Genomic DNA, 117,415 nt, shown 5'->3' on the forward strand with positions numbered 1-117,415 from the left:
TCCAAACCCACAGCCACCGCAAGAAGGCTGCAACTCCGGTGCTCCGCAGATTGAAACGAACAATTCGTCCACCGGACAGACTAACTCTGTGAGCCACCACCCCCGCCGGACTCAATTTTTTTCACAGGGGGTGGATGTGGTGAATGAGATTCACACGGCATTATAGTTATCAATATCACTCTGTTCCAAGTAGATACATGTATCAATATTGTAAGTGCAGTTGCACTACCTGACCACCAGGGGGAGTAGCTCTGGGAGTACTCGAGAGTTTGTACTGGGCTCCCCCCTTGGCTCCGCCCAGAACTCCTCCCCCTGAAGCTGCTGTATAAAAATCCGTGCCACAGAGTCAGCCAGCCAGTTCACCAAAAGTTCAACGGCTAACAGGCTGGCTCTGTTGTAAGTATATTAAAACCGCTAATCTAACCAAACAAGCACGTGTCCGTAGAATTGTTGGTTCCATCACCCTCAATACGCCTAGGTGGCGTACCCTGATGGCCAACAGGATACGGTCTCCCAACAGGACCTGGCGCCCGCTGGATCTCCACTCACACTCCCCCCATCCTCCCTCCCACCGGCGCACCCCACGGCCACCCCCTTCCCAGGTGGATCAATTCTCCCACTGGTCCCATCTATGGGTGATGAAGTTACCGAAGAAAGAACCAAAGTCACGTTCCCAGAGTCACGATGCCCGAGCCGGCGCCCGCATCACCACCGAAACTGCGACGATCGCAGAGGATGACCAGGGCCCCCGATTGACTAATTGCTTCATTTTGACACACGAATGTAAATAAATACTGTAAATAGTTGCAACACGTAACGAGGCAAAACACTGTACTAATGTATACCAGGTACCACCATAATCTCAACCTCTACCACTGTATAACATGAGACCACCACCACCGCTGGACTCTTTTTTTAATGGGGTGAATGTGGTAGTCGGTATTAGGGGTATTACGGTACCCAGGTTGATGCTATAAGACCATTGGTGTGGGAGGTACCTGAGACAGCAAGACCATTGGTGTGGGAGGTACCTGAGACAGCAAGATCATTGGTGAAGCCTGCCTGCTGGTTCCGCCCAGTAAGGCGGAGTATAAGAGTCTGTGTCTCCCGAGCAGCTGCATTCTGTACCTGCGCTGCTGGAGGAAACATCTAGTCCAATAAAGCCTTCATTTATCGTCCAATCTCGCTTCTGGAGTCATTGATCGAGCATCAAAGAGTCACATGGCCTGGGAAGAAATTGGGAGTGGGTAATCACCCCAGAAGGTGGTATCCTCTCTTAGGTAGGAGACATACAGAGGTCTAGGTGTAGTTGTGATTCTGCTGTACAGTTCTTATTAATAAATCCTTTCAGAATCGGTACAGACTCTATGGGCCAAATGGCTCCCTTCTGCACTGTAGGGATTCTCTTTTATTCTGCTACCCCCCACACAATGAGCTTTTATATTTTACAATTACGTTTGATGCAGCCCTCTAAAAAATGCTTTCTGGAAATCCAAGAACAGTGCAACTACAGGCTTCCCTCTATTCACAGCACATGTTACCCCTTTAAAGAATTCTAGTAAATTGGTTGAACATTATTTTCCTTTCATAAAACCATACTGACTGTTCCCAATTAACGAGCTTGTCTAAGCCCCATCTATAACCTCTTAATGATCAATTCTAACACATTCCCCACAGCAGTAGTCAAGCTAACTGGCCTGTAGTGTCCTGCCTCCCACTTTTTTGACTCGTACTCCTGGGGCCAGAAGTGCCCCCCATCTTCAGTTGTTTCAAGAAAGCATTTGGCCTTTCTTACCCAATCTCAAAACTACCCTCCACACAGGCAATGTCCATCCTGCATCTTGATGATAAGTCACCCACCCCTCCATCTCTCCCAATTACTTCCCAGAGTTGATGCTCCCTTCCCTGTACTCGGACCATCCCCAAGGATTCCTCAACTATTGCCTCCGGCAGCTAGCATTCCTCCCACATACTGCGAGAGTCGTGTTGGGGGGACAGAGCTCCAAGTCAATTCTGCTGCAGGATTGGCAGGGCCCCCATGTACCCAGAAACAACGGTTTTTCAGCCCATCTTGGCCTCCCAACTCCGTTAATAGTGGGGCCAGTCCTTTGCCTCCACCAGCTGCATACTCATACAGGATGCTTCCTTACCATGAGAAACTTTTATTCTTTCCAACACTCAAACAAAGCAAACCAAATTCAAACCAGAAGGCCCGTTTTACAAATATCAGCAAAATTAAGCTCAATGTGATGAAAGCAAGGAAATTCTTAAATGGTTAGCGAGGTCAATTTATCAGTACTTCTGGTGTTTGTACCCCTACAGGAGTGTACTTTGTTTGTAGGTCCGGTGATGATATTGTACCAATGATGCATAACATTAGAATTTTCACTGCAGCAAGGATCCATTCTCAATTCCAAGAGGGAAACCATACGAGGATTGTGTCATGTAACAATACAAGTCCCTTGCTCTTCCAGCACTGGCCCAATAGCGAATCAGAGACCAGTTCAAATTCAGCACACTGCTTCTGCCCCCATTTCACGGTGTCAGATCTACCTGCATTGCTGGCACACAGGACCAGGAATTTAGTCCTCCGCCTAATACTGTTGGTCATATTTCTCTTGAGTCGGAAGGTTATTCGTGTGCAGTTTCTAATCCTTCTTGTAAAATATTAATGTTTGAAATAATTTGATATGAACATGTATATTTTTACCAGTTAATTAAAGACGCTAATATGTTTAATCTTACTTTGAAACAGCAGTTACATTGTTCACGTGAGTCTGAGAATGGGAGAAATTGAAAATATTCTACTGGATTGTTGGCATGAGGCTGTAAAGTTCTGATGCAATTATCTACACAGTAGTTTTGCGTAATATGAATAAATGTATCCATATAGTGCATTAACTTTGATCCTACGGGTTTTTCTATGAACACAAAACCAGGTGAAATAACAGTCTGAAAACAAAAGTAAATTATTTCAATTACAAGTACCCTCTATTGTGTTTGAAAATGTTCCTTTGTTGAAACAAACATTCACCTTGTTTTGAGAATTCATGGAGGTAACTGAAGGTGCAGTTGAGGACTAATAAGAATATATGTAGCAGGACGATGAAAAATAATTCTGGCATGTAGAGCCATGAGGTTCTGCTCTCAATAATGGACCAGAGAAGGCAAGGATGAGGGTGAGGGAATTTTAGGTAGGATACATTTAAAAGTAGTTCCAACTTATCAAACTAATCTTCTGAAGTGAAGCTCGTTCCATCTATGGAGGAATGTTTTAGCGAGTGCAATATATTTGCATGAACAAAAAGTACTATTGGTTAATTCTGACAATAAAGGTGGAAATCATTTTTTTTTTATTCCCTTCACCAACATAGCAAATAATATTTGAAAAGTCAGCAACAAACCAGCTGTTCCTACATATCTCACAAGCTGGGACATTGGTTTGAAGTTTTTTTATCATTCAACAAGAAAATAATACTTTCATAATATGAAAGAAATTCTTCTTTAGCTTTGTAAGAGTAGTATTTGAAAAGCAACAGAAAGATACAAGTACTTTGAAATCTTAACTGTCCACTGACAGTCCACTGTTATCAATCATCTAAAACCATAAACCGTTTAACTGTCAGTAAGGCCCAAGATAGGATGCTTTGTGACCACAAAATGAAAGTTTTAAATATTCTAAATGAGTAATCCAGCATTCAACATAATTCACATAAAAATTGTACGTTTTAAACAAAAAATTATAAACTTCAGAAATTGAAATATTTTTGCATACTCGCAGCACATAGTCAAATAAGCATAAAGAAAATTAAAAGCTGACCAGAAATGTTCTTCAGTCATTTTTAGTTTTCTGTTGTATGAAAGGAAAACTTTTGAAAGACATTAAAGTTATTGGTAAATGTCAAAGGATTTATTTTGTTCCATTACTTCCTGCTTGAAACTTACATATTATTTTCTTTAAAATTAACAAAGCGATAATCCTTAATATGTTAGCTTCTGATAATTTAGCCTTGCTGACAAAACTTTTTGCAGCATTTTCCACTAGTTTTCAATCACTGACTACATTTGAAGACTTTGCATCCTCTTCAAAAGTTTTCACTAGTACTTCCAATAGTTTGCTCTCTTCAGATTGCAGTGTAATTGGCTGACGGAAATGGAGAAAATGAAGAGATATTACTGCATGATGTTGTAACATTCAAATTTGGTGATAATCCATGTGTATCAATAATGCTTCACTATGCTATAGATTAATTTTGACATTTAATATTCTTTCAGACGTTCCAGTGAATTCTCAATCTCCTTTGCATGTTGGCTGTGCAGAATATTTAAATTTGTCACCTCCACATATCTTGCAAACTCTAGTGCCGTCTAGCCACAGCTGAGTGCATCCCGGTACTTCCCCCCGAGGGTTCTGTGCCCACAATTACTTAACCTCAGTAAGTAAATTTTTCTGACTGGTAAAAGTGATAATGTCAGGTCTTAAGTTCACATGAGATAAATGAATTAGTTGAAAACATATGTGTGGAAGTGTATAAACCGTGTTCCCTGAACCACTTTGCTTAGATTACGTCGTATTTTCATGGGCAAGCACAGTAATGCATCAAAAGTTCATTCTGCCCTCCAGGAAACGGCACTACGTGAATTTCTTGGATTTGAATAGATAAACAGGATTGGGGCACTGCCGGAGGTAGTCTGTTGCACTGACGACCAGGCACTAGAATCCTGAAGTGTTGGCTAGTGTAGACTTGAGAGATGAACAGACAATTCCAACACTGATGAAGGTTCAACTCAATTTTATTAACTACTTCTAACTAACTAACACACGATGACTGTGGGTCTAAATGATGCTAACTTAAACTAGAGACCTAAGCCTTGTCCGAACCAGTTGATTCTCTCATCATGTGTTGTAAGTCTGTGCAGGGCTGGATGAGTTCTTGTTACACTCAGAGGCAGCACCCAGAATCAGCGGGAACCGTGGTGCCCTCTGCCTTTATAGTGTGTGTATTCTAACTGGTGATTGGCTGCAGTGTTTGTACATGTTGATTGGTCCCTGTGTGTGTCCATCAGTGTGTGTCTGCACCATGATATACTGATGTATATTATGACATCCCCCCTTTTATAAAAAAAATGTTGATATCGGCATGTGATAATAAATAGTGTGGGTGTGTGGAGAATGTACCTAGCTACGTGTGAGGTGCGAAGACATATGTACAAAGCTATATACAGGGAACAAGACTATTTACAGAGGAAGGTGCCTGGTGCAGATGACTACCATGAACTGGAACAACCAACGAATCTATTTACAAATCACTGGATAACGAATGCAACAATAAAGGATATAGGAAAATAAAACATTTCAGAGAGTCCACATGTGTACAGAGTTCATAAGTTCAGTCTCTGAAGTGGGCGACGAACTCTGGTTGACCGTAAGGGTGGCACACCACTCATCATCCTGGCTGACGCTGTGGACGTGGACAGGTTCAGTGCGACACTTGGGGGACATCCTGTTCGTAGTAACAACGTCGATTTGGAACGGGACCTATGGATCATTGCAGGCACAGTCGGAATCAAGGTCTGGAGTAGGTTCATTGATGGCAGGCTGGTAGCCCTGACGTCTCTGTGGGGCTGGGTGGACCTTCGAAAAACAGCAGGCATGGAAGATCTGCACATTGCAGCGTAGTGGCCTCATTTTCCACACTGCAGGCAGCGTCGGGACTTCGTGGGACATTGCCGCTTTAAGTGGGCGGAGCCGTAGTTGCCGCACGTTGGAGTGTCGGGACATTCGTCGCACCACCGCGCATGCGCGGGGCGATCCAGCATAGAGCGCACTTGTGCGAAGCGGTCCGTGACATCAGCACGCTCGCTGCGTGTAAGCACGGGACTCCGCGAAAAGCGCGCAAAATTTCCGCCATCATTCAGATCCAGAGCCTGAAAAGATTTAATCATTTGGGCCCGTTCTGCCTCGTAAGGGGCTTGCCGGCTGTTTCAGCAGCCTGGATGCAGGAGTAGCGCGTGGAGGCATGTTCATGAAGTACACAGGTCTCAATGGCCATGGAGAGAGTGAGCTGCTTTACTTTTAGTAGCTGCTGGCGCAGGGGCTCAGATTGAACGCCAAAAACAATCTGGTCACGGAACATGGAGTCAGGTGGACCCGTAGTTGCAGAACTGCGCAAGGATGCGGAGGTGGGTAATGAAGGACTGGAAAGGCTCCTCCTTACCCTGAATTCGCTGCTGAAACATGTATCCCTCGAAGCTCTCGTTGACCTCGACCGCGCTGTGGCCGTCGAACTTCAGAATTATGGTCTTGAACTTCGATTTGTCCTCCCCCTCATCGAAGGTGAGCGAGTTGTAAATGTGCAGAGCGTGGTCACCGGCTGTGAAGAGGAAGAGAGCAATCTTCTGTGCGTCCGAGGCAGCTTCCAGGTCCCTGGCTTCGACGTACAGCTGGAAGTGCTGTTTGAAAAGATTCCAGTTCGAACCCAGATTCCCTGCAATACGGAGAGACGGCGGCAGGCGAACGGAGTCCATTCTGTAGGATGGCGCGAGACTGGTGGAAGGCAGATCACTGAAAGGTAGGTCTCAGAAGTGCGAGCATCCCTCAACTCCTGGTACCATGAAGTGTTGGCTAGTGTAGACTTGAGAGATGAACAGACACTTCCAACACTGATGAAGGTTCAACTCAATTTTATTAACTACTTCTAACTCACTAACACACGATGATTGTGGGTCTAAATGATGCTAACTTAAACTAGAGACCCAAGCCTTGTCCGAACCAGTTGATTCTCTCAGCACGTGTTGTAAGTCTGTGCTGGGCTGGATGAGTTCCTGTTACACTCAGAGACAGCACCCAGAATGAGCGGGAACCGTGGTGCCCACTGCCTTTATTGTGTGTGTATTCTAACTGGTGATTGGCTGCGGTGTTTGTACAGGTTGATTGGTCCCTGTGTGCGTCCATCAGTATGTGTCTGCACCATGATATACTGGTGTATATTATGACAAATCCCAAGCAGCAGTCCAGGGCCCCTGCAATCTGCCTTGGAAGGAATTTTGTAAGATGGCAGCACCATTGTGCAAAGAAGTAATGCAAAATGAGGAACTAAAATGTGGGTATGAAGACCGACGGTGCAGACTGTCTCTTTCTGATATGCAGATTTTCCAAAAAGTGATCCTGCCCACAATTTGTGGGATTCATATTGTGATGTTTCTCTCGAGATTGCGTTAGATGCCAGCCTAGCAGTGCCAAGGTGCCAGTGTTCAAGGGGGAGAGCCAGAGGGCCACCCTGCCCCGTCCTTGACCACCAGGGGCCTCGGATGGCCCGGGAGACATCCTCGTATGCTGTTCCGCCTAGTCCACATTTGTGTGGACCAGGACTGAACGGCACCCGACTGGGGTCTCCCTGGGCAGCCCGGTAGATGCAGAGAGCCCGATAGATCCCTGGTCAGCATGCCTAAGTGGGTTTTAATCCTACTTACGCGTGCGAAACCTGCTCATGCCCATTGTGGGTGGAATCCTCATCGCGACGTCTTACGAGATCTGGGCAGATCTCGCGAGGCGTACTGGCTGTCGGGACACCTGTGGGAGGCCTCACCTGGCATTAACTGGCTGCACTGTGCTCTCGTTCAGGCTCAATGTGGCCGTTAGATCATGCCCAATGCCCCTAATTAACTATCCCGTAGGGAATCCTCTTAATATAAATAAAAATCCATTCATCCAAACTTTTACGATGCTTTAATGGCCCCTTTAGCTCCAACAAAGGTCTAGATGTCTTGCAACTAGGATTTTTAAATCACTACTGCAGCAGTCACACACACTAACCCAGGCTTTTAACCCGTACTGCACCAAATACATATAATACAATGTCTGAAATTCCTACATCCATCATACTGTAGATTCAGCTACTAATGTAAAACCAAAATACTGATGTTCGAAATCTGAAATAAAGTAAAACCTGCTGAAAATGTTTAGTGGGTCTAGCAGCATCTGTGGATAAAAACAGAGGTTTCAGGTCGATTAACTTTTATCAGGACAGTTTATTGAAATTTTTTCTCTGTTTCTCTTCATGGATGCTGCCTGATCTGTTGAATATTTCCAGCATTTTCCATTCTTATTTGTGGAAATTCAGCTGTATTTTTTTCCAGGTGCAGAACAAGCGGGCGGGACTTAAAGGGCGGTTTCTCTGTTGGGCAATGACAAAATCGGGAAAGGCGATTGCGTAGAGAACCAGTTCCGACGCCAAAAGGGCTGCGGGCGCCGTTTTCACAACAAATCACAATTCCCCGGTGCCTCGACAGCGGTGCCATGGCGTTTCACTCCGCATGTACAGTAAACAGCATTTGAATATAATTAGCGGGCCTGACCTGATATTCTCCAGGGCCTCTGCGATTCTCCGCCTCCATTGGGCCGAATTCCCGACGCCGAGGTTCACTTGTGCTTTGCAAAAATGGGAAACAGGCACAATGGCTGATGAGGGAGAGCGAGGGAGGACAGAAAGTGTCCAACATCGCCACAGTTTTCAAACAGTTGTGCCGCTGGCTTCTGCCAGGGCTAGAGGAGTAGTGGGGGTTGGCCAGAAGGTAGGCTGTGGGGTCAGAGTGGACGGGCACGGAACGTCATTGCCGCAGCCTAAAAGGCAGCCAAGTGACCTGCGCACTCCATCGATAGCCCGCTGTGGACTAAGTGCCTGGGGTCATATGGACGTCCCCCCCAAGCCACCAACCTAAGTGCCCTGTGGCCTCAACCGATCCATCAACAGGATGGGTGCTCCAGCACAACCAGTGCCATTTTGTTGGCTCGGATGGTGTGTTTGGGGATTGTAATATGTATATCTGGCTGCAGATTGTCAGCCTCCCGAGTATCAATCATGGACCCGGCGAATCCCGCACTGTTTTTCATTGGAATCAGTTATGTTCCACATGCCGCCGGTGCTAGCCCCTCCACAGTCGCTGAATCGGTCCAGGTTCGGCGCCAGTTTTGCTGTCGTGCAAGTCAACGAATCCTGCCCCGGCGTCAACACTTAGTCACAGGAGCGGAGAATCCAGCCCATGAACTTTGACTTTATTATTTTTGGAGTCTTCTCAGTAGACAGGGCTACATACAGAGTTCCTTGCAAAGGACAATTACTGTCAGTAGACGTGTATTGCCATAAACATTCTTTAGGTAGCAAAAAAATCCATAAATCAACTTATTTACATTTCCAGTTTTCGACACAGGGAGGAAAATATTATTTGATTTGGTATATCCGTTACTATCTCCAAACAAAACCATGGGCAATGCCATTAAATGAGTGAATTAGATTCCTGATCAAATCACATGGGCCAAAATGTTTTCATCCAATATCCAGTGTAAAAACCTAACGTTGAGAGATTGGAGGAGCCTGAAGAAACATGAAGAAAGTATTCACAATTATTCCCCCATTTCAGTTCAAAATTTGTTCACCAGCATTAGGTTACTACAGGAATAAAGTGACTTGGTACTAATTTTTTTTAAATTAAGTAGTACTCAGGATTTACATACAGTACAAACCTTGTTCAATAATTGTGCAAAGACGTTTTGGGAGCTTTTTAATTTCTCTTTCGTGTCTTCCAGCTTTGCCTCAGCCTGATGCATTTTCTGCTCCACTTCCACTTCCTGAGCTCTTGTGATCACATTTTCAGATGAAGATTGGAATCGTTCTCTTAAACTTTTCTCATAATGGAAAAAATAGTGATGCTACATAAAAATAAGCACACAATGATTAGCTAAATAACAAATAAAAAATTATAAGTTTGTTAATTTTACCAATTGACAAACATAAGAATATAAAGTATACAGTAAGACTGGGGAAGGGGAGGATTAAAGAAAATAGGAACGGAAATTTTGTGTTCTAAAAAGACAGTCTCTAACGCCTAAAATAATGTATATGTGGAGATATGTCCCTTCACAATTATGTTTCATGTCAAATATGCCAAAGTTACTATCATCATCTACTTGAATTATAAAAAGTAAAGTCATTGATAATGGAGCCATCAAACACCCTAAACATAACCACTTAATAGCGGGAAAGATGTGGGACAACAAACCCCAGAGTTCTTCCTTTTTTTTCAGTGGGACTTTAAATTTGGCTGACAGAAGTATCCCTGGTCAGACCTGGTGCATCTTGGTGGCAAGGATTGAAGTGAGACCCACCTGGGGGTCAACTGGGTCGTTGAAGAAGAACCAATTAAAATAACACACATTTCTCAATGTGGTCCATTTCCCAAGTTGGCTACTGGAAGCTCCATAAATTTGTTTTTGAAGGGTGTGCTTGGCTTCCTGCCCCCAATCCTCCAATATGGACTTTCCAATGCTCTGAGTATAATGAATGCCCTATGGGAATCCCCAATTGATGGGCTGACCTATTAATGGTAGTCTAATTTGGCCATGTCACTTGACCCCAGGAATGTCCCCATGACAGGCACTATCGAGGCTAATTCCTGCGCTATTAGTTCTGGAATTTTACAAACTGGAGTTATGTTTAATATTCTGCACATAATGGAATAGAGAAACCAACGTTTTCCCATTATTCAATAAATATTAACAATGATTATGGAAATGTGGTCTCTTTCACTGTTATATGTCGGGGGCCGGTTTAGCTCAGTTGGCTGGACAGCTAGTTTATGATGCAGAACAAGGCCAACAGCACGGGTTCAATTCCCGTACCGGCTGAGGTTATACAACGCCTTCTTAACTTTGCCCCTTGTCTGAGGTGTGGTGATCCTCAGGTTACATCACCGCCAGCCAGCTCTCCCCTCAAAAGGGAAAAGCAGTCTATGGTCATCTGGAATTAAGGTGACTTTACTTACTTAGATGTTAGAATATAAATGGATAACAGGAGACTTACCAAGGGAAAAATAACAAGTTCTTCTGCTGTCAGTAAATTAACTTTTTCCTTTGAAATATGGTAGTTTGGTGGTATAAAATGACTCAGGAGATTCCTTAACAACAATCAAAAGAATCCTTTGTTAGTTGTGTCATAAGACCAAAAGACGTAGGAGCCGAAGTAGGTCATACAGCCCTATGAGTCTGCTCCGCCATTTAATGAGATCATGGCTGATCTGATATAATCCTCAACTCCACTTTCCCGCCTTAATTTTATGCTTTATTTAAAAGACAAGAGGGGTGGGATTCATCATTGTGAGTTCACCTCGCCACCACCGCCAGCAAGCATGGAGAATTTGATACCAAACAAAATCTCCATTCACTGCAGTGGGAATGGAGAATCCGCCGGCGTAAAGTCAATATTAGGGGTCATAGACTCAGAATAAGCGTCTCGATTCAGCTAAATGGAAACAAAGTCCCAGAGTGAGCGCCTTTGGCTGCGTGTTTCCCGGCAGTCGCAGCACCGAGAAATACATGGCTTTACAACGTGACTCGAGTTGTATAAGGGGCCTCAGCAGGGAACACGCGACCAAGGCCTCAAATAGCCCCATTTTCTACACTGGGGAGCTCTGCTCACTGCAACTCCCCAGTGTAGCGAGAGATTGGGCTCCATTTAAAAATGGTGTTCTGAGCTCTGAGTCCCCCAAAGCAATTCCCAACCCCCCACCCAGCCCAAACACATTATGGGAGGGTCCCCTACCCCTCCCACCCCCCAACCCAACACTTAGGCAGGATACACCGGGTCCGTTCGCGCACACGCAAAAAATGTCAACTTGGCACGCTGGCAGTGCCACCTGAGCATCTAAGCAGTGCCAGGCTGGCACCCAGGTGGCACTGTCAGGGTGTCCAGGTGGAACCAGAAGTGCCAGGGCACCACTCTACCCAAAGGACATGCAGCTGGGTACCTCTGATCCCCTGGGTGTCTCTCACGAGTGCCATTCAACCTGGTTGCCGATTGTGGGGGCCAGTGCTGAATGGCTCTCGCTAACGTCTCCAAGGTAAAGAGGACTATCTCGCTCTAATATGCAGATTTGCCAAAAAATGATCCCACCCACAATGGGTGGGACTTACATTACAATGTCTCATGAGATCGCGTTGGATCTTGTGCGGCGTTGCAAGCCGGGTAGATCCCGGGAGTGGGGTCTCCTGGCTTCTATTGGCTACACTGCAGCATGGCAAGCTGCTTTTTGTGCACAGCTTGGCCATTGGATTGTGTCCAAAGGCTCAGTCATTTAAGATTGCAATGAAGAAAAATATCTTCACTCAGAGAGTTCTGAGGTTTTGGCATTCTCTTGCCCAGAGAGGTTCAGTCACTGAATATACTCAAGAATGAATCTGATGGATACTTGAACACAAACGGAATGAACGATTGGACAGTGGGATGGGAAGTGGATTTTATCAGCCATGATCTTATTGACTATCAGAGCAGGCTCAAAAAGGCTATATAGCCTATTCTTGCTCCTGTTTATGCTACTCATTCAAACAAAGTAATGTTGAGAAGTTTCATGCTTTCAAACACTTTGGGGAAGACCTTTTGGCCTTTCCACAGCGCGTTTCCCAGCGGTGGGAAGCGACTCGCTGTTGGAGAGTGGCAGGATCTTTTGGTGCTGCCGCTGTCAATGGGATTTCCCATTGAGTCCACCCCACGCTGCTGGGAAACCTGTGGAGGGGGTGTGCTGTCAGTGGGAATGGAAGATCTCGCCCAACATAAAAATGCCTCCAGTTGTGTAGTGCGATACTCAATATTTAATTTTAAGTTCTAAATTATTGAGTCATGAGCTTGGTGGTAGTATTGAAATGTAGGGATCTTGTTGATTCTTGGAGTGCTTTTCTATGTTAAAGATTGTCTCCCTTTCTCTATATAAAATAATTTTGTTACATCTTCAAATTTATGACATGTTCCTTGAGCAATTTAAAATACTGGAACCCGAAAAGAAAACCTACCGAAAACAGTTTACTATTCCTTTTACTGTTTCATTACTGATACCAGGCTTTTTCATATCCATATGGTTTGCAATGCTGCAAGGAGCAGACAACGAACCACCAGCACTGCTGTCCTGCATATTTTTAACCTGAAATCTGAGGAATAAAATTATCAATGCACTGTCAGCAAAATGATGAAGTTTGAATCTTCAAGTTTTTATTTGATCATCCGGGCCTTGTCTTTTTCCGTTTACTGCAAAATGCTTTAAAAGTAAACATACTAAAAATAATTCAACCAACATTTTGTGATAATAACTGTATGCAACACACTCTTACCAACCCATTGTGCAAGATCATCCCGGTTAACATCAGCTGAATGGTACTGAGGGCAAGAGACAAAACGTTGGATACAAGAAAACGCAGGAGTTCTCTGGCTGTTCTGATTCACTTTTCTCGCCAGCAGTGCACCCCCATCCATGGGTTTTCCAGTGACATGGGGTGGTTTTGATGGGAAATCCCATTGAAAGCAGCGTGAAGGAGGATTCTCACCCAGGTCATTCAGTTGATTGAAAATACTCAACACACAACTTGTACAAATAATTAATTATGGCTTTTAAAAAAGGTATAACTTGGAGTGGAGTGGAATGTGTACATATCTAAGTTTTGCTAAAATCTGTAAGATTGTAATGCAGGAGTAAAATTATGTTCTGTTTAATTTCATTTAAAAACAAGACTATTTGCTCACCTTTCACTACCAGAAGAAACAATTTCATTTTCCTTGACTTCCCATCGGCAACATGTGGATCTAACAGTATCTCCATCCTTCAAAGCTTCATTCTTTACTAATGCTGGTGTTGTGTAGTTACCTGCAAATTAATCAGATTATAGTTTATAGTGATTGGACACACCCCTGTCGGCATCAACAGGGCTGAGGTGGATATGGTTGACAGCTTCAAATTCCTAGTCGTGCACATCACCAACAATCTGTCCTGGTCCACCCATGTCGACGCGACGATCAAGAAAGCACATTAGCACCTATAATTCCTCTGGAAACAAAGGAAATTCGGCATGTCCACATTGACTCTTAACAACCTTTACAGATACACCATAGAAAGCATCCTATTTGGCTACATCACAGCCTGGTATGGTAACTGCTTGGCCCAAGATCGGAAGGACCTACAGAGTCGTGAACACAGCCCGAAACCGCCTCCCATCCATTGACTCTGTCTACACCTCCTGCTGCCGAGGGAAAGCGGGCAGCATAAGACCCCTCCCACCTGGCTTATTCACTCTTCCAACTTCTTCCATCGGGCAGGAGGTATAAAAGTCTGAGAACACGTATTAACAGATTCAAAACCAGACTCATAAACGACCCTCTTGTGAACTGATCTGATCTCTTCACACATCTGTCTGTTAGCTTTGACAAAGAGTCATCGGACTCGAAATGTTAGCTCTTTTCTCTCCCTACAGATGCTGCCAGACTTGCTGAGATTTTCCAGATTCTTTCGTTTCAGATTCCAGCATCCGCAGTAATTTGCTTTTATCTCTTCACACATCTTCTGTACTGAGTAGTACTACACTCCTGTATGCTTCACCCAATGCCTGTGTCTATGTATTTACATTGTGTGTTTTACGTTTGCCCTGTTTCTTTTCTTTTCATGTTTGGAATGATCTGTCAGCTGTATGCAGAACGATACTTTTCACTGTACCTCGGTACACGTGACAATAAACAAATCCAAATTAACTACATTATACAGGAGTTGGTTTGAAAAAGCACACACCAGTAGTGCCACAGAATTTTGCATCATTGACACCACTAATGCCTGCAATTAATCCTAGTACACCTTTTGAGAACGCTTTTGATGCGGAACACAACAGTAGTCAGTCAGAGGTTCTCAAAATATCTTTGTGCTGATCTCAGCATGCCAACTTTACAAAGTGTGGTCTTCTATTTGTTCATAGTTTCTGATCCCAATGAGCTTTGAATACCTATAAAATACCTATTAAAAATACTTTGACATCACTCAATTTCCTTTTCTTTTTCTGTACTCAGTTACCCACTTGAGATCCACTTCACTTTTGTATTTCTCTGATACACTCACCCTTTATATTTGTTCCTCTCACTCTCTTACCTTTATTCCTGTTACAATCTCTCTCCCTTCCTCTTTCACTCTCAAACTCCTGACAGCTAGTTGATGAAGTAGGAGACCAGAGACCAATCTTCACTCAATTAGATTTATTCACAGAATGAAATATTACGTATGTATACCTCCTAACTACTCCCATACCAGTGTCAATAAGACTCTCTTTACATGTCTCGAGGTAATCATCTAATATCTTCCATCTGTATGTACTTAACCTCAATTTATACAAGTAACACTCCAGGCACTTTTACTTCCACCTTCACTTATTTCTTTCTTCCTTTCTACCAACTGTTTTTCTTCATCTTTTCCATTGCTGTTCATTTTTCTGTCTATGCTCCCTTGTCTCACCGCTTCTTCTCCTGTTACCCCTTTCACATCTCTCCCTTTCTCCTATTTCTAACTTGTATTAACTAACTAACTTCACCTCTATTATTTCCTCTTGATTATTCCGTCTACCTTTTTTTCTCTCCTTTTCTTTATACTCCTTTTCTGTTTGCCTTTCCAGCACTCTTCTTCCTTATTTCCTGTGCTGTTTCCTCCATCATAACAGAAGGCAGCAATCAAATAGACTGGTCTCCCAACTACCACCAATCTCACTTAAAGAATGACCACCTGGACACCGTTTCAAAGGGTGGGTCCATAAACTGAACATCACTGCCAAATACCTCCCAAATCTCCCATATTTCCTGTCACCTTCCTGGAAAATTCCCATGTGGATGCAAATCCCTATAGGATCTTTAAGGTCTCTATAACCATATTGTCAAAAGAAACAAGGTATCCTACAATAATGAAAACAGAAAGTGCTAGAAAAACTCAGCAGGCCTGGCAGCATCTGTGGAGAGAGAAGCAATTTCAAGGCCAATATGATTCTTCTTTGAAACTCAGAGTTCCATTGAAGTAGAGTTCCTGGCTGAGTTTTTCTGGCACTTCCTGGTTTTGTTTCAGATCATCAGCATCTGCAGTAATTTGCTTTTAATTTAGGGTATCCGACAAACTGTTAAAATCCACAGGTCATCCAAGAATTCGTCTTGTAATCCATGGGATTCTCACAGAGGATTTTGATCGAAACAATTGAAACTAGTCAATCAGAAATTAAAACGAAGCATCTGTACACTTTCCAACATCGGACTCAGAATTATTCAGCAACTACAAAGGGAGGCATAGGCCAGATTGTTGACTGGATTATACCATGATTTTGATATTCCACTTGAAAACACCTTCTTTAATACTGGGTGCTTGATTGTTGTGAGTGGAAAACACGTTTTGTCCAGAAATACGTGTCCACAGAAAGCTTGATTTTTAATACCTCTCGTGTTATTTTAAGGTAAGTTCTATTTCAAAAATTGATCCAAGGACCAACCTTATGTTCAGTAAACTTTTCAAGGCATTAGTAAGATTAATATTATTCATAATAGATATGTACATAATGGTTGCCTTACTGCTTGATGTAGGCTCTCTACTGTAAACATTACTATCTGGGACCTGCAAGATAAATAATAAAACAAGGTAAAAATCCTGTTAATATTCAGTTAGTTCAATTAAAGAAAGATTTATCAATTATAATTAGTTTATAGAGCACTTTCCCCATTGTTTTGATATCTAGTAGAATTGCTGTTTTGATGCTTCTAGTGAGCCAGACGTTTTGGAAGTAGACATTAGAGAAAGTGGTATTCCATTGAGGTGGCCTTGGGATCTGTTAATACCTGATTTGTAGCCAGGATTTTCCTGGCCCCTGGGAGGTTTAGGAGCGGATAAAGAGTTTGGGGTGATTTCCCAACACAGGGAACTTTTCCCAGTTGGACTAGCCACAGGTTGGCCTCTGAACGGAGATGGACAGCCAATTTAAATAACAGAAGATTCTATTAACGGCAATTATTCCAGGCTGCCACCATTGTGGGGGAAGGAGATGGGGTAGCTGCTGATTCTGGAATGGTAGCATGGGAGTGTTGAGTCATTAGAATTGGGGGGGGGGGGGGGGGGGGGGGGAGGTGGAAATGGAATCCTTGGGCAAGCAAGGCTGGGAGATCTCGGGCTTGCCCTTTTTCTTCAGGTTAAACTCCCTCAATAGGTTTCAGTCAATGAGAAAATCAAAAATATACCTCGACGTTGCTAAATGTGCTCTGAAATGGTTTGGAACTACAGTGCAGGGCACCAGGGGAGTGGATGGAATTGATGTTCCAAAGCCTGAAGGACATTTGGAAAAGAAAGGTAAGAGGACAAGGACAGAAACTGAAGATCAAAATGTTCTAGGTAAGTATATAATAAAGAGAGAGAGAGTGAGAATAGTTAATGTAAAACGGCTTCCTTCGGCACTTCACAGGAGTTTCATAAAACAAAATGTGACATTGAGCCAGTAAAGAGGACATTAAGCAAGATGGTTAAAGGATTTGTCAAAGAGATACATTTTAAGAATTGTTTTAGAAGGAAGAAAAAGAGTAGAGATGGGGTTTGCTGAATGAATTCACAAGCCTTAGTAACTGAAAGCACAGATGGCAATGGCGGAGCTCGTAAAATTGGGGAAGAGGCCAGAATTACAGCAAGTGCAGTTATCTAAACAGCCATGGGACTGAATAAGATGAGAGAGATTGGTGGGGGGGACTCCGCTGTCGAACGGTCAGTTATATGGAACCATGCTGACTTTAAATCTGGCTGCCCCGCGGTGTTAATAAACTGTGAGCAGAATTAATGAGGTAAGAGTGGGACTTCTACCTCTCAGGGGCAGGAAGTCTCACGTTCGAGAGCTGCCAGCCAATCTGATTGGTTGGCAGCTCCATAGACCCTGCAGCAAACACTACTTGCTTCTGGCATTGCCGATAGCCCAGGAAGGAAGAACATAGATACCATACCATATTGGGCAGCACGGTTAGCATAAATGCTAACCACCATGGTCAGAAGGAATTGGAGACATGAGCGAAAAAGGGGGAGGGGTTTAGAGGCCAGGGTGGGGCAAGACACAAACAGGGTACCCTGAAGTAAAATAGGGAAGTAACAACACTGGTCAGAACTGGTCTTGTATATTTTAAAATGGAACACCAGTAAAACGCAGAAATAAGAATACTGTCCAAACTGCTTTTCTTCTTTTGGATAACCATCTTGGGGGAGGGGTGGGTGTCCCTATGGGCACAGGAGAGGCCCCCAAAAGAGGTACACCTCCCTTCCTTCCCACCTTTTCCTGCGCAGAAAACCCTGCTGGGGTGGCTGCTTTCCACCTGCCTTCCCAGCCAAGTGGATTATTCTCACTTAACGGCTTCAATAGCCTTGAGGGTGGGTGGGCTGACTGACAACTTCCCCCTGTAATATGGTGGCCTGGTCAGGGGTGGGCAGCAACATTGATGGGCTGGCCACCCGCTTTCTTTTACATGCTCCCCACCGTCAAATATTCCAGTGAGGGCCGTAAAATTAAATCCCCTGTCCTTCGGACCTGCTGCAATTTCAGAGTGACTTTGAAGATCTCAAATCTGACCCTGGGCCTGTGAACGGTGTTGAAAATGAAGAAAGCAGATGAAGATAAAAGGCTTCTAAGACGTCTCACTAATGCTTCAAAAATATACTTACTGTCTTTGTTGTCTCCTTTGCCAAATCTCTCTGCAGAATTTCAATTTTAAAGTTGTACGGGTTGGCTCGTTCCTTCTGAAGATGTTTCATTCTCGGCAGGTGAGCCTTGAGATAAAAATTGAAATTGATTCCAAATAGATGAGGATTATCAGCTTAAATTTATAGGAATTACGGAAAACCATGTTTCAATCAACCCGAATATTTCCAAATCTGAATCCACCATTCATTATTAGAATCCAGCAGAGGACAGTAGATCGGAGCCACTGATTGGCTGTTGCGGGGAAAATTTGCATCAGTGCATTGCAGTCACTGTATCCAGAAGGTGTACCTGAGCAAGACACCCTCCGTGTTCAAGTAAAGGCAAGCATCCAGCAGAGAGCAGCTGAGCGGAGCCACTGATTGGCTGCTGCGGGGAAAATTAGCATCAGTGCATTGCGGTCACTGTATCCAGAAGGTGGTTTGTGGAGGAGCTGTTGTCAAGTGACAGTTAAACCCCAAACACTTCTTCAGTGTTTCCATCCCTACCTCCTTCTCTAACCAAAAAAAACAATCACAGTAAGGATCCCAGCCGAGTAAAGATCAAGAGGGAGACTCGAGGGCAGGTAGAAGTAGAAAGAAGTTGAACCGTGACGTCACAGCCAGCAGGTAAGTGATTGGCTGGTGACGGGTAAGTAATTTTTCTTTTCCCTGAGGTGTGTTGATAAGGTAAGGTTTTTCTATTTCAATTTTTTTTTAATCGTGTGATTGGTAACAATTTTTCTCTTTTTTTTCCTTTTTCATTTATCTATTATTTGATATTATAATTGGACTTAGTTAAGTTTAAGATTAAAAATGGCAGGAGATCTCAGACCCATATTATGCTCCTCTTGCTCAATGTGGGAGCTCAGGGACGTGGCTGATGTCCCTGGCTCCTTCACGTGCAGGGCATGTGTCCAGCTGTAGCTCTTGTTAGACCACATGACGGCTCTGGAGTTGCCGATGGACTTACTTTGGAGCATCTGCGATGCTGACGAGGTCGTGAATAGCACGTTCAGCGAATTGGTCACACCACAGATTAGAATTGCTGAGGGAAAAAGGGAATGGGTGACCAAAAGGCAGAGAAAAAGCAGGAAGGCAGTGCAGGTGTCCCCTGCGGTCATCTCCCTCCAAAACAGGTATACCGTTTGAATACTGTTGGGGGGAGATGGCTCACCAGGGGAAGGCAGCAGTAGCCAGGTTCATGGCACCGTGGCTAGCTCTGCTGTACAGAAGGGTGGGAAAAAGAGTGGAAGGGCTAGAGTCATAGGGGATTCAATTGTAAGGGGAGTAGATAGGCGGTCTTGTGGTCGAAAACGAGACTCCCGAATGGTATGTTGCCACCCAGGTGCACGGGTCAGGGATGTCTCATCGGCTGCAGAACATTCTGAAGGGGGAGGGTGAACAGCCAGTTTTCGTGGTGCATTTAGACTCCAATGATATAGGTAAAAAGCAGGATGAGGTCCTACAAGCAGAATTTAGGGAGTTAGGAGGAGCCAAGCTAAAAAGTTAGACCTCAGAGGTAGTAATCTCAGCATTGCTACCAGTGCCACGTGGTAGTCAGAGTAGAAATGAAATAATAGGCAAGATTAATATGTGGCTTGAGAGATGGTGCAGGAGGGAAGGGCTCAGATTTTTGGGACATTGGGGGACATGAGACTACTACAAATTGGATGGTCTACACCTGGACCGGACTGGAACTAATGTCCTTGGGAGTGCTTTTGCTAATGCTGTTGGGGAGGGTTTAAACTAATGTGGCAGGGGGATGGGAACCAAATGAGGAGGTTAGTTGACAGTAAGGAGCTAGTAACTAAAGCCTGTAAGGATCTAGATCATGAAGTCTGCGTGACTAAGGGGAAGAGTAGGCAGGGAGCAGATGATGAACGCAAAGGGATTGGTGGTCTGAGGTGCATTTGTTTTAATACAAGAGGTGTTGTAGGTAAGGCAGATGAACTTAGGGCTTGGATTAGTACCTGGGAGTATGATGCCATTGCTATTACTGAGACTTGGTTGAGGGAAGAGCATGATTGACAACTAAATATCCCAGGATATTGATGCTTCAGGCGAGATAGAGAGGGAGGTAAAAGGGATGGAGGAGTTGCATTACTGGTCAGAGAGGATATCACAGCTGTGCTGAAGGAGGGCACTATGGAGGACTCGAGCAGTGAGGCGATATGGGCAGAGCTCAGAAATAGGAAGGGTGTGGTAACAATGTTGGGGCTGTACTACAGACCTCCCAACAGCGAGCGTGAGATGGAGGTACAAATATGTAAACAGATTATGGAAAGATGTAGGAGCAACAGGGTGGTGGTGATAGGAGATTTTAATTTTCCCAACATTGACTGGGATACACATAGTGTCAGAGGTGTAGATGGAGCAAAATTTGTAAGGGGCACCCAGGAGGGTTTTCTCGAGCAGTATGCAAATTGTCCAACTCGGGAAGGGGCCGGCTGGACCTGGTGTTGGAGAATGAGCCCGGCCAGGTGGTTGAAGTTTCAGTCGGGGATTACTTTAGGAACAGTGATCACAATTCCGTAAATTTTAGAATACTCATGGACAAAGATGAGAGAGGTCCTAAAGGAAGAGTGCTAAATTGGGGGAAGGCCAACTATACCAAAATTCGGCAGGAGCTGGGGACTGTGGATTAGGAGCAGCTGTTTGAAGGTAAATCTACATTTGATATGTGGGAGGCTTTTAAAGAGAGGTTGAATAGAGTGCAGGACAGACATGTCCCTGTGAAAATGAGGGATAGAAATCGTAAGATTAGGGAACCATGGATGACAGGTGAAAGAGTGAGACTAGCTAAGAGGAAAATGGAAGCATACATAAGGTCTAGGCGACTGAAGACAGATGAAGCTTTGGAAGAATATCAGGAATGTAGGACCAATCTGAAACGAGGAATAAAGAGGACTAAAAGGGATCATGAAATATCTTTAGCAAACAGGGTTAAGGAAAATCCCAAAGCCTTTTATACATATATAAGGAGCAAGAGGGTAACTAGAGAAAGGGTTGGCCCACTCAAGGACAAAGGAGGAAAGTTATGCGTGGAGTCAGAGAAAATAGATTAGATTCTTAACAAGTACTTTGCATCGGTATTCACTGAGGAGAGGGACAGGACGGATGTTGAGGTTAGGGTTAGATGTTTGATTACTCTAGGTCAAGTCGGCATAAGGAGGGAGGATGTGTTGGGTATTCTAAAAGGCATTAAGGTGGACAAATCCCCCAGGTCCGGATGGGATCTATCCCAGTTTACTGAGGGAAGTGAGAGAAGAAATAGCTGGGGCCTTTACAGATATCTTTGCAGCAACCTTCAACACGGGTGAGGTACCGGAGGACTGGAGAATTGCTAATGTTGTCCCCTTGTTTAAGAAGGGTAGCAGGGATAATCCAAGGTAATTATAGACCGGTGAGCCTGACGTCAGTGGTAGGGAAGCTGCTGGAGAAGATACTGAGGGATAGGATCTATTCACATTTGTAAGAAAATGGGCTTATCAGTGATAGACAACATGGTTTTGTGCAGGGACGGTCATGTCTTACTAACTTAATAGAATTCTTTGAGGAAGTGACAAAGTTGATTGATGAGGGAAGGGCTGTAGATGTCATATACATGGACTTCAGTAAGGCATTTGATCAGGTTCCCCATGGTAGGCTGATGGAGAAAGTGAAGTCTCATGGAGTCCAGGGTGTACTAGCTAGGTGGATAAAGAACTGGCTGGGCAACAGGAGACAGAGAGTAGTAGTGGAAGGGAGTTTCTCAAAATGGAGAACTGTGACAAGTGGTGTTCTACAGGAATCCGTGCTGGGACCACTGTTTATGTGATATACATAAATGAAATGAAATGAAAAGAAAATGAAATGAAATGAAATTAAATGAATGAAAATGAAATGAAAATCGCTTATTGTCACGAGTAGGCTTCAATGAAGTTACTGTGAAAAGCCCCTAGTCGCCACATTCCGGCGCCTGTCCGGGGAGGCTGGTACAATGACCTGGAGGAAGGTATAGGTGGTCTGATTAGCAAGTTTGCAGATGACACTAAGATTGTGTCGCAGATAGTGAAGGGGGCTGTCAGAGAATACAGCAGAATATAGATGGATTGGAGAGTTGGGCGGAGAAATGGCAGATGGAGTTCAATCCGGGCAAATGCGAGGTGATGCATTTTGGAAGATCCAATTCAAGAGCAAACTATACGGTAAATGTAATGCCCTGGGGAAAATTGATGTACAGAGAGATCTGGGTTTTCAGGTCCATTGTACCCTGAAGGTGGCTGCGCAGGTCGATAGAGTGGTCAAGAAAGCATAAGGCATGCTTTCCTTCATCGGAAAGGGGATTGAGTACAAGAGTTGGCAGGTCATGTTACAGTTGTATAAGACTTTGGTTTGGCCCCATGTGGAATACTGTGTACAGTTCTGGTTGCCACATTACCAAAAGGATGTGGATGCTTTGGAGAAGGTGCAGAGGAGGTTCACCAGGATGTTGCCTGGTATGGAGAGCGCTAGCTATGAAGGAAGGTTGAGTAGATTAGGATTATTTTCATTAGAAAGACGGAGGTTGAGGGGGGACCTTATTGAGGTCTACAAATGTCATAATATCCACTCATGTATATCATGAGACGCAGACAGGCAGTGATTGACACACAAGATAACCAATGAACACACACGACACAGAACAACCAATCAGCAGACAGGACACCACCACTATAAAACCCATAGGGCATTAAGGCTCTCTCTCTCTCACACAGGACACGGCTGGGGAGATAGTCGCAGTGCACAGGCCAATGAACATCATCACCATGTGGTAGAGAGCCAGTCTGGTCAAGCCAGTAGGAGGTTATCAGTTAGGTTAATAGAGTGTCAACCCACAGCAGATTATGTACAGCAATCAACAGGTTCAATAAAACAGTGTTGGACCATCTCCTGTGTCGGAAGCCTGTTTCTCGTTTTACTGCACCCAGTTGCAGTCGATGTTAGACCAACACAGATAACACATCAACAAAATCATGAGAGGTATAGACAGGGTGGATAGCAAGAAGCTTTTTCCCCAGAGTGGTGGACTCAATTACTAGGGGCCACGAGTTCAAGGTGAGAGGGGAAAAGTTTAAGGGAGATATGCGTGAAAAGTTCTTTATGCAGAGGGTGATGGGTGCCTGGAACGCATTGCCGGCGGAGGTGGTAGAGGCAGGCATGATAGTGTCATTTAAGATGTATCTAGACAGTTACATGAATGGGCAGGGAGCAGAGGTATACAGATCCTTAGAAAATAGGCAACAGTTTAAGATAGAGGATCTGGATCGGCGCAGGTTTGGGGGGCCGAAGGGCCTGTTCCTGTGCTGTAATTTGTCTTTGTTCTTTATAATCCGCACTGTTTCTATTCTCTTTATGAAAATTAATATCCAACAGTAAATGTCTTGCAAAAGCTAAAATTTCTAAATTTGAAGAAGTCCTAATTCAGTTACATACTTCGTAGACTTTTCCAAGCTGAGAACCACTGTACCTTCATTTTATCCCCAATCCTCACCTGGAAACTACTTTTTAAACAAAAGAATACATTGAATTGTGTTTAATAATTATATAATATATAAAGATATGTCTAAATTTAATATTTATTAATGCACCGTTAAAATATATGATTCCGACTTTAACATGACCTCACAGACCACCTTAAATTTATCTCAAACGGTGATAATCGACATCTTTGTTAGCATACATGTTGTGTAAATTACAAAATTATACACTGAAATCTGGTCATCTAATTAATGTCAATATAAACGATACATTACCAAGAATGTTTTCGTCATAACGTTTTCTTCAGTAGAATTCTGAGAATTGTAGGATCGTTTTTCCGAGCTAACAACGGCAGACCTACGTTTCCCATGGATTCTTCCTGTTTTCCCATTTCTTGGTAATTTGCATTGTTTGGTCCAGGACAAAGGACTTCTTTCGGCAGATTCTGATCTTCTGTTATGTTGTGTATAAGAAGACGGAATTGGCCTTTTTCGAGTGGATGAAGGTAAAGAGAATGCGTTGGATTCTGATGCAGCAATGCCCTATGTGAACAGACAGTGTAGGATTCGGATTACGTTCTCAGGTTTTTTTTTTTTGCAGCTTGCAAGTAGTGTTGCAGGAGATATACTGGTAATGGTGACACTTTTTAAGCAAAAATGATTTTTGTTTCAAAATACAGCATAGGTAATCAAATGCGATGACATGTTTGCCGAAATACATTGGCATATTAGTTAAAATATCTGAAAATTATCTCAATAACTATCACCATTGAACTAGCTACATCATCTGTAAAATGAAGGAAAAGAGAAAAAAACTTTAAAAGTGAATTTGCAGGAAATTGTTATAACTATGTCTACAAATATTGCATTAAGGATGTGCAGGCTTTCAGAGTTACCCTAGAAATGGACTTGTTGCTCAAGTCAGGTGGCAATTTTAATGTTAAGGGTTTGATTGGAGATCTTTTCTGCAAGGCAAACATAATTTACTTCAAATCATCTTGTAAAGCTGTACGATAATGATAAACCATCTAAGCATTCACTATTAGTTTGTGTGAGCTGTAAGAAACAACTATGTAACAACAATTTTAAAAATAAATATATTTGCTGCCTTTAACTTGGAAAATGTCGACTTCTGGTGGCAGCATGTAGGGGGAAGACATACACACGGTGGCTCCCACTCAGGTAGTGTATTTTTAGCACTTTTCACCAAGTTGTGATTGTATAAGGTGCCCATATAAGGGAAATGCCCAAAAGAACCAGGGCAATGGAACTTGAAGGCAAAAGTTCGTTGATGGAATTGGAGGCTTCTCGTGGCTCTTTGGGGGAGAAAATGACGGAGGTGGTTTCTAGGACTGCATGAGGTGCTGTGAGCGAGTCTCTTTGCAGAGTTAACTCCATGTCCTCCTGTGCTCACCAGTTCAAGGTGATGTACAGGGCTTATCTGACCCAGGCAAAGATGAGTTTTTTTCCTGGGGTGAACGACAAATGTGAGTGGTGTTCTTGGGGGCCAGCTAATCAGACGCACATGTTCTGTTTGTGTTCCAAGTTTTTAAGCTTTTGGATCTCCTTCCTCAATGCCGTGTTAGAGATTCTTAATGTCGAACTGGACCCTTGTCCATTGGTGGCTATTTTCTGGTGTTGGACTCGCTGGTGCTGCAGACGGCGTTGAAGGCGGATGTCCTTTCCTTCGCCTCATTAATAGACCAGAGGCGGGTTCTGATTGGGTGGAGGTCTCCCACTCCGCTCAGTGCCTCGGCCTGGCTGGGTGACCTCTGGTGTTCCTACCTCATCAGCTTCCTGAAGCAGTGAAACGGAGGACAGGTGCGAGTGGTGTTCCGGAGGGCTGGCCAACCACACACACACGTTCTAGTCTTGTCCCAAACTGCTATGGTTTTGGGTCTCCTTCTTCAGCACCATGTCAGCGATTCTGAACCTTGTCCTCTGGTGGCCATTTTTGGGGTGTTGGACTAGCCGGGGCTGCAGATGGGAGCAAAGGCAGATATCTTTGCCTTTGCCTCGTTGATTGCCAGGAGATGAATTCTGTTGGGGTGGAGTTCTCCTACTCCGCTCAGCACCTCATTATGGTTGGGTGACCTAATGAAATTCTTGTACCTGGCCAAAGTAAAGTACACCTTTAGGGAGTCAGTTGAGGGGCTATACAGGACGTTACAGCCATTAATTGCCTACTTTAAGGAATTAATCACTGTCAGTTGCTGAGTTTACTGCACCAGTTTAAGTGGCCGGAGAGGGGGTGGCCGTTTCTTTTTTGTTCCTCTATTTGCTTTGTGGATTAGGTGTGTACGTTGGTTTTTTTTCTCGGTTAGCTTGTTTAACATTTGCTGTGGGTAATGTGGGGTTGGGCATAAAATTTATTGTAAAATAGAAAATCTTTAATAAAGATATTTTTTTTAAATAATAAAAGTTGGTCATGTATTGATAAGTATATTTTTTCCTATCTTTAAAACTGCCAGTAACTTCAATGTCCATCGTCTAGAAAGGCTCGGTAGCTTTAATAGCTCAGAGGAGGCTGGCAGTAACCAAACACAGATTTATTTACACTATTTACAAAGGTATGCGTAATACAGCATATTGCTACCAGTACAATCCTAGCTGGGAGGATTAACCACAACAGGCCCTGTTTTAGGCCTGCTTTTATATTAGCTCATATCGAGCCCCAAGTGGTTGACCTCCGTCCCCCACCTGGGAAGCTCGTATTCCATGAGTCCTACGGGGAGATCAATAAAGGTTTCCTAGTGGTCCTCGTGGGTGTTATGACACCCCTCTCCCCAAAGTCCAAAAGTTTCCCTTCAGCCGCCTAAAAGTGGGGGCCATCTGCACTGCTTCGCCCACCGCTACGTCTCCATCTGTGGCGGCTCTGGGTCGCGTGGAGTGACTGATCGCTGTTCCTGGCTGACTGTCGAAGAATTACTGCCAGGACCTCAGTTACAGGCACGCCATTGTCCACCAGCATGGACTCCTTTGTGTCCACCTTGAAACCTGAATGATCCTTCTTTTGCTGGACAGGAAGTAGCGACCCTGACAGCTGGGCCCCGAGATTGAGGGGCGGTTCCCGATGTGCCAAAGGCACTTCCATCACCAGCCGAGTGCCCTGAAGGACGGGTTCGCACTTCGTCAAGTGGTCCAAGTGTTTTCTCTGGATCTTTCCTTGAATCCGGACTTTATACGGAAACAGGCCCAGTTGCAGTATCACACCTGGGAGTTCCATCACCAAAATTGCGAGCAGAGACAACATCCCCAGCGTGAAATATCTGCTCCGGCGCCCTCAGGTCCTGGTGCCTCTTCTGTGTCTCCTGTTGCCTCTCTACCTTGCTGAGAAGTGGAAAAGTCCGGCTCAGCCAAATCCTGAGCCTGTGGCTCATCAATAGCTCCACTGGGGCAATTCCGTCGTCACATGCGCCGTTGTGCGATAACTAAAAAGGAACTGTGCCAACTGCGAGTCCATGGTCTCCATGGACTGCCTCTCAAAGTCCTATTGAAGATTTGGACCATCCTTTCTGCAAGTCCATTGGAGGGCAGTTCGAATATGCCAAATGCCATTCCACTGCTTAAACACAGCAAATTCCTCGCCAGTGAACTGTATCCTATTATCCATCACTAGGGCCTCCAGGATCCCATGGGTGCGAAAAGTACCCTGGAGCTTTTCAATCGTGGCCCTAGATATCGTGAAGGACATCCTGCAAACCTCTAGCAACTTCGAGTGGGCATCCACGATCACAGGGAACAATGACCCAATGAATTGTCCTGCAAAATCTGCATGGAGACGAACCCATGGGCATCCTGCTGCCAGTACAATCCTAGCTAGGAAGATTAACCACACCACGCCCTATTTTGGGCCTGCTTTTATGTTAGCTCAAAACTATCCCTGGGTGGTTGGCCTCTGCGCTTTACCTGGGAAGCTCGCACTCCACAAATGTGCTATATGGGATAGACCCAGAACAGATCTAGCAGCTCAAAACTGGACATCCATGAAATGCTCTTGGCCATCAGCAGAAACCGCAAAATTGTATTGAGCCCACAATCTGTAACCTTGTGGCTGGGTATATCCCTCACTCTACCATCATCATGCCACGGACCAACTCAATAATGCATGTAGAAGAGCATGTCAGGAGCTGCACCAGGTACATCTAAGTGTGACACTAGACTGACTAAGCCAGTGTTTTTCAAACTTTTTTTCCTGGGACCCACTTATACCAACCGGCAGACTTTTGGGACCGATGCCGGCCGACCTTCGTGAGACATGGTGCTGACGTTAATGGCCCACGCCGGCCTACCTTCGCAACACACCATTATTGTTTACCTTTAATGCGGCCTGCTTGGTCCTCACAATCTCACTTGCTTCGTCATTCAATGTTACATTTCTGCTAAGGACTTCAGCTGACGATTTAAGTTCTTGCTGCATCCTTTGAAAAAAATCAAGAGCTTTGTCCTCGAACTTGCCATGCTTAGTCTTTGAATGCCGTTGAAGATTTGAACCTTCATTTGTCAGTACTTCCCTGCACATGGGTTTTGCATCCTGATCTGCATCAGCACAATCAGTGCCATACCTCAAGAAATCATCTTTATATTGCTTTTATTCCTGATTTCAGTTTCTTCTTAATTGTTTGTGCACCAGAGGTGGTGGAGCTCGGGATACAGTTCACACCAGCACTGCTTTGTCCTACCATGGACTCTCCTGTGAAGCTCTCTCCAGCAGATTCAGTTGTAAGATCCTGTTCTGTTTGTATCTCTGGCCCTCTCTACCTTATTACAAACTTACCCATCTTCAGTTCTTCACAAAGTCCTGTTGCTTGCTTTCTGGCAGCTACAAAATGGAGGAATCTCACCTCTATGATTTTGCACCCAAAGTATTGACGTGCAGGGCACGTGACCTTTTCTTGCTTCTGGCGGAAAGACTCATCGTTCACATTTAAAAGCCGGTCACGTCTGGCATTCTTTTTTTTAAACTTTGAAACTTTATTTCTAATACCTAATTTTTCCAAACTTATGACTTTTTACTGCTAAAAATTAAAACAACTTCAGTTGAACATATGCATCCTTACGTTTACACACAAAACGTTGTTTTAAATATATTCCCATTTCTTTAGATATTTAACCAGATTAAATTTAGAAAAAAGTACAATCTTGTTTTTACTTTACAAACTACTATTTTAGAGGAGATGAAGTAACTTGTCAAACATGCACAATGTCACACTATTTCTTACTGGTTCCACTGCATTGCACTATCCAAATATCTAAGTCTCCATCTGCTCCATTCTCACAAAAGCACTTACTTCCTGCTTTCCAGAGAATGTCGACACAAAGTGATAACTGCAGGATCAGTAATTGGCTAGCTGAAAGAAGACAGAGGGTGGTGGTTGATGGCAAATGTTCATCCTGGAGTTCAGTTACTAGTGGTGTACCGCAAGGATCTGTTTTGGGGCCACTGCTGTTTGTCATTTTTATAAATGACCTGGAAGAGGGTGTAGAAGGATGGGTTAGTAAATTTGCAGATGACACGAAGGTCGGTGGAGTTGTGGATAGTGCTGAAGGATGTTATAGGATACAGAGGGACATAGATAAGCTGCAGAGCTGGGCTGAGAGGTGGCAGATGGAGTTTAATGCGGAAAAGTGTGAGGTGGTTCACTTTGGAAGGAGTAACAGGAATGCAGAGTACTGGGCTAATGGCAAGATTCTTGGTAGTGTAGATGAACAGAGAGATCTCGGCATCCAGGTACATAAATCCCTGAAAGTTGCCACCCAGGTTAATAGGGCTGTTAAGAAGGCATATGGTGTGCTAGCCTTTATAAGCAGGGGGATTGAGTTTCGGAACCACAAGGTCATGCTGCAGCTGTACATAACTCTGGTGCGGCCACACCTGGAGTACTGCGTGCAGTTCTGGTCACCACATTATAGGAAGGATGTGGAAGCTTTGGAAAGGGTTCAGAGGAGATTTACTAGGATGTTGCCTGGTATGGAGGGAAGGTCTTACGAGGAAAGGCTCAGGGAATTGAGGTTGTTTTCGTTAGAGAGGAGAAGGCTGAGAGGTGACTTAATAGAGACATATAAGATAGTCAGAGGGTTAGATAGGGTGGACAGTGAGAGTCTTTTTCCTCGGATGGTGATGACCAACACGAGGGGACATAGCTTTAAATTGAGGGGTGAGAGATATAGGACAGATGTCAGAGGCAGTTTCTTTACTCAGAGAGTAGTAGGGGTGTGGAACGCCCTGCCTGCAATAGTAGTAGACTCGCCAACTTTAAGGGCATTTAAGTGGTCACTGGATAGACATATGGATGAAAATGGAATAGTGTAGGTCAGATAGGCTTCAGATGGTTTCACAGGTCGGCGCAACATCAAGGGCCGAAGGGCCCGTACTGCGCTGTAGTGTTCTATGTTCTATGTTCTATGTTTCCTCCAGTGTTCACATATCTCAGCCCTATTGACAGGCCTAGATTAATCAGTATTCCGAAAAACCTGGCCTGGCTCCCTTTAACTGTATCCAACTGAGTCACAGACCACTTCCCGACCAGTACTGACCGTTGGGAGTGCAAACGGATGTTGTGCTGGTCGCTGAACGGATTGACCAAGTAGTCGCAGGGTGCATACTGCCAATCGGTGGCGGGGGACAAGCCAAGCAGCGGGCAAAGGATGAGCAATAGAGTGGAGTTCCAAGCTCGGGCCACCACTGTTAGCATCATGTCCAAGAGGACGCCCGTCAGCCCAATCCCCCCCCCCCCCCGCCACCTTTCTGCATGCGGTGACCAGCACACAGCCCAGCCTCGCGCCACCCGCCCCCTCAAACACCGCAACCAATCGGGGACTGCCCACGGCCGGCATCCTTAAAAGCCGGTTGTGGCAGTTGGGAACTTCTTCCCGCAATTTGGAATGCTATAACCGATCGCTCCACGACCCTCCCGACATCCACCCGCGGGCCGCAACCCTGAGTTTGAAAAACCCTGGGTTAAGCTACAATGCAGAACGAAATGCATGCTAATCAGTGGAAGCAGCATGTAACAGAGAGGTAAGTGATCCCACAAAAACGTATCAGATCGAAACTCTGTGGTCTTGCCACGTTCAGACATGAATAGTGGTGGACATTAAACAACTAACCAACACAGGAGGTTCTAAAAACATTCGTAACCTCAATTATGGGGGAGTCCAGCACATCAGTGCAAAAAGCAAAGCTGAATCATTTTCAACCACCTTCAACCAGAAGGACTGAATAGATGATCCACCTTGGTATCAATCAAAGTGATGGAAAGCATCATCGACAGGGTTATCAAGGGCAGCACGGTGGTGCAGTGGTTAGCTGATGAGACATCAATTCACTCAAAGACACGAGTAGAAGCAAACCAAGGTTTTAATCAGCTTAGAACAGAGCCTGCCTGCGAATAGTACAATACTGTGGACCGCCTACAGGTCAACTGCTCTTTATACTTCCTTTCAAGGGGAGGAGCCATGGGCGGAGCCTGTACATGCCCCAACATATCCCCCTGTGGGTGAAGCCCACAAGGTCAACAACATAACATAGCTGTAACACAATGGCAGAACATGATACTAATACACTGGTGAATTACTAGTACTATGCATTCACCACATTAGCATTGCTGCCTCATGGCGCTGAGGTCCCAGGTTCGACAATTTCCAACAAGAGAGAATCTAACCATCTCCCCATGACATTCAATAGCATTACCATCTCTGAATCCCCTACCATTAAAATTCCGGTGTTACCATTGGTCAGAAGCCTAACTGGACCAGCTGTATAAATCTTGTAATTCTTACAACAGCAGGTCAGAGCCTGGGAGTTCTGCAATGTGTAACCCATGTCCTGACTCCCCAAAGCCTATCCAGCATCTACAAGCAAAAGCCAGGAATTTGATTAAATACTCTCCAATTGCCTGGATGAGTGCAGCTCCAACAAGACTCAAGCTTGACACCATCCAGGGTAATGCAGCCCTCTTGACTGGCACGCTATCAACCACCTTAAACATTCACTCTCTCCACTACCAGTTGCAGCAGTGCGTACCATCTACAACATGCACAACAGCAAATCACCAAGGTCCCTTTGAAAACATCTTCCAAACCCTTAACCTCTACCATCTAAGCCCTTAACCGCTACCATCTAAACGGACAAGAGCAGCAGATGCATAGGAACATCACAACCTACAGGTGCCCCTCCAAGACACCCATCATCCTGATTTGGAACTATATCACTGTTTCTTCATTGTCGCTGTGTCAAATTCCTGGAATTCTAGTTAAACACCCATGAGCTGCATGAGAAATGCTCGAAGATATTTCTACTGGCAACTTCTTGGTGGTAACAAGAGTGCTGTGATTCGCCCCCCCAGCCCCCTGATTTGCTGGTGGAGGTGGAAAATCTGCCAGAGCTCTCACTCCTATTTGCTGTCTGCTTAAATTTTTAGTGTGTCTATTCGAACATGTGATGGAATATGTCAGGGCCTGGCTTCTTTTTAAACATTTTTGCAATGAAACATTATTGTCTCGAATCACATTATTTCAAAACGAATACTCTTGTAACATTTTTAAACTCATCATCGATTTTGTAGAGGAAAAAAAACAAAAGATTGTGCTGTGCTTTGCAAATGTCTTTGACATTATCTGCATTATATACAAAGATTATTACATTATTGTTTAATACCAATACTGCCAATAGTGTTTAGTGTCTAATCTCTATTATTTTTTGTTGCTTAGCCATAAAAGGAAATAGAAATTGTCATTGGCAGAAGGAAAGAAAGAAAAAGAGTTCCTGCAGAAATGATTGACACAAGAAAAATCATCAAAATATTTTATTCGAGATACTTGCCTGAAGCTGTAAGGCAGCTGCTTTTTCCCAGTGCCGTCGGACTGATTGTTCCAGTAGTTCTTGCCTTTCATCAGATCCTGACCCCCTTACTGGAGTTCCTAAAGGAATATGCGGTAGCTGTTCTGGTACATTGCAGCTGAAGAAAATCAACAATGGGCTAAGACAATTAAAGCTTACTCTGTTCTGTTCAAACAAATGGGAAAAATATATTTCAAGGAGATACTGGTTTTTATATCAATTTGAAAATATTAGCACATGGTTGCATTATTATGAAATCTTTCTACTCTGCCAGTCAATGTAGGTCAGTGAAAACCGAGCTGAGTTGATAATTGAACACAACTTAGTGCAAGTTAGGATGCGGACATCAGCGTTTTGGATGAGCTCGGGTTTATAGAAGGTGAAGGAGGGGAAGCACTGGAATTGTCACATCTGGAGGATGCGATGAGGGTTTCACAGCAGATGAGTTGAGGTAGGGCTGAGACAGGTAAAGTTACAAAGGTGAAAAGTGGACCAGATATGAGATTGGTAGCTCATTTTAGGATCAAATACGACGCCAAGTTTGCAAATGATCTGGTTCAGTGGCCAGGGAGAGGGATGGTGCTGGTGGCTGCAGAACACTATTTGTGTTGGGGACATTTTAACTGACTCAAAACCTACCCATTTTCAAAGTTAAAATCAAGGTTGGCAGCTCCAGTTTGTCTAATATTTATTTTGAGTAAATTTAAGCTTGTTCAGTACTGGATATCAAACAGTGTGTCAAAGCAGACACAGTGCAGGAGTCAAAGGGGTGGTGGTGAGGTATAATAAGCATCCACATGAAACTTGACATGTTTTAGAATGACATTGCCGACAAGCAGCAAGTAGATAAGAAACAGGAGCAGTGCAGAGGGAAACACCCAGTCTAATTGTCCCAAAAGGATTAGAATACATTTCATGATTTGTACATTTTCCAAATCTTTTGGAATTCTTTTGCACCAATCAGCAATTGAAATGTGAAATGTACGGAATCATTCTTGTAGTGTTACATAAACAATGTGTATATATTTCTAAAGGTGCAATAGGGGAAAAAATTACGACTTACATTCTTAGAACATTCTTAGCTATCAAAAAAAACTTTATTTTGTAGATAAGTCAGGGTCATAGAGAAAAAGGTGCCAATTAATTTCCTATGGTACTTTATGTTGATATTAACTTCATTACTCAAGTAACTGCAGTAAAATTAAAAATGACTTGAGCACAACTGCCTGGTTATCATTCAGCAGAATCACATGGGCCAGACCCTAAACTCACCAAACTCAGCCACAGACCAAACAAATGTAAAGTCATTCTGTACCCCCAGCATGAAAAGCTGGAAGTTAGTCAATTTTAGCACACCCTCTGGTTCCATGTCATGCAGTGATATTTGGAGAGGTCAGGGAAAATCTCTCTTTTCTAAGCACGTGCAAATATAGATCAAAAGAAGGAGAACTAAAGAAAACCTGGATCTCTCAAAGTTAATTATAATGTATTATTATTAAAATTCGATGTGAGATAGTAGTCTCACATCAACCACATTAATTCAGACAACAAACACATTTTAGTCATGATAACGAAATGCTAACATTGTTTGATTTGGGTAACATTAATAGGGATGTCATAAAACATTTCACAGTCCTGCAATGGGACTTTTAATAATGTGCCCCCAACTTACCTATTCTGTCGTGGATTGTGGTTCATGGAGCAGACCCAGAAGTCAGACAATACGCTATCATTTATGTCTAAATAAGATGGTAGATTTCTCCAACATAGACAGAGGTCTGGCACAAATAAAACAAACAAAAATATTTACTTCCGTTGAATAATAGATTTTAAAAAATATATAGCAAGTCCATATAACTATGAACAACTATTAATGATCTGAACATTATGGGACATGTAATTTGAAATCTCTCGTCTGCACTGGTATGTACAAACCCCTGGGGTTGAATTTTTAGGTCCTGGCTAGGGTGAGCACGAAGATGGGTGGGTGGGAAATTTTGCACTGGCAGCTAGTGTGCTGGTTCTCTGGAATTTTCTGGGCCACTTTCCCAGAGGCAGAAGGGTTACCCACATGCAAGTGGGAAACAGTGTAGCTGCCTGAAGGTGGCCTCCTGGTGACCAACGTGGGGGCTAACACTTCAGGAAGGCTTTAAAACGTCCCTGCTTGCTTGGTTTCAGCTTCATGCAACCCTGTGGAAAGCCTCCATCTCCAAAATAGAGGCCTGGCTTTTCAGTCTATTTTTTATTGAAGACTTTAAAAAGTTGGAGACAGGGCAGATCAAAATGAAGGCACTGTCTCTCTCAACTGTGAAAATAGCCTATTGCTTCTTCAGAGCTGGAGGACCGGCTATGGTAAAATTATAGCCAGGTGATTGCTCCCCACACTGTGTGAACCTTGGACTACCATTTAGTCCTATTGTCAAGGATCTGAGGCCCACGGGATAAATCCTGTCCCAAAATTCATCGCGTGATGGCTCTGGACTGCGTCCAGCGCCGCCACAGTCGGGGGTGGGGGGGGTCGTTCCACTAGCCGGGGGGGGCTTCGGCGGTGAGGGGATGTACAGGGGGGCACTATCTGGCAGGCCGGGTCCGTGTGCGGCCATGGACCCAGTAATTCTCCGGCCGTTTATGTCGGGAACGCCGGGTGTTTTACGTGGCGCAGCTGCTAGCCCCCCACCGGGCGGAGCATTGGTGTGGGGGCACCACCGCCATTTTCATCGTAAAACTAGACACTTCCTCCGGACATGGCTTCCGAATCGGAGAATTCAGCCCATTGTATCTGAATCCACATAGCATTAGCAATAAAGTAGTCAAATTGACCATACAAATAGATGTAAACGGTACAATACGTTTGTGATTATGGAGACATGCGGCAGTGCGATCAAGGTTAGGAATGGAATATCATGGGTATTTAGTATTTAGGAAGGACAGGCAATAAAGGAAAAGGAGATGGAGTGCTGTTGTTCGGAAAGGTTGAAATAAGTGCAATAGTGAGAAATGATACTGGGCAGGATTCTCCGTTTGGGGGACTATGGGCGGGATTCTCTATTACCCGACGCCGATATCGTAATCGGCGTTCGGGTGGAGAATCGACTCCGACGCCCAATTTGCAGCCAGTGCAAATTTGACGCTGGTCAGCCATGTTCCGCCCCCTCGGATAGGCGTAATTGTGTTGCACGCCTCTGCAACGGCGTTGCCACGTCATTGGCCGGCCCTCTCGCGATGCTCTGCCCCCGATGGGCCGAGTCCCGACGGCATGGGATACATGAGGTCTGAGCGGTCGGGAACCCGGCACGGCAGCTGCGGACTGTGTCCAGTGCCACCACACTCTTCTGGGATCCGTGTCGCTGTCCGGGAGGACATCTGCAAGGGCTAGGGGGACGAATGGGGTTGGCCAGGGGGTGGCCTGTGCGGTTGCGAATGGCGGGTCGGGCCCACGCACGGCTGATGCCATGTTGTACGTGTGACCGCTGCAGGGACTTGCCCATTCCCCGGGCGTTTTCAGTGCGGGAGCCGCGAGTTGCACTCGGCGCTGCTGCTAGTCCCTCACCAGCCCTAGAATTCTTTGGTCATAAAACGCCTGCGAATTCTCCATTCGAGCCGGCAGTTAGCCGCTGAAAAAGAGAATCGAGCCCTATGTTCTCCCTCTGCAGATGAACCACCACTGATTTGCGCAGCACGGTAGCATTGTGGATAGCACAATCGCTTCACAGCTCCAGGGTCCCAGGTTCGATTCCGGCTTGGGTCACTGTCTGTGCGGAGTCTGCACATCCTCCCCGTGTGTGCGTGGGTTTCCTCCGGGTGCTCCGGTTTCCTCCCACAGTCCAAAGATGTGCAGGTTAGGTGGATTGGCCATGATAAATTGCCCTTAGTGTTCAAAATTGCCCTTAGTGTTGGGTGGAGTTACTGGGTTATGGGGATAGGGTGGAGGTGTTGACCTTGGGTAAGGTGCTCTTTCCAAGAGCCAGTGCAGACTCGATGGGCCGAATGGCTTCCTTCTGCACTGTAAATTCTATGATAACGTGGGGAACCCAAATCCAGAAGTGATTCACAATCCCATGCCATGCAGCCTGGAAGAGGTCCGGCAGCTGCCCCACCTCCCCTTAAATGTAGATGGGGGTCTCTATAATGATGGGGAGGTCTCTGAAATAAGAGGGGGGGAGGGCGTCACTGAAATGGGGATGTTGGGGGTTATGTAACAAAGCCGAGTAGAATCTTCGGCAAGAGCACACCCCTCCCCGATGAGCTCAATGCAATCTATGCTTGTTTCGTGCAGGAAACCAACAAACTGTTGTCAACTGCATCAGCAGCCTCGGACACACCCATACCTACCGTCACAGCCCCAGAAGTCACATCAGCCTTCTTGAAAGTGAACCCTCGGAAAACAACAGGTCGTGACGGAGTTCCTGGTCATACACTCATATCCTGTGCGGACCAACTAGCGGTGTGTTCGTGGACATCTTCAACCTTTCCCTACTCTGTTCCGATGTTCCGACCTGCTTCAAGAAGGCCACCATCCGGTGCCAAAGAAGAACCAGGCAATGTGCCTCAATGACTACCATCCGGTGGCCTTGACATCTATCATTGTGAAGTCCTACGAGAAGTTGCCATGAGACACATCAATTCCATACTACCAGAATGCCTTGATCCACTGCAATTCGTATACCACCACAACCGGTTCACAGCAGATGCTATCTCCCTGGCCCTGCACTCAATCCTGGAGCATCTCGACAACAAACATCAGACTTCTAATCATTGACTACAGCTCATCCTTCAACACTATAATCCCAGCCAAGCTCATATCAAAACTTCAAAACCTAGGACTTGGTTCCTCCCTCTGCAACTGGATCCTCGACTTCCTGACCCTTAAACCACAATCAGTAAGGATAAACAGACTCCAGACAATGGACACACCTGAAAAAAGAATAAGGGGGATCTCATGTTAACCTATAAAATTCTAACAGGACTAGACAGGGTAGATGCAGGAAGGATGTTCTTGATGGTGGGTGTGTCCAGAACCAGGGCTCACATTCTGAGCATACAGGGTAGACCATTTAGGACGGAGATGAGGAGAAATTTCTTCATCCAGGGAGAGGTGAGACTGGAATTTGCTACCGCAGAAAGCAGTTGAGGCCCAAACATTGTGGGCTGGATTCTCCATTTGGGAGACCATGGGCTTGCTTCTCCGCTATCAAGATTCTCCATTGCACCGGCAGCTCGAGGATTCCCCGACGGTGTGGGGATGCACACAATGGGAAACCCCATTGGCCGGCTGGTGAGACGGAGAATGCCGGGGGCGTGCTCCACCTGAAACCTGGTGCGGCGGGACGGAGAATTCCACCCTATGTTCTCCCGCCGGAGCTTAATTGTACCTGTTTTACAATCCCCTTGGGGGTCACAAAGCGGAATGTCATTCAGTGTTCCACGGCATACAGATTTAGGGATAGCGTGGAATGCGAGGGATTCCCAAGGAATCCCACTATCAGGCGGCCACATTGAGCAGGCGGCCCAAAAGTGAGGTCCTGTTGCCAGCCACCCATCCCCCACACGCAGATCAGCCAAGACTCCCCGCCACCCCATCACAAATTGGCACCGACCTCTCAGTCCCCCACCGCACAGCAGCTCCCCACCCTCGGATGGCGTGGATAGCCCTCTACCCCCAGGTATGGGGTGACCTGACCCATACCCCGGCCCTCCCCCCCAGTACCCCATAGGTCATTAAGACCCATTTGCATCTACTTACACCACCCTACTGGCGAGTATCGTGGACCTCATTTATGTCTCTAACGGCAATTTGGAGCATCGCATTCTAACAGCAATCCTGATTTTCCCCTGACGCCCGATTCTCCGTCCCATTGGAGAATGCATTCTAGGCTTCCCGGGATGAAGAATCCCACCCTGTATGTTTTCAAGTAGAAGTTAGATATAGCTCGGTGCGAAGGGGATCAAGGGATATAGGGGGAGGGCGGGAACAGGCTATTGAATTGGATGGTCAGACATGGTCATAATGAATGGGGGAGCAGGCACAAAAGGCCTCCTCCTTGTCATGATATGCAGACACACACATAATGATATACAGACAAGCAGCTAATGGACACAGAGAACAGGACATTCTCCGGCATTCTCCGTCTCGCCAGCCAGCCAATGGGGGTTCTCATTGTGTGCATCCCCACGCCGTTGGGAAATCCTAATGGACACAGAGAACAGGACATGACCAATAAGCAGACAGGACACTCAGGGGTGGGATCTGACTATAAAAGACACGAGGCTCTCATACTCCACCTCTTTCCACTGATGGAACATCTAGAGAGTCAGTCAAGGGTGTTGTTACAATCTCACACATCCACCACGTGGCTAAGAGCTAGCCTGGTTCAGTCAGTCAGAGTAACCACACTTAAGTTAGCAGAGAGTCGAACTCACAGCGAACTGTGCTAACTGTGCTTTTAGTTCAATAAACCTAACTGGCACATGTTGTGGACGCGTTGACTCTACTCATTGCATCCGCCCAGCGACCATCCTCTATCTCTCCTCTCAACTCCTCTTCCTACTTGCGCTTCAACTCCTCAGTCTGCTTCTCCTCTGACCCTATGAGTTCCTTGTAAATGTCAGAGACCCTCCCTTCTCCCACCCACACTCCAGAAACTACCCGGTCCTGTAGCCCCCTTGGTGGTAGGAGCGGGAAGGTTAAAACCTGCCTGCGTAGGAAGTCCCACACCTGCAGGTGCCGACATTTGTTTCCCCTCGCCAATCCAATATTCTCCTCCAGCTCCCTCAGGCTAGGAAAGCTCCCCTCGATAAACATATCCCCCATCCTCTCAATCACTGCTCTCCGCCATCTCCGAAACTCTCCATCCATCCTTCCCGGGTCAAACCGGTGATTATTACAGATTGGAGACCACGCCGATGCTCCCTCCCCTCCCACGTGCCTCCTCCATTGCCCCCAGACCCTCAGGGCCGCCACCACTACGGGACTGGTGGAGTACCGTGCCGGCGGGAATGGCAGAGGCGCCGTTATCAACACCCTCTAGCTGGTGCCCTTGCATGAAGCCTCCTCCACACGCTCCCATGACGATCCTCCCCCCCCCCCCCCCCCCCCACCACCACCTGATCATGGCGATATTCGCCGGCCAATAGTAATTACTGAAGTTCAGCAGCGCCAGCCCGCCCTCCCCCCAGTTCCACTCAAGCATCCCCGTTTTTACTCACAGGGTCTTGCCTGCCCAGACAAAGCCAATGATTACCTTATTAAAGACCCCGGAATAAAGATGGGGAGACAGTGAAACACAGACAGGAATTTCGGGAGGACCGTGTGGTAGTCACCACTAGTAGTATATTACATGTATTACGGCACTGCCCATATAGTAGAGGTACATGGGTAAATCCCTGCCTGCTGGCTCCGCCCAGTAGGCTGTGTATAAAAGTGTGTGCTCTCCGATGCTGCAACCATTCTGGTTCCAGCTACAGGAGGCACCACAGCTTGCTCAATAAAACCTCGATTGTTTCACCATTCTTGTCTCGTGGTAATTGACGGTACATCAATTTATTGCACAAGATTTTAAAAGATGGATCCCCAAATCAAGCCTGATTGCCTGCAGCTGAGCCCTCAAGCAGCCAACACTACGTCCGCCTTTGAACACTGGCTAGTCTGCTTCGAAAGCTACCCCCGAACATCCACTGAGGAACCCTTCGACTCGCAGAAGCTCCAAGTCCTCTATTCACGGGTGAACCCTGACATTTTTCCTCTCATCCGGGATGCACCCACCTACTCCGAAGCAATAGAGCTCCTGAAAGGACATTATGATCGACCATTCAATCAAGTATATGCCAGGCACCTCCTGGCCATGAGACAGCAACTCCCCGGGGAGTCTCTGGACGATTTCTGGCATGCCCTGCACATCCTAGGTAGGAACTGTGACTGCCAGGCAGTTTCGGCAGTCCAGCACACAGAACTGTTAATTAGAGATGCTTACGTCACGGGCATGAGGTCTGCGTACGTCCGCCCGCCACTACTGGAAGGGGGTACGCTTGATCTTGCGGGAACTAGGCAGCTCGCTAATTCGTGAGAAGTGGCCTCCCATAACATTCAGTCCTACGCCCCAGACCGCGTGGCTCCCTCATGGGCATTGTGGGCCCCACCAGCTGCTGTCTCCAGCTCACCGCAAGCCTGCGGCGCGCGACAGCCAGCCAACTCTGGGGGGCCCAAGTGCTATTTTTGCGGGCAGAACAAACACCCCAGTCAGCGCTGCTCGGTGCAGAGTGCGACCTACAACGGGGCTGTTTAGCACAGGACTAAATCGCTGGCTTTGAAAGCAGACCAAGGCAGGCCAGCAGCACGGTTCGATTCCCGTAACAGCCTCCCCGAACAGGCGCTGGAATGTGGCGACTAGGAGCTTTTCACAGTAACTTCATTTGAAGCCTACTTGTGACAATAAGCGATTTTCATTTCATTCATTTCTGTGGGACGATGGGACACTTTGTTTCTGTTTGCCAGGCCCGGTCGGTCGCCGCTGTCTCCAGGCCCGGCGTTCCTACACCCCCCACGTGCGACCCGGGGCGCACCATTTTCTCCTTCGCAAGCCACGTGCGGCCCGTGAGCGCTGCCATCTTCTTCACTCCAAGCCATGTGAGGCCCATGGGCGCGCCATCTTTGATGCCGCCCGCCATGTGCGCCCCGTGGGCGCAGCCATCTTCGGTGCCATTTTGGACGGCGCCTCAGGACCCCTGCTCGTCTGGCCGTTCATCGCCTGCCGCTACCCCCACCACCGCTGACCAGCCCGGGACCTCCCAGCATCTGCCGCAGCTCGCCTCTATCCACCTGGATCAGTCCCGGCCCCACAACCTCGCGACAGCGATGACGACGGTGAAAATCGATGGGCACGAGATGACCTGGGAGCACAGAGAGCTTCATCCACCCCACTACAGAGGTCCACCTCCGGGGTCTCACTCCCAACATGGCTGACAGTTCCTGGACCTGTCCACCTTCGGAAGCATGTGCAGACCCATAAGTCGGACCCCTTGATCGAAAAAGTCCACCTCCTACATGCGAACTTGCAGAACACCTACGTGGCACACCCCGAAGGGCGCATGGACACTGTCTCCCTCTGGGACCTGGCACCCGCTGGATCCCCTCCCACGACCCCTGACCTGACACCCCCCCCACCCCACGGTTGCCTCATTCACCCCTGAGCCACTCACCCTCCCTCCAGCCAACCTCACCGCTGCCCCCGCCCCAGTATGATCCGTCCTCCCACTGGTTCCACTCAGGGGTGACGAAGACGAGGACAACACGCTCCCGGAGTCACAGTTGACCAAGTCGGCGCCCACATCACCACCTGGACTGAGGCAATCGCAGAGAAGGGTCAAGGCCCCCGACAGACTGACCTTGCAATGTTTTCCAACACCCCCACCGGACTCATTTTTAACAGGGGGTGAATGTTATAGTCACCATCAGTAGTATATTACATATACTGCCCATATGGTAGAGGTACAGGGGTAAATCCCTGCCTGCTGGCTCCGCCCAGTAGGCGGTGTATAAATATGTGTGCTCTCCGATGCTGCAGCCATTCTGGTTCTAGCTACAGGAGGCACCACGTTTTGCTCAATAAAGCCTCGATTGTTTCACCATTCTCATCTTGTGATAATTGATGGTACATCAGACCGTCATTTTCACTGTCTGGACCCTCCCAGCTAGTGACAACGGGAGCGCGTTCCATCTCCGAAAATCGTCCTTCATTTGGTCTACTAGTCGGGCCAGAATTAATTTATGCAGCCGGTCCCATTCCCGTGCCACTTGAATACCTCGATATCAAAAGCTTCCCCCTACCACTCTAAACGGCAGTTCCCCCCGTCGCCTCTCCTGCCCCCTTGCCTGGACCGCAAAAATCTCACTTTGCCCCATATTTAGTTTATACCCCGAAAACCGGCCGAACTCCCCCAGAATCTTCATAATTTCTTCCATCCCCTTGCCTGGGTCCAATACATACAGGAGCAGGTCATCTGCGTAAAGCGAGATTCTGTGTTCCACTCACCCCTGGACCAGCCACTTCCAGCCCCTTGAGGCTCTCAGCGCAATTGCCAGCGGCTCTATGGCTAACGCAAACAACAGTGGGGAGAGGGGGAATCCCTGTCTTGTCCCCCGGTGCAGTCTAAAATAGTCAGATGTTGTCCTATTCGTCCGTACGCTCGCAACAGGAGCCTGACACAACAACCTGACCCAGTCAATAAAGCCCTGCCCAAATTCGAACCATCCCAGTACCTCCCACAGATATTCTACCCAATAAAAAGCCTTCTCTGCATTAATTGTGACCACGACCTCCACCTCCCTACCTTCCGCGAGCATCATGATCACATTTCACAGCCTTATTACATTGGCCACCAACTGCCTTCCCTTAACAAACCCCGTCTAGTCCTCCCCAATAGCGTCCGGAACACAATCCTCAATCCAGGATTTTGGCCAACAGTTTGGTGTCTACATTCAATAGGGATATCGGCCTGTAGGACCCACACAGTTCCGGGTCCTTGTCCCACTTCAGGATCAATGAGATCGTGGCCTGTGACATCGTCGGGGGAAGAACCCCACACTCCCTTGCCTCATTGAATGTCCTCATCAACAGCGGCCCCAATATCCCAGAGAACTTTTTATAGAGCTCCACTGGGTACCCGTCCGGCCCCGGGGCTTTACCCGACTGCATGGTCTTCAGACTCTCCACTATCGCTTCCAACCCGATCGGGGCCCCCCTTCTACCAGCTCCCCGTCCACCTTTGGGAAATTTCCCCCCTAAGAAGTGCCTCATCTCCTCCGGCCCCGTTGGGGGTTCAGACCCATACTGCCTATTGTAAAGCTCCTTGAACGCCTTATTCACCCCTACTGAGTCTCCAACCAGGTTCCTGTCCCCATCCTTTACTTTCCCTATCTCCGTGGCTGCTTCTCTCTTTCTAAGCTGCTTTATATGCACTCTGCTGGCCTTTTCCCCATGCTCATAGATCACCCCCCTTGCCTTCCTCAGCTGCTCTACCGCCCTCCCTGTAGTTAACAAGCCAAATTCCGCCTGTAGCTTCCGTCGTTCCCTTAAAAGCCCTGCCTCTGGGGTCTCTGCATACTTCCTGTCGACCTGCAATATCTCCTTTATCAGTCGGTCCGTCTCTGCCCTGTCTACCTTCTCCTTGTGGGCCTGTATCAAGATCAGCTCCCCTCTAACCGCCGCCTTCAATGCCTCCCAGACCAATGTTGCCGAAACTTAACCAGTGTCGTTGACTTCCAGGTAGTTCTGAATACATTTCCTCAGCCGCTCGCACACCTCTTCGTCTGCTAAAAGTCCCACATGCAGCCTCCAGTGCGGGCGCTGGCAACTCTCCTTGCTAACCTGTAGGTCAACCTAGTGTGGGGCATAATCTGAGATTGTGATCACTGAATACTCCGTGTCCACCACCCACCTCAGCAGAGCCCTGTTCAAAATGAAGAAATCGATCAGGGAGTTCACTTTATGCACATGTGAGTAGAAGGAGAACTCTTTCACTCTCGGCTGCCCAAATCTCCATGGGTCCACCCCCTGATCTGCTCCATGATCCCCTTTAGCTCCTTTGCCATTGCTGGCACCCTGCCCGTCTTTGAGCTCGACCGGTCTAAACCAGGGTCAATAACTGTGTTGAAGTCCCCTCCCATGACCAATTTATGCAAATCTAGGTCCAGGATCTTCTCCAGCATCCTCTTTATGAACTCCACATCATCCCAATTTGGCGCATACACATTTACTAGTACCACCTGCATCCCCTCCAATTTCCCACTGACCATAATGTACCGGCCTCCCACATCTGTAACTATTCTTCCCGCCTCAAACACCACTCGCTTGTTAATCAGGATCATGACCCCCTCTAGTCTTCGAGTCCAGCCCCAAGTGAAAAACCTGTCCGACCCATCCTTTCCTTAATCTGATCTGATCAGCTACTCTAAAGGTGCGTCTCCTGTAGCATTACCACGTCTGCCTTCAGTCCCCTCAGATGTGCGAACACGTGTGCCCTCTTAACTGGCCCATTTAGTCCTCTTACATTCCAGGTGATTAGCCTAGTTGGGGGGCTCATTGCCTCCCCCCCCCCCCTTCGCCGATCAGCCATCATCTTTTTGGACCAGTCTCCAGCCCACGCCCCACGCTTCCACAGTCTCACCCCCAGGCAACCTCCGCCTCCAACCTCCTTTCTGTCCTTCAGCAACAGTACCTCCCTCATCAGCAGAACATCTCCCCCCCCCCCCAGTAACAGCACAATGTGAACCGACCGCTTCGATAAGCATAACATCTGCTCACCCCCCACTATGCTTCCGTGAGCTAGCCCACCCATCTAGCTTGGTGACCCCCCCCATGGCGCCAGACATTTTCCCACCTATTGTTCACTCCCCACTCTTCCCCCCCCCCCCAGCTCATACACACATATTCAAACGAAAAGCCAGTCCCAACACAATTGCCCGAAAAACAAAACGATATACAAAGAAAAGATCAAACAAAAGATCCAGTATTTAACAAACACCTCCATCCCCCATCAGTGCAAATGTAAACTTTAACTCACTCAGCTCTGCAACTGGCCCCAAATCAATACAAAAGGCATTACAAATAACGTCCAAAAAACAAGAAACTTTTTTAATGTGAACGTTGCAGCAAAGTTCAAAGTCCTCAGTCCGCCACCAGTCCTTTCCTTTTCACAAAGTCCATTGCTTCCTCAGGTGACTTGAAATAAAAATGTTGCTCCTCATACGTGACCCAGAGACGGGCCGGATACAGCAGTCCAAACTTCACCTTTTTCTTAAAAAGGGTCGACTTTATCTGATTGAACCCCGCTCTTCTCCTGGCCATCTCCGCACTCAGGTCCTGATAGTTCCGCAGGATATTGTTCTCCCATTTACAACTCCGTGTCTGCTTGGCCCACTGCAGAATGCGCTCCTTGTCCAAGTACCTGTGGAATCTCACCACCATTGCCCTCGAGGGAGTCCCCCACTCACAGCTTCCTCACAAGCGCTCTGTGAGCCCTGCCCATCTCCAAGGGTCGGGAGAACGTCCCATCCCACAACAACTTCTTGAACGTGCCCTCTATGTATGCCCCAGCATCCGTTCCTTCGGACCCCTCCGGGAGACCAACGCTTCTCAGGTTCTGCCAGCGGGATCTATTCTCTAGGTCCTCCACCTTCTCTAGGAGCTTTTTCTGCTGGTTTCTCCGCATCCCCACCTCCAATTCCATCGCTGTTTGATGTTCCTCCTGCTCAGCCAGCGCCTTCTCTACATTCGGGATCGCCCGATCTTGGGCATCTAATCTGAGCTGCAGCCATGCAATTGATTCTTTAATCGGGTCCAAGCATTCCTGCTTCTGCTTGGCGAAGCCCTCCTGGATAAATTGCATCAGCTGCTCCGTTGACCGCTGGGTCATCGAGCCAGGAACTTGGTCATCCGCCATGCTTTCCCCGCTACAGCTTCAGCCGAAACCTTCTCTGTTCATCTGTTTCTTCCTTTGCGAACACTTCTAGACCGCCTCTCCATGCACCGATGTGGGAATCCAATCAACAATTGCCTCTACCCCGCTGTCGCTGGCAGGGAGGGTGCAGACTGTAAAGATGACAATCCTCCCTCGATTTTTGTTTATTTTTCAGTGCCTCCCGATCTTTATCCCACAGTCCTTCTTCAAAAGAGTTAACGGGCTGATCATGAGCTTTGTCTGGGCGGGAAAGTCTCCGCGGGTAAAGAAGGCGATGTTGTAGAGGAACCGCAGCGAGGGAGGGCTGGCTTTGCCGAGTCTGGTCAATTATTACTGGGCGGCCAACATCGCTATGATAAGGAAGTGGATGGTGGGTACGGGGTCTATTTGGGAGCGGGTGGAGGCGGCTTCGTGCAGGGGCTCCAGTTTGGAAGCCCTGGTCACGGCTCCTCTACCGCTGCCACCGGCCAAGTACACCACCAGCCCGGTAGTGGTGGCGACCCTGCGGATATGGGGCCAGTGGAGGAGGCATGTGGGGGAGATGGGGGCGTCTGTCTGGGCGCCAATCTGCGACAACCATCGGTTTGCCCCCGGCAGTATGGATGGGGGGTTCCGAGTATGGCGGCGAGCAGGGGCGGGAAGGGTGGGTGATATGTTCCTGGAAGGGAGCTTCGCGAGTTTGAGGAGCTTGGAGGAGAAATTTGGGGTGGTAAGGGGAAATGATTTTAGATACCTACAGTTGCGGGACTTTGTTCGTAGACAGGTCCCATCTTTCCCGCGCCTCCCGCCAATGGGGATCCTAGACAGAATAGTCTCTGGGAGGGACGAAGGGGAGGGTAGAGTCTCGGGTATTTATAAGGTGCTCATGAGGGAGGAAGGGTCCCAGACAGAGGAACTGAAACTTAAATGGGAGGAGGAGCTAGGCGGGGAAATGGAGGATGGGCTGTGGGCAGAGGCCCTGAGTAGGGTAAACTCGACCGCGACATGTGCTAGGCTCGGGCTGATCCAATTTAAGGTCGTTCACCGGGCCCATATGACGGTGGCTCGGATGAGCAAATTTTTCGGGATAGAGGACAAATGCGCTAGGTGCGCGGGAGGACCAGCGAACCATGTTCACATGTTTTGGGCATGCCCTGAGCTGAGGGGGTACTGGGAGGGATTTGCGGGGGTCATGTCCCAGGTGCTAAAAACAAGGGTGGTGATGAGCCCAGGGGTGGCAATTTTTGGGGTTTCGGAAGACCCGGGCGTCCAGGGGGAGAAAGAGGCCGATGTTTTGGTCTTTGCTTCCCTGATAGCCCGGCGACGAATATTATTGGCGTGGAGGGACTCAAAGCCCACGAAGACGGAGTGGTGGCTTGCGGACATGTCGAGTTTCCTGGGGATGGAAAAAATCAAGTTCGCCTTGAGGGGTTCTGTGCAGGGGTTCACCTGGAGGTGGCAACCATTTATTGACTTCTTTGCGGGAGAGTGAGCGTCAGCGGGGGGGGGGTTAGAGTAGAGTAGGAGGGAAAATATGGCGGGTAGTACCGGTGGGAGGGGAGCGGGCTTGTGCAATATGTTACGGTGGAAGTATTGAAAGTACGTGGATGTTTGCACATTTTTGCCTTTTTTGCTTCCTTTCTGATGATGTCTGTAACTGTTTATAAAGCCAAAAACTACCTCAATAAAATTGTTTATTAAAAAAATTTAAAAAAAAACAATTGCCTCTACCATCAATTTTCCAAATCAAGTCCGGTAAAAAAATCAGGGGAAGAGGTCCAAAGGTCCGACCCGAGCGGGAGCCACCAAATGTGCAGCCTACTCCTTCATAGCCGCCACCAGAAGTCCTTGCTTTTATTTTTCACACACAGTTAAAATTGAATGGTGTTTTGAAGATTTCTTTCATGAACTTTAACTTGGAAATATATATTTTTTCCCAATTAAGAGGCAAGTTAACGTGGTCAAACCACCTGCACATCTTTTGGGTTGTGAGGTTGAGACCCACACAGACACAGGGAGAATGTGCAAACTCCACACGGGCTATTGTGCATTTTCAATTAGTTATTAAGTTGTACTTGCCGCACTGTACTATAACGTGAATCTCACTGGCCCGTCTCCTCCTAAACTGGAGTGCATTTGAAGGTGGCAAATTCCAGTTTGCTGAAGTGTATCCAAACTCATTCCAGAATTTCACCACTCCCGTTTGGGCTGAAACCACAAACATGTCAGAATTACAATACCATTATAAACTAAAATAATTATAAATAAATAAGTAAACCCAGGCTGTAATTAAACAAACCATGCCAATTTATACAGCCAATTTATGCTAATATAGGAGACGATGCTCTGGCCACGTTCTCCTGGAATTCCAGGAAAGGCCTGAAATGGGATTTGCACTGGGCAGCGAACAGTTCCTGATGGTCCTGGCCTGCTCCAGCTGGCATGATCTGGTTCATGCCCTCGCTGGGGTGAACCAGATTAGCATATTTAAATCCACATATAACTATGCTGATTCTGTTTTAAGCCGGATTCTCCTGGCTCCTGCAAAGTGAAGCCAGCGCGCATCAATACCAGTCTCCGCAAATGGAGATCAGACGTGGTGGCCGCATCGGGAGACTTGGGAGGCCATTGTAGCAACCAGGTGGTCGGGGACATGGCAGGGCAGTGCCCCCTGACATTGCCTCCTGACACTGCCAAAGGGTGGGGCCTGAAGGGAGGCATTTACTGACCCCATGACGGGGTGTCTCTCACCACCATCCCCCTCCTCCTCCTCACCAAATGGCAGGCCCCAAAGCTACACCCACATCCCCTTCTTTCCTGCAATTTGAGCAGATTAATTTTTAAAAATTGGGCTGCCCACTCCTGCCCAATACTCCTTCCAAAAACTTTATGGCATGGGCAGCATATTATCAGAGTCTATAGACTTGGCAACAAGCCTAATTGGCCCTAGATTATCTGTTTAAATATGGTGGGTGGGTTACCAATTATGTCTTCTTGCTCTGGATTCCCCATCAAAAGATACAGTGGGCTGGATTCTCCGATCCTGTTCCGCGATCGGCCAGAGAATCCCTGTTTACGCCGGAATCGGGGGCGATGCCGTTTTTGGGATGCTCTGCCCCCTGGGGAGTACGGCGTATGGATGGCCTCAGGAGGTCACCTGAGGCCGTTCCCCGATGCTCCAGCCCTGATAGGCTGAGCCCTGACGGTGTGGAGCGCGTGTGCTCACACCGTTCGGGGACCTCGCATGGCGGCTGCGGACTGAGTCCGCTGGCAGGGGGGGGCTTTGTCGGGGGCTGGGGATCTGGTAGGGGGTGGTCCAGGAGTGACGAGACTGGTTACAGGGTGACAGTTTTTGGCAGGCTGGGTCCGTGCGTGGCTGCGCCATGGTCGCACGGCACGGCTGCCGCAGGCCACCACCGTGCGCATTCGCGGCCACAGCTCTGGCCATTCTCCGGCCCTATCCACAGGTAAAGCCGGGGGCTTTACGCTGCACAGCTGCTAGCCCCCCCCCCCTCCCCCCCCCCCCCTCCAGGGCCGGGATTCTCCCCTACCGACGGGGCGGGGGGTCCCGGCATAGCGGAGTGGCGCCGACCACTCCGGCGTCGGGCCTCCCCAAAGGGGCAGAATTCTTCGCACCTTTGGGGGCTAGGCCCGTGCCAGAGTGGTTGGCGCCATGCCGACTGGCGCCAAAACCGGTGCCAGCGGCCTTTGACGCCCGTCGCCGGGGCTGGCCGAAAGGCCGTCGCAGGTTCGCGCATGCGCCGGTGCGTCAGCTGCCGCTGACATCACCACCGGCGTATGCGCGCTGGGGGATACTCTTCCGCCTCCGCCATGGCCCGGCCGTCGATCGGTGGGCCCCGATCGCGGGCCTGGCCACCGTGGGGGCACCCCCGGGGTCCGATCGCCCCGCGCCCCCCCCCCAGGACCCCGGGGGCTCGCTCGCGCCGCCAACCCCGCCGCCACCAGAGGTGGTTGAAACCACGGCGGCGGGAGAGATCTGACAGCGGCGGGACTTCGGCCCATCGCGGGCCGGAGAATCTCCGCAGGGGGCTCGCCGATCGGCGAGGTTTCAACCACCTCGGGTGGCGGAGAATTTCTGCCACGGCGGGGGCGGGATTTTCGCCGGCCCCAGGTGATTCTCCGACCCTGCGGGGGTCGGAGAATTTCGCCCCAGGTTTATGAAACTTGTCCTCATGACTTATCATTCTAGTAAACCTGTGCTGGATCCCACTAATCACTAAAGTCTGTGCCCGAAACTGAATGATGGGGTCTGATCAATGCTCTGCATATTTTAATTATCAGAATGTGCATAAATGGTAAATATTTAAAGCACTTGTGAAAGAGATGAAGAATTCTATGTCTTGCATTTCCTGGGTGCCAAGGAATACAAGACATTATTGAATAGTCCTAGCATAGTGAACTTTGTAAAGATGAGGAGCCTTTCCACCTTTCCATAGTTACAAAGATGGCTGTGGAGTCCTGGATCCAGAAGTCCCCCCCCCCACCCGTACTTGTCTAAGCATGGCACCTACCATTTGCGCAAAACGTGGGGGGGGGGGGGGGGGGGTGCCGCTAGGGGTTGGGTTCCAAATTGCACGTGATTTACTTAGTCAGCTGCCCATATAAAACAAAAGCTGCCTTCAGTCATGACATCAAGTATGCGTGGCAAACACGAAGTATGCCAACCTGGTATGTGGATGCAAACTTTGCAGAATTGTTTGTATAGGTGGGGTACACTTTTGGAAAAGTACGGTGCCCTTTTGGATATGGCCCTGGGAGATCTTTGGAAGAGGGAGGTAATCTTTGAGAGAGGAAAGATGTCCTTTGGGATTGTTAAAAATAGGCATGAGTGTGTTGAAAAGGTGTATAGAAACGTCAAGTTGACAAGGCGTTTAAAACTCCTTTCCTTTAAAGATTGAAGAAAAACTATCTGCAGTTTTAAAAAAATCAGTGTTTGCTAGTTCATTTTATCTGTTTACATAAGCCTGAGGGTTATCATTACTGGATTAATGCTGAATGGCTAATTTCATAATCTTCTGTTATCACAGTGGGGTGCCACTCAAATTCCAATACTTGGTTTGATAAAGGATTGAAGGAAGATAGTGATATTTTAAATTCAATGCAAGTAAATATTTAATAGCTTTATTTTATCTCATCTCAGCGTGGCTCCTGCAGTCTGCCCATGGTGGATACTAGGTGAGTTGGCATGGCAGTTTTAAGAACAAGAGTGGTCGTTGGGGTTGAATATATTGGAGATAAGCTGACCTAAGGGCTATAAAAGGGCCATGAGGAATGAGTAAATGGGCAAAGGTTGATATTGAGGGTATGAGGGACCATGAAGGGTGGATAGAGGATAGGTTAGCAGGAGGGTGGTGGGTAGGTGCATGAGGCAAATGGGTGAGGTATGGGAAAGCTAAAGGAATGGTATGGGGTGAGGGCAGAAGATTATTCATATTTCATTGTTTTAAAAAAAACCTCTACATAGAGCTGGTGCACTGAAGCAGGTCTTCCACCCAGCCTGTCTCTGCACCTGTTCTGGGGTCACCCATCATGACTCCACCATCCCAGTGAACTGAAAATCGGACCTTCTGGGGCACCTCATCCCAAGGCGGGTTGTGGAACAGGAAATTATCCCAGCTCCCCACTCCTGACCCGACAGCTAAAATTCAGGCCTAAACATATTACTCACTTATTTTCACGAGTAGGCTTCAAATGAAGTTACTGTGAAAAGCCCCTAGTCGCCACATTCCCGTAACAGCCTCCCCGAACATGCGCCGGAATGTGGCGACTAGCAGCTTTTCACAGTAACTTCATTTGAAGCCTACTCGTGACAATAAGCGATTTTCTTTTTTTTTTCATTTCCTCTCCTTCCTGCGTTGATGTTGGCAATCAATATGTGTTTTGTGCAGAAAAAGAACTTTTAAGATTTGGTTTGCATTAGGGGTAATTAATCAAGTTTGATGGTTCACTTCCTTGTCCACATTTATTTGTGCTGGGTACTTTATAACTGACAATAAATCACAGTTTTCTTACCAATGCCAAGATCCTTCCAATACTGAAGCAGGAACTGACCCATAACTCGAAGCAAACTGTGGTATTCCTTGGCATCTGCAAAATCTTGTTTATTATGCGTAGGCTCCATCATTACACTGGGTACATCAACAATACCCACAACACCTGTACACGACCTAAGAAAATGAATTCAAAGTAAATAACAAGCAGAATATATCTTTTATCTCGATGTGAGATAAGCGATACTGCAAAACTGAAAAAATTTAAAGTGCCCGGCCAATTTAGTCATTTGCATAGCACTTCAAGAACCAATTTCATGAAAAGTCTGGAGCATCGCTGGAGGGGACGCTGCGGAAGCAAAACACCTACCTGAGGTTGCAGGGTGTGTCACCAGCCACTTCCAGCTCCACCCACCGAGTGCCATGTTAAGAAAGGCACTCACATAGGCATTTCCTGGCTGTGTCAGAAGAAGCTAACATGGTGCTATCACAACATAGCTCAGTATAGCTAACGTGACAGCCAATTTCCAAATGTGCAACCCATCTGGCAAGTATATCTTTCCTTAGGTAAGGAGATCGGATGCAGAGTCGATGGGCCGAATGGCCTCCTTCTGTACTGTAAATTCTATGATTCTATGAGATCAAACCTGCACACAATACTCCAGGTGCGGTCTCACTAAATCTCTGTATATGAATCCAAGCCAGGCGGCACAACAATTTGCCTCCATTTCTTGTTGTACCTGCATGTTAAATTTTAGTGACTTCTGAATAAGGTCACCCAGGTCCCTTTGAAGTTTAACACTTCCCAGTCTATAACCATAGAATAAATACTTTATATGCGTGATTCAGCGACCCTGTTGCGCTCAGCATAAATATCAAAGTAGAAAACTGGTGCTTCTGAGATATCAGATGCAAAATTCAGAATTATTTCTAGAAATGCTTAATTGGAAAGTAATGCACTGTAACATTAACTTAACTATATTCAAGCATTGCAAGTTTCAAATATTTAATTTGAATTCTAAATTTCAACATGCTGATGGGGGAGTACAGTGTTGATGGCACCCATCAGTGTACTTCCGCCTCAACAGGCACACGGACAGATTGCTAATAATAACCACCCACCCAAACAGAGGTGTGGACCAATTTATAGCCCCAAACGTTCAGTATTTTTTCCACAGTTTATGTATACTTTTTCAGTTATAATGAACAATTACCATTAGCATCACTTTTGTTCCACTTGTCAATTTTTAAAGTTTTTGTTAAAATGGAGAGTTTTGTGCAGAACAATGCAACATACCTTAACATACGGTTCAGCTGTACTCCAATTTTCTTATACATTTTGATTAGGCGGCTGTTGTTATAAATAAACATTCCATCCAAGTTTCTTTTCTCAATGTTCACGCCAAAAGTAAAAGTCAGTTTATGTGGGTCTTTCAGCGCTCTATAAATACAATGCCAGATTATATATTAAATACAGATTTTTAATATGCCATTGCAACAATGTAGCAAATTACCAGTGCAATGAGATTTTTGCATTCTCTTTATACAACTTAAATGAAGTGACATTAAATTATATCAAAGTAGAAAACTGGTACTTCAAAGATATCAGATGCAAAATTCTGAATTATTTCTAGAAATGCTTAATTGGAAAGTAATGCACTGTAACATTAACTTAACCATATTCAAGTATTGCAAGTTTGAAATGTTATAATAATATGGTCACATAGTACACTTACATTACAACATGCTGAGGGGGGAGCACAGTGTTGATGATGGTGGTGAAGCAGATAAGCTGGAACCAGGAGGCAAGTTGAAAGGCAGTTACCTCCTGGATCCAGACGTGCATGCCTCCTTTTAGCCACCAGGTTTCCTGAGGTCCAGAAAACTCACTATGCAGATTAAGTATAAGACATCAATCTACAGAGGCTGGAAGAAAGTGATGTCAGATGAAAGTCTTGACTGACAGGGAAAAGTTAGTTCAGCATGGATTTGGTGAGGAGGTTCGATTGAAAAATGTGGTGTAAATAAAGGAAAAAAGGTGAACGTGTGTGGAAGGGTAGAAAACATGGCGGAAAGAAGCATACGTTTAGGATCAAGGTGGCAATTAATGAGTGCATGCAGAGATAACAGAAGTTATCACTTTCATGAAACAGAAAAGAGCCTCAAGTCTGTCACAATAACTTGCATTTTTGTTTGACCTAAAAGGGAAACACATTTTTCATCAGCTGCATTAAAAAAAAATCAACGTTCTGGTCGGAATCCCATAAAGAACACCAGCAAAAGGTATTGAAAAAGATAATTGAAACTGTTCCCTCCTGAACCTATTACCCTTATAAGTCACTGACGGTGAATTGAACCATTGGATGTGCAGAGTCCTACAAAGAAATGTTCACAAAATGAATAAAGTAATATGTACTCATGCAAGTAAAATGTGAACAAAATAAACAATGACTCAACCAAACATCCATACCTATGAAGTTCTGCAATATCCATTTGCTGTCACTAGAGAGTGATAGAATGCTACGAAAGCACCAGCTTGTGCAAGACTTATCAGAATTTAATGTTGAGGAGAAAGTTCACATGAGAAGACCTGAATATTTTGACAAATAACTACTAAGACTTTTATCAGTAACTCAAAATAAACACTCCTCCTTTATTGTTTAATTATACATACACAATTATCACGATATATGGTCCTCTCGAGCCAATTTAATTGAGATTTTAATGAATCAACTTCTCTTTAATTACCTTGGTTTAACATGTCCAGCTTAAAAAGAAACACAATTCATTACATGGGGGGTGGGGAGGATTGTTTGATGTGCTCTGCACTTTCTGCAATTCTGCCTGTGTGGTCAGCAGAGAGTCTGTTCTTTCTGTAAGCTCCTAAGCAGAAATGTGGGAGGAAAGTCAATCTCTGTGGGCTGGATTCACCACCGCCTGCCGCCAGTAACGGAGTCCCTGATGCGGAGAAGAATCCAGTGTCAGACAAAAAAACATCCATTCCTATGTTCCATTCCCCCTTGCATGGGATTAAGGTCCACGCCCGTAACAACGGGAGGATGCAAATGGATCATTAAGGCCCATTGGCATCCTATTAATGGGCTGGGCACCATATTCTCCGGGCTCGTATGTCTCTGGGCCGGGAATCACATGGGTGAGAATTGATGCAGGACTTGGAGGAGGGCTTCCAGGCAAGGATCTCTCTTATGGGGGTCTTCCAGCCAAGGGTGTCTCTTGTAGGGGGCTTCCAGGCAAGGGTCTCTCTTATGGGGGGCCTCCAGGCAAGGGTCTCTCTTATGGAGGTCTTCCAGGCAAGAGTCTATCTTATTGTGGTCTTCCAGGCAAGGGTCTCTCTTATGGGGGTCTTCCAGGCAAAGGTGTCTCTTGTAGGGGTATCTAGTCAAGGGCTCTTCTATGGGGGGCATCCAGGCAACGGTCTCTCTTCTGGGGGACTTCCAGCCAAGTGTCTCTCTTATGGGGGGACATCCGGGCAAGGGTCTCTCTTGTGGGGGGCATCTGGCCAAGGGTCTGTCTTATGGGGGACTTCCAGGCAAGAGTCTGTCTTATGGGGGGCTTCCAGGCAAGGGTCTGTCTTATGGGGGATTTCCAGGCAAGGGTCTCTCTTATGGGGGACTTCCAGGCAAGGATCTCTCTGAAATTACGGGGTCTCTGGTAGGGGAGGATTCCCCAGAGAATCCCTTGCCATCCATGTACTTGCATGGCTAAGTATTGTGACTCACGTCTTGATTTGCACTCCCAGGGAGTTGATTTGTGCTCTTTGTGTGAGCGCAAATCAGGTGCCATTCAACATTGGCCGGGGAACATAGGGCGGAATTCTCCATTCCCCGACGCCGATTTCGGAATCGCCAATTGGGCGGAGAATCCCTGGTTACGATGGAATCGCCACCTGTTTTTGCGTGTTCCGCCCCCACCAAAACGGCATCATAGCGGCCCACCCCGCACGCCGTTGGGACAGACTCAGGACCACCCCCTCGATGCGATGGGCCGAGTTCCCGACCGCGCGGTTCACTCATGGCCTCAGCGATCGGGAACCCGGTGTGGCGGCTGTGGATTCTGTTCAGAGGCACCACAGTCGGGCAGGAGCCATGCTGCAGGGGGGTGTGCATGTGGGTCCAGAGGTCTCACTGCCAGCCATTCTGTAGTTTCGAATATTAGATGCCTACTAAATATCATTTTATTAAAGTTGTTTTAAATTCCTTTTTACAGTAAAAGCCTTCAAATGCGAAATCCTGTCATGCAATCTTTTGTCAGCCACTGGGCATTCAATCATTTTGTTTAAAAGTAATCAGTCTCTACTGGGATCATGACAAATGTAACAATTTTCCCCAGCATGCAGAGGTACTCACTGATCAATATCAAATGCAAAGAGAACTTCCAATTAAATTACACAATACCGTAGCTTTTCTTGGTACAATTTCTTCTTCCGGTCTACAGCTCTCTGTGACTTTAATAATCTACCATGCGCATCAGCAAACTTAAACTGATTCTAGAAAGAGGACATCTTAAATCAGTGAGAAAGCAAAAGGAAAAATATACTTGATTGTTAGCAAGCTATAGATTCTACAAAGGGAACATTTAAAAATTTGTCCTCTATTAAATTGGATGAAAAATAATTCAAAACTCTGTATGCTTTATTCTAAATGGAAGTCTTACCAAAACCTTGATACAGCATATCCAATGTGTATGCCTTCAGAATTGAAATTGTCCGATTGTGCAAAACTCAACTTTCCAATTAAATCTTCACTGGGTTTGCTGCAGGCATACTCCCCGCACATGCAGTTCCATGCCTATATCACTGACAGTGAAGTCCCAGTAAGAAGTCTTACAACACCAGGTTAAAGTCCAGCAGGATTGTTTTGAATCACTAGCTTTTGGAGCACTGCTCCTCCCTCAGGTGAATGGTGCGGGGGTGTGGAGAACCCAACACGAGGTTTGACACAGCAATAATTTTGATTTTTGTTTACAAAACTGATGGATGGAACAAAACAGTTGACTGAGCAAAAGACAAAATGTCACAACAAGTCGACAATTTTAAAAAATGAGTGACACAAAGAGGCGACCATGAAAGTGTGACAAGGTGACCGACCGACCGACCCACCCACCCACCAACCGACCCACTCCCTCACTCACAGTACCTGTCAGTGTGTGGGGGTGAGGGTGAATGAGAATCCCAAGGCGGTGAGTGAGTGTGACACACACACTCTCTGCCTCCTTCTCCCCACTTATCTCCTGCAAAATCTTTCAAACTCACGGGCTTGTCTGACCAGCATTTTCAACAATCACCCCATGGGCCACACAGAGGGGTATAGCCGACTGCTGGATAATCCTGGTGTAACGTGTGCTTTTCCTTTTATTTGGTGTATGACATATCACAATCAATTGAAACCTAAAATCAATTGAATTGGCACCTTCCATTTTTACAGAATGATACAAAGGAGAGATGATCGCTGATATTATCAACAAAAGTGCTTTAAAATGATTGGTTTACCTCTGCTTCCGTGGTGCTGTCACAGGTCTTTTCTAACTCCTTCACTTTAAATTTTGCTTCCTTCATACTTTCCTCTGCTGAAAATACCAATTCAGAAACAGTTTGAGATGATTCAACAGTTGGACTAGGGTTCAAAACATTTCTAAGAACATTTAATCAGTGTTTTAGAAGTAATGTGTAAATTCTGCTTTCAAACTAGGCCTTTTCCTGAGTGTAATTCCCATTCCATGGGCTGGATTTTCTGGTCGCCGAATAGTATTCGCCAATCAGCCAGAGAATCAGAGTTCCCAACCAAATCGGCGTACTCTCTGTCACGTATCGACGGCCATTGCCAGAGGCCCCCCCCCCCCCCCCCTGATGATCCGCCCCCAACCAGCCGAGGTCCCAACAGCGTCGGTCGCGCGTGGTCTCATCTGTCGGGAACTTGGCGTGGGGGTTGTGGACTCAGTCCACAGTCGGAGGAGGGCCGATCCGTGGGCAGGGGGGCACTTCATCAGGGCTGGGGCACCGTGGGAGGGGGCAATTCTCCGGGCTGTATCGGCAGCTAGGGCCAGGTGCTCTACGCTACTGGCATGCTAGCCCTCAGCAAAACGGGGAATTGTGACCGTTTTACACCATTTCTTCTGGCACAAAACACCACAGTTCCCCTGGCGTGGGGACACAGACCCAGAATTGGAGAAACCAGCCCCATGTGTTTGAAACAGTGCCATCAGATAAAATACCGATTGTACTTCGCACAAGAGAAAAATAATTGAAACCAAATAAGGAACAGATGCAATAAACATTTGGTGAGCTCCAGTGACAAACAAGTTAAATGACACTTGTCATTCTGATTATCCAGCATCATCCTTACCTCATCATAATTAGTTTGAATACTTTCTATCTAATTCTGCATGAACTAAAAGGCAACAAAAGTACAATGAAAACAGTTTAATGTTACTATTGGTTCGTAGGAATTAGCAGAACTTAAAAGTAACATCAGCAAAATTCCGGGAGGAAAGGCCCCTAATAACTCTGAGCGATTACACTGCATGTTTAGTAGTAATATATGAACCAAAACTTCTTAATTTCAATTCCTGGGATTGCAATTTAATGGGGGAAGTTCTAAATGACGTAGCGGGTGGTTCTTCCTAAGTGCTTCCCGATGGTTGGGCCAACGACACCACTGTCGGTGTTTAATGGCACTTGATGCAAAAAATGATGCCCCACAGGCTCCACACTGGAGCTGGTTGTTCTGCCAGCTGATTCGCCTGGACCAGGGCCAGCAGCTCCCCGTGGACAAGGGGGAGCTGCTCAGAAAGGCTCCCTCCGAACACGCTCCACTCAGCCAGGCTGTTGGGACGCCCTGGAGGTGAGATGGGACAGCTTGTTCCCCAGAGGGAGTCGGGGGACCAACCTGAGGGTTGCCAATGCTGCATGAGAGGCAGTGGCAGTAGGCATCAGTTCAGGCAGCGTCATGAGGAGGACCACTGTACAATGTCGTCAGAAGACAAACGATTTCCAACGGGCCACAAAGTTAAGTGAACACCAATTCCCTGGCCCACCTGCCAACCCTGTGACCACCACCCCCGTCCCACCCTGCAACAAGTCACTACAAACCCCCACTCTCCAGCACAGTACCGTACCAGTGTCCCAGCACCCCCGGCACCCAACAGCAAAACCCCTCAAATGCCCAGAAGCAGAGCCAATACATGCCACCTGCCATAGACCCCCAAATGCATCAAGTGCATGGCTCACAAAGTCCTCTCCCTGTCCCTGCAGGACAGTTTAACCCATAACAGGTGGGAAAAGGGCCCAGACAGGCGGTGGGGTCCCGGACGTCAGAGTTCTCAACCGCTATGAGGAACGGGCCCTGGATACCACAGTGTTGCAAGGGGACAGAGCAGTCACTGATGGCCAGTTTGGACTGCGTCGAAGACGTGTGAAGCTTCTTCAACCAGATGACTTGTCTTAAGTTGATCTGAGGATGCCACTGTTGAGGTGTCACAGCTGGCATCCCCACCCTCCGCTAGCACAGAGACACACCCATCTGTGGGCAACAGTAGGTGAAGAAGGCAATCAGCATGCCAGCTTTTATTGGTCAGAATATTGAACACAGAAGTTGGGACATCTTGTTGAAGTCGTACAAGACATTGGTAAGACCACACATGGAATACTGTGTTCCATTCTGGTCATCATATTATAGAAAGGTTATTGTTAAACTAGAAAGAGTGCAGAAGAGATTTAAGAGGATGCTACCAGGACTTGATGGTCTGAGTTAGAAGGAGAGGCTGGGACTTTTTTCCTTAAAGCGTAGGAGGCTTAGGTGTGAACTTATAGAGGTCCAGAAAATAATGAGGAGCATAGATAAGGTAGATAGAGTCTAGAACTAGAGGACACAGATTTAAGGTGAGAGGGGAGATATACAAAAGAGACAAGGGAAATTTCTTCACACACAGGGTGGTGAGCATCTGCAACGAGCTGCCAGAGGCAGTGGTAGAAGCGGGTACAATTTTGTCCTTTAAATAGCAGCTAGACAGTTACATGGGCAGGGTGAGTATAGAGGGATATGGGCAAAATGCAGGCAAGCAGGACTAGCTTAGTGATAGTGGGTGGCACGGACAAGCTGGGCCGAAGGGCCTTTCCATGTAAACATCTATGACTCTATTGCAAGCTTCAGGGGCACTATATGGTGAGCACCACAAAGTTGCTAACGCACATTAGGCAGGAACATCCAAGGGAGTGGGAGTCAGAGTGGGAGGTCTGCTGGATCCCATGAATTAGTCCCGGTCAAAAGCTGAGCCTCTAGACAAGGTTATCGCAGAGCTGATGCAGGTGGTGCGGACGTGAGATTCAGGAGGGGATGTCAGCGACAGTCCAGTGAGTGCATAGCCAGAGGTTCCGCGCGCACGAGATGATGGTGACAATGCTTGGCACCAAGGCCAACACAGCCAGGGTGGCAGCCGCAGTGGAAAGCCGGGAGCATGATGTCAGCATCCTGAGTGTCGCGCTGAAGGCATGGCTCAGTCTGTGACGACCATGGCTGAGGGCGTCGACAAGATGTCCCAGTCACTAGTGTGTTCCAGGTGCAGGTGGACATTGCCCAGGCTATGCAGAGAATATCCCAGTCACTGAGGAGCATCACCATGATGAATTGGAGGGAGGGGGGGGGGGGGGCAGTGCCAAGGCCTCTGGAGCTCATTCCAGCTGCCCCTCCATCCCATGGAGATCCCCAGAGCCCCATGGGCACTGTCCAGGTGGAAGTAGTGCTGAAGGCCAACCCGGTGCCTCCCACTAGGGAAACCACAATGCTCTTCAACTCACCCAAATCCCACACCTCGTGACAACAGTGGTTCAGCAGGTGCAGAGCGGCATGACAATGCCAGGGACATGGTAAGCCTGCCAGGCCCCAGGCCCTCCAGAGGATGTCTGCCAAGGGCATGAAATGCAGCAGGCTGCCTCCTCCTCTAATATGCATCATAGAAACACACTTATACATAGCAGCATAGCACGGACGATAAAGAAGATAATGACTGAGTGGGCACTGTGGTGGGGGTTGCGCCATCTGTAGATAGGGACCATGAGCCCACCCCCCTCCTCCCCACTTCCCCCTGCCTGGGCAGCAGTCCTACAGCAAGAGCCCCGGTTTGGGGGGGGGGGGGGGGAGAAAGAGAAGAGGAGGAGAGGGGGTGAGATGGCAGACAAAGTCTTCTCCTATGATGAGCGGGCAAGGACGAGAGCTTCCCTGGCCCTCTGGACATGCCGGGCCCTTGCCAACTATCCTCCATCATCCGGCACCACCTGCAACACCTCCCCAGGCTCATCCTCCAGCACCTCCTGATCCCACTCATCCTCCGTAGACAAGACTGCATGTCCCTCCTGCTCCTGCATGCCGCCTCACTGCTGTGCCAGGTTGTGAAGGGCACAGTAGACCACCACAAAGCGGGTGACCCTCAGAAGGGTGTACTGCAGTGCACCACGAGAGCAGTCCAGGTATTGGAACCGCATTTTCAGCAGTCCAATGCATTACTCACTGACAGCACGGGTGGCAACATGGGCCTTGTTATATCAGGTCTCTGCATCAGTCACCGGCCTCTGCACTGGCGTCATCAGCCAGGACCTCAGCGGGTATCCCTTATCACCCAACAACTAACCATCATCCTGGGCTGGTCCTTGAAGGCACCGGGGATCACAGCGTGACCCAGGATATAGCTGTCGTGCACACTCCCTGGGAAGTGCGTACACATGTGCATGATCCGGAAGTGGCGGTTGCACAAGTTGAACAGTCAGGGAGTGGAACCTTTCCTGTTGCCCCAGTCTGCGCAATGCGACATGCGAGCCATCTATTACCCCCTGTACCTGGGGCACCCCGGCAATGGCGGAGAATCCTGCAGTGTGGGCACCTTGATGGGCTTGGTCGGCACAGTAGCACAGTGGGTAGCTCTATTGCATTACAGCGCCATGGATCCAGGTTCGATTCCCAGCTTGGGTCACTGTCTGTCGGAGTCTGTACGTTCCCCCAGTGTCTGCGTGGGTTTCCTTCGGGTGCTCGAGTTTCCCCTCTCGAGTCCTGAAAGACGTGCTTGTTCGGTGAATTGGACATTCTGAATTCTCCCTCAGTGTATCTGACCAGGCGCTGGAGTGTGGCGACTAGGGAATTTTTAATGTAAGCCCACTTGTGACACTAACAAAGATTGCTATTGTTATTATTAGCTGAAAATTTATGTAATCTGACGAACGGGCATCCAGGACTTTTAAGGATGCACTTTTGGGCTATAGCTTGGGAAATGCCACAAATGTACCGCTCAAGCACTGGAATGAACCTGTAGCATAGAAATTCAGGTCCGTGGTGACCTTGATGACCACCAGGAGCGGGTGTCCTCCTCCTCCACAGGTGCCGCACTGTCCTCTTGCTGAGATGGAGCTGTCTGTGGCACACACTGTCTGACATCTCCTCAAACAACCAACAACGCCAGTACACCTTGGGCCATCACTGGTGTCCTGCTCTGGGTCCCTTCCCAGCCTGATGGGCAGCCGGACCCACTATGCAGCAGGCCCCATGGGCAGCCGTCTCGAGCCTCCATTGACGCTGTTGCCGCCGCCTGGGCTGCCACCAGCATCACTAGGGCAACTGCTGTGGGGTCACCAATACCATCCATATTAGTGTATGTGTAAGGAACCAACAATCAGTTAGGGTATCCACCCAGGGACCCTTGAATCCCCCAAACCCCCCTGCCCTTACGTGTCCCACCTTCTCTCAGAGTGCCATCCACCGGGCCTGTTGTGCCAGAGGACCCGGCCCTGAACACTCATCTCCGGTCACAGGAAGAGCACCTCAACTCCAGATCCATTTCGGGCACACTCAGGGGAACATGCTCAGGTACTCTCCCCTTATCCATACACTCACCCTCTGGCTGCAGGAATATCTCCAGTGTTGCAGCCCTGCGCTTGGGTGTTTGATTCTGGCTGCTGCCTCTATGGTGTTGACGCCCCACGGTTCAGGTGAAGTGTGTAGGCCTCGCAGTTTGATTGGAATGCTAGGCAATAACACTCATCTGAAACATGGCATGTGGACCCATGGGTTTGCACTTGAAAGCTGTGAACTGCTCTTGCATAACTAACAATGCCAATTCCTTATCAGTAATAGCCTTCAGCTGTGTAGCTAAGAGATTGCTCACAGTTAAAGTGACCTTCAGCACATAACCAGGCACAGGGCTTTGTCCTGGACATATTCAAAGAACAAGGAAAATTACAGCACAGCAACAGGCCCTTGGCCCTCCCAGCCTGCGCCGATCCAGATCCTTTATCTAAACCTGTCGCCTATTTTCTAAGGATCTACTTCCCTCTGTTCCCCGCCCGTTCATATATCTGTCCAGATGCATCTTAAATGATGCTATCATGCCCACCTCTACCACCTCCGCTGGCAAAGCGTTCCAGGCACCCACCACCCTCTGTGTAAAAAACTTTCCACACACATCTCCCTTAAACTTTCCCCCTCTCACCTTGAAATCGTGACCCCTTCTAATTGACACCCCCACTCTTGGAAAAAGCTTCTTGCTATCTACCCTGTCCATACCTCTCATAATTTTGTAGACCTCAATCAGGTCCCCCCTCAACCTCCGTCTTTCCAACAAAAACAATCCTAATCTACTCAACCTTTCTTCATAGCTAGCACCCTCCATACCAGGCAACATCCTGGTGAACCTCCTCTGCACCCTCTCCAAAGCATCCACATCCTTCTGGTAATGTGGCGACCAGAACTGCACGCAGTATTCCAAATGTGGCCGAACCAAAGTCCTATACAAATGTAACATGACCTGCCGACTCTTGTACTCAATACCCTGTCCAATGAAGGCAAGCATGCTGTATGCCTTCTTGACCACTCTATCGACCTGCGTTGCCACCTTCGGGGTGCAATGGACCTGAACTCCCAGATCTCTCTGTACATCAATTTTCCCCAGGACTCTTCCATTGACCGTATAGTCCGCTCTTGAATTAGATCTTCCAAAATGCATCAGTTCGCATTTGCCTGGATTGAACTCCATCTGCCATTTCTCTGCCCAACTCTCCAATCTATCTATATTTTGCTATATTCTCTGACAGTCCTTCTCGCTATCTGCAACTCCAATCTTAGTATCATCTGCAAACTTGCTAATCAGACTACCTATACTTTCCTCCAGATCATTTATTTATATCACAAACAACAGTGGCCCGAGCACAGATCCCTGTGGAACACCACTAGTCACCGTTCTCCATTTTGAGATACTCCCTTCCACCACTACTCTCTGTCTCCTGTTGCCCAGCCAGTTCTTTATCCATCTAGCTAGTACATCCTGAACCCCATACGACTTCACTTTTTCCATCAACCTGCCATGGGAAACTTTATCAAACGCCTTACTGAAGTCCATGTATATGACATCTACAGCCCTTCCCTCATCAATTAACTTTGTCACTTCCTCAAAGAATTCTATTAGGTTTGTAAGACATGACCTTCCGTGCACAAAACCATGCTGCCTATCACTGATAAGTCTATTTTCTTCCAAATGTGAATAGATCCTATCCCTCAGTATCTTCTCCAACAGTTTGCCTACCACTGAAGTCAAGCTCATAGGTCTATAATTCCCTGGATTATCCCTGCTACCCTTCTTAAACAAAGGGACAACATTAGCAATTCTCCAGTCCTCCGGGACCTCACCAGTGCTCAAGGATGCTGCAAAGATATCTGTTAAGGCCCCAGCGATTTCGTCCCTTGCTTCCCTCAGTAACCTGGGATAGATCATTCGGGAGGCAGAGGGGGTCATAGATAGGAGCTTCAGGGAAGTAGTTACACCAAAGACTGGAGATAGATGGGTAACTGTAAGAGGGACTGGGAAGAAGCAGTCAGTGCAGGGACCCCCTGCGGTCGTTCCCCTGAGTAACAAGTATACCGTTTTGGATACTTGTGGGGGGGACGACTTACCAGGGGTAAGCCATGGGGTACGGGCCTCTGGCACGGAGTCTGTCCCTGTTGCTCAGAAGGGAAGGGGGGAAAGAGTAGAACATTAGTAATTGGGGACTCAATAGTCAGGGGCACAGATAGGAGATTTTGTGGAAGCGAGAGAGACTCACGTTTGGTATGTTGCCTCCCAGGTGCAAGGGTACGTGATGTCTCGGATCGTGTTTTCCGGGTCCTTAAGGGGGAGGGGGAGCAGCCCCAAGTCGTAGTCCACATTGGCACTAACGACATAGGTAGGAAAGGGGACAAGGATGTCAGGCAGGCCTTTAGGGAGCTAGGATGGAAGCTCAGAGCGAGAACAAACAGAGTTGTTATCTCTGGGTTGTTGCCCGTGCCACGTGATAGTGAGATGAGGAATAGGGAGAGAGAGCAATTAAACACGTGGCTACAGGGATGGTGCAGGCGGGAGGGATTCAGATTTCTGGATAACTGGGGCTCTTTCTGGGGAAGGTGGGACCTCTATAGACAGGATGGTCTACATCTGAACCTGAGGGGCACCAATATCCTGGGGGGGAGATTTGTTAGTACTCTTTGGGGGGGTTTAAACTAATTCAGCAGGGGCATGGGAACCTGGATTGTAGTTTTGGGGTGCGAGAGATTGAGAGTAGAGAGGTCAGGAGCACAGTTTTGACTTCGCAGGAGGGCGGCAGTGTTCAGGTCTGTGGTTTGAAGTGTGTCTATTTCAATGCCAGGAGTATACGAAATAAGGTAGGGGAACTGGCAGCATGGGTTGGTACCTGGGACTTCGATGTTGTGGCCATTTCAGAGACATGGATAGAGCAGGGACAGGAATGGTTGTTGCAGGTTCCGGGGTTTAGGTGCTTTAGTAAGGTCAGAGAAGAGGGCAAAAGAGGGGGAGGTGTGGCGCTGCTAGTCAAGGACAGTATTACGGTGGTAGAAAGGATGCAAGATGGGGACTCTTCTTCCGAGGTAGTATGGGCTGAGGTTAGAAACAGGAAAGGAGAGGTCACCCTGTTGGGAGTTTTCTATAGGCCACCTAATAGTTCTAGAGATGTAGAGGAAAGGATGGCGAAGATGATTCTGGAAAAGAGCGAAAGTAACAGGGTAGTTGTTATGGGAGACTTTAACTTTCCTAATATTGACTGGAAAAGATATAGTTCGAGTACATTGGATGGGTCGTTCTTTGTACAATGTGTGCAGGAGGGTTTTCTGACACAATATGTTGACAGGCCAACAAGAGGTGAGGCCATTTTGGATTTGGTTTTGGGTAATGAACCAGGCCAGGTGTTAGATCTGGAGGTAGGTGAACACTTTGGAGACAGTGACCACAATTCGGTGACCTTTACGTTAGTGATGGAAAGGGATAAGTATACCCCGCAGAGCAAGAGTTATAGCTGGGGGAAGGGCAATTATGATGCCATTAGACATGACTTAGGATGTGTTGGTTGGAGAAGTAGGCTGCAAGGGTTGGGCACACTGGATATGTGGAGCTTGTTCAAGGAACAGCTATTGCATGTTCTTGATAAGTACGTACCAGTCAGGCAGGGAGGAAGGGGTCGAGCGAGGGAACCGTGGTTTACCAAAGAAGTGGAATCTCTTGTTAAGAGGAAGAAGGAGGCCTATGTGAAGATGAGGCGTGAAGTTTCAGTTGGGGCGCTTGATAGTTACAAGGAAGCGAGGAAGGATCTAAAGAGAGAGCTGAGACGAGCAAGGAGGGGACATGAGAAGTCTTTGGCAGGTAGGATCAAGGAAAACCCAAAAGCTTTCTATAGGTATGTCAGGAATAAAAGAATGACTAGGGTAAGAATAGGGCCAGTCAAGGACAGTGGTGGGAAGTTGTGTGTGGAGGCTGAGGAGATAAGCGAGATACTAAATGAATACTTTTCATCAGTATTCACTCAAGAAAAAGATAATATTGTGGAGGAGAATGCTGAGACCCAGGCTATTAGAATAGATGGCATTGAGGTGCGTAGGGAAGAAGTGTTGGCAATTCTGGACAAGGTGAAAATAGATAAGTCCCCGGGGCCAGATGGGATTTATCCTAGGATTCTCTGGGAAGCCAGGGAAGAGATTGCTGAGCCTTTGGCTTTGATTTTTAGGTCATCATTGGCTACAGGAATAGTGCCAGAGGACTGGAGGATAGCAAATGTGGTCCCTTTGTTCAAGAAGGGGAGTAGAGATAACCCCGGTAACTATAGGCCGGTGAGCCTAACGTCTGTGGTGGGTAAAGTCTTGGAGAGGATTATAAAAGATACGATTTATAATCATCTAGATAGGAATAATATGATTAGGGATAGTCAGCATGGTTTTGTGAAGGGTAGGTCATGCCTCACAAACCTTATCGAGTTCTTTGAGAAGGTGACTGAACAGGTAGACGAGGGTAGAGCAGTTGATGTGGTGTATATGGATTTCAGTAAAGCGTTTGATAAGGTTCCCCACGGTCGGCTATTGCAGAAAATACGGAGGCTGGGGATTGAGGGTGATTTAGAGATGTGGATCAGAAATTGGCTAGTTGAAAGAAGACAGAGAGTGGTAGTTGATGGGAAATGTTCAGAATGGAGTTCAGTTACGAGTGGCGTACCACAAGGATCTGTTCTGGGGCCGTTGCTGTTTGTCATTTTTATAAATGACCTAGAGGAGGGCGCAGAAGGATGGGTGAGTAAATTTGCAGACGACACTAAAGTCGGTGGAGTTGTAGACAGTGCGGAAGGATGTTGCAGGTTACAGAGGGACATAGATAAGCTGCAGAGCTGGGCTGAGAGGTGGCAAATGGAGTTTAATGTGGAGAAGTGTGAGGTGATTCACTTTGGAAAGAATAACAGGAATGCGGAATATTTGGCTAATGGTAAAATTCTTGGTAGTGTGGATGAGCAGAGGGATCTCGGTGTCCATGTACATAGATCCCTGAAAGTTGCCACCCAGGTTGATAGGGTTGTGAAGAAGGCCTATGGTGTGTTGGCCTTTATTGGTAGAGGGATTGAGTTCCGGAGCCATGACGTCATGATGCAGCTGTACCAAACTCTGGTACGGCCGCATTTGGAGTATTGCGTACAGTTCTGGTCGCCTCATTATAGGAAGGACGTGGAAGCTTTGGAACGGGTGCAGAGGAGATTTACCAGGATGTTGCCTGGTATGGAGGGAAAATCTTATGAGGAAAGGCTTATGGACTTGAGGTTGTTTTCGTTAGAGAGAAGAAGGTTAAGAGGTGACTTAATAGAGGCATACAAAATGATCAGAGGGTTAGATAGGGTGGACAGCGAGAGCCTTCTCCAGCGGATGGAGGTGGCTAGCACGAGGGGACATAGCCTTAAATTGAGGGGTAATAGATATAGGACAGAGGTCAGAGGTGGGTTTTTTACGCAAAGAGTGGTGAGGCCGTGGAATGCCCTACCTGCAACAGTAGTGAACTCGCCAACATTGAGGGCATTTAAAAATTTATTGGATAAGCATATGGATGATAAGGGCATAGTGTAGGTTAGATGGCCTTTAGTTTTTTTTTTCCATGTCGGTGCAACATCGAGGGCCGAAGGGCCTGTACTGCGCTGTATCGTTCTATGTTCTATGTTCTAGATCCCATCCGGACCTGGGGACTTGTCCACCTTAATGCCTTTTAGAATACCCAAAACTTCCCCCTTCCTTATGCCAACTTGACCTAGAGTATTTAAACATCCATCCCTAGCCTCAACATCCATCATGTCCCTCTCCTTGGTGAATACCGATGCAAAGTACTCATTAAGAATCTCACCCATTTCCTCTGACTCTACGCATAAATTCCCTCTTTTGTCTTTGAGTGGGCCAATCCTTTCTCTAGTTACCCTCTTGCTCCTTATATACGAATAAAAGGCTTTGGGATTTTCCTTAACCCTGTTAGCGAAATATATTTCATGACCCCTTTTAGCCCTCTTTATTGCGCGTTTGAGATTTGTCCTACTTTCCCAATATTCCTCCAAAGCTTCCTCAGTTTCAAGTTGCCGAGATCTTATGTATGCTTCCTTTTTCATCTTAGCTAGTCTCACAATAGCACCCGTCATCCATGGTTCCCTAATCTTGCCATTTCTATCCCTTATTTTCACAAGGACATGTCTGTCCTGCACTCTAATCAACCTTTCCTTAAAAGATTCCCACATTTCTAATGTGGATTTACCCTTAACAGCTGCTCCCAATCCACATTCCCGAGCTCCTGCCGAATTTTGTTATACTTGGCCTTTCCCCAGTTTAACACTCTTCCTTTAGGACTACTCTCGTCTTTGTCCATGAATTGTGATCGCTATTCCCAAAGTAATCACCGACTGAAACTTCAACCACCTGGCCGGGATCATTCCCCAATACCAGGTCCAGTATGGCCTCTTCCCGAGTTGGACTATTTACATACTGCTCTAAAAAACTCTCCTGGATGCTCCTTACAAATTCTGCTCCATCTACGCCTCCAACGCTACACAAGTTCCATTCAAAGTTGGGGAAGTTAAAATCTCCTATCACGACCACCCTATTGCTCCTACATTTTTCTATAATCTGTCTACATATTTGTACCTCTACTTCACGCTCGCTCTTGGGAGGCCTGTAGTAAAGTCCCAACAATGTTACTGCACCCTTCCTATTTCTTAGCTCTACCCATATTGCCTCAGTGCTCAAATCCTCCATCGTGCCCTCCTTAATCACAGCTGTGATATCATCTCTGACCAGTAATGCAACCCCTCTACCCCTTTTACCTCCCTCTCTATCCCTCCTGAAGCATCTGTACTCTGGGATATTTAGTTGCCAGTCTTGCCCTTCCCTCAACCAAGTCTCAGTAATACCAATAACATCATATTCCCAGGTACAAATCCAAGCCCTAAATTCATCTGCCTTACCTGCTACACTTCTCGCATTAAAACAAATGCACCTCAGACCATCTGTCCATTTGCATTCATCATCTAGAACATAGAACAGTACAGCACAGGCCCTTCGGCCCTCGATGTTGTGCCGAGCAATGATCACCCTACTCAAGCCAACGTATCCACCCTATACCAGTAACCCAACAATAAACCCCCCCCCCAAATTAACCTTATTTTTTTAGGACACTAAGGGCAATTTAGCATGGCCAATCCACCTAACCCGCACATCTTTGGACTGTGGGAGGAAACCGGAGCACCCGGAGGAAACCCACGCACACACGGGGAGGACGTGCAGACTCCGCACATACAGTGACCCAGCCGGGAATTGAACCTGGGACCCTGGAGCTGCGAAGCATTTATGCTAACCACCATGCTACCGTGCTGCCCACTCTCTCCCCTGTCTACTCTTCCCCTTAGTCACATTGAGTTTATTATCTAGTACCTTACTGGCTTTAGTTGCTGCCTCTTTACTAACCTCTAACTTCCTAATCTGGCTCCCATCCCCCTGCCACATTTGTTTAAAACCTCCCCAACAGTGTTAGCAAAAGCACCCCCTAGGACATTGGTTCCAGTCCTGCCCAGGTGTAGACCATCCGATTTGTAATGGTCCCCAGAACCGGTTCTAATGTTCCAAAAATCTGAACCCACGTATTCATACTGACTATTCTTGAATTTCCACTCTGACTGTCCCATGGCACTGGTAGCAATCCTGAGATTACTACCTTTGAGGTCCTACTTTTTAAACTTATCTCCTAACTCCCTAAATTCTGATTGTAGGACCTCATCCCATTGTTTACTTATATCGTTGGTGCCTATATGCACCACGACAACTGACTGTTCACCCTCCCCCTTCAGTATGTCCCGCAGCCGATCTGAGACATCCCTGACCCGTGCACCCGGGAGGCAACATACCATTCGGGAGTCTCATTTTTGACCACAGAAACGCCTGTCTTTCGATAGGTCAGGTTGGCAGAGGCTGCAGTTGCCCCCAATATGGGTACAGACATTTAGGGGGGGTGTGGCTTTTAGGACCCACAGGCACTGAGCCCCCGCCCCAGGGGCGACCAGTCTCCCCAACTAAACACACACACATTCTCTGTCTCTGTATGCTTGTATATGAAGATGGCTTCTCGCCTCTTCCAATCACCTCAGCAGCCATTGCGTAGGTCCCTGATTTTAAATCAGAATGCTAAGCGGTGCCCATGTAACCACTCGCCGAAGAGCTGGTTAGCTCATGGGAGGCCATTAGATTGGGCTTCCACCTTGTTAATGAGGTGGAGATTACCCTTAATTGATCTCAATTGGCTTCATGCCGTGTCTCGGTGGGATCTGGACCCCGCGAATTGGAGCAGGCCCGTTAGATCGCAGACCGATCCACGACCACCACCGATTCCGATTTCAGCTCTCCTGCGATTTAACCGGCGTTCACGAATCCGCACTGGGCATAACACGGTCATTAATTTAGCTCTTATTCTTTAACCATGAACCTGATGAATAATTAACCTGCTGATATATTCTTTAGATTCATCCATGCAAGTGGGTGCTTTGGTGAAGTATTGTAAATTTTTACTGAAAAAATACATGCAAGCATAAATGACCTTTCAAAACAAGAGAGTAGGGGGGAAACAATTAGTAAAATCAATCTATTAGAGAAAGTATAATGAGGAATGACAAAGATGCAATTACATCTTTTTTAAAAATACATCATGGCCTGGATTCTCCAGTCCCCCAGCCGCATATTTCTCGGCACTGTGCCGTTTGCTGGCAGCGGGATTCCCTACTCTCACCGCTGAGTTATTGAATAGCTTATTTATAAGTTGATGTGACCATCAATTCAAAGACACGTGATTGGAAGTGAACAGTGGTTTTAATAATCTTACAACAGAGCCTGTCTGCGACGAGATAAACTGGCAGCAGGCTCACGACTGCAAAGCTTTATACTTCCAGTTAGTGGGAGGAGCCACGGGCAGAGCCAAGGGTGGAGCCCAGTACAAACTCCTCATCTCCCCCTATGGGCAGAGCCGTGCAACGGCTCGTATACAGAGCCCACAAGGACACAATACATATACTGGAAAATAGTGTGAATTAGTAGGTTTATAATTCACCACATAAGTCACAGTGATTTAGCCTTGAAATTAAATGAACTAAAGTGAACAAGGTCACTCAGTTGATCATGATTTTCCCCATTAAAATAAAATGGTGTTAGTCTGTAATGTTTACTGATGGAATTATTCTTGGAAGAATCAATTTAGTGTTAATCCATACCTATTTTAACAGCAAGTTCTGCCTCCTTCAGCTCTCTTGAAGCACGTACTTTGAACCCTTTGGAAATATAAATATACTTCCTGTCGAGAAAGCAACCAATGCCAATCAAACATCAAGTTATTTTTTCAATGTTAATTACCCTTAATTTGTGAAGATTGTCAGATATAGAGAAGGCCATTGGTGATACAATATACAATATTACGGCAGCAGTTCATTCCGGACCTCAGTATGGATCCATACTACCTGAAAGTTATGTAAATCTTACCAGTTCCTTACTTTTGATAAAAAATTTGGAAAAATGGATTAGGTGTTGAAATTGATATACAAACATAGCAATTTTTTAAAAATTACTTTATCTGAGTTACAAAGCCAGGGCTCAGAGTGTAGATCAGAAGCAAACCCCTAATCCAGTTCCTTGCCTGCTCCAAAAACTAATTCAAATTGAATCCAATTCATGGCCCCCACAAGGGAGACATACCAGATCTGAGCCAAATGGCTCAATCTACGCTCGATCTTAGCCAAAAGGCCGAGAAGCAATCAAACATAGCCATTTGACACATAAATGAAATAGTGAAAATGAAAGGAAACAAGCTGGAAATTGAATAGTTGAATTAAATATTCACCAGTGAGATTTTGAATGATTGGCTAATGGGAGCAGCTTTTGTCCCTGATGGTCGAACAAAAAAGCCCAAATTTGATTTGCCCTTGGAAAAATTGGAATTAAGCTTCAGGATTTCAAAACTTAAGAAGAATTTTAAACGGGCTCTGAAACTGTGACATGAGCAAATTATTTTCTTACCTGGGCCGATACAAGGAAAAGATGAGGTGCTTTGCGTGAACCTTTTTCCCTTGGATGAAAATCTTCATGCGAGGGTTAATGTATAATAGTGCAGCATAGGCGCTAAAGGAATATAGTTCTGGTTGTCTGAAACATAATTGTTAATATCATTTTTGATCACGCTGTAATGTAACTCTACTATTTCAGAACACTAAGTAGGAATGCAGCATCAGATAAAATATCAGCGGCGGCATTCTCCGTTCCTGAGACTAAGTGGTGACGCCAAGGCAAGATTCGTGGACTACCACTAAAGCAAAACTGGCTCCGCACCTGGACCGATTCAGCGCCCATGGAGGAGCTAGCACCAACAATTGATCCGATGAAAAACAGTGCGGGATTCACGGGGTCCATGATTGACACTTGGGAGGCTCACACTGCCGCATATACAGTTTACTCCTCACACTCACCCCAGCCAACAAGGTGGCACTGGAAACGCATCAGCGTGCTAGGGAAATGCCCTGGGGGAGACCCATACAACCTGTGGCCCGAGGTTCACAGTGGGCAGTCAGCAGCATGCGCAGCTGCATGGCTGCCTTGCAGGCTGCGGCATGTGTTCTAAGCCTGTCCACAGCCCACCCCCTTGGCCATCCCTTAGCTGTTCCCCCCGGCCCTGGCAGAAGCACCCGAGATGGTAGCACAACTGTCAGCACACTATAGCAACATTGGACACTTTCCGTACCCCCTCTTTCTCCCTCATCGGCCACAGTGCCAGTTTCATGATTTTTAAAAGCACAAGTGAACTTCGCCGTGGATGGGATGTGTTGACACTATCGCTGGCAGGGCGGCTGCAAACAGTGAAATTGAAAAGAAATCAGACCTTCTTAAAAAATGATTTTGGGAGGAGGATCGGAAGGTTCTGAAAGACAACTAAGAGCCTTGGCAGCACCGTCATTTTCACTGTCTTCAGCCATCCCCCCAGTATCAGTGGCAACACATCCCACCTCTTAAAATATCCCTTCATCTACTCCACCAGGTTCAGCTTATGCAACTGCGCCCATTCCGCACCACCTGGATGCCCAAGTATCTGAAGCTATCTTGAACGGCAGCTCCCCCAACCTATTCACCTGCCCCCTGGCCTCGATTGTGAACACCTCACTCTTCCCCAGATGAACGACTCCAAAGGTCAGTGTCCTCCTTCTGCCAATCCATTGTCTCTTAATAGTTCCATCACCTCCTCTAGCATTCCAAAATAATGTTCTTGGCTATTAAAGGTCAGGCAGAGACGGGCCGGGTACAACATCCCGAACTTCAACCCCTTCTTAAAGAGGGCAGCTTTCACCCAATTGAGCTCGGCCCTCCTCTTCGCCAGGTCCACGCCCAGGTCCTGGTACACCCATAGTTCGTTCCCTTCCCAGGTCCACTTCCTCATCTGCCTCACCCATCTCAGATCTTTTCCTTACCCAGGAATCGGTGAAGACGCACCACCATCACTCTTGGTGGCTCGTTCGCCAACGGCTTCCTCATCAGCGCCCTATGGGCTCGTTCTACCTCCAAGGTCCAGTCATAGGCCCCCTTCCCTCATCAACTTGTACAGCATCTTGGCTACATACGTGCCAGCATCCGCTCCGTGCCAGCATCCGCTCCCTTGATGCCTTCAGGCATCCCCACAATTTGTAAATTCTGTCTCCAGGAGTGATTCTCCAGGTCCTCCCCTATAAGCGGGGAAAAGGTCCGAAAAAACCGCCTCGAGCGGGAGCTGCCAAATGTGCGACCACTCACTCCATGGTCGCTACCGGAAATCCTCAGTATTATTTTCATTGTCATTTTTCAACCACAGTCCTCCATCATTTAGAATCTACTCATCAAAATTGCCAAATCACCATTACAGCAGTGATGCATTAAGGCAAGTAAAAGAAGACCTTTTACAGATTATTTCAAACAGTAACAATGTCCAGTGCCTAGAATCGCTGCAGGAGTTCCTCAGGGTAGTATCCTGGGCCCAACATCCTTCAGCTGCTTCATCAATGTTCTTCCTGCCAACATAAATGAGGATGTTCGCTGATGACGGCGCTATGTTAAGGACCACTTGCGACTCCTCAAATATTGAAGCCGTCCATGTCAAAATGCAGGACACTATCAAGCTGGGGCTGACAAATGGCAAATAACATTCGCACTGCAAAAAACGCCAGGCAATGACCACCTCCATCAAGAGAAAATCTAGCCATTGTCCCATGACATTCAATGGCAATAGCATCAGTGAATCCGCCACTATCAGCATCCTGGGGGTTACCATTGACTAGAAACTCAACTGGACTAGCCATATAAATAATGTGATTACAAGGTCAGAGGCTAGGAAACCTGTGGCGAGCAACTCCCCTCATGACTGCCTATCCACCCTGTACTAGGCACAAGTCAGGAGTGTGATGGAATACTCTCCACTTTCCTGAATGAATGCATCTCTAACAACACTCAAGAAGCTTGGCACCATCCAGGACAAAGCACCCCGCTGGATTGGCAGCCCTTCCACAAACATTATCTTCATTCATCACTAACGAACAACGACAGTGAACATCAGCAAACATTCTCACTTATGTTGGCAGGAAGAACATTGATGAAGCAGCTGAAGGTGGTTGGGCAGAGGATACTACCTCGAGGAACTCCTGCAGTGATTCTAGGCAATTAACATTGTTACTGTTTGAAATAATCTGTAAAAGGTCTTCTTTTACTTGCCTTAATGCAGCAGTGTGTACCATCTAAAAGGTGCACTACAGGAACTCATCAAGACTCTGAGGCAGCACCTTCTAAACTCACAACCACCACCTTCTAGAAGGACAAGGTCAGGAGATACATGGGAACACCACCACCTACAAGTTTCCCTCCATCGTGACTTGAGGGTCAAAATCTTGAACTTCCTTCCCAACAGCACTGTGGGCGTACCTACATCACGTGGACTTCAGCAGTTCAAGAAGGCAGTTCACCACCACCTTCTCAAGGGAAATTAGGAGTGGGCAATTAATGTTGGCCTAGCCAGTGAAGCCTACATACCTAAAATGAATTAACTATTAAAACAGGCCAGTTAAACCTCAAATATCTTCCATAAAGGACAGCTTGCCCTCAGCACAAAAAAAGGAGGTTGAGAGTCTCCAAATTAGCTGCTCTGAATTTCAAATGCTATGCTCTCCGACACCGCCTCCTTCAATCTACTCCGTCAGCATCCTTAACAATTTCAGATGCCAGCAATTTGCTGCCAATATAAGTTTATAATTGCTCACTGTGGCATTTGATAATGACGGAAAATACGACCTAGATTGCCACTTCATTATTCTGACTTTATTTGAATAAACCCACCCATTTTCAGTACTCCATGCCTGCTGTCATTTCCATTGGAAAATCCTGACAGTGCTAAAACTACCCAACTGATTATTTTCACACACCCCTCTTTCCCACTCACCGCCCCCACCATTTATACCCCAACCTCCATTAGCACTTGCAACAGCAGCAACAATGTGGAAATCTGAAGTTCATACGTCTTCTGATTTTTAAAAACTTTATGATTCAAAAATTAGAAAATATTTAGCATAGCATCTAAAAGATTTTCATGCTTCAGCTGGCAGACACACTCAGCAACATTTACTCTTGGTTGAAGATTTTCGAGGCCTCAGCCAAATTATTTGCCTTGTTACCCATTATCACGCATCTATAGTCCTCTGAATAGCAGAATCACAGGTAGCCATAATTTTGCATATCTGAACTAGCTGTTGATCTCCATCTGAGAACAAAATTTCAATGTTGATAAACTAAGTAAGTATTTATGGTTTTTCATTTTATTACTTACATTCCACTTGCCATCATTCCTGTCAGTCGTATATCAGAAGGGTCTGTTTCAATATCCAGTTCAGGTACTCCATCATCATTTAACTTCAAGTTGTAGATAACTACCAAAGTACCTGTTAAGAAAATATATTAATGTAAAGAATCCATTTTGTTGTGAGCAAACAAGACGTAAAATGCAGAAGATGATATAGAAATGTTCGGGGTGTGGGCAGGTATGCAGCAAAAGCAATATAGGACAATAGGAAGCCATGCACTTTGGGGAAAGAAGAGCAAAATGGAATTGTATCGTGAACAATAAAGTTCTCAATGAAATGAAAAAATAGAGGGTGCTGGATGTCCAGATACACATGGAGCAGGATTCTCAAGTCCCTGGTGCCACGTGTTTCTCGGCTGCCGTTTACTGGTGGCAAGATTCTCTACTCCCGCAACTTGTCAATGGGATTTCCCACTGAAAGCGCCCCACACCGCCGGGAAACCCACAGGTGGGGGTGGGCTGCTGGTGAGGATAGAGAATCACAACGGTCTGAAAATTCCGGCCATGATTTAAATTGGATTATGGGTCTGAACGCGTGCACATGTATGTGTAAAAGAGGCATTCACCACAGTTTTGGGGAACGGCTAACAAAAACAATAGATGTGATTCAGCGACCCTGTTACACCCGGCGCGAAACCGGGCGCAGCGAGTGAACCTCATGCGAGTCCAAATTGGGATCCACGCCGGGCCAATCGCAAGTCACCCGACTCTCTCTGCCCGCCATGATCTGGATCCCGCCGCCCTAAATATCCAAATGCCGGATTCACCCGGCAGCCACGAACAGCCGTGCCTGGGAGACCTCGCTAGGGCATGTTTAATACTGGTCCACACAAATGTGGACCAGTCAAGATGATACTGTGGTGTTCCTTGTGTTGTTAAATTCAGTATGGTTGGCATTGTGTTCACAAAGACCACAAAAATAGTTTAAACTTGAACAAAGCTATAAATTTATTAACACTACTAATTTGGATTCGACATGTACTCCGAAATAATAGTTGATTATTAATATATAAACTACTCTCATCTACAACTAATCTCTGCACTATTGTAAACTATGACCTGTTCTTATAATCACGTCGTCATGACGTAATTGTGACGTACACACATGTGCAGACTTCTTGAACATTTATGGGCATCACGGTAGCACAAGTGGATAGCACTGTGGCTTCATAGCGCCAGGGTCCCAGGTTCGATTCCCGGCTTGGGTCACTGTCTGTGCGGAGTCTGCACATTCTCCCCGTGTCTGCGTGGGTTTCCTCCGGGTGCTCCGGTTTCCTCCCACAGTCCAAAGACGTGCAGGTTAGGTGGATCGGCCATGATAAATTGCCCTTTGTGTCCAAAAAATTTAGGTGTTATTGGGTTACGGGGATAGGGTGGTAGTGACAGGCTTAAGTGGATCGGTGCAGACTCGATGGGCCGAATGGCCGCCTTCTGCACTGTATGTTCTATGTACTCACACTAGCTTTACTTCAGTCTGTCTCTAGCTAACTCCTTCACTTCTCTCCCCCCACAAGGCTTTGTATCAATGTCTTATGTACGTGAAGCTCTAGCTCCCTCTGCTGACTGTTCTTAGACATTTCATTATCCCTTGCAGTTCTTACATTTATGATAATATCACAGGCACTTGTTGGGGGGAGGGGGGGTGGCTTCCAGGCCATTGTAGACCCCTGGGTGGTCGGGGACAGGGCTGGGTGGTAGCATGGTACTCCTCTGGCACCTTGGCATTGCCAAGGTGTCTGGACGCCAGGCAGTACTTCCAGGGGTCAAACCCAGGGGCAGCCTTGCCAGAGAAGGGTCGAAGGGGAGTTCCCGGGAGCCTCCCCAAAGTTGTGGGGGGACGGGGAGTGAGGGGGGAGTGATCTGGACAGCCTTGAAGCTCGCCAACAGGAAATCCCTCTAAATGCACCACACACACCTGCACGGGAGGCCATAGTTAGGGGTCATTCCCATTAATTGCATGGAGATTGGGTTTAAGTGGTGATTATTGGTTACTTCCCATGCTAAGGCGAGATCTGGATTTCGTCAAAGGGAGCAGGTCAGTTAGGTCGCAAACAGATTGGCTCCTGGTGCGCTTTGCAATTTTGCCTCTCCCGCTATTTAACAGCCCCGTCGCGCTCTCGCTCATGTGCGACGTTGGCATTAAATCGCGCCAAATACTGCGGAACTGTTTGGAACTTGTGAATTTGTGGAATTCTCCCTCGGGTTCACTGGCAGATTCAATTTGACTGGATTCCATAAAATGGGTTTTACAATGGCGTGAATTTCCCACGGCTTGTTTTTTTTTAAATGCACTTTATTCCAAACATATACAAAAATACAAAAACACAAATCAGTAAAATTATCGACTCCCCCACAGTTCAAAGTTTGTAGTTTCCCCTTATTTTCACCCCCTCCCCTCCCTCCTCCCCGCGTGACAAACAATTCCTCCAACATAGTTATTAACAATCCCCACCTTGTCTCAAAGCCCTCCGCTGATCTCCTTAATTCAAACTTGATCTTTTCCAACCAAAAGATACCATATAAATCCCCCAGACAGGCCGCCAACCCCTGTGGCGTCGCCGACCACCAATCCAACAATGTCCTTCGCCTGGCAGTTAAAGAGGCAAAGTCCACAACATTGGCCCTCCTCCCCTCCCATCAGTTCCAGCATTTCCGACACCCCAAAGATTGTTACCATTGGGTCCAGTCTGACCTCTACCTCCACAACCTTCACTAATATCCCAATTACCGCCTCTCAGTATCTCTCCAACTTCTCACAGCGCCAGAACATGTGCAAGTGATTCACTGGTCCTCGCCCACACTTCTCACACTCGTCTACCACTCCTGGAAGAACCCACTCATCCTTGCCCGGGTCATGTGCACCACTTTGATTTGAATCAAGCTCATTCGCCCGCACGAGGAGGTCGAATTTACCCTATGCATCGCCTCACTCAATATCCTATTCCCCCCTCCCCAGCTCCTTGCTCTCCCAGCCAACCATATATATCTCCAATGCTGCCTTATCCCTCCACATCCGGGAGCAGCAACCGCTCCAGCAGGGTATACTCCGACAGCTTGGGAAACCCTCTCCATTCCTTCCGCGCAAAATCCCTCACTTGCGTATACCGGATTTCACTTCCCTTCAGCAACTCAAACCTCTCCCGCAGCTCTTCCAGACCTGCAAACTTCTCTTCCAGGTACAAATCCTTTGCCCTCACCAGCCCTGCCTCCCACTTTCTATACATGATATCCGTTTCCCCCGGTTTAAACCTGTGGTTCGTCAACCTTTCCATTGACTTAGGGCTCAACCTGCCCACCCTCTGATCCAGCACACAGTTGAAATCGCGCCCCATAATCAACTGATGCGTGTTTAGGTACGGAATCATTCCCAGCACCCCCTTTACGAACTCCACATTCTCTCAATTCGGCACATATATATATTCACTAGCACCACCGGTGTCCCATCAAGCACCCCATTCACTATCACGTACTTCCCACCTGCACACGGCTGCTGGGGGTGGGGGGCAGTTGCCCCCTACAAACTTGTAGCCTATTAACAAACAACCACACAGCCCAAAAAAAACACCCTCCTGCCCCCCACAATACCCGCATCTCCCGTCCTCTGCTGTTCCAGCTTCTCCGCCTCCCATCAACATTCAGTTCTCCACCAATTTATGATCTATTATGAAGTCATTGGCCTCTTCTGGCGTCTCAAATAATACTCCCAAACATCTAAAGTCATCCATAGTTTCGCCGGGTACAGTACTCCAAATCGAATCCTCCTTCGGTGCAACATTGCCATGTCCTTATTAAATTCGGCACGCCTCTTTGCCAGCTCTGCACCGATATTTTGATAAATGCGGGCATGATTCCCCTTCCATTCACAGTTCCGCCTCTCCCTGACCCACCACAGGATCTTCTCCTTCTCCAAAAACCTCCTGTGGAGCCTCACAAGCACCACCCGCGTTGGCTCTCCCACTCTCAGCTTTTGCCTTGTCCACCTCTGGGGCCTTGTCCAGCACCTCCGCCTCCACCAGCCCCGCCAGCATCCTTGAGACGTATCTCCTGAAACTTGCACCTTCCACACCCTCCAGTAGGCCAACAATGCGCAAATTCTGCCTTCTGAATCTGTTCTCCTGCTCCTCTACCTTTTTCCTAAGTGACTTGCAAAGGTCCCCCAGGAGCCTCACTCCGCCTCTTCCCAATCACAGCAGTTGTACAGCACCTTCTCCATGTCCCGTACCTGCGACCCCTGTGCCTTGAGACATTTCTTCACTGGCTGCATTGGTCCTTTCAGCATTGCCACTGCTCTCCCAATGGGGACTTTCCTCTTGCCCCGCCACAGCCGATGGGAAACCTGCTGGAGGCCGGCATGAAACGGATTTGCTTCCCAATAATGAGATGCAGATGAAGGCTCAACCACCACGCCCAATTTTCCATGAAAACACTGGTGTATAACACATCTGGAACAGCATGGCATGCGGATGTCTGGACTCACCTGAGCAATATCAAGGGCTGCCTCCGGAGTTCACAATGGAGGCCACCAGCAACTTTGGACCTGAGAACACCACAACAGTGGGTGGGGGAAGAGAGTACCGGTCGATCTTCCAGATTCTTTGTCTTGCAGGAGGTCCATCTTTAAGCCTCAGAATATTCCCGGAAATCCATCGTCATTTTCTGGAGGTCCATCTTCTTTCTTCAATAGTGGGTCAGTGCTGTTATGCACCTTTGCAATATGATGCCGGCTATAGAACATAGAACATAGAACAGTACAGCACAGAACAGGCCCTTCGGCCCTCGATGTTGTGCCGAGCAATGATCACCCTACTCAAACCCACATATCCACCCTATACCCGTAACCTAATAACCCCCCCTTAACCTATGAAAGCGGACTTTACACCATCGGGCCTGTCCCGCCACGGAATACATGGCAAAATACCTGGCTACATAATTAATGAGGTCGGGCCAGAAGATATGCTTTGTTTTCCCAACGACCTCTGCATCGGGAACGGCCCCATGTTCCCGCCCCACCATTGGACTTAGTCCCCAGATAGAAGAATTCCACCCTTTTTTTCTTGGGTCTTTGAGAATGGAGGGAGTGGATTATGGAGCAATGGGATGGTTTTGTTGGGTTCATATTGGACTATAAGCCATAAACTTCAATACGTAACTACTGCCAGTCATTCAAAATTGAAAAGAAATGATTTCTTTGAAGAAAGCATTTATTTTCTGTCAAACCTCAAATAGGTTGATCCTGTCAAATAACAAGATCCCAACATTTGGTTTCAGCCAGTGAACTTCAAAGTTTTGCACATACAACATATTAATGAGGTCGGGCCAGAAGATATTCTGTGTTTTCCCAACGACCTCTGCATCGAGAACGGTCACTATTGAAAAGTTTTGATAACTTGCATGACGGAATAATTTATTCTGTTGTATATGATGTTCTTACCACTTGCTCCTGTAATTTTATTAAATTGTTGCATCACATCAAACTCCTTTTTAAAAGGCGAATATTTATGAATTAGTGCAATTTCAAGGGAGAATTTCTTTTCATCGGTGATTATGGGTTCCCTCGTTGCAGCATACCAGGATGGCACCGGCACAATCACCTGGCAAACCAAAAGCAAAACTCATCCATTAAGGGTATAAGACATCTTTATATTCTGATACATAATATTAATGCTAATAATTCCATCTGATAATTTCCCTCATATCTAATCAACATAAAATAGTCACCAAAAGCACCGAATATATCATGGCCAGGATTCTCCATTGGCTAACTCCGAAATTGGGAAACGCAATTGGGCGGGGAATAGGTTCTGACACCAAAATTGCGGCGGGCGCCGATTTGACGCCAAATCACAAATTTCCAGGGTCGGGGGGGGGGGGGGGGGGGGGGGGGGGGGGGGGGGGGGAGACAGGCAATGCAGCTGGGCTGACCCCCCACGGGACTGGGAAGTGTCCAGGCACAGATGGTCATTGCCACGGCTTCCATAGCAACTATCTTGTTGCGCACACCACTGACCACCCACCATGGCCCCTGGTTCTGCAGTGACACCGGCTGTATGGGTACCCCCACCCCACCCTTCACCATACCCCTCACCACCCAACTGGCAGCCACCCGCCGGAGGGGCATCAGGCAGCCCACCCAAGGGCAACACCCTCCATAGCCACCAAGGGGGCGCCGGCGGGGGCCACGGAGCATACCGCTGGCAAGGGCAGTGCCAGCCTACGGTACTCCAGTCCTCATTGCCTGAGGCCACCTCACGATGCTCCGTCCCCGACTGGCCGAGTGCTCTATGGCATGGTCTCACCCATCGGGAACTCAGTGTGGCGGCTGCGGATTCAGTCCAACCCCGCCACAGTCGGGGGAGGGCCGTTCCGCGGGCAGGAGGGGCTTTAATCAGGGCTTGGGGCACTGTGTGTGTGTGTGTGTGTGGGGGGGGGCAGTGTCCGCGAGCCGGCTGAAGGGGGGACTATTTTTCGGTCCGGCCGCAGGCTTTGTCCGCCATGAAGCACGGCGCGGCTGCTACAGGCCGCCACCATGCACATGCGCGGCCATGGACTTGGCAATGCTCCGGGCTGTATCGGCAGCAAGAGCTGGCAGTTCCACGCTGCCTGGCTGCTAGCCCCCCTGGAGCAGGGAACCGGTGGTCGTTTTGTGCCAGTTTTCCTGCGGCAAAACACCACCATTTTCACACTGGCTTGGGGACTTAGTCTCCCAAACAGAGAATCCAGCCCATGATCTCTCCCTTCTTTATGCTCCCCTATTGAGGCTTGGTGACACAGATGTATGTGATCGACACCTAGTCAAAATATGCTGATTGCAGTCCAGAAATGAAGACCAAAAATGATTGCTATATCCCGCCGTTAAGGGGATCCATTTAAAAAGATAGCACCAGGATAATATCGCTATGCTTAAATCTTTAAAGTATTCAGTTTGCACCCACTGAGCCAAAAGTCCTTCAGGCTTGGACCACAACCATTGCCTGTGTTTTGATACTATGAATGGAGGTCAATTTCAATGCAATGAGACCATTCAAATGGACTTCTCTAATACTGTACATGCTCATATCGTGTTCCCACTTTAAAAGGATTTTGAATGAGATCACCGTAGCTGACTGTACACAGAGTCCACAGTCAGCAGAAAAATAAAGTTCCATGGCATTGGTTCACCAAGTAACAAGTGAGTGAATGTGTTTCTAAGATCAACTAAATGTTTAAATAGGTAGCTAGCACAAGAATATTTTTGATGTTTTTGGCATTAAAATGATTGGTAAATATTGTAACTATTGTAAACATACTGTTTGTTCTGAAGGTTCATTAACCACTTAATGGCCGCGATTTAATGGAAAGGTTTCATTTGTGGCGAGTTTTGCTGGGAGTTTCCCGTCAGCTCCGTTGGCGAGTTCCCCACCGCTACCCACGACACTTGGGATGTGATCCAGTGGCCACGCTGCACCCAAAAAGCAGCTTGGCACAGCGTGGCCGATACAAACTGGATAGTTCCGTTCCCGGGATCTACCCAACGCGCAACACCACGCAAAATCCAACGCAATCTCGCAAGGCGTTGCAATGTACAAACAAGGGCATTCCCTTTGAGGCCCATTATACAATTGTGAGCACCAGGAAACACGCTCGCTGTTAGACTTTGTTCCCAATTAGTTGAATCGAGCCCTTAGGCACTTTGTTGGGTCCTGCGGTGATTCTTACCGGTTTAGCCCACACTTTTTCATCACTGGGATCACTCCGAAATCGGGTCGACATTTTGAAAGGGTGCCTCGATCTCTTAAGTGAGCTGGTATGTCCTCCATGCCTCCCACCCATGGGCAATGTAACTCCTCACACACATGGGCATTACCCCCCCCCCCCCCCCCCCCCCCCCCCCATCCCTCCTAAATGAGGACACCCTGCTATGGGGTCTCTGGGGTCTCTCCACACCCCCTTACAGGCCTCCTCCTTCCAGGACTCCGACTCGTCACCCCTCCTCACCTCCCAAACCTCTCAAAGGGGCAGCACTGTGATGCAGTGGTTAGCACTGCTGCATCAGGGCACAGAGGGCCCTGGTTCGATCCCGGTCCAGGGTCACTGTCCACATGGAGTTTACACATTCTACCCGCATCTGCGTGGGGCTCACCCCTACAACCCAAAAAGATGTGCAAGGGAGGTGAACTGGCCAAACTAAATTTTCCCATTAAGTGGGAAAAAAAAGAATTGAGTACTCTAAATTTTAAAAAAAGACACTGGACTTTTAACTGTACTAAGCTAGTAGTTACCCGTTGTACAGTTCCAGTGGCCCTAGAAAAAAGTAATTTAATATTTATATAATGTTGAATATCTCCATTCTGATTTATAAAAGTCCTCATATTTTTAAATAAACTAATTGTTGAAAAAACCTCTCAGAGGCCCCTTCTTACCTGCCCTGCAACCCCACACCCTTCATACATCCCCTCCACCTTCCTTTAAGGGGCATGGCCCCCTCGGGCCCTGACCCTTAACAGTGCCACACTTGCACCAGGGCACCTTGCACTGCCTCCCTGGCAGTGCGCTTGCCGGCTTGGAAGTGCTACCCACGCATCTTGGAAGTGCCATGGTGGCAGTGTCAATGTGCCCACATTCTAGGGAGAGGGGTAGGGGGCCACCCTGCACTATTCCTGGCCACCCAAGGGCCTCCGATGGCTTGGGAAACCCCCCTGGGTGCCGTTCTGGCCGGTCCAGTGTGGACCGGTACTGAACGGCGCCCGGCGATGGCCGGAAGATGCTGGGAAAGAAGGCCTCAAGTAGGTTTATGGCCTGTGTATGGGAGTGTGGCTTGGTCCCATCATTCTGGGTCGATTCATGATCCTGACACCTTGTGAGGTGTTGTGGCTATTGAGAAACCCGCGGTGGCTTCATAAGGCATCTACCGGCCAAGTCACGCTCCCATTGGGGTACAACGTGGCCAACAGATTGTGCCCAATATGTCAAAAGCATGTATGTTTTGATTGGCCCAGTTATATGAAGGACAATTATTTTATGGTAGATATTCTACTTGTACTCTCGTGTTCTTCTAAATCCAGGATGCGTCATGGTACTGATGGTATGGTACATGGTCATGGTACAATGCAATTATGGGGTCAGTTTGAGAGAAAAAAAGTGAAAATAAAATAGTTCCTCCTTTACCTCGTCAATACCTTCTTTCTCATAAAATGTTCGAGACATGAGGATGCAAGTCATGGTATTGTCTTTTTTGGTAAACAGTATGAAATCCATACCTATTCTCATTGATCCACTGCAAGAAAGAAACAATTATTTCAAACAGTATTGAGTAACACAAGTTAATGGACTAGCCTTGATTTGTTTGTGTAGTTTATTATTTGGTTGTCAGGCTACAAAGTTAGAAGAATCTGCAGAAATTGAACTGACCCTCATTATGTTTGTCACTGCTGAGTAGATATGTCTGATGGAAAAAGTAGCGGTAAACAGTTCAGTACAGAAAATTAGTCAAGTCGTACATTTTGGGAACACGAACAAAATACAATGTACTTTAGATGGTGAATTTCTCAATGTATCAAGAGAGCACAGTGACCCAAATCTGTGGATAAATTCTTAAAAATGTTAGACCAGGGAGCTTCAACCGAAATGGTAAGAGGAACAATTTCTTAAAATGTGGCCATCGGGCAGAATCTTGTAGAGGTTTTTGGGGTCTTGGCATCTGAAAAGCTAGCGAGAGCCCCATGTCACCTGTCAAGCAGGGAGTTGAAAGGACCATGGCAGGCCTTTCCCAGGATCAAAGATTCCCACCTGCTGAGAGCTGCCTGCCAGTCAGAGGTAGGCAGCTCCAGTGAAGTGCCTCACCATTGGAGAGGCTATAGCAGCTGCTCATATAACACTCACTAAATCCCTCAGATCATTGTTGAATTCCAGGCCAAAAGTGAGTGGTCATGCCAAGTCCATGTAAACCAACAGGGGACCTGCAATCAGACACCCCAACACTCTGAAATCAAGTGACAGATGTCAACCAAAACTACTTCTACAGATTTCACATCTCTCCCAAAACATGTGTCACTGAGCCAATTGGTGACAGAAGCCCTGCCTTTTAACTCAGGTTTCCAAACTCTACCCTCAAAGAATTCCCTTTGGAATCTTCTCCCAAATGACACTCTCTCAGACGCCTTCACCAAGGATCCACCTCCAGGGTTTAGGTCACTCATTGCAATATTCCTCTCCCTGGATTGTCACGTGGACTCAAGCTTCACCTACCACACAATTTCAGATACTCAGTTGTACCAATAGAAGATCACTGCTTCACAGGCCCACAGAAGAGTCACCAACCTTTGGCTGTCCCCTCTGACCTACTGGCTTCTTGCAAGCCTATTTTGTTTTAAGTCTGCTTCCTGCAACTTTCTTTCTTTTAAGCAGAGGGTCTTCCTCTGCTCCTCACTTCTCTAAATAGGACCTTTTCCAGATTCTGTTCTTTTACTTTATCTAGAAATTCATCTTGGGGCCTTTCTCCGTTCCACCTCCTAGTTTTGACAGCTTCAGTTTGAGACGTGCAATCTGTCCCTCTCCTGTGCTGCTTCTTCTGGTAACTACGTTCAAGTGAACTGAAACTACTTTTCTGTTTTCTCTGTCATTATTGGTTCCTCTCTCTGAGCCCCTGCTACGGCAGTGTTAACGTTGATTGTTTTAACTTCCCTTTAAGAACCTCATAAAACCTCATTAGCATGCAGGTGAGTTTTGGTTTCACTTTAAAACAAAATTTCCACTTCTAAATATAAATTAAACTTAAAAGCTACCAGGACGCAAATTAACGAAAAAATGTGTGTAATTTTGGGTGCAATTGGCAGGGTGTTTCCCGACGGCCGTGCCAGCAAGATCATCATCCATATCTAATGACACTTAGTGGCAGAAATGAGCCCCCACAAGTTTATCGCCATTACAGACTGTCTGGCCATCTGATTCGCTGGACCCGCGTCTCAGAGTATCATTGCTAACAAGAGGGGGCTGCTTTTAAACGCTCCCTCACTCTTCACTCCCAGTCAACATACAAACATGGCAGCGTGCAGATCTGCTCCTCTCTTTGGGGATGCCGACCTAACCTAGCCAGACTTCTGGGTGCAGTCGATGCCAAACGAGTCATCCAATTCCCCAGAGGTGGTTGGAGGGCCAGCAGCAGGGCCACCGATGCCGCTTAGGAGGCAGCAGCAGCGGCGGTCAGCATGACAAGGAGGACTGCTGTACAATGCAGGAAGATGACCAATGACTGCCACCAAGCTGAAAGGGTAAGCTAACCACCTCTCTCCTGGCATCGGTCGCCTGTCACCCCTCAAATTCCCAACCGCCAATTGCGGCCGAATGACACTTAGAAATGTACCTATTGAATCACGCTCCTAGTCTCTCCCACCTCTGGAAACATCTTCCCAACATCCACCATGTCATGTCTCCTCAGGATCTTGAATGTTTCAATAAAATCACCTCATTCTAAACTCTAATGGGTAGCCCGAACCTGTTCAACTTTTTTCATAAAATCTCTTCATACCAGGAATCAGCTGAGAGAACCTTCTTTGGATTGCTTTTAATGCAATTTTGTATCACGTTTGTGCAGTTGGATGGAGTGAGGGGGTACACTTTTGTCTCAACTCTCACCCTTTTGTCCTTGAAGGAGAAGTGTGCGTATAATGCCCGAAATAAGGGCTTGGTCAGAAGGTACTGCACCAAATCTGGTTATTCTGACAACAGAGAAGATGGCCCTCGAATTAACCAGTGGCAGGACATGCGTGAGAGTGAAGGGCACATGCCCAACGCAGGGTAAAAAGATTTGAACCTCTTCCGGTGATGGAGATGGAGCTCCCTGGTTTCTTTCATACAAAACCAGGAGCTCCAAGGACCTACTTCAACTCTGCAGACACTGATAATGACAAGAGGAGATGCAGCTTAATCAGATTACGAGGTTGGATTTGCACCCTTCACTGTGGAAAAGGTGGGGTCATGAACCCTCACCTCCCAGAATGTGGGAGACATGCCTGAATCAGTGTTGCCCAAGTATCTCTTCCATCCTGATTGAGGCTTTACCGGATCTCTGGAGGTCCTGACAAGACTAGGTCACCTTGCTCCGCTAAGTCATCCTCCTCCTAGATAATGTGCCGTTCATCTTCTTTCCTTAACTTCTGCCCACACCTCACTGGAGAGGCATATTGAAGAGTGTAGCAGATCACTCCATCCTCTGATGACACATCCTGAAGAGAGAATTCTATCGGGAACCCTTAATAATTTAATAATCTTTAATAATCTTTGTTGTCACAAGTAGGCTTAAATTAACACTACAATGAAGTTACTGTGAAAAGCCCCTAGTCGCCACATTCAGGCGCCTGTTCGGTACACTGGGGGAGAACTCAGAATGTCCAATTCACCTAACAGCATGGGTGGAATTCTCCGCTCCCGCAATGAATCGGGAAGGCCGTCGTCAACTCGGCCGATTTTCACGGCGGCCTCGGGGGCCGCTCCTCGCACCTTATTCACCCCCACCCGGGGGGCTAGGAGCGGCGCTCCGTAAATCTCGGCCGCAAGCATCAAGGCGGCGCGCCGAGAATGACGCGACGGCGGCGCCTAAGTGACATCAGGCCCGCATGCGCAGGTTGGCCGGCTCAAACCCGCGCATGCGCGGTTGCCGTCTTCCCCTTCGCTGCCCCGCAAGACATGGCGGCTTGATCTTGCGGGGCGGCAGAGAGCAAAGAGTGCGTCCCTTTGAGATGCCGGCCCGACGATCGGTGGGCACCGATCGCGGGCCAGTCCCCTCCTGAGCACGCCCGTGGTGCTCACTCCCCTCTCCGCACCCCACAAGCCACAAACGAGCATTTGGCGCCCATGTTCACGATGGCAGCGACTAGGTGTGGTTGCCGCCGTCGTGAGCCGGTCGGGAACGGCAGGCCGCTCGGCCCAACCGGGCCGGAGAATCGGCAGCCGCCGTGAAAAACGGCGACCGGTGATTCTGAAAGGGGGGGGGGGGGGGGGGGGGGGGGGGGGGGGTCGCGGCCCATGTCTTTTGGGACTTGTGGGAGGAGACCGCAGCACCCGGAGGAAACCCACGCAGTCACAGGGAGAACATGCAGGCTCTTCGCAGATGGTGACCCAAGCCAGGAATCGAACCTGGGACCCTGGCGCTTTGAAGCAACAGTGCTAACTGATGTGTTAGGCAGGTTGGTTCGACATCGACTGCAACTGGATGCAGGGAAGCTAGAAACAAACGTCTGACACGGGAGATGATCCAACACTGTTTTATTTAACTATGAACTGCTGTTCACGTTCAGCTGTGGGTTGACACTCTACTAATCCTACTGATGACCTCTCTTACTGGCTCGACCAGACCTACTAGCTACCACATGGCCATCATGCCCACTGACTTGTGCACTCTGACTGTCTCAGTGGCTGGGTCCCGAAAAGAGCGGGACTCTTAATGCCCTGTGGGCTTTATAGTGGTGGTGTCCTGTCTGGTGATTGGTTGTTCTGTGTTGTGTGTTCATTGGTCATCCTGTGTGTCAATCACTGCCTGTCTGCATCTCATTACAAACATGAGTGGACATTATGACACTAACCACTGGCTTCTTAACTGGTCAGGGCACCAGAACTGCATTTAAGCAGTCCAATGGTCTGCTCAATGATGGCTCTAGTGCGGAGATGGCATTGGTTGTATTGCCTCTGTGTCTCCTTCAAAAGGCTTATGAGTAGATGTCAGCCACCATTTCTTCAAAACGATAGCCTTTGTCTCCCATGAACCATCCACAGTGTCTCCAGTGGCATTAGCAGCTACAGTACTCGTGAGTACCTAAGAATGGCAGTCATAGCAGTAGCCCAAATACCATACACAGACCAGTACTATAATGTTCAGTGGAATCTCTTCTTGTTCATGAACGCCCCTGACTGACCTCCCGTGATGGGAAGTCGCACATCAAGTGGCTCTCCTCCCACGTACTCAAAAATAGGCCGCTAATACGAAAGATAAAACATCCCCACACCTCAACCATCAGCAACGTGAAGGGAAATGCTGAACAACAGCCACTCCAGAGGCCACGTGTTAACGAGGAGTGGAAAAAGCCAGGAGAAACAAATGGCTGAGCTGGTGGGCACAAGGCGGCGAAACTCGGGCCCCCCCAGAACAGGAAGGTCCGATCTGCCGCACAAGGAGCCCCCCCCCCCCCCCCCCCCCCCCCCCCACAATGCCAGGGGATGAGTGGGAGATGTTTCTCTCTAGGGAACTGAGAGAACACAAGAGACGAAGCCGACATCAAAGCTACAGTCAGGGGTGTGGTCGCAGAAGCTCTGGCGACCATACAGGTGGCCCCGGACAAAGTGGAGAGATGACTAGTAGCTCACGAAAAAACCATCAAAGAGCTGGACAAGGCCGTAAAAGACCAGGGCGATGATCAAATGGAGTAGCAAGGTTGGTTACGACATAGTGAAGTCTGAAGGGGAAAACCAAATACCAGGAAAACCAATCAAGGCGCCATTGGGGCTGACCTGGCCAAGCGCCGGGCAGAATTCAACAAGGCGAAGGCTGCCCTGTTCAAGAACGGTGTAAAGTTTGGGATGCTGTACCTGGCCAAACTCTGGGTCACATTCCAAGGCAGGGAGCACTTTTTCACGGTCCCTATGGACTGGAGAAATGGCAGCAGGGACAGCGGTGAAGATATCATTGGAAGAGACTTCACTTGTTAATTTTCTAACTGTGAACCAACTTGATGAACAATTTTTGCCGGACCTCACTGCCTCGTCTGGGGAAGAGAGATGAAAAAGGGAAGAGCGAGGGCAGCAGGGTGCAGGAGAGGGCGAGGGGAGCAGTTAGGGAGCTCAGAAAACGGGCGATGGGAGGACACACAACTAACCCCGCGAGGGGGGGGGGGCACCTGACTAGCACCAGGAAGTGTGCAGGAAAGAGAGGCTATAGCGCATCTCCCTCAAGGGGTGTGGTGGTTGGGGGGGGGGGGGGGGGGGGGGGGGGGGGGGGGGGGGGGGCCCAGATATCAGCAACAGGGGGATGACGATGGGCAGGAACAGAGGGAAAAGAGCGGAGCGGGGGTGGAGCAAAGAGAAGAAGGACATTCAGCTGGCTACGGCAGGACATACTTGGAACAAGGTGGCGCTGCAAGCAACCACTTTGGAGGGTCCCTCAACAAAGGGAAACCCCGGAGTGCAGGGGCGCACCCACATGGCATACACACAGTTGGCGGCAACGTTGGGTGGCCCTGACAATGGGAAACCCTGGAGGCAGGGATCAGGCTTCATTAAGAGAACGGTGACCGTGGCCATTTTAGATGGCACCCAAACAAGGAAACCCCAGGGTGCAAGGGCCCATCCACCAGGTAAGTATGGTTAATCCTGCAGAAGGAGGGGGACAAACACCCCCCCCCCCCCCCATCAGTATAGTCACTCAGCTCGTCAGAGGACTTGATGGCCCAGTGAAAGAATCCGAGCCATCGCCCACCTGCAAAGTATGAAAGCCAATATAATCTTCCTCCAAGAGACGCACCTGAGAGAAGGATTGACTGTGGGTAAGGAAGGGCTGGGTGGGACAGACCTATCATTCCTGTTATGGGACGAAAGCCGGGGGTCAGCCACACTGCTAAATAAGTAGATGATGTAACGACGACAAGGACAGTTACGGACCCAGGGGGATGTAACGTCATGGTCAGCGGTGTCCTGACGGGTGCACCGGTAAGTCCTGGTCAATGTGTATGCTCCCAACTGGGACGGACACAGAGTTTATAAAAAAAGACCATGGTGGCAATTCCCACCACAGACACGCATCGGCTAATCATGGGCGGGGCCGGGGGGGGGGGGGGGGGGGGACGGACGGGGACGGACGGGCTTCAACTATGTACAGGACCCACGGATAGACAGGTTGAATCCCAAAACAGGAAAGACGTCCAACACGGTGAAAGAACTCGGCATATTCACGGAGCAGCTGGGGCGTGGACCCATGGCGCTCCACCCAGGGGGAAAAGGAGGTTCTTCTTCTTCTTCCAGGTACACAATGTGTATTCACAGATCGACTTCTTTTTAGAAGGGAAATCAGTGCTTCGCGATTGTAATCTGCGACTACGTTCCATATTATGTGGCTGTGAGGTTGCAGACAGGCCCTGCCCAACGCTCCCCTTGGCCAATAAGGCTTTCTGCGATAAAATATCACAGATGAAAGAACAGTATATTACTTATAACCGGAATGGTGAGGCCTGCCCTCCATGTTCTGGGAGGCGCTGAAGGCTGTGATCAGGGATGAAGTTAAATCCTACAAAGCATGAAGAGTTAGGGCAGAGAGGGTGGCTAGGCAACAGCTATTTAACTCCATACTGGAAGTAGACCTGGCGATACTCCGAGGCTCCGACAGTATAGCTCCTAGTGGAGAGGAAAAGTTACAAATGGACTTCGACCTGATCTCCACGAGGAAAGCAGTGCACCACCTCCACCAGGCACAGGGGACCCTGTATGAGCATGGAGAAAAACCACTGAGAAAGCAGGCAACCACAAGGGAAATAGCTCAGGTTAGGGACAGCGAAGCAACCTACTAGCGGAGTTAGAAAAGGGTCAACGAAGCATTTGAGAGCTTCTACCAGGGGCTGAACACCTCCAAGCCACCAACAGGGAACTGGAGGATAAAGCAGTTCCTTGATGGACTGGGCATGCCAGTCATGGGGAGGATAGGAAACGGGGGCTGGAAGCACAGCTAGAACTGGGAGAAATCATAGAGAGCATCAATTCTAAGCAGGCGGATTAGGCACCGGGACCAGACTTCTACAAAGCACTGGCCCCACACCAGCGTGAGATGTTCACAGATTTGCTGGCGGGAGGCACCCTGCCGCCTACACTAGCACAAGCCTCAATCCCGCTGATACCCAAGGAAGACAAAGACCCAACAGAATGCAGATGCATTTCACTGCTAAACGTAGACGTGAAAGATCCTACCGCTCTATATGGATGACCTGCTCCTCTACATCCTTGACCCGCGAAGCAGCTTGAAATGAATCATGGTGCTCTTGAAAGTGTTTGGAGCCTTCTGAGGCTACAAACTCAACCTGTGCAAAAATGAGGTTTTCCCGGTGAACCCGCAAGGGTAGGAGCAGAGCTGGAGGGAATGCCTTTTAACAGACCCAACACAAATTCCGCTACCTGGGGATCCAAATCTTTCATGACTGGACAGGGATCCACAAATGGAACCTGACCAGTCTGGTGGAAGAAATAAAAAAGAACCTTCAGAGATGGGACAGAAGATCAAGATGAATGTACTCTCCAGGTTCCTCTTCCTGTTTGGAACCACCCCCACCCACATCCACAAGGCCTTCTTCAGCTGATCATAGAGTTTGTGTGTGTGTATGTGTGTGTATATATGTGGGAGGTTACCCGAGGATCCCCAAAAGGTACTGAAGAGAACGAGAACCATCCCAAACCTGCATTATTACAACTGGGAGGCAACCGCAGAGAGGGTGAAGGGATGGATAAAGGAGTTAGAAGCTGAGTGGGTGTTCATGGAGGAGGGCTCCTGCAGAGTGAATTCTCTCTGCGCCCTGGCCACGGCAACACTTCCATCCCCACTAAATAAATGCTCAACGAGCCCAGTGGTGATAGCAACCCTCCGGTCGTGGACCCAAAAGTAACAGCATTTTGGGCTAACCAAAATATTCGATAAGGTCCCCATCTGCAACAACCACAGGTTTATGCCCGTGACAATGGACGCTACCTTCAAAAGGTGGAGACAGGATGTGTGGTGGTGGGGGGGGGGGTGTGGACGCTGACAGTTAGGGACTACAACTGATTGACATCACTCGAGGAACTAACAGAGAAGTTCCAGTTGACAGGGGAGAACAAGCTAAGATACATGTAGGACAAAAACCTCTTATGCAGGGAAACGAGGACAGTCATTGTTAGACCTACTGGAAATCGACATCCTAGGGAAGGGGAACTGTGGCAACATCTATGGGAGGAAGACTTGGGGTTTGGATTAGGGTGGGGACTCTAGAGCGAATCACTACACAGGTTCAACTCCACCTCCACTTGTGCAAGGCTAAGCCTAATGCAGCTGAAAGGGTACACAAAGCCCATTTAACTGGAACCCAAATGAGCAGGTTCTTCCCGGAGGTGGAGGAAAATGCGAAGGAGGTCCGGCCCAACAGGGCCGGCTCAAGGGGTACCGGCAACTCGGTCAGGTCGCCCGGGGCGCCATGTGCTAGGGGGCGCCATCAAGGAGTGCGGGTCCCGCGCATGCGCAGTTGGGCCGGTGCCAACCAGCGCAATGCGCAGTGGCCGCCCTCCCTTAGGCCGCCCCGCACAAACATGGCGGATGGATCCAGGCTCGCTGGTGGTCACTCCGGCCACCCCCCTCTGCCCCCCTCCGGCCCCCCCCCGCCTCCGCCCCCCCCCCCCGCCCCCGCCTCCCCCCTCCGCCCCCCCCCCCCCCCCCCGCCCCGGCCCCCCCCCCCCCCCCCCGCCCCCCCCCCCCGGCCCCGCACCCCCCCGAAGGGCGCCGAAGTTCAGCTTGCCCGTGGCGCCAGCAACCCTAGGGCCGGCGCTGCCGGCCAACCACGCCCACATGTTCTTGTCTTGCCACAGACTTGTTGGGTTTTGGACAGCCTTCTTCGAGGCAATGTCCAAAGTGGTGGGGATCAGGGTGGAGCCTTTCCCAAGGGTGGCAGTCTTCGTGGTATCAGAACAGCCAGATCTCTTCATGAGGAGGGCCGATGCCGTTGCCTTTGCCTCCATAATCGCCCGCCGGAAAATCCTGTTCGACTGGCGATCAGCAGCACCACCCAAAGCTGCAGATTGGTTGTCCGACCTATTGGAATTTCTCCAAATTCGCCAGCCAGGAGTTGGAAGAGGGCTTCCACAAAAACATGGGAACCATTCACCCAGTTGTTCCAAGGCCTGTGTGTAGCCAACAGCCAATAAGCCAAAAAAGAGAGGGTAGTCACAATATAACAATGAAAGGGGAAAGGAGGGGGAACAAAGAGGCATGGAGCCCAACCATGCCCATCGAATAACAAAATAGACAGCATCACTCCAACCTAACAGAACAGGATATAAGAGCTGATGAGGAATGAAAGCATGCCAGATGACTAGAGGGGAGGGGGGTTCCGGAAGAAAAGGGGAAGAGCGAAACAGGGGAACCAGCTACAAATAAATAATTCCCACTTTCTCTGTCTTATAGCTTTGACAAAGGGTCATCTGGACTCGAAACGTTACCTCTTTTCTCTCCCTACAGATGCTGGCAGACCTGCTGAGATTTTCCAGCATTTTCTCTTTAGAACTAAATGTCTACGGAGAACGTAAAACGAGAAGCTGTAACCGTTGCAAATAACGGAAGATGACTGATTTATATATTTTTTCTTTTGTTTTCAATGTATGTTCATGCTTACCTTTGTCCTGTATAATATGAAAAGTCCTTAATAAAAACATTTATTACAAAAAAATGAATGCTCCTGACTGTTTTGCAGGTGTCTTGATGGTCATATGGCAGTCTGTAACCTTTTGCACCTGTGGGGGTGGAGTGATGCAAGCAATCCCACTACCAACTGTGCCTGTATGGTCACAAAGAGACAAACTGTATTTCTCTAGGGTGCTGATATGGACTTGATTAACCTAGTGGCTTCCTTTTTTACTGTAATGACTATGAGTTCCAGGTCCCAGCAACTCAGAAGCAATAATCTAAAGAGGAAAAAAACTGGAAACCAACTTAATTTTCTTTACCGTCCAACTCAAAGAGCGGAACCTTTTTTTCTGCAAAATTAAACCTCTCTGAAACTTACGACTTCAATCCATTTCCATATTGTCCAATGAGCTGGGAATCTGAAATTCTCTTCATAGACTTTCCTAAATGAATAATATCGGCTGCTTCATCTGTGAAATGCAGAAAATGTGTTATAATGTATTTTTTCACTTGTGTAATATCCCATAGAATAAACAGATGACAAATTGGTAGACAATTCATTTCATTGTCATTTATTTGTTTATTGTGTGTATAGTCACAGAACCAAGCAGCATCCTCGTCAGAGGGAGCTTTTAAAGTCTGTCTTCAAGGTTAATCAGCGGACCCTGCTTGACAACGTGAGCCATTGTTTGGACTGCACCACTACTGCAGCCTGGGTAGTCTTGGTGACCCCACTGATGTTAGGTGACTGCACAAGAGGCCTTGGTCATTCTGGAACAGTTTAAATGGGCCCACTGTCACTATGGGAGATCAAGGCTGGGCGGATGAGCTGCAAGGTCTAAGAAGAGTGAGATTTCTGGCGGGTGTTTTCTCCTGTCAAATCTCCTATCATAGGTTCCCAGCTGTCATCCTCAACATGGTGGTTTCAACATTAAGGGGTGGTGTGAGGGTAGGCACACTGCTTGTGGGTGGAAGGGATCATTGAATAAGGCAGACCTTCTCCAGCAGCTTGCCTGTTTCAATTATGCTCCGAATATGGAGACAAGGGCAATGTTGCTCAGGACTGGGAACCAGGGGATGCAAATTGCTTGAAGAATATCTTGCATCGCAAAACCTTTTTAAAATTTAGAATACCCAATTCATTTTTTGCCACTTAAGGGGCAATTTAGCGTGCCCAATCCACCTACCCTGCGCATCTTTTGGGTTGAGGAGACGAAACCTACGCAAAACCATGCAAACTCCACACAGACAGTGACCCAGAGCCGGGATCGAAACTGGGACCTCGGCGCCGTGAGGCCGCAGTGCTAACCCACTGCGCCACCGTGCTGCCCCTATGCATCGCAAGACCAATAACAATCATAGCATCTTGCTTTTCAATGTGAATAATATACCGACAAGAAAACCATTTTCTCCTTTTTATGCCCAATGTTATCAAGCACGTCCAAAGTCACATGTAGGTAGAGGTGAGAATAGTCTTGTTGATGATAATATATTCCACCTGTCAACAGCATTAGTCCAAAGAATAATTTACTGTTTCTAACTTAACTTTTTCCCTTGAACTTTCATTATTTAAAAAGGGAGGAAGAAGCTAGGTAACTACAGACTTGTCAGTTTAACCTTAGTTGTGGGTTGGAATCTATCAGCGATGATGGCTGAGTACTCATGAACTGATGATATGTACTGATCATAGAATCATAGAGGTTTAAAGCATGGAAATAGGCCCTGTGGCCCAACTTCTCCATGCCGCCCAGTTTTTACCACTAAGCTAGTCTACATTGTCTGCATTCGGCCCATAACCCTCTATACCCATTTTATCCATATAACTGATTAAATACTTTTTAAAAGACAAAATTGTACCCGCCTCTACTAATGCCTCAGGCAGCTCATTACAGACACCACCCTCTATTTGAAACATAATATTTAAGTTTGATCTTACTGTAATTAACAAGATGTTTGATGAGAAACAAACTATGTTCTTACTGTAATTAACAAATTTTACATAATTGTTAGGATAGCAGCCCAGTAAGGAAACTGGAGCACTCGGAGGAAACCCACGCAGACAAGGGGAGAACATGCAGACACCGCACAGACAGTGACCCAAGCCAGGAATCAAACCCAGGACCCTTCCTTGTGAAGCAACAATGTTAACCACTGTGCCACCGTGCCGTCCTACCACATTATCATCAAAGAAATAGCTTTACCATCTACAATTAAAGTGTATAAATTAACCCACAGGGCGAGTTCTCCGGCCTGGGAGAGAGAGGGGGGGGGGGGGGGGGGGGGGGGGGGGGGGGGGGGGGGTTGTTCCGCCTATTACCTGCCCCTGTTGCAGAAGCACCTGTCCATGATAGTGATCGGTCGAAGTGACACCCACACAATCCTTGTGGAGACAAAGTCCCATTAAGGATGCCTGATGCCTTCAATCGTGTTGTGTGGCACTACCACTGTGCTAAATGGGATAGATTTCGCACAGATCTAGCAACTCAAGCCTCGGCATCCATGAGGCACTGTGGGCCATCGGCAGCAGCAGAATTGTATTCAACCACAATCTGCAACCTCATGGCATATCCCTCACTCTCCCATTACTATCAAGCCAGGGGATCCACCCTGGTTCAATCAAGAGCGCAGGAGAGCATGCCAGGAGCAACATCAGGCACACCAACAAAAGGAGACGTTGATCTGCTGAAGATAAAACACAGAACTACTTGAGTGCCAAACAGCTTAAGCAGCAGGTAATAGAGCGAAGCAATTACACAACAAACACATCAGATCTAAGCTCTGTAGTTCTGCCACATGCAGCTGTGAATGGTAGTGGACAATTAAACAACTCACTGCAGAAGGAGGCTCCACAAATATCCCCATCCTCAATGATGGACTAGCCCAGCACATAGGTGCGAAAGACAAGGCTGAGGCATTCGCAACAATCTTCAGCCAGAAGTGCCGAACGGATGATCCATCCCGGCCTCTTCCGGAGGTCCCCAGCATCACAAATGTCAGTCTGGCTGAAGACACTGGATACTGCAAAGGTGATGGGCCCTGACAATACCCCAGCAATAGCACTGAAGACTTGTGCTCCAGAACTTGCTGCATCCCAAACCAAGCTGTTCGAGTACAGCTACAACACTGACATCTATCCGGCAATGTGGAAAATTGCCCAGGTGTGTCTGTACACGAGAAGCAGGCTAAATCCAACCAAGTCAATTTCTGACCTATCAGTCCACTCTCCATCATCAGCAAAGTGATGGAAGGAGTCATCAACAGTGCTATCAAGCGGCACTTACTCTTCAATAACCTGCTCACAGACACTCAGTTTGGGTTCCGCCAGGGTCACTCATCTTCTGACCTCATTACAACCTTGGTTCAAACATGGAGAAAAGAGCTGAATGCCAGAGGTGAGGTGAGAGTGGCTGCCCTTGACATCAAGGAAGCAGCTGACCAATTTTGGCATCAAGCAGCCCTAGCTAAACTGGAGTCAATGGGAATCAGGGGGGAAACTCTCCGCTGGTTGGATTCATACCTGGCACAAAGGAAGATGGTGGTGGTTGGAGGTCAATCATCTCAACTCCAGGACATCACTGCAGGAGTTCCTCAGGGTAGTGTCCTCGGCCCAATCATCTTCAGCTGCTCATCAATACCCTCCCTTCCATCATAAGGTCAGAAGTGGGAATGTTTGTGGGTGACTGCACAATGTTCAGCACCATTTGCAACTCCTCAGGTAATGAAGCAGTCTATGTCCAAATGCAGCAAGACCTGGACAATATCAGGCTTGGGCTGACAAGTGGCAAGTTACATTTGTGCCACAGAAGTGTCAGGCAATGACCATCTCCTACAAGAGAGGATCTGGTCATCACCCCTTGACATTCAGTCACGCTCCCATCGCTGAATTCCCCATTATCATCATCCTGGGGTTACCATTGATCAGAAACTGAACTAACCACATTACTACTGGGGCTACCAGGGCAGATCAAAGGCTAGCAATCCTATGTCCAGTAAGTCATCTCCTGACCACCCTCAAAGCCTGTCCACCATCTACAAGGCACAAGTCAGGAGTGTAATGGAATACTCTCCACTTGCCTGGATGAATGCAGCTCCAACAATGTTCAACAAGTTCAACACCATCCAGGCCAAAAGCAGCCCGTTTGATTGCTAACCCTTTCACAAAAAACATTCAAACTCTCCACGATCGACTAACAGTGGCAGCCGTACGTACTATCTACAGGATGCACTGCAGTAACTCACCAAGATTCCTTAGACAACAGCTTCCAAACCCACAATCACTACCATCTAGAAAGACAAGAGCAGCTGATACCTGGGAACCCTGCTCAGACGCAGTCTTTGATGTCATGCCCTGCCGACAGGTCCTCGATTGACAGGTGGTGCTGGTTGTTGCCAATCGCCATCAGAGTCACCAATAATGTTGCCAATTAATAATGATGCTCTTTAGAGTTGCCAGGTATCAAATGATACCATCACAAGGCTTTACCGGATATCGATCAAAGGACCACACAACCAGTTAGTCAATTCAAGTTCAAAGATGGTTTATTTACACACAAGGATTACTTTGACATGCAACACAAAATACTACAAGTTAAACTACCACCTAACAACTACAATAACCTATATTTAACTTCAGGGCAACCGGCTTTATGCAGATGGACAAGGCCTTTGTCCGGATCTTGCGTGGCTGGGTGGAAGAAGTGGCTCTGTTTCTGCTGGGCTCATCCGTCTAGTAGCGATCGTTAGTCTTGAACTTGTCTGTCTGGTCGTTATGCTGCACTTGAGTTGGCATAGGCCAGATCCAAGAGAGACCAAGCACATGGCTGTGTCTCTGCTTATCCCTCTGGGATTTCGCGTTATTTGGGGTGGTCCTTAACTTGGACCCAATAATTCGACAGGCTTCAATCACTGCCTTCGATTTTGGCCAATAAAGGGGCAGGTGTCTTGATGGCTGGGCGTTGTCCTTAGCGGTCATGACCTTGGCTGTTTGGGCTCTCTGAGTAAAGGGAAGTGGCGTCGCTTAGTCTGTATCTGTATCGGTTAAAGAGTACAGTTCTTTTGTTCTGGGGAAATGGGCCATTAAAATGCAAATGAGCGGGGGTTTTGATCGCGTCTAGCTATCTGGGTTGCAAATACGCACACAAGTTCTGAGTCTGTCTGAGTCCTGGGTTGGCCATAATTCCCATGGTCCTTTGCAGGTGACCATCTGAGATGGCTACACGGTACACTAGAAGCCTCATGCGGCGCCTCCTTGGCACCTCCTCCTCCTCGGCCTGTTGGGCGGCTAGCTCTCCAACTTCACCAGCTTCCTCCTGTTCCTTTGGGGCACGCTCTGCTGCTGCAGCTTCCACCTCTTTTTTGAGCAGCGCCAGCTCGTACAGCTGCAGTGCATCCCCCAAGGCTTCAGCAACTGGGAGAAAGGCCACCATTGTTGGTTGAATTCCAAAACCATTGTCTACAGGAGGCCTCTGATCCCGTCGGCTGGCTTTGCCCATGCCAGCAGTATGCTCCGCATTCCCCATCTGGCGCGACAATGTCGGGGCAACTGTGGGTGTTGCACTTGGGCTGGCCACATGATGCCCCACCCACAGGCTGGTTGGGGGTGGGGGGGGGGGGGCAGTTGTATGGTGGAGAGTGGGATGCAAGGGTGACAGGGTGGGGGCATCCATATGGCCAGCGACACTCTGAAGAACCAGGGGCCAATATGAGTGGTCAGTGGGGTGCGCAGCAATGACAATGCCGGTCCATGCCTGGACACTGCCCCCAACCCCCTAGCCACCCCAGGACCGGAAGCCCACCGTCGTGCTTCTGCGTCTCCTACCTCCTCTCTCTATCTCATCAGCCACGCCGCCCGTTTTTGATTTTTAAAAGGGAACCTCGCCATCAGGAACTACCCCCAGTGGAGGAGCAGAATCGCTGAGGTCCTGGAGAATACCGGGTCGGGCCCACTCATGATGTTTACTGTACGTGCGGAGTGGAACGCATTGAGGCACCGGAGAATTTCGATTGAGTGTGAATCCGGCGCCCGCCACAATTTTGGAGTCGTGATTCCGACGTCGGCCGACAGAGAGTCCCGGTCAATGTATTCTTCCTGATGAATTCCTACAGCTTTTATGTTGTTTACAATCAGGAAATCCGAGTTGTTTAATTTTGTTCCCTTTGAAGTTGCACTTTTCAGGAATTTTCTGTGCAAGAAACAAGCAAGCCTCACTGACCGACCTGACTCAACAATTCTCACTACTTGCACATTTGGCATGTTAACCCAGAGGAGTCAGTCTGGACCTTTTGGTTCACTAGTCCAGGGCTAGCATACATGGTTTAGGCTGGTTTAGCTCACTCGGCTAAATCGCTGGCTTTGAAAGCAGACCAAGCAGGCCAGCAGCACGGTTCGATTCCCGTACCAGCCTCCCCGGACAGGCGCCGGAATGTGGCGACTAGGGGCTTTTCACAGTAACTTCATTGAAGCCTACTCGTGACAATAAGCGATTTTCATTTTCATGAAAAAAAAATACTTGTGCTTATTTAAAGTCATGTACTTGGATAACTTTGATCTTAACATAAGTATTAGAATTTTAATCTCAACTGTTTTGTTGCATGCATCTTTAGTTATATTTTGAAAAATCACAACTTTGCAATTACTAACGTCATCTCTTTTCTTGCTTTTTGGTTATTTCATGAACGCAGCTTCTTCACTTTCATTTTCCTATTTCCTTTTCATTTCTCTATTCCTTTCTCAAAAGGAATTTATTTAATATATTTCCAGGAACCGTAACCCAGATCAGTATTAGTTATCCTTCTAGTCACGGGTGTGACACAAGGCGACGCAAGGTCAGTGTAGACAACTCTAAAACGGCTAATGCTTAAATTGAGGGGAGTATCAACTGCCAGTGCGAAAAGGGCTTTCTCAAGGCCTGCTGGTCTGAAATCTAATGAATCTTTGCTCTGCACATGGTTTAAAAACATAAACAATGAAGTTCCGGGGCCATGCTCCTGATTTTTTTAACCACATCAGCAGCAGATTAGAGTAAACCCATTTCACACAGGTTTCACCGGCAAAACAACAGCAAACAATCCGGAAAACATCAAAGTCAACTTTTCATAACTACAGGGAACAGAAATTCCGAATGTACTTACTAGGATCCATGCCGATGCCATTATCCAGAAAACACAGCATAAACCCTCCTTTCAATTCTTCATTGATCTCTGAAACAGTAATTCTTAAAATGGTAAACTAGTATAATTTTTATCCAGTTTTAGCTTCCAAAGTCTAGTAATAAAATTTGTTGAAATAAAATTTGAATAAATCAAGTCAGAATGAAACTAAGCCTTACCATTGAATCCAGAATAATGTTGAATACAACTTTGATACAGCAGCATAAATCTTGAAGTGTGAATTTGTGATATCAACGTTTGTTTTATATTCATCTTTAGAAATATATATATGGGTTCTAAGATGGCTGAATAGTCTGATGCATGATCTGTCAACTGTGGGGCAAGTGGTGCTTGAAGGTCAGGCAGATGAGGTGTTTGGAGCTTTGTGTGCTCTATCCCTCTCTGAAACCTCAAATTTGCCTCCACATGCTCCCAACAAAGTCTATCGATGTGTTCAGTGCCTTCCCAAATAAAGCTTCTCCATATTGGTCAGTCACAATCTCATCAGTCGGAGTGCGTGTTTGATCTCTTCAGGAATGCTTTGAAGACATCCCTAAAGTATTTCTGCCTTGAGCGGGTGTCCTTCCCGCCCTCCCCTGCCGTGCTAGCTGCACCATGATCTGGCAGATATGTCACACTGTCCTGCTTAATTGGATTCTTCGACAGCATGCTGTCTGGTAGGTCCTCAAATGACGGGCGCTGCTGGAACCTCCTTTGTACCTCCTCCTCCTTGGCCCATTGGGTGGTTGGCTCTCCATCCTTAGCAACTACCTCCTGTTCCTCTTGGACAAGCTCCGCTGCTGCACACTCGAGCAGCTCCAGCTTGTACAGCCACAGTAAATCCCCCAGGGCTGCAGCGACTAGGAGGAAGGCCAACATTGTTGGTTGTCTTCCAATATCCATTGTCTACGGGGGTGAAAGGCTGACATGTTAGCATGGTGCCCAACCTGTCCACCGGGCTACACGGTGGCCCCAGATGGCAATGCGGACCCTTCCCTTGCATGCTACCCCTTCCCGCACCTCTGGCCCCGCTGGTGCCTGGCACTGTGGGGGCTTCTGCCCTGGCGCCCGTCCTTGCTGCCAGGGTACCATCAGCCCTTGCCATTGGTATGATCCGTGGTCCCCATTCGGCACCCCCCTGTGAGGGGCTGTGAGCATTGCCCTTGCTTGGGCCACGTGATGCGGATGGCGACTGGTTGGGGAGAGGGGTGGTATGGCAGAGGGTTGGGTGCGGGGTGGAGGCTGGCGGAGCAAGGGCCCTCATTCAGCCGGTGGCCCTCTGCAGAGGCAGGGGCCAAGGTGGGTGATCAGTAGGGTGCATCAGCCACAGCGCCTGTTTCACGACTTTTAAAAACACAAGTGAACTTCACCATCGGAATTCCCCCCATTGACGGTTGAGTATCTTGGAGGCCCCAGAGAATACCAGGTCAGGTCAGCTAATGATATGCAAACATCGTTGACTATACATGTGGAGTGGAACGCATTGATGCCGCTGTTGAGGCTCCGGAGAATTGCGATTTGGCGTGAACCCAGCACCATCCGCGATTTTGCGTCGAAACCAATTCTCCGTCCAATCGCCTTTTCTGATTTTGGCGTCGACTGATGCAGAATGCCGCTCTCAAGAGCTTTAGCCTATTAATTGGCAGAGCATGTTCGGGGGCTGAATGGCCTACTTCTGTTCCTGGATTTGTACACATGTCTGTCTGTCTGTCATGCCAGTACCAACAACAGTATGAAGTTCAACAACAGCAAGTGCAAGATGATACATTTTGAGATAAGAAATATTATATGCTGAATAGAAGTGATGTTCTTGCCACGTAAGAGCAAAAAAAGTTGGGGTGCAGGTTCAAAGGACAATAAATGTAGTCGCTTAGGTTCATAAGGTTATAACAATACCAAAGGATATGATACAAAAGTGCTTGAATATGAAGGCAAAGATATAAAAGAGAGTCTGCATAAAATTGGAACAAGAAACCAGTAGTGGGTTCTTCCAGGCTGATGAGTATGAGGACTGTGAGTGAGGGCCAGCAAATCATGCGCACATGCTCTGGGGCTGTGAGAAGTTGGAGAATCATAGAATTTACAGTGCAGAAGGAGGCCATTCGGCCCATCGAGTCTGCACCAGCTCTTGGAAAGAGCACCCTACACAAGCCCACACTTCCACCCTATCCCCATAACCCAGTTACCCCAGCCAACACTGAGGGCAATTTTGAACACTAAGGAGAATTTAGCATGGCCAATCCACCTAACCTGCACATCTTTGGACTGTGGGAGGAAACCGGTCCACCCGGAGGAAACCCACGCACACACGGGGAGAACGTACAGACTCCACACAGACAGTGACCCAAGCCGGGAATCGAACCTGGGACCCTGGAGCTGTGAAGCAATTGTGCTAACTACTGTGCTGCCCGATACTGGGAAGCGGTGTTCGGGACGATATCGAAGATTGTGGGGGTGCCGGACCTAATGGGGTTTCAGAAATGCCGGAGCTGCTGGAGGGGATGGGGGCCAATATCATGGCCTTTGCCTCTCTAATTGCCCGGCGAAGGGTATTGCTGGATTGGCGATTGGCAACACCACCGGGGGTGGCGGTCTGGCTGTATGACTACCTTCAGCTGGAAAACATCAAGTTCAAGTTGAGGGGATCAGCGGAGGGCTTTGAGGCACGGTGGGGACTATTCATGACAATGTTTGAGGAATTATTCTTCGTGGGGGGGGGGGGGGAGGGGAAAAGGGAAACATTGTACAAAATGTGAATTGTGGGGGTGCTGAAAATGCTATTGATTTGTGTTGTATTTTTGAACATGTTTGGAATAAAATGCAATGTTTTTAATTGAATCGATTAATTATAATTGAAAATATTGAAAGTACTAAGTCTAGGGAAATATATTGATTTTGTCAATGAATTATTAGGACAATTTTCACTGCTATCTCAATTTTGAAACAAGGACTCACCTGTATAAATATTCAATAGCCTTGCTTCAGCATCTCTGCAAGCACACAAAAGGTGTTTTATTATACTTTTAAAATTTTCCATAAAAGGTAGTCTGCTATTAATCAAACTAATGATTGTTTCTACTCATAAAGCATAACAGAAATGGATTAGAGCATAAAATCACGCAGCCAGTCAGACAAGAATAGCAGCTCATTATTGTAAGAATTCGTACTTTTCAAAATGTTATGGAAATCGTCACCTGCACGTACCCATTCTAATCACACACAGTCTTGGAAGTATATTACCTTTCATTGTTGCTAGGTCAAAATCACGAAACACACTCCATAATGGCATGAGCAGCATGGTGGCACAATGGTTAGCACTGCTGTCTCTCAGCTCCAGGGACCCGGGTTCAATTCTGGCCTCAGATGACTGTCTGTGTGGAGTTTGTACGTTCTCCCCGTGTCTGTGTGGGTTTCTTCCGGGTTCATTCCACAGTCAAAAGATGTGTACATTAGGTGGATTGGTCATGATCAATTGCCCCTTAGTGTCCAAAAGGTTAGAGGTTAGGTTAGGTTGGATCACTGTGTTAAGTGATAGGGTGGGGGTCTGATTCTAGGTAGGATACCCTTTTAGAGGGTTGGACAGACTCAATGGGCTGAATAGCCTCTTACTGCACTGTAGTGATTCTATGCATTCTATGAACAGCACTGTAGGTCTACCTCAGTCATTTTCAAACCCAGGGTCGTGACACGTGGGTGGGTTGCGGGCAGGTGTCAGAGGGTTGTGGGGCCATGCGACACAGTTTTCCCGATTGTGGGAAATATTGCCCAATGTCTCTTAAATATGCCGGCTGTGACCGGTTTTCAGAATGCTGGCCGTTCCGCACATGCGTGCCCCCTCAGCAATGTGCCGGTCCACAGCCCAGAAGAGCAGAATGCCTCCTCCTGACACCAGTGCACTAATCCAGGAGCAAATTTTTTTTTTTTTTTTTTTTTAATTGCTGGAGTCTTCCTGCCTGGAGCAGCGGCAGAGAGCAAGTCACGCACCCTGTACACCGGGTCGTGAAGGTCGGCCAGTGTGGATCTCGAAGGACAGCCGATTGGTAAAAATGGGTCCTGGGCAAAAAGGTTTAAAAAACTCTGGTTTACCTACACCAGACTGCAGAAGATCAAGACAATGGGCGCGATTTTCCTGCCGCACTGCGCTCAAACAAGAGCACAACGTGGCCACAGAATGCCGGGAGGGACTTGCAGCAAGCCTCCCGACAGCCTCTGCGCCTCGCGAGAATCTCTGGAGTCCTGTGAGACGTCGGAGTTGGAACTCCGCCTCAAATCGGCGGGACTGAATGACTCTCGCAGACATAGGTTGTAACCTGCCTGCAAGGAATCCACCATCCTCCCTCGATTCTCCAGCCTCCCCATGGAGGCTGCAGCTGGATGCTGATCAGTGCTGGTCCATTCAAACATGGATGGAACGGCACCCGGGGGTCTCCTGGGCCACTAGAGACCCCTGGGTGGTCAGGGTAAGTGCAGGGTGGCCTCCTGGCCATCCCCCTGGAACACGGGTACCATGGAACTGCCCAGCTGGCACTTTGGCGCTGCAACCCTGGCACTGGCAAGGTGCCTGGATGGCACTGCCAAGCCAGCAAAAGCACTGCTTGGATGCCAATTGGCAGTGCAAGGGGCCCAAGTGTCGGGTAGCACTGCCAAGGGTCAGGTTGAGGGAGGGGCCATGCCAATGAAATGAGGGTTAGGGGGGTTTGAAGGGTGGGGGAGTGCCTCCAGGCGGTTGGGGTCCTACAAAGGAGGGGCTGCTGTAAGGGGTTTGGGGGACCTGAAGAGGGGGGATCCCACAGTAGAGTGTCCTCATTTAGGGGTCTGGGGTAGCGTCCATGTGTGTGGGGGTGACATTGCCCATGGGTGGTGGGTGTGGGGACCCATAAGCTCACTTAGCTATCGGAACACCCTTTCAAAATGGTGGCCCAATCTCTGAGTTTAGCTCCCCAGTGCTAAAATAAATTCTAAGGACTGGATTCTTCCGCCTGCCCGCCGCAGGAACGCCACAGGCGAGGCGCAGGCAACGGAGAAGTTAATTGACCTGTGGCAGGGTTCTCCGGTTGCCGAGCGGAGGCGGCCGGAGAATCCCGCCCTAAGTGTGGGCTGAAGGGGAAATGCTGGAAAATCTCAGCAAGTCGGGCAGCATCTGTAGGGAGAGAAAAGAGCTAACGTTTCGAGTCCGATGACTCTTTGTCAAAGCTAAGTGTGGGCTGGACTGGTAAGAAACTCATCAGGGCCAAAAAATTGACTAAGTGATATGTTTCTTCCGTTTCTTTTCTTTAATAAATTTGGAGTACCTAATTCATTTTTTTCAAATAACGGGCAATTTAGCATGGCCAATCCACCTAGCCTGCACATCTTTGGGTTGTGGGGGCGAAAACCACACAAACACGGCGAGAATGTGCAAACTCCACACAGACAGTGACCCAGAGCCGGGATCGAACCTGGGATCTCGGCATAGTGAGGCAGCAGGGCTAACCCACTGCGCCACCGCGCTGCCCTTGTTTCTTCCATTTCTGTTGATAATCAAACCCATGGTGGCCCCAGCTTGGAGCTCAACTCAGGTGCTGGTCCTCTCCGCGCAGCTCGGCTCACCACCCCCCCCCCCCCCCCCCCCCCCCCCGCCATCGATCAACAGTATGCAACCTGCGGCTCTGTGGTCAAGCTGTTCAAAGGTCGGCAGAACCTCCACTTGCACCCCCCGACGTGATGTACTGGGCAGGAAGTGGTCAGCAGTCTGTGACTGGGATGGATGCAGCTACTGGGCGGTGAGAAGGAAGCCAGGCCAGGTTTGTCAGTGAGGAATACCGATCAAACAAGGCCCGTCAATACGGCTGACACATGTCAACACTGGAAGAAACCTATATATCCATCACTTTATGTCACCACTCTCTGGAATCCAGGAAGTAAGTGCTTTTGGTGAGAATGGAGAAGATGACTTGGATGTTTGGATGGTGCAGTGCAGTAGAACCAGTAAGAAATATTGAGACATTGGATGTGTTTGACAAGTTACTTCATCTCGGCTAAGGTCATAGTTAGTTTAAAAAAAAGGTTGTACTTTTTTCTATACTTGTTTACATTTCTAAAGAAATGGGACTAAATTTCAAACAAAGTTTGTATGTAAATGAAAGAATGCTCATGTTCAACTGAAATAGTTTCAATTTTCAGCAGTAAAAAGTCATAAACCTGGAATAATCAGGTATTCGAAATAAAGTTTCAAATAAAAAAAAGAATACCAGCTGCGACCAGCCTTTAAATATGAACGATGGAGTCTTTTCGCCAGAGGCTGTGACCGAGTGAAGGTCACGTGCCCAGCAAGTACACTGGTACCATGCACCATGTATGTCAGTGCCTTGGGCGCAAAATCATGGAGGAGAGATTCCTTCATTTTGTAGCTGCCAGCAAACAAGCAACATGACAGTGTGAAGAACTGAAGATGAATTATTTTGTAATAATTTTGACACAAACAGGCCAGGATCTCACAACTGAATCTGCTGGAGAGAGCTTCACAGGAGAGTCCACTGCAGGACAAAGCAGTGCTGGTGTGAGCTGTATCCAGAGCTCCAGGGCCTCTGGTGAACAAACAATTAAGAAGAAACTGAAGTCAGGAACAAAGCAATAGAAACACGGTAGCATGGTGGTTAGCATAAATGCTTCACAGCTCCAGGGTCCCAGGTTCGATTCCCGGCTGGGTCACTGTCTGTGCGGAGTCTGCACGCCCTCCCCGTGTGTGCGTGGGTTTCCTCCGGGTGCTCCGGTTTCCTCCCACAGTCCAAAGATGTGCGGGTTAGGTGGATTGGCCATGCTAAATTGCCCGTATTGTCCTAAAAAGTAAGGTTAAGGGGGGGTTGTTGGGTTATGGGTATAGGGTGGATACGTGGGTTTGAGTAGGGTGATCATTGTTGGCACAACATCGAGGGCCGAAGGGCCTGTTCTGTGCTGTACTGTTCTATGTTCTAAAGATGATTTCTTGAGGTATGACACAATTGTGCCAATGCAAATCAGGGTGCAAAGCCCATGTGCGTATTATGCAGGGGTGTACTGGCAAATGAAAGTTTAAAACCCTCAAATCTTCAAAGGCATTTAGAGGCTAAACATGGCGGGTTCAATGACAAACATCTTAATTTTTTTCAAAGAATGCAGCGGGAACTTAAATCGTCAGTTGAAGTCGTTAGCATAAATGTAACATTGAATGATGAAGCAAGTGAGATTGTGAGGACCAAGCAGGTTCACCTGTCACATCAAAGGTAAGCAATAATGGTGTGTCGTGAAGATTGGCCGGCTTGGGTCGCTATGGTCGGGTGGCATGGGTCACGTACATCAGCCAGTGTGGGTACCGAAGGTCCGCCAATTGGCAAAAGTGGGTCCCGGGAAAAAAAGTTTGTAAAACACTGATCTAAATGCATGCTCTGTTCCCAGAATCCATCTTTACTTGTGCATGTGTGTGGAGGGAGGGGTGGGAGTGGGGGGAGGGGAGTTCACATTTAGGGCTGTGGTATGACTAAGCAATATATTTTCTTCAGGATTTAAATTTACCCAAAAGCCTGCTTTATGTTTATTACTAAAAATCACAACATTCAAACACTCCCTCCAAAACATCTGGTGTGGACAACCAAGAAATGAGGAGAAAGGAGAAAGTTATCCCACCATCTCGCCTCGTCTATAACACATCTGAGCTACAAGAGCAAGTCACAGAACCCCCAGCTCACCAATCATTTTCTTCCCAAAGAACGAGTAGAATTTCTGCCCCTTACATGTCATTGTGAAAACTCCGAGAGGGACCTACTTAGCACGGCCAGTCTCTATCTTTTTCCTGGATGTATCACTGGTTTCCTGCCTGCATTATGGCCGAAGTCCAACAGAACCCCATGAAATTTCAGGGCCTATACTCCTTGTTTTTAGTGTGACAATATTAATGTAATCCTCCGAGTAACCAAAAATGTATTATTTCGGAAAGGAAGAGGTATATTTGCCTTCGACTATCATTAGGGATATCTCCTTCTCCTCTGGCATAGCTTTGTTCACTAAAATACTTCAGATCATTTACTTTATTCAAATCAATCAGCATTAACTATAATGCTGACACTTGACAACATTTCCTCATGTCCTATTTCCAGCAAAGACTCCATTTTCTCCAATACGCCACATCTATTTGGACGATGCAACCTTCCAAACCAACTTCATGACTTCTCATACTCACCAGTGTAGTGTTCCAATGCAGATCCAAAGCAAGCTCGTGGAACAGCACCTCATCTTTCAACTGAGTACTTTCAGGACTCGACATTTTAGATCATAACGTATTGTTTTCCCTATTTTGTTGCTGGCCTTTTTAAAAATTCTTTTGTTTCTCTAATTTTCTTTTCATTGCTTTCAGCCAGCAGATATTCAGGATCTTGTCACTCGTACCTTGCGATACATCTTTTGCTTTTTTACTGGCCTCATTATCACTCACTGACTTGACACGATGAAAACTTGTGTCACTTAATCTCTACTGCCCTCCGTCCTATCACAGACACTCACTGCTCTTTGTCTCACCCTCTCATTCTCCTTCATTACCCATTTCTGATGGAACAGCACAGACCTAAATTCTCTCTCCACATGTGCTACCAGACTTCCTCGAGTATTCCCAACATTTCATTTTTATTTCATGTTATTTACGATTCAATTAGTTTTGATCTTTCGATGACAATAAAGAACCATGGCTTCCTTCAGTTAAAAAACATTTCAGCTGGACATTAACAACTTAAAGCATAAATATTTGAGTATTCATAAGTCTAGGCTCTTGTCAGTGATCATAAATATTTGAGTATTCATATGTCGAGGCTCTTGGCAATAATATTGATTACCTTGCATTATCCACTAATTCTGCCAATGCTCCAAAGAGAAATTGATGTGTGGTTCTGCAAATGTAAAAATCATTGCATCAGTGCTTTTCGTCCCCACGGTCAAAAATTTAAATAAATATTAATTATTCAGTTAAACTTACGAGTTTGCATGAAGATAGTCACAGGCAAGGTGAGCTTTGGATAACTCATGGTACTTCTCTGCCATTTTTATAATTACTTTAACCACACCTTTCCAAGTTGTCGTTGCCGTACTCCAAAATCCGGCTATCTTCATTCCATTAACATGTCAGAAAGTCAAGGTGAGAACAAGCAACGGTTCAAATTAAAATTGCATTGTTTTTTTTTCTATTTCAAAAGAGACAGAAGTGACAAGTGGGTAATCTAATTCAGCCTTCTACCAAGACCCCAGCATCTTTCCAAGTCCAGTCAACTCATAGAACATAGAAAAATACAGCCCAGAACAGGCCATTCGGCCCATGATGTTGTGCCCAACCTTTGTCCTGGATTAATCATAGATTATCATCAGATCACTCCATTTGATAATAAGAAATGGTTGAGTGCGCTCGATGCAATGAAGGCTGTTTCCTACAACATTCTGGCAACAATGCCCAAGACTTGAAGATCGGAACTATGCACTCCTCCAGCTGTGTTATCATGCCGCTGCTAAGAAATTAGGAGGTAACCAAAAATGTAGAGTGGCCCAAATATGATCATTAAGATCAGAACAAAACCCAATTAACCAATTTATCAGCTTCCACCCACATCAACAAATTCATGGCAAGAGGCCTCATCAGTATTGCCATTATTCAGCACAGTAAGAAGGCTTACAACGCCAGGTTAAAGTCCAACAGGTTTGTTTCAAATCACTAGCTTTCGGAGCGCAGCTCCTTCCTCAGGTAAATGAAGAGGTATGTTCCAGAAACATATATATATATATAAAGTCAAAGATGCAAGACAATGCTTTGAATGCGAGCATTTGCAGGTAATTAAGTCTTTACAGATCCAGAGATAGGGGTAAACCCAGGTTAAAGAGGTGTGAATTTTCTCGAGCCAGGGCAGTTGGTAGGTTTTCCCAAGCCCAGGCAGATGTGGGGGGGGGGTGAATGTAATGCGACATGAATCCCAGGTCCCGGCTGAATGTCGCATTACATTCATCCCCCACCATCTGGCCTGGGCTTGCAAAATCCTACCAACTGTCCTGGCTTGAGACAATTCACACCTCTTTAACCTGGGATTACCCCTATCTCTGGATCTGTAGGCAGCACAGTGGTGCAGTGAGTAGCACTGCCGTCTCACGGTGCTGAGGTCCCAAGTTCATTCCTGGATCTGGGTCACTGTCCGTGTGGAGTTTGCACATTCCCCCCGTGTTTGTGTGGGTTTCACCCCCACAACCCGGGCAGCACGGTAGCATTGTGGATAGCGCCATTGCTTCACAGCTCCAGGGTCCCAGGTTCGATTCCAGTTTGCGTCACTGTCTGTGCGGAGTCTGCATATCCTCCCCGTGTGTGCGTGGGTTTCCTCCGGATGCTCCGGTTTCCTCCCACAGTCCAAAGATGTGCAGGTTAGGTGGATTGGCCATGATAAATTGCCCTCAGTGTCCAAAATTGCCTTTAGTGTTGGGTGGGGTTACTGGTTTATGGGGATAGGGTGGAGATGTTGACCTTGGGTAGGGTGCTCTTTCCAAGAACCGGTGCAGACTCAATGGGCCGAATGGCCTCCTTCTGCACATTAAATTCTATGACAAACCCAAAGATGTGGAGGCTAGGTGAATTGGCTATGCTAAATTGTCCCCTGATTGAAAAAAATGAATTGTGAACTCTAAATTTGTTTTTAAAATCTCTGGATCTGTAAAGACTTAATTACCTGCAAATGCTCGCATTTAAAGCATTGTCTTGCATCTTTGACTTTGTCTATATATATGTTTCTGGAACATACCTCTTCATTCATCTGAGGAAGGAGCAGTGCTCCGAAAGCTAGTGATTTGAAACAAACCTGTTTAACCTGGTGTTGTAAGACTTCTTCCTGTGCTCACCCCAGTCCAACAATCTCCACATCATTATTCAGCATCCACTGATCAAAAACCGGTTTGGCAACAATCTATGCATTCCACCAGAAACACTTAGTTCTCAACAGATTTAATCCAGGCATGCATACAAGAACTGAATGCCAGAGAGGAACTGCAAAGCCCATGAGCATATGAACCGCAAAATCAAGGAATTGTCATCTCGAAGTTTCTCTCAAGCCACATACCAACGTTACATGGACAAGCTGTGCCACGTTGTAAATGTTGCTGGCTAAAAACCCTAGTTTAGGATTACCAAGATTTTTGTTTTGATTCCAGGGTTGTTGTGTCTCGTGGTAATCCGGAAAAATACAGGGCGATTCCAAATCAACAGTGCAGCAAAATCGAGTGTGTGAAAATGCATCATAGTCGCTTATTTTTAATGATACGTTCCAGATTTACCTAGGTCAAAGCTGTGACGATCGAGCAGTTTCATAGCGGAGGCACCACAACGTGCACCTAAACTACCGTTAAACTATATGTTGGTTAAGTAAATGGGGGGGAGATGCAAAATGAAATTGGCTATTTCTAATGAATGGTTGCATAGCATTCCAAAACAAAAACAACACAAAATCGAGACCAACAGCAAAGAAAAGCATTTTCTCAAAAATAATTCCTCGGACTGCGGAAAGAAAATCTTCTAACTTTCCCATGATGGTTCTGACGATCACAGAGTTGAATGCACTCCGCTGGCTGGTGTGGGACTACCTGCCCCTCCGCGGCTGTGACACCCTGCGGCAGCTCTTACCTGGGCCTTTGGGACAAGGTACCTGGCAGCACGTGCCCCGCCTTTGGCAAGTGGACCTGGGCCTCTCACGAGGTGTGAGAGCACACGTGAGGATCATGGAGGCGTTGCCATCGTCGGCCCCACCCCCACCTTCACCTCTGAGGGCAGTTACAGTGAAATGCTCTTCATTGACCCCTCTCTTCATCCAGAAATTCAATTCAAAACATTTTTATCATAAAGGGAACAGGAATCAGAGGCTCACTTTGATTCTTTTGGGGGATTGTTCCAACATTCATTGGGAGTCAGCACTGCATCTGTAAAGTAAACGGAAGGCCACGGGAGGAGGTAAGCAGCTGGCTGCCTCCACCTTATCCTGGGGAGACACCTAGACTCCAGGTCCCTCCCTGGCCTCATGGGCGGTTGAGTCCTCAGGCTGTGGGGCGGGGTTCGACACATGGCCACCGCCTCGAACATCTGCAGATGCTGCTGCCGCCTCCGGCGTCCGGCTGCCCAGCCAAGCAGCATCTTCCCTAATGCAACTTCTGCGTCCAATGTCCCTGCCATAGCGTTAAATTTCTGTAAGGAATTGGGAGAGGGTGTTAGACTGACAAACATTGGTGGTTCCCACTGGGATTCTCCATTTCCCCATGATTCCCCCCACTCAAAATGCCCTGCCCACGCACACCCAGCCGCAGCAGGCCCCTTCAATGGACCCCAGACCCTCTACCCCGGACACCCGCACATTACCTCACCTGAACCGGTTGATGGTCCCTTCTCCCCACCCCGGAGTTGTGTCGTATCCCTTGGGCATTCGGATCGCCACTATTGTGTGTGTGGTGTTGCCTCCCGCAGTGTTCAGGCACAGTGCCCAGGTACCATGGTCTGATTGAGATGCTAGGCAACGACTCCCATATGCTACGTGGCCCGCCCACCCACGGAAATCTACTTGGGTTGTGTGAGGTGCTCACTTAACCACGATTGTCAATTCCCTACTAGCAATAGCACGGCCAGAGGCCTCGACAGTCGGTGGGGTTACGTGTGGTCATTGGGGCAGATGAGCAGGGTCAAGGGTTGCCCTCTGGAATGTGGTGATGCCGTAAGCGCTTGCCCCGAGGTTGCACCCCAGCGCCTCCCCCCACTATGGCAGCCCATCCCTGCTTAGTGCCTCCATCCCCACCCCACCCCACCCCACCACCCCTCCCAACCACCCCTCCCCCCCCCCACCACCCCTCCCCCCCCCACCACCCCTCCCCCCCCCCACCACCCCCCCCCCACCACCCCTCCCCCCCCACCACCCCTCCCCCCCCCCCACCACCACCCCTCCCCCCCCCACCCCTCCCCCCCCCCCCCACCACCCCTCCCCCCCCCACCCTCTCATTAAATGCAAGGAAATGGAGCTTAAGTGGTGATAATTGGTTTCTCACTACGCTACGGTGAGATCCTGGTTTCACCGAGGGGAGTGGACCGGTCGCATCGCAAACTGTTTGCCGCCTGGAGCAATTCTCATTTTTGGCCTCTCCAACTATTCTCCGGCCTCGTTTTGCTTGTGCGAGAGCGTAACAAGACCGGACACTTACACCCCCATATTTCGTGCAGAATTTGTTAACTTTAAACTGGTGACCTGTAATTCCCTGTCCATGTGAAATTTGCATACTCTCTTTTAATCCTTTAACCTTTTACCCAATTAAAACAAATTGGGCATTGTAGGTTTACTCACAAATTAGAGTTTGCCACGCCTTTAATTTCACGCCCTATTCGAAATTTCCATACATTTGCTTGTGTGCCTGGTCCAGTGATGGTTTAAATGGCACATCTTGATCATGAGGTCAACCAGCTGTTCCTTGAGAAAAAAAAGTCTAAATATGCCTGATTTCAGAATCCAAGCACAAAGGTAATGACATCTTCCCTTACGGCTTCAAATGTTGGAAAATGTGCAGAGCTTTCCGGTGGTGCCGGCCCGCACATTGTTGGAAGAGGTACTGACGATGGGGGAAATAGAGAAGGAGGTGGTGTCAGCGATTTATGAGGTGATTTTGGGGGAGGACAAGGTATCGTTGGAGGGGATTAAGGCAAAGTGGGAGGAACAGTTGGGGGACAGTATGGAGGAGGGGTTGTGGTGTGAGGTGCTCCGGAGGGTGAATGCTTCAACTTTGTGCGTGGGGTTGGGGCTGATACAGTTGAAGGTGGCGTATAGAGAGCACCTCTCGAGGA

General features: G+C 47.6%; 1 protein-coding gene across 1 annotated transcript; it reads right to left on the reverse strand.

Annotated features, from left to right (window-relative positions):
• Positions 1–48,364: 48,364 nt before the first annotated feature.
• On the reverse strand, positions 48,365–112,674 carry LOC119969077 (ATPase MORC2-like). The gene is made up of 15 exons (XM_038802280.1): positions 112,556–112,674; positions 112,416–112,469; positions 106,531–106,565; positions 103,558–103,626; positions 96,806–96,896; positions 86,196–86,304; positions 82,483–82,642; positions 77,019–77,130; positions 73,205–73,330; positions 72,406–72,485; positions 57,832–57,908; positions 56,738–56,829; positions 53,620–53,763; positions 52,345–52,499; positions 48,365–48,519 (listed from the first exon to the last, which is right to left on the reverse strand). The coding sequence occupies exons 1-15, from the start codon at positions 112,618–112,620 to the stop codon at positions 48,365–48,367; spliced, it is 1,524 nt and encodes a 507-aa protein (XP_038658208.1). The 5' UTR covers positions 112,621–112,674.
• Positions 112,675–117,415: the final 4,741 nt, after the last annotated feature.

This window comes from Scyliorhinus canicula, chromosome 7 (assembly GCF_902713615.1).
Source record: "Scyliorhinus canicula chromosome 7, sScyCan1.1, whole genome shotgun sequence".
Classification (NCBI taxonomy): Eukaryota; Metazoa; Chordata; class Chondrichthyes; order Carcharhiniformes; family Scyliorhinidae; genus Scyliorhinus; species Scyliorhinus canicula.

Coding starts and splice junctions, on each gene's coding strand:
- LOC119969077 (XM_038802280.1), bottom strand. CDS start 112,620: ATGGCAGAGAAGTACCATGAGTTATCCAAAGCTCACCTTGCCTGTGAC. Junction 82,643..86,195: donor AGAAAGAAGGTATTGACGAG/GTAAAGGAGGAA, acceptor TTGGTTTGCCAG/GTGATTGTGCCGGTGCCATC. Junction 48,520..52,344: donor TTGGAAGGATCTTGGCATTG/GTAAGAAAACTG, acceptor TTGTGGTTTCAG/CCCAAACGGGAGTGGTGAAA.